The sequence below is a fragment of the Lacerta agilis genome, chromosome 10 (assembly GCF_009819535.1).
Source record: "Lacerta agilis isolate rLacAgi1 chromosome 10, rLacAgi1.pri, whole genome shotgun sequence".
NCBI lineage: Eukaryota > Metazoa > Chordata > Lepidosauria > Squamata > Lacertidae > Lacerta > Lacerta agilis.
The window spans coordinates 18,826,774-18,970,952 of NC_046321.1; the positions used below are offsets into that span (position 1 = coordinate 18,826,774).

Genomic DNA, 144,179 nt, shown 5'->3' on the forward strand with positions numbered 1-144,179 from the left:
CACCACGCAGCCATCCAGTGTTATAAAGCTAAGCAAGAGAAAAGGTAATGGACACACACACACACACACACACACACACACACGAATTGCTGTTTTCAGACCCCTTCTCTGAACAATTGCCCAAAGGGGTTGTTTTCTTACTGCTAATGGGAGCTTGGGTGGAAAGTCCTCCCTCCACAACAACCTCAGGCTCATATAAATGTTATACTGATGTGCTTTTACTCCATTTGGAGCACACGCTTTGAGTGCCAATGCTTAATCCAGCCCTCTATCTCCTCTTTAAGTGATACCTTTAAACTACCTGCTGATTTCATTGCCGAAGGCTGTCACTTTTGACCCTGGCGAAAAGCAGCCCAAGGAGGAGGCCACAAATATGAGCAAAGGTGATTATTGCCTCCCAACACGAAGCCGAAGAAGCCAGTTGATTCACAGCTGCACATCTGACTCCCCGGACAGATTAAATAGCAGCATAAAGCACAAACATTTCATTGCTGGCACAAGTCAGATAAGCCAGTGGACAGAAGTGGGTTTACGGATCACCTTGACAAGTTTCAGAAGATCCCACTATCACAGCTGAGAACCAGCCTTGTCATTAGGCAGAGTGAGGCAGCTGCCTCGGGTGGCAGATGTTGAGGGTCAGAGAACAGAACAAGCTGTGAGTGCCACTCAGCTTGCCCTGTCCCATAACACCTCTGAAGGAACTCCAGGGCAGGGCAACAGCCTGGCAAGGCAGACCTTCAACAGGTACAGCTGCCTCTCAACTTTTGTTTGTTGTTACACTCTCCTTCAAGCTGTAGCACCTCAGGATGCAGCCATGAACTGGACCAGTGCCAGATTTACTTATAAACTAAACAAGCTATAGCTTAGGGCCCAACTCTCTTGTGGGCACCAAATAAATTTAAAGGGGGAAAAAACTGGATATACATTTCCAAAATATGAGATAAAAAACAAATAAAATAAAACCGACATACAGCAACAGTGTTTTGTGTGGTGTAGGCTCCTATGATGTAAGTAATGGGCCCCCAATCATTTTAAGTTAGAGCTTAATAATTATTTCACTATTAATATTCTTCTTCTTAATTGTATTTCATTTCAACAATTACTTTGATAAAATAAATATTTTGTTATGTGCAAATGGCTTTAGATACCTATTAGGTCCATAAATTACCATATAGCATATAATCAACACAAAAAAACAGTGACAATTTGTTGTTGACAAAGGACAGCGGGACATATAAAGGGCCCCATTACCTTCAGTAGCTTAGGGCCCCATCAAACCTAAATCCAGCCCTGAACTGGACCCAGTATTTTCATATCTCCAATGTGAATTGGATGACATCTTCCTGCAGAGGTTGCACTCAGCCCAAAAGACTGAGCAAAAGCCTGGCACCACTCCTTTAACGTGGGGGTCTATTGAGTTCGGTTCCAAAGAGCACTCCAGACTCTCCTCTTCAAGACACCCCCTTCTACATGAGGCATCTAGAACAGGGCTGACAACCTTTGGGGCCAATGGGCATATTTGGAATTTTGATAAAGTGTTATGGGCACTGGTCACAGGATGGCAGCCATGGGGGCATGGCATAGCTGAAAATAGGTGCCATGGGGTGTGATGTAACAACAACAAAAAATGGCTGTCACATCTAAAAGAGCAGAAAAAGAGACAGGAGCTCTGAATGGTTCAGACATGGCCCCTCACCACCCCATTGTTCCATCAATAGGGGGAAATGCACCTATATTAGCCACTCACAGAGAGCAGCTGTGGGAATCTCTCCTCCATTCAGAACAAATTGGAGGGTAGGAGTCCAATTCTGGCATCCAATGAGACATGGGCATGTCTGGTGGAAGAGGCCAGTGCAAAGAAGAGCAAACAGTTTCTTGTTCAGTGGGGATTTTGAGGGATATTTATTGAGACCTTTCATGGGCACCATAGGAAGTACTGGGGGCATGCTAGTGCCTGTGAGTGCCACATTGGTGACATGTGGCCTAGAGGCTCTTGAATATGCTATCCAGGTACAATCACTTGGTACACAGTTACAATCACATGTTCCTGTTTACAATCACATGCTACACAGTTACAACCGCATGTTCCGAATGACAATAGCAACGTCTCAACCTTTGCATACCCTTCAAGCGTTCCGATTTTCCTGGGATATCCTGGAATTACAGAATCCACGCCAGCTTCTGATTTGATCCAGGAATGTTCCCGTTTCCCCCCTCCAGTACCACCACCGCTGAGCTCGAAGAGGAGCTTGCGGAAGAGGATGAGCCGGCACTTGAATCTGGTGCTGCGCTCTCACGAGAGTTATCTGGTTCCTGCAAGTGCACAGCACCAAAGACATGTGTCCCGATTTTCATCACGTGAATGTTGGAGGGTATGGCACCGTAATGCTTTGATATCCCTATTTTGATAAAGATAGGTGCCTGGGTCCCTTACTCCACAGTGGATTAAAATGCAGATCATTTTCAAGCTAATAGCACTAGCTGAGATACTTGTAGAATTATATTTTTGCTGGAGCAGTTCCATTCAAGGATGAAAATGTGATGCCTGAAAAAGCAAAGTTCAGTGAACTAAAAGGCAATTTACACCATTGTTACTGAGTCAACTAATGCAAGGTAGTTCTTTTGGCATGTTTAAATAAGAAACCAGTAATGAGAAAACTGTAGCTAAACAATTGAGACCTCTTGTCAAGACATTGTACATTAGTACATGAGCTGATGCTAACAAAAGTTTATTGGCAAATAAGCAGCAGGCTCCACTTTTGTTGCAAAGGTCACTGACAAATGAAAGGGTTGTGTAATTCTCTGCAAGGGCCTTGATATCAATTTGATGAGTACCGCCCCAAGCTTTTACATGACTCGAGACTAGATTGCAGAAACAGCAAAGGATAGTGAGAAATAAGTGCAATATCTGTAGACTGAAGTTGCTGCTAGAGGAAGGCAGGAGAGCAATGCTTAGTATGCTAGATCAGGGGTAGGCAGCCTAAGGCCCATGGGCCAGGTGTGGCCCAATCGCCTTCTCAATCCGGCCCGTGGACGGTCCGGGAATCAGCATGTTTTTACATGAGTAGAATGTGTCCCTTTATTTAAAATGCATCTCTGGGTTATTTGCAGGGCATAGGAATTCGTCGTCCCCCCAAAAAAAATATAGTCCGGCCCACCACATGATCTGAGAGACGGTGGACTGGCCCATGGCTGAAAATGGTTGCTGGCCCCTGTGCTAGATGTTCACATCATCCCAACCAATTCTCCCCCAAAAGGAATATAAGCAATAAGCCATCACTTTGATGAAATTCGAATTGTCCCCCATCATCACCATCTAATAAAATCCTTCCACAGCTGACCTTTTACATTTCTTGGAAAAAAAGTTGAGATCTTCCATTTATAAGATATGAGTTGGCATCCATCTTCCCTGATGCACACCTGCCCTCCGCTTTATCTGAAAGTAAGCAGGGATTTTGAAGAACAAGCTTGGTCACCCACCCAACATTTACTGCACACAGATAAGTAGGAAATTATACCTTTTACAAGTTCAGGCTACCAGGTTTAATAGACTCCGCAGGAACTGGATGGGTCAAACAAGAGTACAGAACATTCCATCTCTCGGATGCTTTTTCTTTTGCAGGAAAGAGAGCCAGTGAGTAAAGTGATTTGAATGATAATGACCAGCTGGTTGTTTTTTTTTAAAAAAAATCTTCCTATAGAAAGGTGCATAGGAACCTGCCTTATACTGAGTCAGGCTATTGATCCACCTTGTTCAGGATTGATCACACTGGTTGGCAGTGGCTCTCCAGGGTTTCAGGGTAATGTTTCTCCTAGCCCTACATATTTGTAATTTGATTCAGTACTTTTAACTCGGAATTGGCAACCAGCTGTCTCTTTCCTTTCCTTCCTTTCCTCCCTGCTTTCATTGCTCCAGATTGCATTGCCGGTCAACCATATGGAATTCAGCCCATTTCACTTTAATACACATGACTGCAACTAGGAAGCTGGCTAGATCGGATATAATCCAATGGGCCTGAACTGTCAATAGGAAGACCAATATTTCCTTGTCTCTCTTTTTCTCTTCCCAGTAAGCGTTTCTGCCAGCAGTTTGCAGCCTCCCCAACTGCCTATGCTTCTTGATGTGAAAATACCCTGTTTCTCCTAAAATAAGACATGGCCATAAAATAAGCCATAGCAGGATTTCTATGCATTTGCGAAATATAAGCCGTTCCCCGAAAATAAGCCATACCCCGAAAATAAGCCATAGTGATGCGGCACCTCCCATTAAAACAGCCTGGAGAGGCGTGGCTATGCAGCGTACTGATGCGATGCGGTTAAAATAAGACATCCCCTGAAAATAAGCCATACTGTGTTTTGTTGAGGGAAAAAATATATAAGACGGTGTCTTATTTTAGGAGAAACACGGTACCACATGGAAGGAACTGTCTCATTGAAGAGTGGACACCCGGGAAGGCAGCAGAGTGGAAACTGCCAACGAGACATGGGGCATTGTTGAAGGAATGACAGAAAAGATTCTCCTTAGCACACCCCACTTGTGGGAATTTCACTGAAATTTTATCTACCCTTTTGATAGTTTTTGAATGTAGTTGCTTTTCTCATTCACTGATGGAGGATGATTGTAGGGGGAAAGAGGGATAAATTTACCGCATAGCTGCACTAGAGAAAACACAGCCAGCAGTGCTTACTGGGAACTTTCCATGGTGCTGAATCTGAATGTGTATTACCAAGTGAGGGCACACTCTCCAAAATCTGACATTGTCTGACATGAGCTTGCTGAGACGTCCACACCATCTATTCCATACATTTAAAGCACAGGGCTTCCCCAGAGAACCTTGAGGACAGTATTTTGCCTCCCACAGTGCTACAACTTCCAGGACCCTCAACAAACTACCGTTCCCAGGGCACTTTTGGGGAAGCCATATGCTTTCCATGTGTAGTGTAGATGTGACCTTTGTCTGGCATGACCATTCTAGAAGAGACTTTACCTCAGGGTTCCTCAACCTTGGCCCTCCAGATGTTTTGAGACTACAATTCCCATCATCCCTGACCACTGGTCCCACTAGCTAGGGATCATGGGAGTTGTAGGCCAAAAACATCTGGAGGGCTGAGGTTGAGGAAGCCTGATTTACCTTATGTAGCCTTATCCCTTGTGCATCTCAATCCCCAATGGAACAGGTGGCTTCTCCATTTCCTTGCTTCCTCCTAGTCCCTCCAATGTTCTGTAAAACTTTCCTGCAGTAGCCCTGCTTTTGTGACCACTCTAATATTCCTATTTACAATGGACCCCCCCAACACAACTTGTCTCACCTGAAGTAATTGCCTGACCCTCACCCCACATTGGTAGATGCCATGTGCTGCTATACACATGCCTACATGCTTCCCCCTCCCCGGGATAATCTGCAATGATGTCTACTCATTTCATCAGAACCTGTCGAGGTTGGAGAGCCAGAGAGGTCTATGGGTCAAAGAGGGAAGTGGGATTTTTTTAAAGAGAGAGAGAGAGATTGCAACAGGTGTGGGAGGCCAATCAGGGAGCACTGTGAAACTAATTGTCTAGCTGCTCTTGCTGATGTCATCAATCTATGGCAAGGGGCACCTAGCTATCCAGAAAAGATGCACTTGCATGGAGCTGATTAAGACAGCATTCTGCCACCTCCTGGTTTCTTTTAAAGATGAGAATTCATTTTCCCTTCCTCAATCGCCCTGCAGTGTTGGCCAGTGGTTCATACTAGCAAGCCACTTGGCTGGCTGCTTTTGGGGATAATAAAACTGACCAAACTTCAATGATGTGGGAAATTAGTCTACAAAGACTTATGCATCACTAACAGTAGACTGAATTTGGAGCCCGGGTTGCAATGGTGTGAACTAATTGCATGAAATGTGGCCCAGTGCTTACGCTTTGATATAAAGAAAAAGATTCTGTGGTCAGCTGGAAGAAATATGCAACAAAACAAGCAAGCAAGCAAAAGCAGGAACAAATACTCCCTATGCTTGTTGACTAGCAAAAATAGAATTCTGCAAATTGACATGAAAGAAGCAGGAAAGGAAAACAAGCAATGGCAGAACATGCTGGGCACTGTGTTGTTTTTGGTTCTTTTTTCATTGTAGCCCTCGCAGAAACAATAAACATTTCATTCAGAAGGGCTGTAGGTCCCTGGAGTACCAACTAAAATGAACAAAGAAGGCTAAGGCAAAACATTTGCTTTCGTTTTGTCTTGAGTCTGAGTAAATATAACAACTGGGAAAGACTCAAAGAATAGCGCCATGCCAGGGACAAACAGCAAGTTTTTGCTTTTCCTATCGTGGCAACTTAGGACTGCAACACATTCTCCTGAGAGATATAGCAATTCACCAACATCTATACAACATCTATACAAGGTGCTTTGCACAGAGTCAGATCTGTGGTCTATCTAGCTCAGTATTGTCAACACTGACTGACAGCAGCTCTCCAGGGTTTCAGGCAGGTGTCTTTGCTCAGCTCTACCTGGAGACACCAAGTGCTGAATCTAGGACTTTTGAATTCAATGCATGTGCTCTGCAGCTGACCTGGGCCCTTCCACAAAAATCTCTCTTCCCAATCTCTAACAAATATGAATGCAACTTTTGCAAATGAAACAAATACACATACATGCAATGTGCATTTGCACAATCATATCAAAACTCTTTTCACTTGGAATTGACCCCGATGTTTGCTAGCATTGACCCATGTGTTTGAGAAACTCATTCTAATCTCTAAGCAGAATCTTAAAGGACAATAACAATCAACCAAACCCCAGCCTAACAGTTTAACAGTGTAGACTATCTCCAATGTTTCCCGTTCAATCCCTGTTTGTAGGCAGCCCCAGTGTTGGCGATGAATAGAACAGTTGCTTCCACTTGGTGAGATGGCAACACAATTGGACATGACCTGATCACATTCAAAACGCTAATTAAAAAGTCCTTGGCAAAGGCAATCAAAACATGTAAAAAGCACCAAGACACAAGAATATGTTCTTGAGCGCTACAGCCCTCTAATGGAGGAAAGAGTACCAACATTTCAAAATTCATCAGGTCATCACAAGCTGAGAGAGCTGCACTGGCTGCCAATTTGCTCCCAAGCCAGGTCCAAGATGTGGTTCAAAGCCCAAGACTACTTGGGCCCAAATTACTTTGAGGACCAGCTGGTTCCTTGTGCTCCATCTCGATCACTGAGATCTTCCGTTGGGGCACTTCTGGTTGTTCCCCGCAACCCCAAAGTCCAGCTGATCATCACTAGGGTCAAGCTTTTCATATGACAGGTCCTACCCTGTGGAACTCCCTCCCTGTAGAGGTTCAATGAGAACCATCCCTACTTTCTTTTGGATGGCTCTTGAAGACTTCCTTGTCTGGAGAGGCCTTTGGACCACATTTTTTTTTAAATCCAGTCAGCACCCATTATTTTTTAAACTATGTTTTTATGGATATCTTTGCTGGTTTTGTTTTTGTATGTTGTGTTCCATCACATTTTCTTCTGTGTCCCTACTAAGCATGCCTATGATGGTGGCAGGGCCAAGAGAAGGGCCTCCTCTGAAGATCTCATAGAATCATAGAATTTTAGAGTTGGAAGAAACAAAATAGAAAATTCTTTCCAGTAGCACCTTAGAGACCAACTGAGTTTGTTCTTGGTATGAGCTTTCGTGTGCATGCACACTTCTTCAGATACACTGAAACAGAAGTCACCAGATCCTTAAAGATAGTGAGGGAGTGGGGAGGGGTATTACTCAGAAGGGTGGTGGGAATGGGTGATCAGCTGATAGGTGTGGAAAACCTGTTGACAACTCTTAACGGCTGCAATTAGTCTTGCAGGGAAAGGCAAGGGGTGAGATGGCTAAAGATAGCTTTGTTATGTATAATGAGATAATAATCCAATGTCTTTGTTCAGACCAGGTTTCTCCATGGTTTTAAGTTTGGTGATTAGTTGCAATTCAGCCACTTCTCTTTCCAGTCTATTTCTGAAATTTCTTTGTATTAAGACAGCTACTTTGAGATCTTTTATAGAATGTCCTGGGAGATTGAAGTGTTCTCCAGAGTTGGAAGAGTCCATGGGTCCAACCCTCTGCAATGCAGGAATAACCTGGGCAGGTTCGTATGAAGGAATAGTCTCTCAAATAACTTGGACCCAAGAATTTTGTACCACATGGGATTTTGGCCTCTTGGCAATGTGCAAGGAGCAATAAGTCCTGAGTTGCACCCATTGCACATACAGTGGTACCTCGGGTTACAGACTCTGCTAACCCAGAAGTAGTATCTTGGGTTAAGAACTTTACCTCAGGATGAGAACAGAAATCGCGCGCCGGCGGTGTGGCGGCAGCAGGAGGCCCCATTAGCTAAAGTGGTATCTCAGGTTAAGAACGGTTTCAGGTTAAGAACGGACTGGAGATATGCCGATGTCTGTATCACACCATTTAGATTACCAGACCAAAACATTCAATTCCACTTGCTATGTCACAATAGTATATCAAAACGGTCATGTCGTCCAGAGACACAATCATTGCCAACTCTCATCACAAGACAGATGTGGTGCTGATTGCCTCTTTGTTTACTGAAAACTGAGGATGGCAGAAGCAATGTTTTGCTGTCAAAAACCTATTTCAGGCAGCAGGTGATGATCTCCAGCACAAATCAAGTTGTTGTCCCTGGGGAAGCAGGAATCCATACGGAAACTTCATTTCACTGCTATCAGGTATCTGTATGAATTAGTCATCTGGAACAACTTCTCTTGATTTATCATGCACGATTCTTTTAGCTGTAATATTTGGCACTACAGTCAAGTCCTTCAGTCCCCCACCCCCACTCCCCACCCTTAAAAGGCAATTTTCAGATGAGAAATTGTAAGGCTGATGTGTTTTCTGCAGCTCAATTTCCTGGTTGCCATTAGAAGTTCCAACCAAACTGCTGCAGTTTGAAGTAGGAGACCTCCGTTGCTTATTGGATTCCAGATCACTACAGATGAAGGCAAGAGGGAAGTGGAAGGAGAAGGTTTTTATTTCTCATTCTTAGAAGAGAAGAGAATCGTGTATTTCATTTTTTGCATGAATGCTTCCCTCTCCCCCCAATTCCTTCCTCAATGGCTGATGGGATTCCTTTTAGTTTCCTTCAACGTTATTAATGAAAAGTCAGGAAGTTAGCCTGGTCAAATGTAATTTATGACTGGGCATTACATCTGGAGAAAACAGTATGTCCAATTTGATTTGTACAAATGCCATGCACAGACCTCAGATGCCACATTATTCCCTACTCTGCCTTCAGTTGAGCAGTGTAGGGTTCCCCCCCCCCAATCCAAAACAAGCATGCAAATAGTCAGGAGTATCTGGTGCTTGTTCTCCAAATGCAAAATATTATGTTGCCAATAGGCTACAGTAAGGAAAAAATATAATTGCGTGTTTAGACCTTTTAGGTAAAGGTAAAGGGACCCCTGACCATTAGGTCCAGTCATGTCTGACTCTGGGGTTGCGGTGCTCATCTCACGTTACTGCCGAGGGAGCCTGCGTACAGCTTCCAGGTCATGTGGCCAGCATGACAAAACCGCTTCTGGCGAACCAGAACAGCTCACGGAAACGCCATTTACCTTCCTGCCGGAGTGGTACCTATTTATCTACTTGCACTTCGTGCTTTCGAACTGCTAGGTGGGCAGGAGCTGGGACCAAGCAACAGGAGCTCACCCCGTCGTGGGGATTCGAACCACCGACCTTCTGATCAGCAAGCCCTAGGCTCTGTGGTTTAACCCACAGTGCCACCTGTGTCCCAGCTCCTGCCACGTAGACCTTTTACCTTTCCCCAAATAAATTCACACAAGAGTCAGATATTTGGTTCGGTTTTTGGCAGAAATTTAGGCCACAACTTTATTGATTACAACCAAGTGAGTGGTTGCATAGGTTCTGGTTCGGCTAACTCCCTGCACCCTTGCAGGCAGTGCTGTCCCAGAGCCACATTCGTAGGATAGCCAAGGATGAACACCAGCAACAGCTGCTGGGAGGAGCACCAATCAGCCACCCTGATGTCCCCTGGACTCGGGTGTGGGCCAGACCCCTTTCGGGGAACGCCAAACCAGCAAGTCCCTGGATTCTTCTACCAGAATATCCTTCACTTGCATAGGAGTGGCCACGTCACATGCCATGCCTATCACCTGAACCAGAGCCTATCCGCAACTTACAAGTTGTGACTACTTGCTACGCGGCAGGCAAAACCCAAATGGCACCAGCCAATCAGCCAAGTGGGAGAGATTCCTACCGTGCCCCTGCCCCAATGGCAGACGACACACGATGGCATAGCAAGGTCAAGTGCAAGCCTGGGGGCTGTAGCTTATGCTACACAGAGTTGCAACTTCAAGCACCCATAACAAACTACAGCTCCCAGAATTCTTTGGGGCAAGTCATGTGCTTTCATTGCAGCCACAATTCATTTCATTGCCTGCTGGAATGAAGCACCTACAGGTCTACCTTTCTACCTGGATCAACAACTGCACATTTTTAGGGTCTCTCCATGGGGGTGAGGCTATTGGAGCTGTCGGGAGGAGCTGCCACACCTCAACATTTTATCATGACACCACTGCTGGGCATCCTGGAGGTAGTAATCTAAGCCCCACTCTCAGTGGGAAAGCACACTCTGCTGGAGAGCCACTGTTTCAGGACTGCCTCCTGCCTGTCTTCTTTTTCTGGCCTAATGGTAAGTAACTGGGTGACTTGGGACTCATGTACCAGAGAAAATGTCTTCTAGCTATTAAGGTATGTTGGAGATGCCCTGCTTGTTTCCCCAGCCTTAGTTTCTCCTGGGTAAGTGGCAACATGAGTCAGGGATTTCTTGGTGGTGGCCCCATGATTATGTGACATTCAGTTGCCCTATGTTGGTATCACTTAGGCATAAGGTAATAACTTTTCCATTTAACCAGGCATTTGGAATGCACCCAACCTTCTTTGATGACTCTGCTACTTTCCCTATCTCTACTGCTGCTGAGTCGGTCCTGATTTCTCTTCTGGATCCGTTGTACTGTTAACAATTGTGTTAAAAGTGTAGTGGACTGCTGTGTATGACATCAGGTGTGGGGCAGGTGAAGACCTAGCTCAGCCCAAAGGGAGTTGCTGTGATCAGCTGATTCACCCACCTGCAAAGGGCACATAGGATATAGCCTGGAAAAGAGAAGACTGAGAGGAGATATGATAGCCATCTTCAAATATCTAAAGGGTCAACCCATGGAAGATGGAGCAAGCTTGTTTCCTCCTGCCCTGGAGGGTAGAACCCATCTGCCATGGGTGCTTTAGCTGAGAGTCCTGCACTGGAGGGGGTTGCACACTAGATGACCCTCGGGGTCCCTTCCAACTCTACAATTCTATGATTCATTAACTTTCTGCTCTAGAGAAGAAGTGCCGGGAGAAGGTGACTTCAAAGTGTTGCACACCTTGTCAAATAGAAAGGGCATGCATGCCTGCCTCTTTAAAATAAAAGGAACCGAGTCAATATGGGAGACATCAAGTACAAATCTGCCTTGAGATTCTGTAATACGCTCAGTAGCTGGACTTCTTGGTAAAAGAAAGAAAGGAAAGAATTTTTTTAAAATTGAGAGAAAATTTGAGATGGAGAGGTTGCTTATTAAATGATCCCAGTGGACTAGAATTCCAAACAGCGGTGCAAAAACTTTCCAGCAGCTCTTAACATATTGTTATCTGCATGACTTTTTCTGAAATGAAAGCCAGTGAAATTGCTGTCAAAAGAGCAGGCAGCACAATATAATAATCAAGGGCTTAGCTCTGGGTTTCTGGAGAAGGACTTCGAATTCTCAGTAAGCTTTCCTTGTACACCCATTTAATATAGCCAAAGACATTCTCAAGGCAACAATGCTCTGTCTGACTACATTTTGCCGGTTTTAACCTCTGCAATAAGTCATCACGGCTTAGCTAGGCTTTTCCTCGATGTCCCAGGGGAGACCCTTGAAGGATCGAAGACCCTGGGCTTTTCAAGCAGATGCATCTTAATAAGGAAATCCAACATTAGCTCCTCTTCTTGTCAGTCTTTGGACATGTTTATTGCTAAAAGGCGCAGTGTTTTGAAGATGTGTCTAAATATAAAAGATCCATGTTGACCTGATTGCTAGCCAAAGTGCAGACTGTAGAGAGACAAGAGAAAAGAAAAGGGACAGATTTTTATTTATTATCTATTATGTTTCCATAATATTATCCTTCATGCGAGGATCACAAGGCAATTTACAATATAAAAACACAAAAAATATAACAACGTAGCAGCAATCATCATCATCATCATCCCTTCACAGTTTTAAAGACCATGGATTGCTTAATCAGCCAAAGCCCTGGGAGAAGAGGAATGCTAAAGATATGCAATGAAGGCGCCAGGTGAGCCTTCCTTGGGAGAGCATTGCACAAGCGGGGAGCCACCACAGGAAAGGCCCATTCTAGTGTTGTCACCCTCTGGACCTCTCACAGAGGCAGCTTCACATTGCAGTAATCTAACCTAGAGGTTATTAGAGCACAGACCACAGACGTTAGGCTATCCCTGTCCAGATATGGATGCAGCTAGACCCCCAGCCGAAGCTGATGTCAGGCACATCCGCTGCTGCCACCAAACATAAGCAAATAAATAAATAAACCTGGATTTTAAATGGATCGTGTGTTTGTGCTATGCCAAAAATGGCTGAAGTAATGCCAAAGGCACATTTTGGTCTGCCATCTTGATTTAAAATGGCGCACAGCATCCAAACATCGATGAAGACGCCCCTGAAACTTGGGAACTCTTGTGCCAAGTTTGTTAAAGAGATACCCTGCAATTTTCCTTCTCCAGTTTGTCCCTGTTGCGTTTCTCCTTCCCATTTCAAAGTGTCTTATTTCCCCTTCCTTTCTGTACCTCTTTCAGTGTGTATAGCTTCCTCTTGGTGGGCAGACAGACGCCCAGCTTCACAGGAGAGCAGCTGCAGTCTCCAGGCAGCAAGTCTTGGTGCAAAGGAGGAGAGAGGCCAGTCAGCGGAATGGAGGGAGGAGAAGTGTTTTGGGGAGGGGGCGAGGAAGTGGCGTCACGTGAGCACTTGCCTGAATGGAGGATAGGAAAGGATGTGCATAGATGAAGGAACTGCCCCAGGGAGGAGGAAGCATTGCCACAGCAAGCAGGCAGGAAGGAGGCAGTGAGGGAGGTGCAGCCAGATCCAAATCTGCCACCTTTCCCCTCGGAAAGGCTCATGGTAGTGCCAGCCCTGGGCTGTTCCCAGTGATGTACAGAACACACTCCTGCCCCTGACACGTGGGAAATGCTTCAGAAACCTCAACTGCCTGTCCCTTACCTTGCAGCCAGATCTCATCTTGAGCCTCTGAGCTGTCAGTCATGTAATTATTATTATTATTATTATTATTATTATTAATACCCCGCCCATCTGGTTGGATTTCCCCAGCCACTCTGGGTGGCTTCCAACAAATATTAAAATACATGGTATGGTATGGTTTTGCATGAATCTTAGAAAGCAATGCTGTACAGCTGGGCAATAATAAGTGATTAATTGCAGTTACAGGTAGGTAGCCGTGTTGGTCTGCCATAGTCAAAACAAAATAAAAAATAAAAAAATTCCTTCCAGTAGCACTTTAGAGACCAACTAAATTTGTTCTTGGTATGAGCTTTCATGTGCATGCACACTTCTTCAGATTAATTGAAACACCATGAGCACACCAAGCTCCTTTATCCAATAAATCTACATTGGAAGAACTATTTCAGAGCAGAAGCTATTCTCTGCTTTCACAAGGGTGCCCGGGCGGGGAGAGGGGGTATGTAAGGTTAGACTGAGATCATCCCAGACTTCAAAGAGTCCTTATTGATTGTTTGCAATAAGAACCAAAAGGATTTAAAAGCATGCTTGGAGCAAGACCTTTGCTTGTATATAGTAATGGCACAAAGACACTTTGACAGGGAACTAGAAAGCAAAAAAATAGATTCATGATGTTCATGAACGAAAGCCTGCGAGATGTGATATTCTGCATCAGTGATCCCAGATAGGCAACTGTTTTGGGTAGTATTTCTTTTTGCCATCCAGTGGGATTGCTGTGGGATTGCTACATGGTTTAATTCTAGTCCTCTGAATCCGAGTAGACATCATTTTGACAAAGATGCTTTGAGAGAGCAAAAGAATACAAGGTGGAAATAAGAGTGAGTTTTGAAATGGCTTTGAAGGCCCTTTTAACAGGGCTGCTTCCAAGCGGCTGCTTGAAATTTTGCCAATCTTTGAGAAGGTGGTATTTCTGGCTCCCCACCCCCCAATTTTGCAATTGGGAATACGGACAGCGAGATGAATAGTGTGGTTTTTGGAGGAGGATGAACAGCAGCAGAACAGAAACCATGCTGCATGCAACACATACAGGGCAGAACAGAAAATGAGGGTTTCTGACATCCCTATCAGGACCCAGAGCACAGCCACATCCTCATTTAAACCATTTTTATATCACTTTAACAGTCATGGCTTCCCCACAAGAATCCTGGGAAGTGCAGTTCATTGAGGGTGCTGGGAATTGTAGCTCTGTGAGCAGTCTCCAAGCATCTCTTGGTACTCTTAATGAACTACGGTTCCCAGGATTCTTGGGGGGAAGCCATGACTGTTAAAGTGATATAAAAATGGTTTAAATGAGGATGTGGCTGTGCTCTGGGTCCTGATAGGGATGTCAGAAACCCTCATTTTCTGTTCTGCTCTGTATGCTGTGGCGAATGCTCTGAATGTAGGGTGTCAGTGTGACTGAAGATTATGCTTTCATCCTTCCAAGTTTCTCTTGGAAGAACCAGACAGTGACACCAGGGCAACAACTGGGCCCCAAGAACAGTACTTTGGAGGGGAGAGTCAAGATGGCTCCAAATACAAGAACAAACCTCTTTAAGGAAACACACCTGCGATTCTCATCCCTCAATGGAAACAGCTCACTAAGTTTGGAATTGGGCTTTCACAATACATTTCTGAACTGTCCAATTTAAACCATGTTCTTTATGACATGGGCATTTTGTTTAATGCATTCTCCAGCTACTTTTTCTTGACCCATTTCCCCCTTTCAATCCTGGTCTACTGTGTCTGCAAATACCAAATATTTTTGCTACCCTGCGCCAACAGATCCACATGTCCACGATGTACAGAACTGCAAGTGGGTTGTTTCTTTGAATACAAGAGCATGCTTGCTTCACCAGCTGCAGCTTTCTCTGTGGCTCATAATTACGATCCCATCAGAATCCTGTTGTGCATTGTTAACGTCTGCTTCCCTGCCACCCTTTGCTCTTCCTGTCACGCTTCATTAATTAGAAGTGATTTTTTAATTACCCAGGAGTTATGAGCACATCTGGGTGATCTGCACGTCTTTTCTCAAGGTAAGCGACACTGCTGCATACACAACGCATTCCCCAGGAATCAAACTACAGTCTTTTTTTAAAAAAATAACTTTTTATTTCAAAAACTAAAACAAATGGTGGGTGCAAAAATGATCACAATCTCACTACAAAACACACCCTTCTTGCAAAACAAATATGGTTGCCTCTGATCTTGAAGACTGATATTCCAATACTTCATAGATAAGATCAGCGTCTGTCAATCTTTTAACAAGGGGCTGAGGAACCTTTGAACCTCCAGATGTTGTTTGACCACAACTCCCATGATTTCCAGCAAATGGCCATGCTGGCTGGGGTCAATAGAAGGTAGCATCCAGCAACACCTGGAGAACCGTAAGTTCCTCATCTCTGGTACAACGTGCCAATTGTCATTCAGAGAGTGTGCTTAAAATGTCACAGTGCAAAGCACTCTCCTGTGGCTGAGGTAGCATGAGTATTCCTCAGGGACATCTTCATTCCTAGGGAATGTCATAGAAATCTGACAAAAACAGAAATGGGAGTGGATAGAGCCCAATGTTCACTGGTTTACCCCATGTCCGGAACTCAATTCTGTGAATGTGATGGGTTTTCACTGCTGCTGCTTTCAGCCTGCAAATGCAATGAAACTGATAATATTTCCCCAATTTGCATTGTGTTTTCTTTGCCGTGAAAGGAATCAGATGGAATAACATGGAATAGCTATGGTTTTCCCAGTAGTAATGTACGGAAGTGAGAGCTGGACCATAAAGAAGGCTGATCGCCGAAGAATTGATGCTTTTGAATTATGGTGCTGGAGGAGACTCTTGAGAGTCCCATGGACTGCAAGAAGATCAAACCTATCCATTCTTAAAGAAATCAGCCCTGAGTGCTCACTAGAAGGACAGATCCTGAAGTTGAGGCTCCAGTACTTTGGCCACCTCATGAGAAGAGAAGACTCCCTGGAAAAGACCCTGATGTTGGAAAAGATGGAGGGCACAAGGAGAAGGGGACGACAGAAGATGAGATGGTTGGACAGTGTTCTTGAAGCTACTAACATGAGTTTGGCCAAACTGCGAGAGGCAGTGAAGGATAGGCATGCCTGGCGTGCTCTGGTCCATGGGGTCACGAAGAGTCGGACACGACTGAACGACTGAACAACAACAACAATGTAATTTACGTTAATTCCATAATTTTGCTACAGCAGACAGACAAATTATGTAGTTTGGGCAGAAGACAAACAGAAGCAGAATGGGCGAATACAGGACAAGAATGAACGTAGTTATGATGTATAAGAAGCAACCAAGACAAATGCTCTTTTTAAAAAATATTTTTTTTTCTTAACAGCAAAAGCAGACAATACACATAAAAAGAAAAATGCGCATTAGCAACAAAATAATATAAATACAACATGGAGCTGTTGATGATGGAGTCTAAAAGGCTAAAAAAAAAACTGGGAGCAAATGAACCGTGGAAAATTATAAATGGGGTATAAAAACACAACTTACATTATACAATGAAGGAAACGGGGGGGGGGGAGTGGGGAGAGAAGTTTAGGGAAATTTTTAATGTTTAAAGTTTTAGTCTGTTTTTAATGTTCTGTTGGGAGCCACCCAGAGGGGCTGGGGAAATTATTATTATTATTATTATCACAGTGGTATCTCAGGTTAAGAACTTAATTTGTTCCGGAGGTCCGTTCTTAACCTGAAACTGTTCTTAACCTGAGGTACCACTTTAGCTAATGGGGCCTCCGGCTGCTGCCGCGTGATTTCTGTTCTCATCCTGAGGTAAAGTTCTTAACCCGAGGTACTATTTCTGGGTTAGCGGAGTCTGTAACCTGAAGCGTCTGTAACCCGAGGTACCACTGTAAAGGCCTGGCCTGTTTACAAATGCTGCCATGTAAGACCATATGCTCTTAATTCACTAAGTGGGTCAGTTTCTCTCTCTCTCTTGGTCTCTTAGTCTACCCCAACTCAAAAAGCTGCTCTGATAATAAAAGGGGGAAGTACAATGTAAACACCCAGCACCCTCATACCTTCCAACAGTTTGATGAAAATGGAGACATCCTAAGGAAGTTCCTTAATCAAATCAGAAACCGGGCGGCTTCTGTTCCTGGAAAATAGGGACACTCGAAGGGTGTGCACCCTTGGGCAGCTGCTGGGACCCAACACTAGTGACACTTGCCCCCCACTGCCACCAGTTAGGTAGGGTTGCCAAACGTCCGAAATTTCCCAGACATATCTGGAATACCGCAGCTACAAGCAGTATCTGGGCAAAAATCGCCAAAATGTCTGGGGAAATCCAGACGTATGGCAGCCCATTCCAGCAGTTAGGAGGAATGTAATTTAAATTTCCCACATGTGAGCCTTCCATATCTGGATAGAACCATCCGAATGTTTGTTATCCTCAGTAGCATAGCTCATAGCTCCAAAGATTTTCATGCTGAGCCATATGGGAGTGCCGCAAGTTTGATTTCCTCTGGGACATTAAATATGCCAGTCAGAAGTTAAACTGAGCTTTTCAAACATTTCCTGATTTGCTCAAACCATTCATGATTTTTGCTCTAGCTCTTTAAATCATAAACCTCTCTCCCTTCATTTTCCACCTGGTTTGTCCTTTCCTGCACAGTGTCCCACTTGAATTACATAAATTATGATTGGTAAACTGTTCCCGAAGCCAAAATCTCACCGTTTATCAAGCATTATCTGTCCTTGTTTTGTGAATCCAGCTAATTAATTCTGCTCTCAAGTTTCTCAGGGTTTTTATGTGCCTTTTCCCTCAGTTTAAATATTTTCACTGGATACGATAGGCAGAAATTAATTTGGGTTTGTAGACCTTGAATGCAGAAATGGCGTAATCTTGCAGTGCTCCTGCTGGCCTCATAATTGCTATTTTTTAAAGTGTAATTATATTCTATCCTCCTTCATCTTAATATCAGTATTATTTTAAGCTGTTTTGTAAGCGCAGCAAGTTTGCCTTGGGTGATGTGCCTGCTCAAAACCTGCTCCGTGCTTCAGATAAGAAGAGTAAAGCTTTTGCCAGCTTAAGAACAAAGCTCAGTCTGACTTAAATGTCACCTTCGGATGTTAGAAAGGTAGCAGATTATGAAGATAATGAAAAGCTGCAGCCTGTTGCTATGTTACGAGTCACTCAGAACTGACATGTCAGGACAAACAGCAATGAAATGAATTCTTACTTAATGACCCTCCCAGGGCCTCACACTTAATATTCAGAGGCGTGTCAAATAAAGAAATAATTAGCTGGTGTTTCTTAGAGTATTTACATCCTCAAAGATTTTCAGTATTTCCTGGGGGGGGGGGGAAGGTTCAGATTCAACCAGTTCTGACAGCCTTTGCCAGTCTGGAACTCTCCAAATGCTTTGGATCACAACTCTAAGAAGCCCTGGCCAGCGCCATGATGAATCACCAAGGCGACACTTAGCAAAGGTTTACAGTGACGCCACAGCACTTTTCTGATGGCTTCACCACTTTACTTGGCAAGAACAATCCTCTGTCAGCTTCTGGTTCTATTGCTGTTGTTGTGGAGATTTCATATTACTGTTAATTTTCACCTGTGACTCAGTGTGTGCTCGCAAACAGTGTGGATCAAATGCATTTGCACTACACATTGCCCAAATCCAGCTCGAAATATTATTTCATCTGGTAAATTGCCTACCAGTTTTCCTGAGGGGGGAAATAACATGTTTCTGTACAATCCTGCTTGAATAATAATAATAATAATAATAATAATAATAATAATAATAAATTATTCATACCCCACCCATCTGGCTGGGTTTCCCCAGCCACTCTGGGCGGCTTCCAGCAAAAATATTAGAATGCAATAATTCATCAAATATTAAAAGCGTCTCTAAACAGGGCTGCCTTCAGATGTCTTCTAAAAGTCAGATAGTTGTATGAGTGGACAAGAAACATTAGAGTGCTGTTTGGTGTAATAAGCCCTCTTTTTTCAATGTTTTAAGCATGATTTGAGCTGCTGGTGGTGGGAAATTATGGCACCAGGACCCTATCTGAAAAGCAACCTCGTAGCGAGCAGAGGTCTGCATTAGGATGTACAAGATCCCACACACACACACAGGTTCTTATTAATTACAGCGTTGTTACAGATCTGGGATAACAGAGTTGGAGTGTGCAAGGGCACCCATAACTGCAAGAGTTAATGGTAGAATAATATTTGGAGTATTGAAGGGAAGATGCCAGGCTAAAATGCAGACTAAACCAGGAAATTGCCTGGGGAGAAGGGCCATCAAGGTGGAATTACCAGACAACAGCCAGTCATTGACCCTCTGCCTGAGATCCGGGTAATTAGAAGAGTTGGGAAGGGGAGGTTACAGGAGCATGATGTCACACAGGAAAAATGTGTCCTTTTGAAATTTAGAGGTTAGTGAAGAAGAGAGAGGACTCCACAAGCTGCTGTGAAGACCAGAACCATCATGGGTGGCTTGGATGAAGGCAGATTGGGAGACAGGCATGGAAATGTCTGGGAATCCAATGCTGGCTGCTACGAAGGACAGACTTTTCCTGAGATGTGAATACTATGAAATCTGTCCAAAGTAGATCCAGGTGTAAATATGTGTACAATCCTGTGTGGGTGCCTGGGACCTGCCTGGAATCTTGCTGCTGCTTGACAGAGGTTGCGGGGGGTGGACAACCTTTGTAAAAGCATTTATCTTATTTTCTTATATCCTTCCTGACTTCTGTCATGGGACCTACGGTGGCAAACGTGTGATGGTCACTTGGGAACTCTTTAGACTTGTCTCAAAATTCACTAGATGCTTTGGCATAATATCAGGAACATTTCCTAGACTTATGTTGGGAAGATTATTAGGACTTCCGAGTCGACTTCAGGTTTTGATTTAAATGAGATTCAGTATCATTTGTGGAATCTGTGAAACCCCTGTGAGAAATTTCACTAGTTTGGAGAAACTCTTTCAACTTACCTTGAAATTCCTCGGGTTTTTTTTTATCACAGTGGAAACGTCCAAATTCACCTGAAATTTCATTTTAGACAAAATTCACTGGTCAGTTCCAGCTGGCGCATAGATTGCAACCTTGCCAGGGTCAAAAATTAAGCATAGTTTGAGACCCAACAGAGAGTAAAGAAGCTTAACAGGTATTGGGTTTAGATGACAAAGATTTATACCTAAACTATAAATCCTGCACCCCAAAATCTGTCTTGTTCACAGCTTGCAGTAATTTGCCAAATAAATCAAATTAACAATCTTTTACATTTTTGTTTTAGCACATGAAACACACACAAGTCCTATAGCTGTGAAATTTGGTACCAATGCTGTGATTCAGCATCTCCAATATGCATGCTGAGCTTAGCAGGTGTAGGGCTTGCCTTTCCCCACTAGAAATATGCAAGTAAAATAAGTCCACAGAGCAAGATGTTAAAGAGCATGGAGAATTCCCCTGTACAGCAGGGATGGGGAACCTGTGACTTCCAGATGCTGTGGGAGGCCAAATTCCACCAGGCCCGGCTGGCATGGCCAGTGGTCAGGGAAGATGGGAGCTGAAGTTGGTCACAAGTTTCCCCAGCACCTGCTTTGAAAAAAGACCAAAGAAACTGTGATCCATCGGCATTTATCATTCTTCGGTAATTGTAACGGCATAGTGTGAATTTGGGAAATTACAAGCTGAGGGTCGTATAGTTATTGTCAGGCTTCAGAGGACCCAGCCCCCCATGGTAGGTTGCCAGGAATGGATAAGACAAGGAAAGTTCTTACCAAGGCTTTTTATTCAATAATTCACACAGAGAGGCTTAGAAATGCAGCCGCTTGGAGTAATGGTGTTGCCCTGAGTGAGTCTCTACCCCGTCCCTCTCTCCCATTATGTGTCATCACTACGGGTGCTGAGAAGTGCCTTCTGCCTCTGAGCTCTCTGCTCTCCTACTTTCAGTGCCCGCTGGGTTCTGGGAGGGGTGTGTGTGTGTCTGGAATGCTTTCTAAAGACACTGTGTCTGTCAGCAAATTCTTCCTCCTCTCCCATTATTTCCCATCTGCCTCTGAGCTGTGATCTCCCTCAAACCCCTGTTGTAATTCTGAACTGTCTTCTTCTTCTCTGGAAGGGTCAGGCTGGACAGCCAGTCTCCACAGTTCCTCCTCTGCCCAGTCCCTGACAGTTATCAAGGAGCTGGGGTGACTCCCCTTTGGTGATGAGACTGACCTACAGTCATGTGGTGTAAAAAATAGCCATCCACTCTGCTACTGTTTGAATCCAAGGCTGCGACTATTGGAGAAACATGACCCTCTTGAAGTGTTAATGCCGTGAACTCCTCCATCATAGGCTCATGCGTGTGTAAATAAACCATTATCTCAAAATGGCACCGTCTGCAGACTCCTCTGTGCCACATTTCCAAAAGGAAACACAGGCCCTGGGTAAGCATCTGGAAACCCTGGAATCTCCCACCACTCAATTGGAGTGACATGCATCAGTATAAAACCCATACATTGGGTGGGGTGGTATTAGGAAGTTATTCTGACCCCCGGACTGCAGCTTTGAATGGAAAGACTATATCAGCCATTGCAGCACAATTCTATACATCTCTACTCCTTTCTGATATTCCTAATATATTCAATGAAGGTAATTTCTATGTTAAATTGGTAAAGGACTGCTGGTTGGAATCCTTTGCTAACTCACCTGCAGCTATAAAAATGCATAGGATTACAGCGTTGTTGGTTGTTGGTTGTTGTTGTTGTTGTTGTTAAAAAACATATTCTGAGGAGCCAGGCAGGTAGGAGCTAGCTGAAGGCAGACATGTAACATAAATTCTTCAAAATATATTGAAATAAATCAAGTACAGTCGTAGCTTGGTTTTCGAACGGCTTAGTTCTCGATCATTTTGGCTCCCGAATGCCACAAACCTGGAAGTGACTGTTCTGGTTTGCGAACTGCTTTTGGAAGCTGAACGTCTGACGGGGCTTCCACGGCTTCTGACTGGCTACACGAACTTCCTGCAGCCAATCAGAAACTGCGCTTTGGTTTTTGAACATTTTGGAAGTCAAACGGACTTCCGGGACGGTTTCCGTTTGACTTCCAAGGTATGACTGTACCATCATCTTTGAAAATACATATCATTTTGAAAAATAGGCTTTGAAGCTAAAATCTGTACATGGTTTTTTTTTAATTCTTAACAAAATAATTATACCAAACTCTAACTAGCAACTACTGTGTTGTCTATTGTGTATAAAGACATGGAATGGACTAATTGCTTCTTCCTATCTGCCCTGTGCCCAAGTAACCTTGAGAGAGCAGGTGCATTTTTGTCAAAGAGAAAAAGCTTATTATTTAAGATTTATGTCATAAGAGTGGATGCCACATGCTCTTATACAAGGTCATTCCGAGACCCATTGTTATTCCACAAGTGTTAACTGTGCTTCATTAGGATGGAGGGGGTGTGGTTTCTTTTATTTGGGTTTATTCCCTATTTGCTTTGTAGCAATTAAGTATTGCCTGTCCGACCTGTGCAGAGAGATTTGTCACCCTGAGAACTATTGTGATGTATTGCCAGGTCATATATAACTTAATAAATAAAATAATAAAACGAAACAGACAGTAAGAGAGACAAGGTGAGCTACTAAAATTAAATCATAAATCACACTGAGTAGAATTTAGCAGGATGCAACCCAGAGTTGACCCATTGAAATTAGCAGACATAAGTTAGGTATGTCCATTCATTTCAAGGGGGTCTACGCTGAGTAGGACTAACATACTGGCTACAACCCACTGTCTGCTTCACAAAACAAGAATTTCTTCAACAGTTTTCAGAACACTGTTGAGTCGGCTGCTTTTCTTGGGTCAAGGTGTTCTGCGGTCTGAAAGCAGCCACTGAGATGGCCTCTTCCTCCTCCTCCTCTTCTGCTCACTTGTGCTTCCGTGATTACAAATACAAAGAAATGCTTTCCATCAGATCTTTGCAAGCAGGCAGCATAATTTGGGAGAAAAGTACCTGGAAACTATGCCATTCAGGGCTTTGAAAAGTGCACACCAACAACTCTGAATTGTTCCCAGAAATAAAATGTTGAAACCTGGGATATATGCTGTTATTGTTTCATTTAGATATTTATAAACTGCACCTTCCTGTAAAATATCGCAAGACTCAAACCACCACATTGCAATGAAGGTGTCAAACATCTCAATAAGAGCTAGTTGGCAAAGAATCTCAGGTTCCAAAGGCCTGTCTGAATAACAGTTTTTGTTGTTGTTGTACAGTCGTTCAGTTGTGTCCGACCCCATGGACCAGAGCACGCCAGGCACGCCTATCTTTCATTGCCTCCCGCAGTTTGGCCAAACTCATGCTAGTTGCTTCGAGAACACTGTCCAACCATCTCATCCTCTGTCGTCCCCTTCTCCTTGTGCCCTCCATCTTTCCCAACACCAGGGTCTTTTCCAGGGAGTCTTCTCTTCTCATGAGGTGGCCAAAGTACTGGAGCCTCAACTTCAGGATCTGTCCTTCCAGTGAGCACTCAGGGCTGATTTCTTTAAGGATGGATAAGTTTGATCTTTTTGTAGTCCATGAGACTCTCAAGAGTCTCCTCCAGCACAATAATTCAAAAGCATCAATTCTTCAAAAATTTTTAGGAGGCATCTAAAAATGAGCATGGATGGACATCTATTGGCAAGGAGTTCCACTGGGTAGGACCTGCCCTGGTAAAAAGCCAGCCAAACCTCGGGGGCATGTGGGACCACCAATATGTGCTTTTCTCCCTTGTTATAGCTGATCAATATGGTTGGAAGTTAAGCAAACTTCATGCTGCTGAAGATCCCTTATACTGAGTCCAGCCGCTGGTCTGTCTAGCTCAGTATTGCCCATATGGCATGGCAGCAAATCTTTAGGATTTCAGGTAGAGGACCCACCCTCTTAGCCCTATCTGGAGATGTTGGGAACTGAACACAGTACAGGTATCTTCTGCATGCAGTGCAGACTGTGACCGTTCAGGTAACGATGCTCATGAACATTCAGTCAGTTAAGATGTCACAAAAGAGCTTTCCCCTCCTGTTTGAGAGAGAAGGGCACATGCACCTCTTCTAAGATCATGCTTTTCATCTGTAGTTCTGTGAACATGTGTGTGTGTGTGTGTGTGTGTGTGTGTGTGCCAGATTAATCTGTGCACTTGCTTGGTCAATCAAAAGTTTTATATACATACGTACTGATGAATCCAACTGCTAAGTGCTTAGACAATAACATATTTTGATTAATAGAAACAGAATGATACCGAGAACACAGGGCTTCACAGTGTGATGAGAAAATTACTCAGGGGCAAGGACTTTGGAAATGTAACTCATGCTGCACAATACAATAAGGCTCATTATAAGCTGAACCCTGAATTGCACAAAGCTGTCGGGTTGTGTTGAGTGCATTTGGAAACCTGCAGTGACTTTGCACCAGGCAGCGAGCAAATGCGAAGCCCTTATGGATGCTGTGCTGACAAAATAAAATAAAACAAAATAAAATCACAATTGAAGCCCGCTTGCTTTCATTCCGTTGATACGCAGATCTCAGTTCCCAGCTTGCTGATCATTGTGGCTAGTTTCTGCTGCATCACTAATAAATCTTCATATTTGATTTGGGGTTGCACGGCTACTGTTAAAAAAAACCACGCACTGCCCATGGTCCCATGTGACTCCAGTTAACGAATTTCAGCCACTTGGATTATGTAGCTACTTTGCAAGCAGTTTCGCAACTTGGAGAACATCTCCAACAATTCAGACTTGCCTTCAAAGCAGCTATAGAGGTTCCAGACTTTTCAGATCTTCTAGGAAGGTAGCAAAGCTTTGGTGAAGTTGGCTGAGTAACAGTCAGTTGGTTCTTGCCGTAACTTGACAGTATCTGTGCTCCTTTTATGCAATACTCTTGGCTGAATTCTCTGCATTTGATGACTGGCTCTGTGGGGTCCAACATAGCTCTGAATTGTAAAAGAAATAAAAATAAAAATAAATCGTATCCCCCTTTTGCTGGGGAGGAGCTGCAGCTGAGTGATAGAGCTTCTACATCACATGGAGGAGGAGTTCCCAGGTTCAATCCCCAGCATCTCCAGGCAGAACTAGAAAAGACTCCTCCTTGAAATCCCAAAGAATCACTGCCAGTCAGTGTTGACAAGAATGAGCTAGATGGACCAATTGTCCAACACTGTGTAAGACAGTTTCCTGTGTTCCTAGGTTCTTCTGCATCAGGTATCCACAATTTATGAACCACCTGAGCCAAATGTAGCTGAACTCCAATTTTTTCCAGTCCAAGGCAAGCAACAAAAATGGAAGGCTTACTGCAGGGCTTTGAGGGCCACATTGGAGGTTCACCCAAGGGCCACATACAAGCACCTGCACACACAGTGGAGGGGAGCACACACAAACATTGGAAAACTCTTCCTTCTGCCATAGGAAATGCTCCTTCTATGATTGGTTTTACACCTATTTATTTGCCCAGGCTTTCTCTGACCGTGGAATGTGGTTGCTAAATTTATATTTTGTTTCGTCAAAATGATATGGTTAGTAATGCTTTCACATTGCTGTTATTCTATATTGAGATTTGTATACCACTTAGAGACTTTGCTTGAATGTTAAGCAGGTTATAAATGAATAAACAAACTCCCCTCTGCCACACACACACACACACACACACACACACACACACACAAGCATTTTTACTTTCTAGGGCAGCGCTGGTGTAGGAAGGTCCAAAAGCAAAGCACCATTTGGTCTTTGCAAAAAGGAATAAACAGAAATCTAGTGTGGTGCCATGGCTAGGAGATCTTAGAGCACTTCTTCCTGCTTCCTAAGAAATACAGTGGTACCTCGGAAGTCGAACGGAATCCGTTCCAGAAGTCCGTTCGACTTCCAAAATGTTCAGAAACCACTCTGTGTAGAAGCCTGTAGAATCACAGAGTCATAGAATCATAGAATTATAGAGATGGAAGGGACCATGAGGCCAGTCTAGTCCAAACTCTGCAATGCAGGAGTCTTTTTCACAGCACCAAACCAGGATGTAGAAACAAAGAATAATCAAGCATACAGGACAAAACATGATAGCTTGGGAAGACCACACATCTCATGCAAGGAAGTCCTTCCAAGTGACTCTTTCTCAGGCCCAGCTCTGCTGTTATACAGAGTGAGGTAGCTACCTCAGACAGCAGATTTCAGGTTGCATGAAAAGGCAGGAAATGGTTTTTATTGTATTTTTCGGCTCATGGAGGGAGACAGCAAACTAAATTTAATTTTTGGCAACCATGAGCGCACGCACTCTTCCTTGCTGATCCAATTGTGTGCATAATTGCATTCTCAACTGCTCCCTCCCCCTTCCCCTGCCACAAAGCAGAGTTTTAACATGCATGAGCAAAAAAAGTGTGCAGTTAAGCTGGTGGCAGAAAGAAAGAAAAAATCACGTGAGCAAAAGAAATAGAGAACTGCCCATGGCAATTCCAAACCGAGAATATGGCACTTCCAAGGTCAGTTATTTGCTTTGCACAGCCAGAAGAAAAGTGAACTCTGGGACTAGTTACGTCACGGAGATGGAGCAGAACAGGGGGGACTAGTCCATTCCTTATGTTGGGTCAAGTTGAAGCATCTTTGAAATGCCTGATACTGGATCTTGATGCTGGAGAAATTAAACAAATTGTAGAAGTGCACCACCCTATGCCCATAACGATTTGCTGCTGGAAAAAGGAATCTGCCCACCTACCTCAGTAATGCTGCACTGCCTAGCAGAGGCGTATTGCTTCATTTTTCTTTATTTCATCAACTTTATAATCCATTTAATTGTAAAAACAAACCTCAAAGCGGTTTACAAAAAGACAAGGCAATAAAATTGAGAGAGATTTTACAACCCTACTGCAAAACATACAAAAGTTAGAATACTAAAACAGATTACTGGTAATCACCTCAACTTTCTAAGCATCTGGGTAGGCTTGTCTAAACGAGAATGTTTTTAGCAGGCACTGAAAAGAGTATGGTGAAGGAGCCTGCTTGATCTCAATAGGCAGGGAGTTCCAAAGTGCAAGGGCTGCCCAATGATCGAGTTCTTACAAATGTGGAATGAGAATTATGTGGCACCTGTAGTGCCAATTCTGTTGATCTAAATCAGGCATAGGCAAACTCGACCCTCCAGATGTTTTAAGACTACAATTCCCACCATCCCTGACCACTGGTCCTGTTAGTTAGGGGTGATGGGAGTTGTAGTCCCAAAACATCTGGAGGGCCGAGTTTGCCTATGCCTGATCTAAATGGTCAAGTGGGTACGTGTAAGGTGATCTTGCACCTGGAGACATCAGGGATTTAGTCTGGGACTTTTGGCATTCAAAGCAGATGCTCTGCTCCTAAGTTACAGCCCTTCCTCTTAAATAAGGACTGATTTAAACAGGAACATAAGATCATCTTTGGTCCATCTAGCTAAATATTACACACACTGACTGGCAGTGGGTCTCCAAGGTTTCAGAGTGGGTTCTGTTCCAGCCCTACCCGGAGATGCTGAGACCTTCTGCATTCAAAGCATGTGCTCTACCACTGAGCATTTCATTCTTCTCCACAGTTAAAGGCCAACCTGGATAAATAATTTCACGGATGTAAGGTGAACATTGCCAATCAAATACCAGCCGAAACCAAAGTATAAAATGTGTGTGTTTTGTGTGTGTGTGTGTGTGGGGGGGTCTTCCTCAGATGAATACCATCCGAGGAATTTGGAAAGATACCAAATCACTTTGCATAAGACCAGTGAAATTTCCCCGGAGGGATCTGCACATTTGCTAAGTCGCTTCAGTGATGTGCTGCTGAATACCAGAGTTATTGCTCTGCTAAGTTCAAGGAAGCCGGCAGAACAAAGTCTCCTGTTCTGGAATAAACAGAAAGTCTGGTGTGGCTTTGGGAAGGAAAGCACAACATATTTCAGCTGTTATTACACTTTATCATCCATGTATGTGAATTGCAAAAAAACAAAAACAACAAAAAAACCAGAACTTGAAAAAGCTCAACATGTTCCTAATTATTGTGAAGGAATGATTAAACTATTTGCAAAGGGAAACATTGCCATCTAGCTTCCATTGCCCAAAATGTCATTGTGCTAGGTTCATTTACAAAGTTTGCTTATTTATCAATTGCAGAAGAAAATATAAGCATAAGTTTCATGAGTCTCATGAAATGAAAGGGGTTGATGGGAGATGGAGTCAAACAATTCCTTGAGAGTCACAGGTATATAGATGGGGAAATGCTTAAATTTGCCCCCTGCAGATTTGAGATTATGACACCCTTTCTGTGGTCATTAAACCACTGGGGAAAATCCACTAATGTGGATTTCTGGTGCCATCTTGTGTTTGTTTTGTGAAATTTCATTATTCAACAAACTTGAATGCATTTCTAACAGCTAAGACAGAACATGAGTATTATGATACATGAGTCCAGTTTATCAGCTATATTAACAAACAACTTCCTCCATTGACTCATTCAACTTTGTTGAAGTAGCAAGGTTGCCACTCATCTCGTTTTATTGGCCGAGGGAGCAGGTCATGTGGCCAGCATGACTAAGCCGCTTCTGGCGAACCAGAGCAGTGAACGGAAATGCCGTTTACCTTCCCACCGGAGCAGTACCTATTTATCTACTTGCACTTTGACGTGCTTTCGAACTGCTAGGTTGGCAGGAGCTGGGACCGAGCAACGGGAGCTCACCCCGTCAGGGGGATTCAAACTGCCAACCTTCTGATCGGCAAGCCCTAGGCTCTACTTCCATTCAAAAATGGGATATTTGTGGAATGTAGTGGTGGAACGAAACACACACACAAACTTTATTCTGTCATCAGCAAAATGGCATTGTCATTCTACAATTACAAAAAACTTTTATTTTTAAGAAGTTCCTTGATTGGGACAGTAAAGCACATTGTTAACACACACACACACACACACAGAGAGAGAGAGAGAGAGAGAGAGAGAGAGAGAGAGAGAGAGAGAGAGAGAGAATTATAGGACAGATCCTGAAGCTGAGGCTCCAATACTTTGGCCACCTCATGAGAACAGAAGACTCCCTGGAAAAGACCCTGATGTTGGCAAAGATTGAGGGCACAAGGAGAAGGGGACAACAGAGGATGAGATGATTGGACAGGAGGCAGTGGAAGACAGGAGTGCCTGGCGTGCTCTGGTCCATGGGATCACGAAGAGTCGGACATGACTAATCAACAACAAGATACGCACAGGATTGCATGGGGTGCAGTTCTGGTCACCTCGCTTCAAAAAGGCAATTGTAAGAGTTGGGAAAAGTTCTGAAAAAGAACCACCCAAATGATGAAGGCTGGCTCCCTGCTTGTGGAATCCTCTCCCCAGGGAGGCTCACCTGGCACCTTTTTCATTAGGCAGCAGGCAAAAACATTCCTCTTCTCCCAGTCCTTTGCCTAACTAAACCATCTATGGATTTTTAAACTGGGGTGTGTGTGTGTGTTTGTGTGTACCATTATGATTGTTACTGTTATGCATTTTTGTGTTTTTATATTGTAGACCTTCCTGTGACCCGCAGGTGGTGGTACTGTTGTTGCTTGCTGGTATCCGTCTGTCTCCAAAAACAATGCCACGCGCCTCTGGGGGTGGGGGGTGAAGTTAAATCACTGCGCCAGCAGCACCCAAGTAACTTCCTCCCCAAGATGCAAGCCTGCGAATTGCGTGTATGGAGGTCCTGGCCAAGCAACGTAACGGAAGAAGCTCGGTCGGCGCCGCAAACTGAGCTACGCCAAGCGCCACCTTCGCCGCTGAATCATCAGCCTGCGCGCGCTTCTCTCCCGGAGGTACGAGGGCAGAGAGAGGAGGAAGCGAGGCTGCCTAAGGTGCGCGCCGCCGAGAGCAAGGAGAGCCCCGGATAGGGCTCCTGAGAGGCCCGTCTAAAGGCTCAGCCAGTGAGGGAAGCCGGAGTTGGGTTGGGAGGCGGGCACCCGGAAGAGAAGATGATCTGTGCTGCTCGCGAGGCTCTCCAACTGGAGACGGAGGGGCGGAAAAAGGGCGGCTGCGCGCAGGCACCATGTTTCAGTTTTTGGTGAGTCTTTTCCCAGGGGCGCAGAGGCTGGGTTGGCTTGGAGCAGGGTGGGCAGGCGTCAGGATCGAGGGTGCCCTTTGGATCTCTCTTTCTCTCTCTCTTGCTCAGATCCCCCAACCAGGGCCGAGCGCAAAAGAGCACATAGTTAGAATGGGCACAGATCCCCGTTTTCAGTTCCAGAACTTGAACTCAGCTCGCGGTGCTTTCAGGGGAAAGTGTCCCCTCGGTTAACTGTCTTCCTTTCATTAGTTGGGAAGGTCTCTTTGTTGCTGCCACTGTAAAACAGAGCGGGAGTCAAGAAACACTTGCCGATTTGCTGTACAGTAGTAGGCCACCCGGATTTCGACCAGTTGATCCCGCGATCTACTGAGGGCAGAGGAAGAGGGGCGAATTTGCAGTCACATTGGGCCACTAGAAGAGAAAGTGGGTGGTTATGCCTACCAAGAGTCGGACACGACTGAACGACTGAACAACAAATGCCTACGAAAGACACCCCCACCTTTTAAATGAGCAGAGGAATAAATTAAGGCATCGAGAGTGCAAGCCTGTTGTAAGTGGGAGTAAACCCCAAGGAAAGCAGTGGGGTCGGTGTGTGTAGGATTGCACCGTAAAACATTTATTTGGGAGTGCACCCCTCTGACTTCAAACCTCTGAGTAGATACACAAAGAAAGTTGTGTTGTGAGCCTGGAAACTTATATATCCCTTTCCACGCCCAAGGTCTGTTGTTGTTGTTTCTTAAATTTGTTGGTCACTTTTGTCTTGCCCAGGCCAACTCAAAGCAACTTACAAACAAACAGAGACAAAAACAGACGCGTCTAATGTTTCCCCATCCCAGTTGTTCTAAGGATGAAAGTTTTCTCCTGACCCACATTTGTGGCAGCTGATAGCAGCTCAGTAATATGGCATCTATTTGGTAGTGCCTGTAAACTGTTGTAATCACACTGTTCAGTATTTTCTCAGCATCGTTTCACATGGGTTAAGTGCTCAACTGTTCCACTTACAAATCATAAGGGCGGAATAACTTCTCTGAGGAAGGTCTGGCCGGCCTAATGTTCTCTTTCCATTAGTGATGCCTTTGGAAACTCAGAAGAAGGGCATCAAGATGGCAGCCATCTCCCCTTGCTTGTTCCTAGCACCTTGTTAATACATTCCTGGGCTTATTTTGTCTTTTCAACCACAATCAAGCTGCTTTCCCACACTATTTTATGTATGCCTTCTGCCTTAAGCTATCTTTTGCATGCAGCCTGACAACGCCTTCCAGAGGCCATACAACCCCTTAACATATCTCAGAAAACAACACTGGTTGTTGTTTTAAATAAAGCTATTTAAATGTTTCCTGTATATTTATTGAACTATTGGACCTGTGGTTCTCCATATGTTGCTGAACTCCATTTCCCATCAGCCCCAGCCAGCATGACCAGCAGCCAGGGATGATGGGAGCTGTAGTTCAACAATGTCTGGAGGGCTATAGATTCCCCACCTCTGCCCTGCTGGTTGCTGCAGAAGGCTAGATCATGCTTGCAATGTTCAATAGTGCATCTCAAAACTGGGTGCTCCACCATCTTAACAGTGTATTCCTCATTATTGGGGACCAACACAATTACTAATTGCCTGTCAAATTTATCCTTAGGATTCCCTGGATTTTGATCCATTCAGGGGCCTTTGCAGTTTCCTTTTAGATCGATGCAACAATATCTTTGCACCAGTTTTGCTTAAGCGCTTCGGTGATAGCTACTGATATTTGTTAATGCATTTTGACATATTTATCCCTGTGACAATTCACACAGCCAGGCAGTTTGCTGGGCCAGTGGTTGTTAGTGCCCACATCATACCAAAAGTTTCCAAGCTGCGGGTTTTCTTTTTCTAGCTGTCTCTAGAAAAACAAGGTATTAACTTCTCCACACACAAAGTTCAACTCGTTTGTTGCCTGATAAGGTGCATGCCTTCTAATCTTCCCCCGTTTGTTTCACTGAGCTGCTGAAAAGTGCCAGAGGCTGCAACCCTAGACCCATGTACCTGGGAATAAACCCCATTTGAAATCAGTGGGACTGAACAGCATAATTCTGCACATGTTGGCTCAAGTCCTTTGGGAGAGGGCTGTTGTGCTCTGGTCCTGTTTGCTTGCAGCCTTCCTGCTGGCAACTGGTTGCCCATTGACAACAAGATGACAGAGTTGATGGGCCTATGGCCAGATCCAGCAGAGTTTTTCTTATGTTTCAACCTGGATGTTGAATTAATGAAACTTCAAATTTCTAAATATTGGTCCAGAAATGTAGTTGTCACACCCTCATGTGGATAGGTAAATCAGCCACATGTATCAGTGTACTGCAAATAATGTATTATATATATATTAGCAAATCTTATGCACATTGGTGTTCTTTCTTGCTGTTTTCCGTGATGCATAGTTGCTACCCTATTGCAAAACAACTACTGCTTGCTCCAGTGCCGTGTTTAAAAAAGAAAGGTGGGGTGCTGGAGACGGAGTGGTTGCTGGCCAGGGCATCTGCACCAAGAGCTGAACAACTTTCTAGCATTTTCAAGTGAAACATTGAGAACCAGAGTCACAGACTTGTAGAGTTGGAAGGGACCATGAGGGTCATCTAGGCCAGCCTCCTGTGATGCAGGAATCTTTTACCCAACGTGGGGCTGAAACCCATGGCCCTGAGATTAAGAGTCTTATGCTGTATTGAATGAGTATCCATAGTCAGTAGAAGTCTGGATGTCTGCTGGTTGGCCATTGTAATCCAGGCAGGCCAGAGATTGCCTGCAATCACCTGATTACTCACCTCCCTGTCAAGATCTTCCATAATGGCTCAGGATACTAATCCTAGCCACTCATGATCCAGCCACATAAGCACTTCTAAGCGGTTTCTGTGGGGAGAGGTCAAGCATATGCTAACTGTCCCATTGAAATGAAGTGTCCAGAATGTGGCAGCTAGACTGGTGACTGGGAGTGGCCGCCGGGACCACATAACACCAGTCCTGAGAGATCTACATTGGCTCCCAGTACATTTCTGAGCACAATTCAAAGTGTTGGTGCGGACCTTTAAAGCCCTAAACGGCCTCGGTCCTGTATACCTGAAGGAGCGTCTCCACCCCCATTGTTCAGCCCGGACACTGAGATCCAGCGCCGTGGGCCTTCTGGCGGTTCCCTTATTGCGAGAGGTGAGGTTACAGGGAACCAGACAGAGGGCCTTTTTGGTAGTGGCGCCCACCCTGTGGAACACCCTTCCATCAGATGTCAAGGAAATAATAATAATAATAATAATTATTATTATTATTGAAATTGAAATATGTGCTTTAATTTTCCACTGGATTGTTCCTGCTGTTTTCCTGGGACTCCCTTGGGCAACTAGTGACATCCTTGACTCTTACACTTATTGAAATACAGTGCCACACAGATGTTTGCTTTCTGAGCTTTGGCTGTATTTTGATCAGGCATTAGTAAGGTGCATGTAAAGTTCAGAGGTTCACGTATCTCCTTTCCAGTAAACATTAGGACCATGGTCCCATAAACAGAGCCACCAGGTCTCTTATTGAAAGACATTTTGTGTGCTTGAGGACAGATCCCAGAGTACAAGAGGCAATTGAATTGCATTGTTATTCCACCCTTCCTCTTGGGAACTCGGGACACAAAAGGCCATAGGTCAGTGGGAGAGAACATGTTTTGTATGCAGGTCTCTAGTTCAGTCTTTGGCACCTCCACATATGGTTGGGAGATACACCCATCTGAAACCATTGAAAGCTACTGCTGGTCAGCATAGATAGACCATACTGAGCTAGATGGACCAGTGCTCTGACTCAACCTAAAGCAGCTTCCTATGTCCCTGCCACAATCCTGCGAGGTAGATCAGGCTGAGAGCGAGTGACTGGCCCAAAGCAACCATAAGATGATCCTGCTGGATCAGGCCAGGGGTCCACCTAGTCCACCTTCACAGTGGCCAACCAGATGCCCAAGCAACATAATCTCAACATAACCATTAAAAAGGATTCCTGAAAATACAGGGAAGTAGAATAAAATATGTCTTAATCAGCTAAAACAGTCCGGAAACAAGGGTGTAGAATGAACAGTTGGCCTGCGCCCTCCAGCATCCTTTAAAATGTGCAAGAGTTCTGTGGAAGACGCATAGGATGGCAAACTGATGTGCAGTAGGTTTTTGGAAGTTTGGGCAATCTGTGCATTGAGTGTGGCGGCACATTCCCTTTGAAATGCGCTCCCCATGAACATCAGACAACCACCTAGTTACTGGCATGGTGATCTTACTATCTTCTTGCAGCAAAGTTTGGAAATCACAAGCCTACACAAGCAGTACATCTGTCTGTCCAATTTTAATAAAGTTGCTCTGTGCGGAGGGTCTACATGTTAAAGTTCTGTTTTTTGTTGCGCTTTGTATGTGATGCTCTTGGTGATTGTGGCTCAGAGACGTGCTTAGAGAGTCTTGCGACCTTTAAAGCTACTTTCTCTAACCAGGTTCCTCCAGATGTTTTTTTGGACTGCATCTGACCATTGGTCATGCTGGCTGGCTTTGATGGGATCTGTGGCCCCAAACATCTGGAGGACAACCAGACTAGGGAAGGCTGTTGTAAATGGCATCCTGTGTCCATATTTAATTCAAAGTCCAGACTTTTAATGAAATTATTGCAGGTGTTTGTGTAATTTTACAGTAAATCAGACTTTAATTTGTTTTTCTCTTTTATTTATACAGCTACCTAGCTCAGATGCTGATCTTTGTTGAGAGTCGGCCTTTTGTTGTTGTTGCTATTGATTTTCTTTTTTTAATGCTTCACAATCCAAAGCAAAGTCGGAATCGTTCGAAGGACGTCTCTTATTTCTCTGGCTTTGTCTCTTATTCCTCTGACAAAACGACAGATAAGACTCTCAACAGAGAGAGCATCCTTAAGTATTCTTCTTTGATGGGGTAGATGTCTGATGTTCTCTTGCATTGCAAATCCACAATAAAAATCACTTCTGTAGAAGACTTTCTGATTAGTGTCTGAGAACATATTCAGCGTTGCCTTCTCTTCCCTGTTTTGGTAACATACAGTGTTGGGACTCTGCTCCTTCCTAGTTAAGACTGTTGCAGGCAGATAAAGGGATAATCTCATAAACGGGGCGTTTGTTTTTCAAAAGACCAAAGTAACTGTGCTTTTTTAAAGGACTATGCATAAAATGAGGATAACTGTGGGAAGCCCTATGCATTCCAGCCAGTGTTTTGCAGTCCTCACTTGGCATGCAAATTGCCGATTGTCAAACGGGGCTGCCAGCTTTCTCCCTCCTAAAACTATTTAAATCCACTTGCAGATGCCGCAGCAAGTAAAATAATGGAAAATGAGCTGTGTGTAGGCCCCGCAGGGGGAGGGTATTTTGCTTTAGGAACTGACCTTTTATGAACTCCAAAATAAATGGGCCACAGTACATGGTTGCGAGTACCCTAAACTCTGAGGGTGGAATTTAGTGTTGTGCTGCGATGAACTTTCCATCTGCACAAAGCATCGCAGCTGGCCAAATAGAAACACCACCCTTCTCCCCACCCACATGCTCTGTTATCAGGCTTCACCTGACACAGAATTAACAGAACGGAGAACTGGGCCAAAACTAACCACTGGCCTGATCTAGCTGACTATTCTTATGTTCTTAAGATGAAGATAAAGGTAAAGGGACCCCTGACCGTTAGGTCCAGTCGCGGATGACTCTGGGGTTGTGGTGCTCATCTCGCTCTATGGGCCAAGGGAGCCGGCGTTTGCCCACAGATAGCTTCCGGGTCATGTGGCCAGCATGACTAAGCCGCTTTTGGCGAACCAGAGCAGCACACGGAAACGCCGTTTACCTTCCCACCGGAGTGGTACCTATTTATCTACTTGCATTTTGACATCTTTTCGAACTGCTAGGTGGGCAGGAGCTGGGACCAAGCAATGGGAGCTCACCCCGTCACGAGGATTCCAACCGCCAACCTTCTGATCGGCAAGCCCTAGGCTCAGTAGTTTAGATCACAGCGCCACCCACATCCCTAAGATGAAGATAGGTGTGCCCAAATAAACCGAATGTCAATGAACAACAATTCCCCTCTTCCCTAGCTGCTGGGAGTTGTAGTTCAGCTACATCTGGGTGGCCAAAGTTTTCCCCACGCCTAAAATAGACAGAGCCAGCTGACACCATGTTGTTCTCATATAGATATTTGATCTGTGGTTAGCTTTGCCTGCTGACATGCTCCAGCAACTGTCTCAGAGCAGTCAATTTTTCCGACCGCCAATCGATGGAATGGTGCCGGTATGCATTTTATGTTCCGTTGGCCTGAAGGCAAAAGGGGAGGGGGGAGGAGGAGTGAGTGGGTACGGCTTTTGAGATGCAATCTGTTCCCACACCACACCCCTCGATACCCGCAAGTACATGGCAAGCGAAGCAGGACACCGAGGTCCATAAATCTGTTTTCTAAGAGTGGAATGGTAAGCATGACTGTGTTGGAACCAGGATAAATTAGGACAGATGTTCCAAAATGCTGGATGGGCAAGGAGGAGCAGTTTGGGTTAAGAGTAGGGAGATAGATAGATAGATAGATAGATAGATAGATAGATAGATAGATCTGGATCATGAGATGGAAATCTTGTTAGGATGTTAGTTAAAAGAGATACGGTACCAATGTGAAGCATTTTTTGAGAAGAGTTGGATGCAAATGACGTCTTAGCTTCCAGCTAGACTAAATGTCTCTTGGCCTGTTTCAGGCACTGCAACTATTTCAGAGCAAGGAATGTAGCAAATAACTTTGGGGTACACTGTGTGTTTTGTGACGGCACATTCATATGCAGCGGAGTCCAGCAAATCATAAACAAGGCAATGTTCTTCGTTTAATGTGACCATAAAAAGAAGCCAGTGACTTGAAAAACAACAATCTATTTTGCCTTTGAAACTCAAGAGTGTTGCTTTTGCTGTATGAAAGAGGGTGGCTTTTTTTTTTAAAAAAAATTGACCGTTGTTTCCTGGACTGTCCTGAGACTGTCTCTGATTCCTAAGTGACCGCCAGACCATGCAAGCCTCTAGGGTTTTTTTTCGAGAGCTGTAGCAGGACAATCGGACTCAAGTTCTGGCACCTTCCTCAAACTGGCTTGATTCATGCATATACATGCAGAGGATCTTCAAGGGTAGCAAAAGCAGCATAAATGCATAAAATACCATATTACACAAAGTAAAGTGGATGTAATACAAGCTCATTTTTTTTTGTAAACAAGGCAGTTTTATAGGAGCTGCTATCAAGCACATGGCCATGCAACCTGTTTGTTTGACTTTCAGCGCTGAAATGAGTATTAGACCATGTTTATCTTTGTGTAGCGCTGAAATTAGTATTAAATGCTATTTAGCTGCATGTAGCATGCGTTAATTAATTAATAAATATCAAAACTCCCACATGGTGGTGGGGGGGCGGAAGCTTTGTTAGCTTTTCAAGTAAAATGTAAGCCGTACAAGAAAAAGCATAACAAGAATGTTGCCTGTTAATGTGCCAGTTGACAAAAGTAAGTGCAACGTACCATCCTCCCGAAAAGTCATATATTAAGTTAATAACTGATGGTATGGAAAAGTGAGCAACCAGTTTTAAATTTTCCATAGAACCTTCTTAATGACTGTATTTTCCCCAAAAGAATGTGTTTTATGACCATGACAGAAGATGCTGGCTCTCTTTATTATTCTGTTGCATGCTTGCTGCCTAGTAGCTGGATGTTAATTAGGAAATAAGTCATACTTAATTATTATTTCTTAAAGTTGACATTCCGATATACACCAAGCTCCAATCCACAAGCAACTTTATGTGCAAGATTTTAAGGATTAGGAGGGTTGTTTGCTAGCAATCTGGCATTTTTAAAATCTGTTCTGCCCTGAGACATTGTTGGGAAAGGAGGCACACTTCCTGTCACCTCCCCTTATTGCTCCTCTGACCCAATTCCTGCCTCTTGTTCTTCCACTTCTGCCAAGGACTTGGAGGATGACCACTTCATACCTTGCTGGAAGAAATTATACCCTAGGAAGGTGGGAAGAAACCCCATTTGAAGGCAGTTTCTCCCAGGACCTAATGGCAGCAGATAAAGAAGTGGTGGTGCCAGAATCTCCAGAGGGGAAGCAGCACAATGCAATCAAATGAATGTGGGCAGAAAGAGAAGTTCCCATCTTCCTCTAGCCTAGCCTCCTCCTTCCACCCACGTGTTAAGATGCTGTTGCCAACCCTAATCCCTAAAATCTTGAACTAGAAGTGAGTGAGGACTTCACTGCATTCTGTGGCACCTCGGGTTACAGACGCTTCAGGTTACAGACTCCGCTAACCCAGAAATAGTTAAGAACAGTTTCAGGTTAAGAACGGACCTCCAGAACGAATTAAGTTCTTAACCCGAGGTACCACTGTGTACTTGTTCTTCTCAGATGATGACTGGAGAGGCATTTAGGTGCCTAGCGTGAGGGTAACATGTATGGTTTATAACCTACAATTTCTTTAAGCCAATCTGGTGTAGTGGTTGAGAGTGCTGGACCAGGACCCAGATGACCACAATTCAAAACCCCATGCAGCCATGAAGCTTACTGGGTGACCTTGAGCCAAAAATGAAAACTCCTAAGGGGTTGTGGAACTGAGTTTTTCATGGCGCACACAATCCGAAATTGGCTTTGCTCTCCTATTGCAAGCGCTAGATTGACTAGCTCCTACAAAGTGTGATATATGATTTCTAAGCTCCTGAAGTAGTGTCCCCACTTTTCCAAGTTTAATTGTTTAAGGCAATTTTAACTTTACTGTACATATTTTTTTATTCCACAGCTCTTTCTACACCCAGTGGCAATAAAATCTGCATTTCTTTTGTGGCTGAAAAATAGATCCTCTTGTGGTTAAACCAGCAACCACAGGCATTAAAATATTTTCACCACTTGGCGACACATTTATTTATGCATTTAACATTGCAAGATTTGAGGACTTTATCATCCAGATGGAAGAGGTTTACGAGGCCCAAGCTCTCAGATGCTGGATTGGGAAAAACAAAAACCCTTTTGCATAGAAGGTTGTTGTCAACCAGAGTGGTCACTGCTGGGTTAGGATAAACCTTTAGTCTGTCTTAAGTCAGGGTTTTGGAATCTTTTTCAGCCTGAGGTCCACATTTCTTCATGGGTAGTCTTTTGTGTGCGTTTCTACCACACAAAAGTCAATGTCTGTACAGACACTTTTCCACCTTCCTTCCAGGAAACCAAGAGTCCTTGTTGATGTTTAGTGGCACATTTCCAGCCAGGCAAAAACACTCAAAGAGGATGTGCCCCGTGAAAGACATGTGGAGCCTGGGGAGAGTCTTGAAGGCCACATTTGGCCTCTTGAGTCTGTGGTTCTCCATCCTAGATCTATGACAATCTCATGGTGGGCATGCAGTCATATTGGATCCCGGGTCAGGGCATGGCATGGTTGGACATCCACCAAGGTCCATGAGACCCTGCCAGATCTACTACCCCTCAGTTTAATTATTGGCACCCCTTTGATCACCTGTGCTCCAGCCCGGATTGGATGAGTTGGTGAGAGGCTGTTGCAGCAAAGAGGAAGCAGTGGCCATTGTTCGCTTTCTCCTTTGCAAGCAGTAATGGCAGTAAGGAGAAGGAGGGCCCCCCCAATGCCTTTAGCATGTTACATAACATCACCACTCCCATGAAAAAAATCCCCTGGCACTTGTCAAATACTAGGAAGTGTTTGAAATTTGCAAAATTCCTGCATTTGTACTGAAAATCGTGACTGAAGGAATTAATTACAGTATTTGCTACGTAGCTTAACTTCCGAAGCAAGCATTATGAGCAGCAGAAACCACTTGGCAAAAACCAGCAGCTGAGAATGTGACAAACACTTTAATGAGTATCAGGTTTGTTTTGAAACTGGAAAAAAGTTTTTTTTAATAAAAAAACAAAGACCTAATGGAAAAGAAGCTATATCCTCAAGCACATTTACTGGATGGGAGAAAAGTATAATCCTTGTCTATCCTTTTTATTTCTTCTTTAGGTTGGTTTTGCACTTGGCAATGTAGTTGGGATGTATCTGGCCCAGAACTATGATGTAAGTATTATTTTGCTAGTTTCCTACTGCTGAGCTTCTATTAACATTGTTTATGGGGTTGCAGTTTTGTGGTAAGGCAGATCCATGTTCTGGTTCATACCATTTTCATGTGTTCACCTAGAAATCCACTCTGTCCTGTTTCCTTGTTAATCTGATATATTTTAAAAGTCAGTACCAGTAGTCTATCAGCAAATTTTGGAAGTGCAGGAGTTCATCATGACGGACCCTATATCCATACCCCTATGGAGAGTCCAAAAATGGGGCCAGCTCTGTTGACCTTTGTCTAATGCACGTAAAAAGAGCCTGCTGGATCAGGCCAGTGGTCTATGTAATCTAACATCCTGTTCTCACAGTGGCCAACCAGATGAAGCCCACAAGCAGGACCTGATGTAGGTGCTTCCCCCCTCCCCAATTGATGAAGGGGGGGCATGCCCACACCATTTCATTGCACAGTATCTTTTCCTGCCCTTTTAGAGTTGGCAGTCATTTTGTGTGATGTAGCCTCCACAGCAGCCATTTTGTAACAGGTGCCCACAGCACTTTCTCAAAATCCCAAGTGCTTCCACTGGCCCCAAAAGCAGAGCCGTCTCATCCATAGAGGCCGGTGGCGCGGCGCGCCAGGGCGCAGAGCACCCCAGGGGCGCCCCCGTGAGCCCGCCGGCATACCGGGCTCCCCCTCCCCAACCAGCCCCCGCCCCCATGGGCAGGCGGGCACTCGCGCACCGGCGGGCGGGCGGGCTGTAAGCCGCCCGCCCTCGCCTCCCGGAGCCCCAGCTGGAGCGCTGAAGCGGCGCGGGGCTTTGCGCGACCTTCCAGCACTCCAGCTGGGGCTCTGGGAAGCGAGGGCGGCCGGCTTGCAGCCCGCCCTCCCGCCGGTGCGCGAGCGCCCGCCCGCCGGCTTGCAGCCCGCCCGCCCGCCCCCCCTCATCCTCCGCCCGCCGCTCCAACGCCACGCCTCTCATCCCCCGCTTGCCCACCCCCCCTCCCGAGGGGCGGCCAGCGCGGGAGGGAGGCGGGCGGAGAGGCGGCAGGCTGGGGGCGCCGAGGGATCGTTGCGCCAGGGCGGCCGATCCCTCTAAGACGGGCCTGCCCAAAAGGCTAGCAATGTCATTGAAATTCCACTCAGTATAATACAGAGCAGATTCCAATGTATAGTTAGCAGAGTAACAACTTAAAACACGTTGCAAGATTCCCAAAAAATAGACCAGAGTCAATTGTATTTCATCCAGCAGAGCTTTACTGCTACTGAAGGCAACTTCAGCATAATGGTCACAAATCCAATACATTCAGGATTGGCACTGTCCATAAGAAATCCAGTTGCAGCAGACTTAAGCTTACAATAACTTATAATAAGTCTAAACCTTAACACTAAGCATACTATGTACAGAACACCAGAACAAAAGAGAGAGAGAAAGAGAGAGCCCCGTTGTAGGGTTTCAGAACCAAGCAATAATTCTCCCCCCTGCCCTCCCCCCAGTCTTTCTTACCACACAGACTGGTGAAAATAAATGGAAAGCTTGCTCACTGCTTTGTGACATTTTTGTTGGCCTAATGGTGGTATTGCCATGCTACAGACAATGAATTCTGTGAACAGTAGAAGATTCTGATATCCTTTTCTGCTTTCAAACAGGTTCCGAACATTTTGAAGAAGATTGAAGACATCAAGAGAGACGTGGAAGCTAGAAAGAAGCCTCCGAACGACAAATGATGTTTACCTAGCCGTCTCTGTATTAAATGCAGATCATGTAGTTTTGCCACTAGGCGGCAGATGCCAAACCTTCATGTGGCTTTTTTGGATTTCCTCCAGATGTGTAGTCTTGAAAAACCAAGTTGCCCTCAGGCTGAAGTGTCACCACATCCAAGGGACCTTCTAGCACTTTCTGGATATTTGACTTATTTTTCTTTCTTTCTTTCTTTTTACCCCATATGTAATGAGAAAAACCATGCAGGGAGAGACTAAGAGATTGGACTATTGTTCTCAGTGTTTGTTTTCAATAATATTTTCTATTCAGTATTAATTTGATTTTGGAGTAGAGTAATGAAATTAATTATTCCAGTGTGACAATCAGTAATGGTCTGGCTGTAGCAGTGACTCATGAAAGAAATTAAAACGCATCAGGAATTAGCATCCAAAGATTTTTAATGGTATTTTTAAAATTAATTCAGTATTTTTTTTGTACAACCTATTTGTAACATACTAAATCACAGATAAAAATCCTCCTCTCTTTCCCCCCTCTGAAGTGAAAGGCTTTTAAAATTTTATTTTAACCTTATTGATTCTTGTGCTGTGTATTTTCCATGCAAAAGGAGTGTGAATTATTGAGCAGATCAGAGAACTTTGAAATAGTTTCCGGTCTTGCTTTCATCCGTTTTCTTCTCTCAGGCATTTTGTATGGTTGCTCCTTAGATTCAACATTGGTTGCTTTTTTAAAAGTCTCACAACATGCCCAATAACAAAGTCGTTCCCTGTGAAGAGGAATTGTCTCTCAAACTACTTTGAGAATTGTAAATCTGTGAGGAGAATTTGGGTCTCTTGACGACTCTGAACACCCTTAACAAAGTGCAGCTCCCAGAATGCTTTGGGGGAAGCCATGGCTGTTTAAAATGGCATAACAGTGCTTTAAATGCATGGTGTGAATGTGGCCTAATTCTTGTTTTGTCCCTGATCTGCTCTCTGCTGAATTCCATAAGGGTGCCTTTCCTGAGATATGTGGAAAGTTAGCAGGTATGAGGGGGTGAGAGCAGACTGAGGTGGGTAGAGCAGTGCCTCATTCACCCTAATGAACAAGTGTCCACTATTCAGACATTCACTTTTGTTGTTGTTGTTCAGTCGTTCAGTCGTGTCCGACTCTTCGTGACCCCACGGACCAGAGCACGCCAGGCATGCCTATCCTTCACTGCCTCCCGCAGTTTGGCCAAACTCATGTTAGTAGCTTCGAGAACACTGTCCAACCATCTCATCCTCTGTCGTCCCCTTCTCCTTGTGCCCTCCATCTTTCCCAACATCAGGGTCTTTTCCAGGGAGTCTTCTCTTCTCATGAGGTGGCCAAAGTACTGGAGCCTCAACTTCAGGATCTGTCCTTCTAGTGAGCACTCAGGGCTGATTTCTTTGAGAATGGATAGGTTTGATCTTCTTGCAGTCCATGGGACTCTCAAGAGTCTCCTCCAGCACCATAATTCAAAAGCATCAATTCTTCGGCGATCAGCCTTCTTGATGGTCCAGCTCTCACTTCCGTACATTACTACTGGGAAAACCATAGCTTTAACTATACGGACCTTTGTCGGCAAGGTGATGTCTTTGCTTTTTAAGATGCTGTCTAGGTTTGTCATTGCTTTTCTCCCAAGAAGCAGGCGTCTTCTAATTTCGTGACTGCTGTCACCATCTGCAGTGATCGTGGAACCCAAAAAAGTGAAATCTCTCACTGCCTCCATTTCTTCCCCTTCTATTTGCCAGGAGGTGATGGGACCAGTGGCCATGATCTTAGTTTTTTTGATGTTGAGCTTCAGACCATATTTTGCGCTCTCCTCTTTCACCCTCATTAAAAGGTTCTTTAATTCCTCCTCACTTTCTGCCATCAAGGTAGTGTCATCAGCATATCTGAGGTTGTTGATATTTTTTCCGGCAATCTTAATTCCGGTTTGGGATTCATCCAGTCCAGCCTTTCGCATGATGAATTCTGCATATAAGTTAAATAAGCAGGGAGACAATATACAGCCTTGTCGTACTCCTTTCCCAATTTTGAACCAATCAGTTGTTCCATATCCAGTTCTAACTGTAGCTTCTTGTCCCACATAGAGATTTCTCAGGAGACAAATGAGGTGATCCGGCACTCCCATTTCTTTAAGAACTTGCCATAGTTTGTTGTGGTCGACACAGTCAAATGCTTTTGTGTAGTCAATGAAGCAGAAGTAGATGTTTTTCTGGAACTCTCTGGCTTTCTCCATAATCCAGCGCATGTTTGCAATTTGGTCTCTGGTTCCTCTGCATTCACTTACATGCAGTTAATACTGTGCGAACTGGGAAGACAGGGCCATGGGTGTTCGGCCCATGCTTGCCCCTTCCCAAAGTTGTACATACAATTGGGAGGGTACCTGCATCAAGGTGGTCCATGGGATCCCTCTCTGCAGCAGTCGCCATGGAAACTCATTGGTTGCATTCCACTGGGCAGATTTCTTAGGCATTAGCATGGGTACATTGGAGGTCGGGGGTGTGGAGCCTGAGGCCTGAGAGCTAAATGTGGCCTCATTGGGGCTCTTCCCACACCTTTGTTCCCATATCAACTTCTTTTCTTGGCTGTATTGTGTCCTTGAACTCTTGACAATCCCTCCCTAGAGGGAGGATGAAGAATGTGTGAGTGTGATGACGCTGGGGGCAGATGCTCCTTCTTCAGTGGGTGAGGTTGTGGACTCCACGTCAGAAGGGGAACTGCACCTGGGATCAGCCCCAGACAGGACAAGCCCATGGTGTCATTGCTCCCTGGCCCACGGACTTATTGTTTCCATTCTCTGGCTCCAAAGATCCCATCACAAAAGCCCAAGTACAACCAGAGTCTTGCCATCTCTGTAGCCATTGTTGCTGTTCTCATGGACTTCTTGAAGACATCTGGGTGGTCATTGTGTGTGTGTGTGTGTGTGTGTGTGTCTATCTGAGAAGTGTAAATACTGAAGTATGGTGAGCTATTTCAACCAATAAAATGTGTTTACTTCACAGTGAATGAACCGGGAGATTATTCCCTTGACTGGAGCTTGAGGTATATATTTATACAACCTTGCATACTGAAACCAGCAATTCTCTTGGATTATGTCCGACACCAGGCATCCCCAACCTGGGGCCCTCCATATGTTTTGGCCTACAACTCCCATGATCCCCAGCTAACAGGACCAGTGGTCAGGGATGATGGGAATTGTAGTCCCAAACATCTGGAGGGCCAAAGGTTGGGGATGCCTTTCCTAGAGCTTCCTTTAAAAAACCCCACCAACCTATATTTTGAGTCTATGACATACAGGTGCACGCTGTTATGCCATGGTAAGAAATGCCCTCTTCAAATGAGATTTTTTTGGGCTAAAAGAACTTGAATTCCTTCACAGGCATTTTATCAAAGAGTGTTTTTGCTTCCTTTCCCAGAAATGCAGAGTGTCCATTCTGTATACACAACAAGGAAAAACCGAGAGGTCCCCCCGACCTCATTTTTAAAGTTCCTGCTTATTCAGATCTGCCAAGCAATTAACTTTCAGGCAAACAAAGCCGGTTCTAAACAAAGCCAAGAGACATTGTGATGTCAGTACCCATTAATGTGAACTGAGCGGACTTCTTACGTCTCTTTCGAGATCTGCAATCCTTTGTACATCAGCGACGATGGCTTTTGAAAGTCATTAATGGGTTTCTGAAGTGCCAGAACTATTTTGGAAGGGCCAACGTAAAAGCGCGTCTATACTTTGGGATATTTAAATTATGCAGATAAGATGCCGGGGCATCGAAGTGCGAGGGGGGCAGGTGGGCAAACCATGCACAAAATTTCTTTGTTTTGGCCAAGTTGTTTTGTTGCTCAATATCCATCAGGCGCTGATCGATTAAGCTTTTTGCTTTAGAGGGGCCCAACATTAACAAATGCTGAGCATGTAGACCGCAAGAGAGAAGTTTGAGTCTCACCATTTTGAACCATGCGCTTTCGTGGGCATCCCGTATCACCTGGGGCAAGAGTCCTGTTGGATTTTGGTTTAAGCGGAGCCAATAATTAAGCGTTCTTTTCCAGATCTGTGTTTCCACAGATGGGAGACCAGCTTCAAGGCATAATGCTGCAGTTGGTACACATGGTGGAACGGCAAAGATTTGTCTTAGAAAGTTAGATTGAACCGTTTCAAGAAGATTGCATTGGGTCCCCGTCCAGATTTGGGCCCCATATGTTAGCTGCGCTAGAGGTTTTGCCTTGAAAACTTCTATGGCTGCTGGAATGTACTTGCCTCCCTTGGTATAGAAAAAGCGGGACAATGTCTTGGCGCCTTTTAGCCTGGGGGTTTCATATGATTTATTAGTATTTTTATATATTTGTGTACCTGACTGGTCTTTCCCCAGTATTTTTATCTGTTTTATCTGTATTTTTAGTCGCAATGGCCTGTTGGCTACGTGAATAAAGTTTGATTTGATTTGATTTGATTTTGGAAGGGCACCCTGGTCTGTGGTGCTGACATAATTATGAAGGTTCAAGTAGTAGCAAACAGACCAGGATTAGCATAACCTCCTCCTACTTCCATGCCTGCAGAGAAGTTGCCTGTTCCTGAAGCACCACATTGCAGGCGGAGATTCTCCCAACCCTTGGTCCATCCAGCTCAATATTGTCTACACTGACTGGCAGCAGTTCTCCAGGGTTTCAGGCAGGGGGCATTCCCAGCCCTGCCTGAAGATGCCAAGAACTGAACCTGGGCTCTATAGAGTAGGTGCTCTTAATGTTACCGGTTTTGTTGAAGAGTGGTTCCACATTGCTCCTCATTGCAAGAAAACAAACAAACAAAATTGTAATACCAGGGATGTTTGTCCACTTAGAAGTCCGAAATAGGTATGCTTCTCTTCTAGTCTATTGGCAATGCCCATTTCTATGAAAAGGGAGGCAATGGAGATGTAAAATGTCAGTGCTGAATTTGTGGTTGAAAACACTTATGCATTCAAAGCAAGAAAGGGAGCAGGAAGGTTTGAGGATATGTATGTTTGTTGTTAATACTTTAAAAAATAAATCAGTGAAGATAATTAAAAAATAAAATACATGTAGGTCGATACGAACACGTTTTTCCCATGCTGTGATTTTTCATCAGTGAGGGTCTAGCAAGTGTAGCATATTGAGCAATTCTTGCAAGAGGTATTGATAGATAGATACAGTACTTTATAGGAATACTCAGGACAGCTTATAGCGTAGGAAAAGAGGATACATGCCTGCATGAAGATTCTTTTTCTGCTGTGTTTCACCAAGGTTCAGGAGTGTATTTGTGACTCTGTAAAATAGCCCACAGTCACTACTAATGTTGGAAAGGTTCTGGCTCAGTGTGCTTTCTGTGAAGAAGGTCCCAGGTTCAGTTTCTGGCATTTCCAGGTAAGGATGAGAAAGAACTCTTGTCTGAAATCCTGAAGAACAACCACTACCAAGAAGTGTAGACGTGGCTGACTAGATGGGCCTGTAGTCTAACTCAGGGTATTGGCAACTTCCTATCAAATGAAGCTGAAGGACTTGGAAGCTGTAGCAAACTGAGGCACTGCAATTCTAGAATTCATGTTAGGAGAAGAATGAGCATAGCAAATCGGAGAATTTACTAGCTTACAAGTGAAGAAGTTGTGGCAGTCTAGATGCTGTTGGATGACCATTCTTATCCCCCATCTTAATTGGCTCACTGGGGCTGATGGGAGATAGCCCTTCATCTTTGAACTAAATGGAATGGGAGAGACCATCTTGTTCCTGCCGCACTCCAAACATCAGATAAAAACTTGCTGTTTTAACAGAGCTGTGGAGTTATCTACAATCAATAACTTACAGTTGTCACACTGAAGCTAATTCAGTGCTCAAATCCAGTTCTGTCTTTTAGAAAAATGGTAAAATTATTTCAGATGCACTTAATAGAGAGTATATTATATAGCTGGGCAACAATGGTGACATTCTGTGTCCCGCTGGGACAGGACTTCTGAATCTGGAAATGGTTTGCCCTGGAATTGCCTCTTTAACTTTGGGATAATCAAAACAAGTTTCCTAATAAATTACCCAAGGCATTTCTAATTCAGTTGCTTTTCTGTATATTGCTCAAGACATTACCAGTTTAGCCGTTTTCCAATTTTTGTTGTTGTTTGTTTGCAACTTGGTCTATACGTGCAAAGAATTTTCTTTGTTGTCAATCATCCACTTAAATTAACAACTCAGTGGGTGGCCACTTCTACTTCTCCCGTAATGACTGCCAACTCCCTTCTGGTCACAGACATGCCGCAGACCAACAGAATGAAGCTCACAGGCCCAGTTGGGGAACCCTTGACCTGAGTGGGTTCATGCCTGAGTGGCCATTTAAACCTGGGTCTCTCTGGTGCTAGTATTACATGCTGCTGGAATGGTGTTGGAAGATGTCACTGTAGGGGAAGTGGATCCCAGGATGATGTGAAGTGTGAACTGGGTCTCAGTCTCTTGCCAAGCCAGCCATCTCTACACGCGGAGGCTTGTAGCACTGCTATGTCATCTCCACAGAGGGTAGCAGAGCAGTGCTTTCCCCAGGGAGTACTCAATGGTACGCAGTACCAGCACCTTTCTTTTTTGTTTCGTTAAAAAGTGTGGCACTTACTATAACAGCTTCACAGTGAATACCAGCACCTATTTTTCTGCACTGCCGCAGAGTACTCACTCGGGCTTTCAACATCTCCATTAATATGCCTACAGATCACAACAATTTCCAAAGCTTGAATAATTTATTTTATTCACAAGCAATTTCTACAGCATAGACATTTTTACTAGCATCAGAGGAGCCCTCCCGTTTAATGGGGAACCCTCCCCACAAAAAAACCTGATCCTAGTACGGTTACTGTGATTAACAAAGGCTCTATTTATTTCTGTACAGATCCAAGAGTTTCAGGTTACATCAGTTATTAAATTAATATGCCTATTGTAGAGGCCTGGTATTTAGTTTGGGAGAGATTCAGGTGTAAAGTGGGAGTCTGGTTTGCCACCTCAAGGCTGCCCCCGTAGTGCAGTGTAGTGTAGTAGAAGGAGAACAGAGATCTAGGAATGTCTATATATTTAGAACAGGAATGATGCATCATCTGCAAAAGTGCCAGGCATCTGGGGGATTCTCTTTGCTCTGGCAAGTGAATGAGGGGTTGATGAGGCTTTCAAGTTTCACTATTATCTCTGGAAGATGAGCACTGAAGTTGGAGAATGAGGAAAACAATTAGCCAGAGGCTGGATATCAGCCTCCCCACCTTTCTCTTTCACGGGGTTCCTTCTTCATTCTAGCAGTTTGATAACATTCCATTGCAAGAGTGCATAATGCAGCCTGATGCCCTCTGGCTGTTTTTGTTTAATTTGTTATTACATTTATGCTCTGCCTTTCCTCAAAGGAGCTCCAGGTGGCCTACATGGTTCTTTCCCCTCTTTGTTTTATCATTTCAAGAACCCTGTAAGTTAAGTTAGACTGGGAGACAATGACCGGCCCAAGATTACTCAGCTTCACGGCTGAGGTGGGATTTGAACCCTGGTCTACCATGGACCTGGTCTTCTCCTTGGACCAAAGGGCATCTGTGCAGATAACCCTCTGGCCTTGAGCAATTGGCTGATCAAATTGGATCTTCCTTGTTATCAAATAAATAACTCCACATGCAACCTTTTACTTTTTCTTTTAAAAAAAATGTTCTATAGATATATACATATAGATACAGTCTTCAAAACACACTTTGGATGTTAGGACTGTAGGCACTGTGATTTACCGTATGTATACCCCATCAAGTAAAGACAAATTGGCTGAGTGTTCTGTAGAACAAAAATGGATTTTCTGTGGAAAAGACTGGGGGTGGGGGATCAAAGCAATTCCATGGTAGTGCTGAAAGACAAGAATAATGCATGCTTTCCCCCAACCCCTTCAGTACTAGATGGCGGAGATATGATGATCATTGGGGAAACCTCCAACAGAGTTGCTTCTTACTTACTTAGTTCTGGTTCATGGAACAAATATACACTCAAGTGTTTTCCTTTCTTAACAGCTGTGCAAATATTTTTCTCCCAGCTTGCTGTGAGCCAGCAAGTTCTGTGGATGCCGACTATGATGGGCCAGTGACGTTGCTGGTTGTTGCCCAGTCTGGAAACTTATCCAAGTGAAAGAGTCTAATTCCCCAAGTATTTATTGCCACTGTAACAACCACCAGACCAATCAGATTGACACCAAAGCCAGCTTTGATCTATGAATGAAAAAACGAGAGACAGACCATATTAATTATCATCAGTTAAGGCAGGACTTCTCCTCTCAAGGTAGCAAGGGGTACAGGTAGACATGTCTTCAATGGAATTATGAGATTAATCGTTTTTTCTAAAATGTTCTGGACAAAATCCTTAACATTAGGCAAGGGGTGGTGAGATTTCAGTTCACCCTAGAGCACGTGAGAAATCTCTTTTGTATTGTGGTTGTTTTCCACATTTTAACACAAGCGCATCCACAACCACACCTTCCTTTAGCCCTTCGCCATCTGATCCAGTCTGCTTGTAAATTGTGCTAGTAACTTCATTGATGAAACTGCTGATAATAATGGGGCAGGATAATTCTCCTCTTGGTTTTGCCTTTGTGCCATATCCAGGTAACTCATTCTGCACAACACCTGGCTGAGAACCTGACTAAGTATTGCCTTATTTCAGGCATGGGGATGCCTCAGACCCAGGGTAAAAGGTATGCATGCATTTAAACCAACACATGTCTGTCTCTATGCTAATGTTTTCGTTGCTATCATAGAAGTGCATGTTGGGGTCATGGCCATGGTGATATGAATGTGGGTTCTGACATACACATGTAACAGAACTGGGATAATATCTGAATGGAGGATGGAGGAGGTGCATGCACAGAAACTTTTGGCACTTGTGTAACAATTATTTACCCTACTATACAGAGGTAAAAGGCTCTTCCTTGCTCCCCAGTCAAGATTCCTCAAGCACATTCCTTGTGCAATTCACAGACATGTTGACATCCAATCTGAACTCTCAAATGAAATGATAGATGCTATCCAGTTTCAAATTGGGGGGGGGGGACCATCATTTAAGCACCACAACAAAACAGTTGCAGTGTTAACTGATGATTATCACTGCTCCTTATCTAACCAATTTGATCACTGATCATTCTGGATGCATCACTCTTGGTACTTACCATATCTTTGATCTGGCAGTGTCCATAATTGAAGACAATGGCATTTGGGGGGTTGCCCACTGGCAGCATCACCGCAAAAGAGATGCACATGGTGACAGGGATCAGGGTGTACAGAGGGTTGATTTGTAGGGTTTCCGACTGGAAAGAGAGAGGGGATATGAGCATTTGTAGTCACAGAAATAGAAGACTACCAAAACCTATTCCTTGCAGGAAGCCATTGTTTTTCAGAGCCAATGTCAGGTAGTAGATAGAGTAAGGTAAAAGGTAAAGGACCCCTGAACAGTTAAGTCCAGTCAAAGGCGACTATGGGGTTGCGGCACTCATCTCGTTTTCAGGCCGAGGGAGCCGGCGTTTGTCCACAAACAGCTTTCTGGGTCATGTGGTCAGCATGACTAAACCGCTTCTGGTGCAATGGAAATCAGAGCGCACAGAAATGACATTTATCTTCCCGCCACAGCGGTACCTATTTATCTACTTGCAACTGGCGTGCTTTCAAACTGCTAGGTTGGCAGGAGCTGGGACAGAGCAATGGGAGCTCACCCCGTTGCAGGGATTTGAACCGCCGACCTTCTGATTGGAGAGCCCAAGGGGCTCTATCCCTTAGTGGATAGAGTATTAGATCAAGGCAGGGTTCGCCAAAGTGGCACCTGTAGGCACCACAGCACCCAAGTCCCTTTGTCCTTTCATTTTTAAAATTTGGGCTGGTGGGGGTGCAGGTTTTGGTTGTTTGCCCTGGGGGAGGGGTTGCCTTAGGTTGGGGGCAGGACTTTACTTTTTTTGGTCTGTGTTTTATTTGTTTTGTGGGAGGGGACTTGGTGTTTTGCCTTCTATTTGGAAGGGGGCAGTTGAGCACCATCCATTTTTCTTCTGTGAAATGGGTATTTTTGTAATGTCCACAACAGTTTCTGGGCCCTAAAAGGTTGCTGACTCCAGGACTAAGGCAGCAATCTTATATCCATTTACCTGAGAGCACTTACTTTTAGGTACACATGTGTAGGATTACTCTGCAAGAATATGTTTGTTTCGGCAAGTTTTAGGGTCTTCATTTTGTATTGTTTTCAAACTTACTTTCAGTTGCATTTGTACTGTTTTAAAAACCGCTTTAGCTGTTTTAAAGACATGTCTGCAAGTTCCTTGAGACATATCTGTATGTAAATAGGTGATTGATTGATAATAAATTGATCGAAAGCTTGTACTCACCATGCTGCATAAAATAGGTAGGAAGATGGTTATAGTTGCTGGGTTACTAACAAACTCTGTTACTATGGAGACCAGGACGCAGGCCAATAGACTGACAGCCCAAGAGGGAAGGCTGCTCAGGGACAACATTTGTCGCCCAATCCATGTGGAAAGGCCAGAAGTCTGTGGGGGAAAGACATTGGATGGAAAAAAACTGGGGTTGGACATCTCCAGTCCATCAGCATCTTTTCAAGACATCAGTCCCACTACTCTGCAGGAATACAGAATGGACTGGTCACTACACTGAGCTGAGCACACATAACTGAATACCAAATTGGGCTATTTGGCCTGGGTTCAGCTAAATAGCACAAGGACCCTTAATAGCACAATTGAGCTTTCCCTCATCTCTGCCCCCAACTTCCAAATGCCCCGCTTGGAAATACTTTCTCCAATACCTTCCTGTCATGGAGCAGGAGGAAGAAGTGGGCTTGATGCCTGGTGGAGAAACTTCAGAGAGTTCACATGGGCCAGAAGCCAGAGAAAAGGCATTGGTTACTCTAGTTTTCTTAATAATTGCAGCAATGAATATATACTCCCACTTTTTGGTGGAAAAGTAAAAACCCACTTAGATTAAAATGCCCACAAGAACTTTTGTTCCCCAAGTAGGTTTTCCTCATAAATTTAAGATGACCTGTCAGGGAACTGTCCCCGGCGCAGCGCAAGGTGGTGGAAGGGCTCTCGGGATGCTACAGAGAGCCCCAGCCCCACCTGACCAGTAGCACCTCCTCTGGCAGCGGAGGAAGCAGCGAGGCTTCCAGTGGGGAGGGGCATGGGACTCAGGGGATGGAGAGTCAAGGCTCCGAGGCTGCTGGAGAGACCCTGCACTCCCCTAGCCCAAGGGGCGAGGAAGGAGGCATGCAATTTCTGTCGCCCCAGGCATAGAGGGGTGAAACGAAAGGAGGGAAGGTGTTTTTTTTGTATACCGAAACTCTTTTGTTGGGGTCAGAACCGGAAGGGGCCGTTCCTGGATTCTGCCGACGTTTGATACAGACATGAACTTTTGAGCTCTGCACTGTACATAGTATGCACCATAAAACTACTAAAGGAAAGGTCGGAGTTTTGCCTGGTTTCTCATGAGCAACTAACCGAGGACCTTACATGACCCTACAATTCTGATTGGGCAATCCCTGTACAGTAATCCATTTCTGCAAAACTGTATGTGTGTTCTTAGTATAGTGCACTCTCGCATTTTTTATTTTTAAAAAAAAAATTGTTCAGAATAGTGAGTGGAGGAATTCTCATCATAAAGGGAGATTGCTGAAAGAAATGATCTTCATGTTGCTTCCACTTCAGTATGCTTATGTTAATCTTGCCTTCAGAGTAGAGTAGGGAAGCGGGGGTTATTATTTTGCTGTTTTGTTTTAGCCATTTGCTTGTTTTTATCCTGTATTTTATTCTGTGAACTGGCCCAAGATTGTATGATGGGCGGTATGTAAATCTAATAAAAATAAAATAAAATAAATACTAAGGGTTGAGCCTCGGGCCTTCCTGCAGCCACCAGGAATTCTTTGGCTTCATGCTTTTGGTCTATTGTGATTTTACTAACTGGGTTGCATTAACATTCATTTACAATTTTTGCTCAACGCATTTTTATGTATTGCTGGAAACCATCCTGGAGATCATGTCGACATGATGAAGGACGGTCTACAAATTAATAGAAATAAATAAATGTTTTTGGCCCACTCCTAAATTCAGGAGGGACCGAGGGTCTCAAAAAGGGGTGAGGATTTCCAGCTGCAGGGAATTCACTGCAATGCTGAATTCACCTCATCTCTAACCGTGACTAGGCCCCAATATTACAGTGAAAGTCACCCAGCCATCAGTCTTCAGAGTGTAATTTCAGTCCAATGTCATGGGGACATCTGTGGAACAGGAAGGAGAAAAAGACAGAGGGAGGCAGCTCAAAGAATAGTAGCTTAGGGGGCACCGGAGAGAGTGAAACTGAGTGAATAGGGTGTGTGTGACCTGAGATAAAACAGCATTCTCTTGAAGACAAAACAGCATTCTCCTCAACATCATTGTTAAGGAGCTCCGACATGTGTGGATTCCAGTTTTATAGCACGAGGGGTTGTCTGGGGATAATGGTGTTACCTTGCATCCAGCTGCCAAAGCATAACCTCCTCCAACCAAGACCACAATCTCCCAGGGCATGGTTTTCTCAAAGTCCTTCCAGGTGATTATTGGTTCCCCTGTTTTAACATTGGTGGAATTCGGAACATCTCCTGCGTCAAAGCAAAACACACGTAGAAAAATAAATCTGTCGTTTCCCCGGGTTCGTTTGCAAACTCAGATTAGCGTGGAACACATTGTCAGGAAATGTTCACAAATAAAACACAGAGTCCTGGAACAGGACTGACAAGAATGAAGACAACCTCCCTCTGCATTGTTTGCTTGCTCTGAACATTTTTTTTTTTAAAAAAGCAAAACCCACAAATCTTGTTGGAAACTGGAGCCTATATGAAACCGCATACACTGAGGATGTGCCAAAAAAGGAGGCTTGGGTTAAAAGTAGCCTCACTTAGCAACCCCAAAATGCCAACACTTTCTTCTGAGGGGCAAATTGTTGTTCCTGTTCTGCTTTCAATTTGTGCGTGTAAACTGCCTAGTTGAAACAATCCTGAGGTAAGGAAGAGGCAGCCGCTAAATTGTGGAATCCCACCCCCCACCAAGAGGTTTGTTTAGACCTTTAGCTTCTGCAAAAAAACACCTTTTCATCCTGGCCTTTGACACTGTATATTGGGAGGGGAGACTGAGGGGGGAAAAGAGGTGAAAAAATGGAAGCTGGCCCCAGCCAGAGTCTAGTGCAAATAAAAGCTTCAGGGAAAGAAGTCTGGCCCTCCTATAAAAAGCAAGAATTTGTTAATCTAGCAGAGGACCACTGCCTTCTTTTACAGCAGCCTTACCCAACGTTTTGGACTACAACTCCCATATAGCTTAGCCAGCATGGCTGTGTGATGCTAGGGTTGATGGGAGTTGTAGTCCCAGACATCAGTAGGGCATCATCTTAGGGAAGGCCGCAGAGTTCACAAGCAAACTTGAATGCAAATGGCTGGAATTGCCCACATGTGGTTAATCATCGTACATCATTGCTTCTTACCTACATGTGTTAGGCAAATGCCCCCCAATGGGAGCCAATCATAGCTGTCAACTTTTCCCTTTTCTTGTAAGGAATCCTATTCGGAATAAGGGAATTTCCCTTAAAAAAAAGGAAAAAGTTGACAGCTATGGTGCCCATCTGGAAACAAAGAAGCATTATCTGAAGCTCACTGTTGTGTGAATGTGTGAACTCCCCCTGCAGGTGCTTTGTATGTGGCCGGAGACAAAAAGGAGCTAATACAAGATGTGTCGAGTGCTCTTAGGTTTGAGTCCCTCATACCTTTCCCCTTCTTTCCAAAGCATGGCTTCTTTGCTGGAATCAAGAAGAGGAGGAACCCAAGGAAAACAGAGACTGTGGCATCGGTCCGATAGCCTTTCCTAGGGAAGAGACATGGGAGTTGTTTTATAGAAGGTAGGGAAAACAGGCAGCAGAGATCTGTGTGGCTCCTCCTGTTTCCTTTTAATGGCTTGTTGCAAGTTTTACCGGCATGCTGCTTGTGTTCTTGCAGTTCTTAGACTCCATGTTACATCACCAAAACACCATGCCATATTCTTTTATACATGTTATAGGAACAGTAACACCAGGGCGGGTCCTAATATATATATCTCAAGTGTCAAAGGCCATGACAAAGAGATGTGTCTTCAAAATGCTAGGAAAACTACAAAATGAAGGTGCCAAATCTACCTCTGTGGGGAGGGAATTCCACAGAATTGGGGCAGCTGCAGAAGATACCCTCTCCCAAATTGCCATCCCTCAAATCTCTGAATGTGGTACAACAGCAATGAAAGTCTCAAATCTTACAACCTGAGAGGGTCTGGAGGGAAGAAGCTGGTTCTTCAGATATTTGGGGCTGGAGCTTCACAAACTACTCTTGTAAGCTGTGGCAGCGTATTTATCGCCATAAATGGCTTATGTGTAGCACAGACCAAAGGACTTGCTCACAAATTTATTGACAGCTGCACACATTATTATGGCTAGGAAGTGGAAGGGGCAAGCATAATTTAAATGGAAGAATGGTATAAAGAGGTGTGGGATGTAGCTATTAATGATAAAATAATATGTGCCATTAAGGCAGGCTTCCTCAGCCTCAGCCCTCCAAATGTTTTTGGCCTACAACTCCCATGACCCCTAGCTAGCAGGACCAATGGTCAGGGATGATGGAAATTGTAGTCTCAAAACATCTGGAAGGCTGAGGTTGAGGAAGCATGCATTAAGGTAAGATGGGGAATATGCAGGAGAAATGATTTTGAGGAGATATGGAGGGTGCTTGTAAAATTTATAGAAGAAGAAGAAGAAGAGTTTGGATTTTATATCCCGCTTTTCACTACCCGAAGGAGTCTCAAAGCAGCTAACATTCTCCTTTCCCTTCCTCCCCCACAACAAACACTCTGTGAGGTGAGTGGGGCTGAGAGACTTCAGAGAAGTGTGACTAGCCCAAGGTCACCCAGCAGCTGCATGTGGGGGAGTGGAGACGCAAACCCGGTTCCCCAGATAACGAGTCTACCGCTCTTAACCACTACACCACACTGGCTCACTGTACTGTTAAAACGGAAAGGGGTCAAACTATCGCAAGAGGTGTCGAAATTTTGGGAGGTTGGATAGTTACAATGGAACGGTCTCGGTGGTAGGGGGTGTTTGCCTGATGTCAAATGTGGCGCAGGAGGCCTCACTGACATTTCAGTATTAAATATGGTGCCAAATATCACACGGGTCCTTCTCGCCCACTCTGCCCCTCCCAACTCCACTCGGAAAAGTTATTGCTATGAAGTAGGAACTTACTTTCCAAACAAGGTCGACCAGCCTGGGACAAATCCAGGCTCCCTTGTAAACCAGAGTAAAGTCATCAAGATGAAAAAGAACGCTGTCACCCACTCTGGATAGCTAGAAAGGAAATGGGACAAGGGGGAGCATTTAATACTAGAGAGGCCATTAAACAAAGGTTTTTCTGATTAACGGTTAGCTCTCTCTCTCTTTTTAAAGTAAAAAAAAAACAAAAACCCTCAGCTCCTCGGTTGACAGCTGTGCATGAGTAGTGATGGGCAATTTCCCCATCCTCTCAGTTTCTCATTTTTCCAATCTTAAATTCTCCACATTTTTAAATGATTTTTTCAAAGTAAAGAGTCTGCCTGAAAATTCATCAGAATTTATTCTAATATGCACCTATTTGCAAGCTATTCTTTTCTAGTGTGGTCATTTCTGCAAAGCAGGTTCCCCTAATATAATGCATTTTTGTATGTTATGTTCAGTAACATTTATTATATGTATTTCTAGGTGCACTCTAACTTTGCTTGGCTGGAGAACTGTACTGCAAAATTCAGAGAAGTGTGAATTTCAAAGAACATCTGAGTTTTGCTTCATGTAATGTTATAGAACAGGCATAGGCAAACTCGGGGACTACAACTCCCATAATCCCTAGCTAACAGGACCAGTGGTCAGGGATGATGGGAGTTGTAGTCTCAAAACATCTGGAGGGCTGTGTTTGCCTATGCCGGTTATAGAAAGTATGAATTATGTAACTTTGCCTTTAGATTGCAAATTGAATCAAATCTTCCCATGCCTATGCATGAGCAGCAAAACCTATACATTTTCTTCAAATAATTAAAAGACTAGAAGACTGAACAGACTCAAGAGGTAACATAGGCAGCTTCCTTATACCTAGTCATTGAACGCATTGGTCCATCGGATGCAGTATTGTCTACGCTACTGGTCAATGGGTTTCCAAGGTTCCAAACAAGGAAAATGCTCAGTCCTGCCTAGAGATGCCGGGGATTGAACCTGGGACCTTCTGCATGCAAAGCAGGTGCTCTACCACCGAGCTACAGCCCTTTCCCTTGGGTGGAAATGGAAGGGAAACAGATTTTGGCTGAAGCTCAAGAGAAGCTTCCTAATGATAGGAGCTGTTTGACAGACTGACTCAGAAGGTGGTGGATCTTTCCTTTGCTTGTAGGTATTTAAGCAGAAACTGGACAGGAGGCTGACTGTATCCTGCATCAAGCAGGGGTTGAACTTGGTGACATTTAATGTCCCTTCCAAAGCTATGACTCTACGCTTTTACCTAATATTTCCCAGTTTCTCATATTCTTCTTGGATTCTCTTCTCAGACATCTCTTCCCGTCTGGTCTTCTTCTTCTTGCTCAGTGAACATGTCTCTTTAAAACTGAAAATAACATGAGGCATGGAAACAGAAAGCAATTAGAGTTGCATAACTGAAGCTTGGTTTGCACCAAATATTCTTTATTTTCATTACTCAACTTGAAATTCATATACGGGATACAGATGAGGCAATTGCAATCCCTCTCCCAAACCCACCCAAACTTTACCATTTTGGGGGGATAGTGAAAATAAACAGGAGTAGATCCTTCTGCATAGTTTCCACTGAAATGTGGGGAACCTATGGCCCTCCAGATGTTGCTGGACTACAACTCCCATCAGCCTTAGCCAATATGCGCAAAGGCCAGGGATCATGGGCATGTAAGGAAAAACTGTAACTGTAAGTAAACTGTAAGAAAATCTCCTGCAGATATCCCACAGAAATAAATGGGATTTGCAGAGCAGTGTGCAATATACAGTGTACATTTACACAAAGACTATCACACCCCCAAAGTGAAGCATGGATGGCAACACTTCTGTAGCTCATCTGCACAAAATCAGGCAGGGGTTTTTTGCTGCTAGCAAAAATTAATTTGTTTCTTTGCTCATTCCCAATATTTCAGGGCAAGCCCTCCTGATGTATTTCTCACACATGATGAAAAACATAAAATACACCTAAAATCATATTTTAACAATTACAAATCCAAAACAGAAGTGTGTAGACCAGCATAATAAAACTGATTTTAAAAAATTAAAACAGAGATAACTATTTAAACCAGAGGTAGTAAATGTGGTGCCTTTCAAATGTTTTTGGACTCCCAGCTCCCATTGCCCCAGCCAGTCTGGCCAAAGGTTAGGAATAATGAGATTGTGGTCCAGCATCACCAGTCCAGCCCCTTATATTACATGTATTTGCATGACTAGCAACCAAAGGATGATGGGAGTTGTAGTTCAACAACATCTGACAGGCATCGTGTTGGCTACCAATAATTTAAGTCAGGCTTCCTCAACCTCGGCACTCCAGATGTTTTGAGACTACAATTCTCACCATCCCTAACCACTGGTCCTGCTAGCTAGGGACCATGGGAGTTGTAGGCCAAAAACATCTGGAGGTCCGAGTTTGAGGAAGCCTGATTTAAGTGAATAAAATACCCAGCCCAGCATCTTAACGAAAAGCATACTGAAACAGGGATGGCTTTTCAGATGTTCTTGGAGTCCAGCTCCCACCAGCCCCAGACACAGCAGCAGATAGTCAGCACCGAAGGCAGTTGTCATCCAATATCATCTGGAGGGCCAGAGATTGCTCACCTCTGAGCTAAAATGAGCTGGTCCCTACATCTCTACCACTTGTGTTTTGCAAGAAATGGTTCTGAACACAGCATGAAAAGCTGGTGCAATCTGCACCTCAGCAAAGAGCATATCACAGTAAGCCCCACAGCACTCAGATCAGGACTCTAGCAACAAGACTCTACCACAGCAGTAGCAGCAGCAGCTTATCGGAAGAAAGTACATCAAGCCAGCTGGCTGATGTTCTTGAATACTGCTGATGGAGCTGGCTAAAAGGCAGAACTTCAAACATAAGCCGCTGTTCTTCTCCAAACTCCACTGACTCAGCAATCAGTCAGGTGACTCGCGGAATCAACAATGCTTTTCCATTCACGAGAAACCTGTTCTTGCGCTTTAGCCTCCTCAGGAAAGGGGCAGATCAGTAGCAGGGCACATGTTTTGCATGCAGAAAATCTCAAGGGAGCAGACAATGAGAAGGACTTCTACTGGAGACCCCCAAGAGCCACTGCTGGTCAGAGCAAACAACAAAGGGCTAGAGCAGGGATAGCCAACACGGTCCTTCCCAGAAACTGTCAGACTCCAACTGTCATTAGCCTCAGCCAGCATAGTCATTGGTCAGAGATGATGGGAGTTGCAGTCCAACCATCTGGAGGAAACCATGTTGGCTACCACTGAGCGACAACTTGGGATGACACAGCTTCACGTGTCTTTCTGTCTGAGCGCACAACTCATTGGGAAACAAGGCATCCTTTGGGAGAGCCAAGACTTTCTATCTCCCAGCCTCTGACTCACTCATCCTCAGTCAGTGAGTCTGTCATCACAGCCAGAAAATATATATTCATTTCCCTGAATCAACAGCACCAGAGAATCAAGTCTTGGCTAGTAGTTTTTGAGGCTTCATGGGAGCGACCCTCTTTACAGGGTAACTTCCTCCTCTGGTGCTTCTTTGTTTTTGTACCTCTTTGCACTTCTCCAAGCAGGATTCCACCACCACCCCTGCTCCTCCATGCTGCAAAGAGCAGCTGGAACCAAGGAAAAGTTGCCCTTGATGCGGCCTCCCACAAAGTTGGCTAATTTTGTGGAACCAAGTGCTGACATCCAGTTACACAAAGTACCTGGGGACAAGGACACAGGAACATAAAAAGAAGCTGCTGGATCAGACTAACGGCCAGTCTAGTTCAGCATCCTGTTCTCACAGTGATCCACCAGATACCCTAATGTGCAAGCAGGAAGCAAGCCAGCACAACAGCACTCTCTTCACCTGTGACTCCCAGGAAATGGTACCCAGAGGCCTACTGCCTCCAACAATGGAAGCAGAACCTAGCCATCATGTCTAGTAGACTCCAATAGCCTTATCCTACATGAATTTGTCTAATCCTTTAAAAAACAACACACAAGTTGGTGGCCATTACATATCACTTATAGGTGCAAAAGCTGTAGTTTAATTATGTGGTTCTCAGCAGGGTGAGTAACCTAGTCAACTGGGGCTCATCATCTTCAATTCTTCCCATTGCAATGCAAGGTCCAGGTTTCTTTGCCTGATCTCTGGGCGCCAGGTGAATTGAGCAGGACGTCCCATCCTTCTTTCTCCTAACCTGTCTAGCCTGACTTCTTCTTGTGCTGCACTCACTCTCTCTTGCCTCCTGCCCTTCAGTTTCCCTTTCCTCTTCAAAGGGGTCTGGCCCCACCTCTTGTTCTGCCCTGTGTATCATCATGGCAATTCCAAAGCCTCTTGTTGTTATCAATGTCAATCTGAGGTAGGAATGAGCGAATCTGTCAATTCTGGTTTCATTCAGCTTCTCATTTTCCTAGCCTTAAATTTAGTTCTCCCCATCAGTTTGCAAATTCTTTTTCTAAAAGTTCTCATGAAAAGTTGTATGCATTTGTTCTCCTAGATACATTTTTGCAAGCAATTCCCCTTAATATAATGCATGTTTGTACACATGTACCATTTTTTATGCCCAGTTTACCCAGCATATGCATTTTTGTACGTGTTTACCTGACCGGAGAACTTTATTGCAATATTCAGAGAAGGGCAAATTTTTAAGGATGACTATGGATTAGGTCGATTCACATTCAAATGTGAACTGAATTGAATTTCTTCCCCATCCCAGGTCTGTGCATGATGTAACTCATAAATGACAGTGCCCACAGCCACACTGGGTCGATGCTGGCAATGCCAGGATGTCACAGGGGCATCTCACCAAACCCCAACACTGTCACAATAAGAACCAAGCTTCTGCTCAAACAAACTCTGTTCCACAGAGGACCTTCTTGTCCCCATCTTCTCCCTTGCTTTGTCCTACACATTTGACCCACTGTCTATGTCAGAAAGAATAGTCTTTGGTGTCTTCACATATTACCTCTTCTTGGACTATTGCAGCATCAGGCTTCCAGAGGAATATATTCCTGAATGAACTGCAGTAAGCAGGAGTCAGAGATTAATGAGCCTCAGAATCCACTAATGTTTCATAATAGGTTGCTAACGCTTTAATTCCCTTACGGATTTTTTAAAAAAACAACCCTTGTTAGAGTGAATATTTGGAACTGTAATGTGGAATGCAAATGCTCTTTGTGAAAGAACTGTGGATCATGTTAGGACTTGTCATGGGATTATAAATTATTTCTGATTTACTATAGCCCCCCTCTTTTCTTTTCTTTTGCTAGGGAACAGACAACTTATGGGACTGAATGGTAAAGCACATGGAACAGATCCATATTTAATGCCAGAAAAAGCCAGTGGCAACCAGAGGTTTTTAACATCTTACAGCTATTCATGTACTAGCATGAAAATGACTTCTTTATTTAGCATGGTTCTCAATGTGACTTGAAGAACAGAAGGCTCTGGTTTTTTTAAAAAAATTAAAAATAAAAACCCCAAATATAATTGATTAACAAACTCAGGGTCATGAGCCTCACATTGGGCAAAAGATTCCTGAATTGCAGGGTTTGGACTAGAGGACCCTCGTGGTCCCTTCCAACTCTACAATTCTATGGTTCTATGGGAAATCTTCACCTGGCAGCAACATGAGGACATGGAAGTTGCTAGGCAGATATCCCTTGGCAAAGAATTCCAAAGAGTGGGTGCCAAAGCAGACAGGGTCCTACCTTAGATGCCATCCAATCTTTCATCTGAGGAGTAAGGATGCATGAACAGTCAACCAGAACAAAGCTGCACTTTTGCAAGCACATGGTGCCCGTGGAAAGCCCACAAGCAGGACCTGGGAACAACAGCATGCTTCCCTTCTGTGATTCCAAGCAACTGGTATTTAGAGGCATACTGCCTCTGACAGTGGGACCAGAGCTTAGCCTCCATCATGGCTAGTAGCCATCAATAGCTCTCTCCTCCATGAATTCATCTAATCCTCTTTTAAAGCAAGCTAAGTTACTGGCTGTCATGGGCCAGGAGTCGGCTTCACCTGCTGAGCAGCAGCCTGAAGGAGCAGAAGGCAAAGTGACTCCACCTGCTACTGATCAGCCTTCTTGCTCCTGATGAGAACCAAATGGCTCCAGCTTTCTTAAGCAGGGTTTCCAGCCACAGTCAGTTGCTGGAAACAACATTTTTCATTCCTGACCAAACCTTGCTGCTTCTTGCTTCTTGTGACCTTGGACCCTCAGCTTTCTTGACCCCTAGACCATCTGACTACATGAACTGAGATACTCCTGTCCTTGGGACTGGACTGAACCTCATATACAGACTCTGCATCCAGGCAAGTTCCCCCCTGAGACTCAGCTGGTTGTCTGGCTTCTCCCTCCACTGAGCTCTGCTGTGGCTGGCAGCACAGGACTACGACAGTGGCTATTACGGCCTCCTGTGGGAGTGAGTTCCATGGTTTAAGTATGCATGAATCTCCCAACATTCAGCTCCATTAGATGTCTTCCCATAACAAAAGTATTGGACATCCAATGATGCAAAATGTTGGACGTTTCTGTGAGCTTCTGCATGCAGAACATATGCTCTACTGCTGAGCTGCGCTGAGCTCTTGCAAAGATCTTGCAGACCCCACTTACTTGCATCCAAGGAAAAGCCAATGCATCCAAAACCAGGTCAGCACCAGCATGATGAGGGAGATGGGTAAGCTGAGTAAGAACCAGGTTCCAAAATTCACCACTTCAGCATTGGGATAATGGCTGTAAGGAAATAAAAAACAGGTCTCTCGCAGCCACTTCGTAGGATCCTTTTTTCAGGCAGCATCAAGGACCTATATGATGCTTTCCCCTTTTCAAGTTCACCTTGTATGCTGCAAATATGAACGGCCCCCCAAAAAGATTAGTATAGCTCAGTTGGTTAGAGCATGGTGCTAATAGCACCAAGGTTGCAAGTTTGAACCCCATATGGGACAGCTGCACTGCAGGGAGTTGGACTAGATGATCCTCAGGGTCCCTTCCAACTCTACAATTCTATTATTCCATGAAAAGTCTTCACCTGCCAATATCAGGAGGATAAAGAAGTTGCTATGCAGAACTCTCTTGGCATATAGTTCTACAATAGACAAGTCAGAACACTGGTTAATTTCGCTCCGTATTGGTGACTCTGACTCTCCATAAATCTTTCCCAGTCCTACCTGGATTGAACCTGGCTCCTTTTGCATGCCAAGCATGGGCCATACCACCGAGTTTCAGCCTTGGATCTGTGAAATGGCCTTCAGGGTAACCTGAGAGATAGCAAGTTTTGACTCTTTGCTTGGCTGAGGAAACACAATGGGTTCCATTGTGGAGAACTCATATAAGAGATTTTGAGGGGGCGGGGGGAATTCAGAGCACCGCCCTTAAATTCTGTTTTCTCCTCTCAGGCATTTTATTCCCTCCTCCTCTCTTTCCCCCCCCCCCTCTTGCTAATCGTTAAACAGTAAATTTGCATGAAAATATTCATAAAATCAGATCGTTTTTCTTTTGAAGTAGTTTAGGCATGCCTTTGGCTTCATTAATTTCCCATCTATTGTTAACATAATTTGCTACATTAAAAAGCATAATGATGTTGCACTTGGAAGATTATTACTTTGCAGGGGGAACAAATCACTAGAACAGATGGAGCCGTCCCAGAAACAAAAGGATCTTCCCCCTCCTTGCCTCCACCTCCCCTTCAATTCAAGAGCCTGTAGTGATAAAGAACTAGAGAAGAGCGTAAATAGAAATGAAAAAAAGAAGCCTGTTCCATCTAGGGTACGGTTAAAAAAGCGGTGACAAAGTCAGCAGGTTCAAATGCGTACTTCGGCGAAAACTCACTCACTCTTGAGGAGCCTGAAGCAGGTCACTATTTCTCAGTCTTTGCTCACCATCTGTTATACGGGAGACTGTCTTTCCTTTCCTTTCAGGGCTGTCATAAGGGTCAGACACAATAGGAACCATCTCCATGGCTTGTAACCACACCAGCTGGCCACGTCCTTACACTGGTCTTGCTAAATGTGCACGGCACATGCATTACTCACTTGTTGAAATACTCCAGGAAGATGAGGTTTGTGGAGGTGCCTATGATGGTTGTGAGTCCCCCAATGGTTGCCGCGTAGGAGATGCTCAACGAGAGGCACTTGCAGACCATCTGATCGTGCTTGGTTGGGTACCGAGGCTTACTGCTTAGGTCTAAACTTTGAGGCTGAGGTGGCAGAACAAGGATCTGAGCCTGTCAAGAAACCACATCATTTAACACATGTTTGTATGTGGTAACTCTTGGTGTTGTAAGCTGCTTTGAGACCTACACCGTGAAAAGCAGGGTGTACATTTTTAAATTGAAAGCAAAATGCAGGGCAATCCACATCAACCAGCACTGCAGAAAGTCACAGGGGGGGTATTGTTAAGCATAAATGGTTTAATTCACACTGAAATGGGAATGGCTATGAGTATTGGTTAAAGGGTTTAACTGGAAGTTTCCATTGAAGCTAAGTTAAGAACAGAAAGGGCTCTCTGAGTTTCCTTGATGGGTTGATAATTAACTGTTATTGTCCTCACGTAGCTCTGACATGGAGTTTTAACTTTAGATCACAGTAGAGATATTGAATTACAAATTCGCCATCTTGGAAGGGTGGTGGCTGAAGTTATTTCTTCCCAGGCTCTGAGAGTAAGGGTGTAAACGAAACTCTCCAGGAAAACAGCTGCATAGCCTAAGGCAGGATGCAGACTGGAATACAGGCTGTGGAGAGAGACAGACCTCTACTTCTAGGTCTGTTGGAATTATTTCATATTTTGTATGATGCTGAGCCTATGCCTTCAAGCTGTGCAATATTAATATCTGCAATAGATAATTCAGTAGAGTCATTGCTAGTCACTGGGCAGATAGCTGACCCAAGTGTCCTATCAGGCTTCCTCAAAATGGATAGGTAGCAAGCTGTACGCTTGAGGCAACCCAACCAGATTGCCTAGTATAGCCTTCCTACCATGCTGGCTGGGAAGTCGTAGTCCAAAATGGCTGAAAGATACTGGGCTGAGGAAGGCCAACAGAACACATATTACAAAAAATTGCTAGAAATATGCTTTCTGTGTACCAGCATGCCTGTGTTCTGCAGACAGCTTTTTTTCCTCTAAGAACTAGAAAGATTCAGAACAGGCGTCCTCTCCAGTTCCCTGAAAACTGCTTCGTCAGTGACAGAAATAAAGGCTCAACAGTAATCAGGCTGCTGAGCCACACGCAGCCTTGCGGGAAAGATTCAGTTCAGACAGGTTTTGTTGGGAGTTCATAATCCTCAAGTCACGTGAGAAGTCCAGGGCAATAGTTGGCAGACTTTTCGCCTCAAATTAATCATGTCTGGAATGGTCTTGGGCAAATTGCTCTCTCACTCTCTCAATCTAACATTCATCTCTCAAATGGGACGTGAGCCAAGCCTAGCGCCACATGAGCCTCAACACTTCAGCAGGGGCTGACATTGTAATGGGTCTCCTTTAAAATATTTTAGTCAGATCAACACTGGGTGACCGAGTCTTCCAGCTGCCATTTTAGTTCTCCGCAATGCTCAAGAGTGACACTACAGTATATGAGAGACACATCATCTGGTGCTGATGACTAATTAGGAACACTGTTGCGGCCACGACATAGGTCAAAGAAGGGTGGGGTTATCAACACAGGAGAACCCTGCAACAGGGCACTTTGTCAAGTCAGGATCCAGCCCTACACACTGAGGGAAATATCACTTTATGATAGACTGTTTAATATTAAAATGTAGGAGTATTATGAATATGAAAAGTAGTGGCATATCTCACCACATTCCTGGTGGGATCAGACCAGAAATGAATGAAACTTTGGACAAGGAGCTTAGTACTTGCCAGGGTCAAAGGGAGTCAGTAGGCACCAAGAGCCCTTCCAAGAGCATCGCCCAGGGCAGTGCCCTGCTTGAGGATACTGTCAGATGCTGGGTGTGATGTTTTTGATGTATTTCTTTTCCCCCTGGGTTTTAATGTATTTATGTGGGGGGTTTCTTGTCTGTTTGCTTGTTTAGAAGTCACTTTGGGTTGCCTCGGGCAAGATAAAGTGACTAACCATTTTAATAAATAATAGGGTTGGAAGAAACAAGTTGCCCTCACTGGTTTCATCACCCTGCTTTGTGCCCTGCAGGATCACTCTGAGGTACAGAGGTGAAAGTGTGTCCAAGTGAAGGAAAAGAGCTGGAGAACACAGTGCTTCTCTGGCAGCATCTCAAACATTCCCGAGTCTTATGTATGAGGAGGAAGCAGGGCTCTAAAAACACATGTCCTGGATCAGGACTCTGAAGATAGGTCAGGTAAGGTAGGGCCACAATACAGATTAAGCTACCCAGGCACAGCAGAAGCATCGCTGAAACAACATCTGCCTTGCTGTGCTCCTTGGGGCTCTGCGCTGGACAGCTCCCATGCTAAACTGGATGTTCTTATCCTGGACCCCTGGGGACAGCTTTCAAACTGCATAGCTGCAGTGGCAGGAACAGAGCAAGTAGGCCACAAACACAAACAGTCCCTGTCATCAAATGTTCTGCTTTTTCCAAGCAATGGTGATAAATGAACCTGGGGTTATTCATTGTCTCTCTCAATAGTGGAGAATGTTCTTACCTGAGGCAGATGCTGCCCATTGGTTTTGGAGCTCACCGTTCCAATTGTGTTGGCAATCATGTGTACGCCGTTCATGTTCTGCATATAGGAAGAGAAATCCCCCTTCATTAGAAAACAACCCTTTCAGTGCCATTCCAGGACACCAGTTGGATGGAAGCCACTTTGAAATTCCTCTGTGGATATTTCATGTTATCGGAAATATTCCGTGCAATTACAGAAACACTATCAAAGCTGCTGCCTGATCCAGTAAAAATAAGTTTTGATTGTAGAGTAGGTCTTTTCATGTCAAGACAACACTTACCAAACAATTAGGAGCAAATAAAATGTTATTCTTAATGCACACCATGCAGCTACATTGACCAGGAAGTCAATGGGTGAATCAAAGTGCATGAGAGGAGGTGGGATTGTGTGAGCCCAATAAGTTTATGGAATGCATGGGACGGCAAGACATGTGACTCTCCCTTTGCGTCTGAAGGGGGCATTTCTTCTCAGTTGTGGACAGGGCATGAGACAGTCAACATCAGCACATCCTGTCTCCACTTTTGCCCAAAATAGAAAAGGTACAAAGAAACTGGCTGCTCTTCAAAAGCTGCTTCCTTCCCCATGCTTCAGGAGATATGTTTACATTTTGTATTCAAATTCTACATGTGGGTATAAATTATAACCTAAGCAGGCATCTCTACTTCTAAGCACCAAGGGATCTAGAAGTGGAGTGCTAATAGGGACAGGATTAAGCCACCTTCAAGTGTTTGCTAGTACAATTCTTTGGGAAACCGGCTTTTGCCAGCCCCCTCACAGAACCGCTGCTTATGTAGTCACCTAATACCCAATGTTAAGTATTGTAATTAAAAGTTGGTCACTTGATCATCTGAAACCTTAAACACCTGAAATTCTTTCTAGTAGCACCTTAGAGACCAACTGAGTTTGTTCCTGGTATGAGCTTGAATTTTCATTGAATTTTCGATTTTGTTTTGACTATGGCAGACCAACACGGCTACCCACCTGTAACTTAAACACCTGGTTACTCACAACAAGAGGTTCCCCTGCCCGCCCACATCTCCAAATAGCAATCATTGCCTGTGAGAAAAAATGCCTCGATTTGTTAACATGGGTCATCACCACGTGGATGGTTTGGTTAGTAGATTAAAAGGACTGTTAACACATTCCTTGTGCATTAGGATCAGAGGCTTCAGGAGGAATCGGATTCAGTTCCCTGACCAAGGGTAAATCAATCTACCCACACGTTAATGCACACTGCTTAACCCAAAGGACGGGGGCATATGAAAGGCGTTACTCCCAAGTGAATGCAATGTCAGCCGGCCCAATAAAAACATTGTGTAACTGGTTTTCTCTCTCAAGCTTTGTGGCTTGCTTATGAGAGCATTTACATAACCTCAAACACGATAAATTTCAATGGGGGGGTAATATGTATATTCATCTGTTAAGTCATTAAGCACTAAGAGATCAAGCTTTGTATGTGAACATGGGAATTGGAAACCACCAATACATTCCATCTCCACAATGGTAGCAACACCCCATTAATCAGTTGATGCCCCCCGGCCTAAAGTAAAACTGCAGCACAACCTGGGGAAGATATCAAGGCACCAAAGAAATTGTATTAGACCAAGTCAGGTCACTGATCCTTATGGGAGGCCAGATATGTCAGTTTTGTTCTCGAATCAAGTCATTTCTCCCTAAAAGGCAAACAAATATCTTCTTCACCATCCCTCTCGGCCCATCTTGCTTGGTATTTTTTTCTCTATACTGATTGGCAGTGACCTTTCAGGGCTTCGGGCAGGGGTCTTTTGCAGCCCTGCCTGGAGATGATGGCAACTGCACCTGGAAGCTTTTGAATGCCAAGCAAGTGGGTTCGACCATTGACCTCTGGTCTCCCCCTGATTCACGCTACACTGTGCATGCAGCCACATCAGACCTCTGTAAGCAGAACAGAAGCGCAGCATTCCTCTAAGCATAGAATGTTGTGCTCCTCCAGACACATTAAAGGGAAGAAAACCATGCTATCCTGTGTTGCTTTCTGTATAATCGACTTCTTATTTTACAGAGTGGATTCAGCCTACGAAAATATACCTTGGAATGCATCAGAGAGCTGAAGTCAGCAGTTGTAGCACTGCAAAAAAAGAGAGGATAATTAATGTTGATTTGCCGCTGTACAATTGCATACCATGCAAATGAAATATGGCATTCTAGACGGGGTCATCCAATTCTATGCTCACAACTACCCAGTAAGGAAGGCTAGGCTGACAGTGATTGGTCCAAAGGAGTTTCCTGGCAGAGTAGAGACTTGGTTCAAGCCAGATCTCCACTGTAAGAACAGTGTGGCTTTTCTTTTCATCCAAATGTTGTCCCAGTTCCGAGAAGGTAGAATGCTCGAATGGGAAATCAGTTGCTTCAAGTGGAGTGGGGCTTCCAGTGTTGCTGGACATGGCGGGAAGGAGTTGCCCTGCACCACTTTCCCCACCACTTAGAATATATATTATGTATATACATCATAATATACCCTTTTACCATAGTTCCCAGGGTTCTTTGAAGAAGACCATAGCTTTATATGAACTTTCCTAGATTGGTAGGTCAAAGATATGTCCATAGCATCACCTCTTTATCTTACAGGAAAGTCACAGGTTGAAATACAAGAGGTGCCATAGCTTTGCTTCTGTTTGCCTAGCTCTGGTTCTTAGCCTGCTGCAAGAACCAGTATGGTGACGGAGGAGCTTCCATGGGCAAGAGAAAGGGAGAAAGGAGGACCGGTTTCATTTCTTCATTCTTCTCCTGGGCTTTCGGTGTTCCGTACACTGATTGGTAAGTCATCTTTAAAGAGAACGGGAGAGTTGGCTTTTGGAATCAGGAAAAGGCCCATGGGAAGGGGAACTAGTGAGCCTGGATGACACCTCTAGTCCTTAGCTTCTGTGCATCTCTCAGGATTTCAACCTCCCATCTGTATGCATTCATATGCATTCATATGTATGCATTCACCACCCTGGGACCTTCTGGCAATGGGCAGACTACAAAAGCTCTAAAATAAGCATATGATGTGAAAAAAAGCAAATTACTTGGCTGCATCCACACTATACCTTCAAAGCACATTGGAAGCACATTTCCCTCCCTCAAAGAAGTCTGAGGTTTGTTAAGGGTTGCTGGGAATTGTAACTTTGTGAGGGGTGAATTACAGGGCCCAGAATTATTGTTTGGGGCATGGGCTGTGTGCTTTGAATGTACTTTAAAAGTATAGTGTGTACACAGCCTTAATTTCCACTTGAAATTATTATTATTATTATTATTATTATTATTATTATTATTATTATTATTATTACTGTTGTTTAAATGTCTACACCACCCTTCATCCAAGCATCATAGGGTGGTTTACAATCAATCAATCAATCAATCAATCAATCATAAGGTAGTAACAAACAAAAACAATACCCCACCCTACCCCCACCCCAGTTTGAAAGGCCATAGTTTGTTTAATTAGCCAAAGGCTAATTAGCCAAAGGCTGGGGAAAAGGGGAATGTTTTCGCCTGGTGCCTAAATATATGTAACAAATGAAATGCCACCCTGCACACAAAATTCCAGCCACCACCATCATGAACCATTCCTGATTGTGTCTGCTTTATGTTATATATCCCATTATACAGTATATTCCCTTAAACATCTAAAAACCCTTAAAATAAAATAAATCTTAGTGATCATGCCATTTGCTGGTCCTGCTTTTATATTTTATCTCATTGTGACCTGAAAGGGTTCAAATGTCCATTAGAGCTGGACGGGCTTCATTCTTACTCCTCGTTGATGAAAAAGAGCTCCAGGGACGTTTGCCCGCGCTTTTCGCCGAGACCTGGAACAGGAGAAAAAGGGGTGGAGTGGTGGCGCCTGTTTCTCCTATATGCATTTCAGAATATTTGTACGCTAGGATTGGACTTAGCCTTCAACCCTTCCCTACACACTTAAAAATGCATTTAAATAAGATAAATATAATTGAGTTACTACAAAAAATCAAATGAACAAGAGAGTGTTAAGTTATTTCAAAGACTGCCTACCCTTATATAGGCCTGCAAGATCACTTAGTTCATCTAGGGAAATTATACTCTATATCATAGAGTGGTGACCCCAAAATGAGCATTTCCTGCTGTTGTCCCTGCACTGTGAAATGTCCTTCCCTCTGGCATATGTGGAACAGCTCCAGACATCATATAAAGACTTGACTTTTTGCCTGGGCTTTCCCAGTTTGGATCCAGTTTTACAAGTCTTGAGTCCCTCTGAATTTCTGTTCTGTTTGCTTCTATACTGCTGTTTCATTAGTTTTGCACAGGAACACAGGAAGCTGCCTTATACCGAGTCGGACCATTGGTCCACCTGAGTATCGCCCACATTGATTGGCAGAGGCCATCCAGGGGTTCAGTCAAGGTTGTCCCTCAGCCCTACCTGGAGAATCAGAGCACTGAGCTTCCTGAATGGAAAACAGATGCGATGGCCCTCCCCTCGGTTGCATTTCCCCCCCGTTTTCATAATATATTGCTTGTTTTTTTTAGACCAACCACACACTGATTTCTTACAGATTTCCAAATGCAAATAAGTAAGTAAGTAAGTAAGTAAATAAAGTCACTATCATGTACCTATAGTCTCCCGTTCTTCCAGGATGGTGTTGCCAGCGGTACCATTCATCTCGCGGTCTTCCTCGGCATTCACTAACTCCTGCAGCACTGCTTCTACAATGGGCATCACCATGGCTGTGGTGGACGTGTTGGAAAGCCACATGGACAAGACAGTTGTGCAGCACATGAAGCAAAGGAGCAGCCTAGAGAACGGGAAAGAAAAGCCCTTTGGGGGGAAACTGCAGATTCATGTAAGAAAGCATAGCTTAGTTGCATGTGGCTTAGAATGAAATGGGGGACCGCATGAAATATCTACCGGTGGATGCCAACCCCTTGGTTTCACGTGGAGTGGCCATCTACATATTACAGGCCCTGAAACTCAGGACCACCTTTTTGGCCAACTTCCCTTAGCCTTAGTCTTATGTATATTCCCAATATGGACACTGTCGTCACGCCCGCTAATGCTTTTTTATTTTATTTGTTTTAACCTGTACGATTTTACTTCCAGTTGTTTTACCTGTATCTGTTGTATTCTCTGCATAATCGTGTCAGGCTACTGCCTGGTCTTTTACTATGTGCTATGGCCATAGGGCTAATGCAATAAATAAATTGATTGATTGATTGAAATGGGGGTGGGGGTGGGGTAAGGATTTCCAGAAGCTCTGAGTGAATTCATGCACTTTTGAACTTGCCCTGCACAACTTAAAGAGGTGTTGAAGAGGAAGGAGGCCAGGGTGGGTAGCCCTGTCCAAGTTAAGGGTTGCCCTCCCTTGTGGGTCATCCTTCGGGGTGGGAGGGGCCAGAGATAAAAGTGGCTGCAGCAACAGCTGTGGCTCTTTCCTTTGCACAGTAGGCTACACTCGAGCCATGCAGAAGTCGGAGGTCTGACACACACATCACACAAATACACTTGTCTCTCCATCCAGGGAAGCAAGGGACATTATCACACAGTTCAAGGGGAGCGTGGCCTGGAAAGAGTCCTGAGGGCCAGAAATCTAAATGAACTGAGAGCAGAAATTAAAACAGACTCAAGAAAGCAATGAGATGACAGACCAAAAAGAGAAGAAGTTGGCAGGAAGAGGAAGGGAAGAATATTTTCATCCTGTTGAAGCAGACTCCACACTTGTCCTAGTGATGTATCTGGAAACTTAGTGACTTATTTATTAAGTGTGCGCCTTGCATGCTGTCAGCCCACTGGGCTCCTGAAGCATTGCTCTCGCTGGCTAATAAGCACTACTTGACGTTTCAATGACAGTGCTGTGTCTTTCTTTTCAACTGCTCTCCCTCCCTCTCCCTCTTTCTGTCATGGGTCAGGAGTCGGCTTCACCTGCTGAGCAGCAGCCTGAAGGAGCAGAAGGCGAAGTGACTCCACCTGCCACTGGAGGGCAAATGACGCTCTCCCTCTCTCCCTCCATGCTGTGAAAAGGCAGGTTCACTCACATGCCTGGTTTCGCTCCGGCCATCATCACCATGCGCAAGGCGATCCGTTTGTGCAGATTCCATTTCTCAACAGAGGCTGCCACACAAATTACGCCCATGAGGAGCAAGGTGGTGTTCTTGATGTATTCAGCAGCCACCTGCAGAAGAGACGAGGTGAGGGTTGATAAACCTCTAGGGAGAGCTGACTGCTGGCAGAGAAACATCCTAGGAGCAGGTGTAGAAACAGCTAGAAAAAGCTTTTCCCCTCCCATGCCTAGAGACTTTAATTCATTTTTATTTCCCCCCTGTCACCTACGCCCCCCGTTCAGCCTGATTCATAAACCACAGCAGAATTAGACTTCTGTCTAGAGCTGGAGTAATCTGCTGGTTTGGGTACCTTTCGATTTCTCATTCTTCCAGTCTTAAAACCAACTCTCCACATTTCTGCAACAATTTCTGATTTATTTATTTTAAAGAAATCCTCAAGAAACAGTCCCCAAAGAGGACCTTTAGAGTCTTAATAAGCTTCCAACCCCAATATATAAAATGCTACCTTTCTCCATATAAACCTGCCCAAACCCTGAAATCATCATCTGAGGTCCTTCTCTGTGAGTCACCTCAAAGGGCCGTTTGGTAGCTCCCTATTTATGGAATTTTCTCTACGGGAAGGCCTACCCAGTGCCAACGTTGTCATCATATCGGTGCCAGCAAATATATATATTTTTAATATGCCTTTTCATTACTGTATTACATTCTTGGAAACTGCTTTAGGACTTATGGAAAGTCATCCATAAATCCAATAAGCAAATCTGCAGAGCCACCCATGCCCCCAGGGACTCCCAGGCCATTGTTGGCAATGCATGAACTGGCTACCAAATATGAATGCTTACAATGGGTTGGCAGCTTCCCCCCCCAAAAAAACTGAGGCTACATACACACCACACATGTAAAGTACATTGCACCCCCCCCCCAAGAATGCTGGGACCTATCGTTTACCCCTCACAGAGTTCCAGTTCCCAGCACCCTTGTCAAACTACAGTTCCCAAGATTCGGGGGGGGGGAGCCATATGCTTTAAATGTGCTCTGAAGGAATGGTGTGGATGCAGCCTCAGTAGCATCAGCACAAGGCAGTTCCGGAAAATCAGGGCCAAGTCCCTTTGGTAAACTGGAAAGCATGACGAAGGTTTTCTCCCCATTCAAGCTGGAGAAACCTGCTGCCTATTGCACAGAGCCTTGTGCTTGTAAGAACATTAGTCTTTGTATCTGCCACGCTGCAAAGAAGTATGAAAGGGATAAAGTGGAATATAATAAAGGCTTTTGTGCTGCTGGTTGACATGGATTCTTTTCTTTCCATTCAAGAATACGCTTATTAAAACAATGGTTGCATGTGCTAACCAGGGGTTTGGGGTGGAGGTTGGAGAGAAACTTTATGATGCAGACACAACTTAAGCCAAGAAGAGAGAGAAAAGAACATGAAAGTGTCTGTGAGGAACCTTTTAAACTAAGGTGCTCGATTTTCATGTTGCATCTGCACATATTTTTTAAAGGAAACTCAACTCCGAGAACTTGTTGTTAATGGGAAGCATAAAAACGATGTAAATAATGAATGAAGTGTTCTTTGCTCTGTCCAAAAATACAGATTAGTCAAGGAGCATGAATTTTGCAGTGCACATTCCTGAGTCGTAAAAGCAGGTGTTATGTGCTGAAAAGCGAAATGTGCATGTCCGTTGCTCTCCGGTACTAGGGAGAAAGTAATGCAGTTGGCCCCAACCTTCAAATACAAAGTCACAGAATGATCCGACATAATAGAATCACAGCGTTAAAGAGATCAATTAGCCCAGCTCCCGTGCTCAGTGAAAGATCTGCAATACAGGATACAGCTTCGGTATTCCTACCCCCCTGGCCAATATTTAAATACCTGCAGCAGACAGCCCTCTCTCTTCCTCCTGAGGCAATCTGTTCCACTGTCAGATAACTCAGACCATTAGGGGGTTGCTCCTAATGTTTAGGCAAAATCTGATTCCTTGCCATTTCTGCCCACTGGTTCTATCCCTGCCCAACAGAGTGCACAGCTTCTCCATCTTCTTTGTGTCCGCCCTGCAACTCTTTGAAGGGCCTGCATGCACAGGTGACTCAGGCCCCAGTAGCACGGATAAGGAAAGTACACGTAAAGTCTGACCTCGCTGGATTTCATGACTCCAAACAGTGGATAGAGGAAAGCAGGAACAAGGGCTGCTGCCCCAAGTGGCACTGCCTCCGAAACCCAGTACACTGCCGTCACGATCAGCACATAGCCACACGACGCTTCCTGAAAGGAAGAAAAGAAGGAGCAAGGGAAAGTCACTTGGCCTGTAGTGAAGCAATGGCATTATCTCTCACAAGGTACGGTGATGGCTTAGGCAACCTCATGGAGGAAAAGGCTATCAGTGGAACCTAGACATGGTTTATTGATGGGTTGATTTCCAATATTTATAGAACGCTTTTCGCTATACAGTGGTACATTGGTTCTCGAATTTAATCCATTCTGGGAGTCCGTTTGACTCCAGAAATGGTTCAAAAACCAAGGTGCGGTTTCTGATTGGCTGCAGGAGCTTCCTGCACTCAATCGGAAGCTGCACCGGACATTTGGCTTCCGAAAAACGTCCGCAAACTGGAACACTCACTTCTGGGTTTGCGGCGTTCGGGAGCCAATTTGTTTGGGAGCCAATCTGTTCAACTACCAAGGTACCGCTGTGGATGGTTGTAAGTTAGTTTACACAGCGATCAGTAGAATAATCCACCAATCCAAATTATGCAGTGTTTAAAAGAAACAGAAACTGCAGGTCCAAATGCAAGGGCAATAAATAGACATTGCACAACCAACTGAGAGACGCATCCTCTAATTTATTGCTACAAGGCATTCCTATCTACTTACTCGGCATGTTTAGGGGAGTTATTTACCAGGCAAATTATTCAGGGCTGTTGGTGCTGTGGAGGGAAGAAGGACTGAAGATCTGTTGCAGGCAAATTGTTCACGGGTTTTATTGTTTGTTTGTTTATTTAGGTGATTTAAATCCTGCCCCTCATCACTTGGGCCTCAGGGTGGGTCACAGCAATGCCAAACCCAATAAACTTGAACATCTCCATCTATTCAGTATATAACTCAGTACATAGCCAAGTATCTCTTGGGCTTGGAACTGTCCACTCAGAAGACCAGGTGGAAGAAGACAGTCTTCATTTGGTTGCCAAAAATATATATACAACCTAAGTGCAGTGGGGAGGGTATTTGATAACTGGCTGCTATTGCTGAGAAGACCCTCCATTGAGTCACATCTCCTGCTATGCCAGCATTGCTGAAAGAACTCCCCAAACCAACCAGGATTGTATAGGGAGAGGTGCTCCTTCAGTCTGCGTTGATGCAGCTGTGTAGGAAGGAGAGATTCTGGTGTGCGATCCACTTGCTAGGGGGAGTCCATCTCTCCCAACATCACCACCACCTCTATCCTGGTCCAGACAGAAGAAACTAGCAGCATTGCTTGTGTAGATGAAAAACCAGGCCAGGCTGCTCCAGTGGCTGCAGCTTTAGACATGCACATAGCAGCTCTTGGAAAAGTACTACAATCTTCCATCTGTAACTTTGTTTTGGTACTTATCCATTATGTAACTCTGATTCAAACTCTGGTTAAGCTCTCCAGCACAGGGTCCATTATAATTCCTTAGTTTAGGGATATGGCTGTATTAAAGAACAGAGGCCATTTCTCAAGTGCCTGTAGAAGTAGAAGCAATCGGAATTGGCAGCTGCTGCGACCCAAAGCTATGATTGGCATGCATGAAATAAAAGCGTGTGAAAATCATGGGTTGCCCCATTTCCCCCAGTGTAAGAGAATGCAGTCAAGGGGCCAAATGCAATGGATGTTTAATAAACTGGCAGGACCGCCTTCTACTGAATCAGGTTATATGTCCATCTAGTCCACTATTGTTTGCTCTGACTGGCAGCTTCCCACCAGCTTGAAGCTGATCGTTTGTGGATATTGTAAATAAATTGCTGTTTATTCTGTTTATTGGATGTTTTTGTTGGTTTTAGGTATGCTTTCCTCTTCCAGCTTTTGGTAATTATCTAGTGCTTTTGCTTTATATTTTGCAGCTGTTGGCCACCTTGAGCAATGCTTGATGGAAATAATAATAATAATAATAATAATAATAATAATAATAATAATACTCTGCCCATTTGGCTGGGTTTCCCCAGTCACTCTGGGTAGCTTACCGCATATATAAAACATAGGGAGGATGGAAATTGAACAAATGAATAGGATTGTACTCAAAGTAATGCTAAGGAGATCATTCCATAACTTGGAGTCCAAAACATTTGGAGGGTACCAATTTGGGGAAGGCTGATTTAAACAATTGCCATTTCACTCCAGGGCACCTGACTCTATCCTTATGGAATGCTAACCAGGCTAAGGATGTGCAGAGCATCCCTAAGATACGTCACTAGTGTCACTGAAATTGTTCCCCCACTTTGTCTCAATAATCCTTGGAAGTTTCACAACCAAGCAGGAAATTCCAAATCTGTCTCACAGTTGGGCATTAGGGCAAAACTTAGGTGGAATCTACACACCTATAAAAATCGCTGTGAAAATGCTTTTTTACAAAAACGTTTCGAATAATATATTGTATTTGCCATAGCTATCCATCGCCATCTACTGTCACATTTGTATATTGCACTTTACAACACACTTAAAACGTTGGATTTGCAGATGTATAGCTGAGTCCTTAGTGACCATCAAGGATCTACAGGTTTCTTTCCTACTGCCCTCAAAATATTTTGCTGTTTAAGTGTCTCAGTTTCCCTAAGATTTTTCATCTGAACAGCAACCTTCAAGTCAGGGATGGGCAAGCAGCGCCCTGCCAGTATGGTCAATAGTTGGAAATGATGGGAGTCGTAGCTCAGCAGTATCTGAGAAGATTGTGCTGGCCCATCTAGTCCAGCATTCTGTTCTCACAGTTGCCAAACTGTTGCCCTTTGCCCTCCTGGGATTTCCAGCAACTGGTATTCAGAGACATTTCTGCCTGAAAGCATGGAGACAGGGCATAGCTATCATGACTAGTAACCACTGATATCCTTTATCCTCCATGAATTTGTCTAATTCTCTTTTAAGGCCATCCATGTTTCCCATTTCTGGTTTAAGTGAAATTCAGTGGGGACTCCCACTACATGTCTAAAACTGATGGTGATGATACGCCATAAACGTACATCTGATGAAGATTATCCCCAAAACACACAGCAGGGAATATAAATTATTTGCTGCAGACATTTCTTCCTCTGATCTTTTGAACTCACTGCTAGCATTGATGACTTGGTTATGTGGCAGGATATTTACACTGGCTGTGATTCAGGAAAGCACATGGCTTAGAGCTGTGCACGCCGCAGAATATTCTGCTTGTTTTCCAAACAGCACCCTCTGACTCCACTGCAAAGAATTGAAACCGAAGAGGGGCTCCAGAGCAATTTGTCATATGGAGTTGCGCGATAGGATGGAGCTTTGCTGTTTGAAGAGCGAAAAAGGAAAACAAAAGAGGAACACAAAAATCTGGCCGAAGGAGCACAAGCTGACCTTAAGGCAAGCGAAAAGGTATTTTGAATGTAAACAGCTTTATTCAAAAATATTCACAAGCCGCCTTTGCCCTGTGCAAACCGCACTAAATAAAAGCATGAAGACCAACAATGAATCAGAAGCAGGGAGGCATCTGGACCTCTAGATGACAAGGGAGTGAAAGGTGTGCTAAAATAGGGCAGGGAGACTGCAGAGGAGCTGAATGAATTCTCTGCAGTTATAGTGCAGATTCTAGGAGGTGGGTGTGCATCAATTCTGTGTGTCCCTCAAATAATGAGGCAAATCTGGGTGCTTCTGGGCAAACTCTCACATTCCTCAATTAGGTGGTACTGTTAGCTAGGACCGTTTTGGAGGATCAGAGATTCCCCAACTTTCAAGACAATTACAGGTAGGTAGCCGTGTTGGTCTGCCATAGTCAAAACAAAATAAAAAAAATAAAAAAATAATTCCTTCCAGTAGCACCTAAGAGACCAACTAAGTTTGTTCTTGGTATGAGCTTTCGTGTGCATGCACACTTCTTCAGATACACTGAAACAGAAGTCACCAGACCCTTATATATAGTGAGAGAGTGGGGAGGGGTATTACTCAGAAGGGTGGTGGGAATGGGTGATTGGCTGATAGGTGTGGAAAACCTGTTGACGACTGTTAACGACTGCAATTGAGCTTACTTTTTCCACACCTATCAGCCAATCACCCATTCCCACCACCCTTCTGAGTAATACCCCTCCTCAGTGTGGTGTAGTGGTTAAGAGCGGTTGACTTGTAATCTGGTGAACCGGGTTCGCGTCCCTGCTCCTCCACATGCAGCTGCTGGGTGACCTTGGGCTAGTTGCACTTCTTTGAAGTCTCTCAGTCCCACTCACCTCACAGAGTGTTTGTTGTTGGGGAGGAAGGGAAAGGAGAATGTTAGCTGCTTTGAGACTCCTTCGGGTAGTGATAAAGCGGGATATCAAATCCAAACTCTTCTTCTCCTTCTCACTCTCTCACTATATATAAGGGTCTGGTGACTTCTGTTTCAGTGTAACTGAAGAAGTGTGCATGCACACGAAAGCTCATACCAAGAACAAACTTAGTTGGTCTCTAAGGTGCTGCTGGAAGGATTTTTTATTATTTTTTATTTTGTTTCAAGACAATATTATTATTATTATTATTATTATTATTATTATTATTACAAATTAAATTTATCAGTTGCTTTTTGCCAAAATTGACTTACAGTATATTGTCTCCCTGCTTATTTAACTTATATGCAGAATTCATCATGCAGAAGGCTGGACTGGATGAATCCCCAACCGGAATTAAGATTGCCGGAAAAAATATCAACAACCTCAGATATGCTGATGATACTACATTGATGGCAGAAAGTGAGGAAGAATTAAAGAACCTTTTAATGAGGGTGAAAGAAGAGAGCGCAAAATATGGTCTGAAGCTCAACATCAAAAAAACTAAGATCATGGCCACTGGTCCCATCACCCCCTGGCAAATAGAAGGGGAGGAAATGGAGGCAGTGAGAGATTTCACTTTCTTGGGTTCCATGATCACTGCAGATGGTGACAGCAGTCACGAAATTAGAAGACACCTGCTTCTTGGGAGAAAAGCAATGACAAACCTAGACAGCATCTTAAAAAGCAAAGACATCACCTTGCCGACAAAGGTCCGTATAGTTAAAGCTATGGTTTTCCCAGTAGTAATGTACGGAAGTGAGAGCTGGACCATAAAGAAGGCTGATCGCCGTAGAATTGATGCTTTTGAATTATGGTGCTGGAGGAGACTCTTGAGAGTCCCATGGACTGCAAGAAGATCAAACCTATCCATTCTCAAAGAAATCAGCCCTGAGTACTCACTAGGACAGATCCTGAAGTTGAGGCTCCAGTACTTTGGCCACCTCATGAGAAGAGAAGACTCCCTAGAAAAGACCCTGATGTTGGGAAAGATGGAGGGCACAAGGAGAAGGGGACGACAGAAGATGAGATGGTTGGACAGTGTTCTCGAAGCTACTAACATGAGTTTGGCCAAACTGCGAGAGGCAGTGAAGGATAGGCGTGCCTGGCGTGCTCTGGTCCATGGGGTCACGAAGAGTCGGACACGACTGAACGACTGAACAACAACAACATATAAACAAACATGGACATTGAAACTGGCATAAATGAAAAAAAATATAAAAGACAATCCTTTTGTTAAAAGACAGGATTAAAACACCCCACCCCCACCAGGCCACAGTTAATTAAGAGCCAAAGGCCTGGCAATAAAAAAACATTTTCATGCATGCCTCCAGCTATGTAATGATGGTGCCAGGCGAGTCTCCCCAGGGAGAGCATTCCATAAGCAGGAAGCTACAACTGAGAAGGCCTTTTGTCATGTTGCCACCCTCCTGACCTTCCAAGGCAGGGCACACATATGATGATTGTGATGTCTAGGTTGGTTCACGTGGGGAGAGGTTGATCCTCGAAGTCTTGAATGTTGCCTCATCTCATCCACTCACCTCCTTCTTTTCTGGGAAATGAAGCTAAACTGAGTGGGGAAACGCCTAGAACTTGAGAACAGAGGGGTGCAAAGGTGAAGGATCCATTCTCCTGCCATGCTGTTGCAGAATCACATCCCCACCACCACCCCAAAGAGGGAGTGGATGTGACGGAGAATGAATCAAGGGGCTCATTAAGTGGCAACAGATACTCAGGGGAGGGGAAAGGTTCATTCAGCCAATGTTAATTCAGGAAAAACTTGGCAGACGTGGATTTTAAGAAGAGATTTAAATGAGGCTTTATGTATACATCTTTCATATGTAAACAATGGATATTCTACTAGCAAAGCAGCTTGTGAATGTCAAAAACGAAACAATAAACCAAAGCAAGTATCAAAGTGGCAGAACATAAGAAGACCCCTAGTACCCTACTATCTAGCATAAAGTAGAGCTGCCATTGGTCCAGGATTCCAAAGGTGAAATTGACGTCGGGGGGGGAGGGATTTCTGAAAGGTGGTGCTTTGTCCTGGATTTTAGGCAAGTAAATTGAAAAAATCATGCTTTTTTTTTTAAGTTCAACAATTTCGGAGTGTCCTGGTTGAAATATGGCAACCCTAGCATAAAGATTCAATACTTTTTCTATTGGTTGCCGCACGTCTAGTGATAGTACCACTGGAAATCCCAGGTGGAGCTACCTCTTGAGATGTGAGTCAATAATATTTGGGATCTAGCTAGTTCAGAATGACTAAATGGGCTTAGAAGAATTGTGAATTGAAGAAACCCGGTCTTCCTTCTTTACACAGGTAAGGGAAGAAGAGAGCAAAGCTCTCCCACCAGCCTCACAAACCTGTCTGTGGAGAACCTACATGGACGGCCAATGTTTTAAGATCATGTAAAATGAGATTTGCCAGGCACCTGCTTCATATAATATAGGCAGGTGGTTTAAAGAGCTACATTTTCTCTGGTTTTAATCAACACATTGTGGCTGGTTTTTTGAGCACCTTTAGAACTACTATGGTTAAAGTTAAAAATAAAAATAATAAAGAACCCTCTTACAGGGAAGGACTGAAGTTCAGTGGTAGAGTGGTCTTGCATGCAGAAGGTCCTGGTTCTGGCATCTCCAGATTTGGGAAGGACAATTGGGAAGGACTCCTGCCTGAAACCTGCAGAAGCTGTAGTCCATCATCATAGACAATATTAGATGTGCCAGTGGTTTGACTCTGAATAAGGCGGCTTCCTACATTCCTCCAGGATCAGACCAAACCATTGTCCATCTCGTTCCCACAGCATCCAATCAGGTTCCTCCAGGAAGCTCACAGTCAGGGCTTGAGGACAATAAACCTCTCTCATTGTCTCTTCACAGCAGCAGCTGTCCACTGCCACACTACTTTTGGACCTCAAGATGCCATGCAGACATGGTGACTAACAGCCAAGGGCTGACTGGCAAGCCGTCAGGAGGAAAAGTGATTCACAACAGCCGTTTTATTAATCTCAGCTAAACCATAATCAGCCTCCGTGGGGCTATATAATGATCAAGTAACTAGGCTATCGGATAACTGGGCTATTTAATGAACAAGTGCTCAGAAGCCAGCTTGTCATGAGTAGGCACTGCGCACTAATTTCTTTCCATTCCACTTGATCCACTGAGAAAGACCTCAGGGTTTTCTTTCTTATTGAGTTACGCAATGTTAAATTATTGTCTGTGCTTCGATTCTTCGTGCAGAACACAAAAGGATCAGTTTGATTAGTCATTCTAAACTGCAGCTTATGATCCTCCAGAGGGAGGGGAGCATTGCAGCTGTGCTTTGCTTCTAAAGATGGTGTTTTGGAAACCAGTGGACACATGGGATACTTTGGTGCTGGTTCGATGCCTTCTCGTTTGGCATGAGAGAATCTGCCGATTTCATACAACTGTAGCGTTGGAAGTGATCCCAAAGGTCATCTAGTCCAACCCCCTGCAATGCAGGACTCTCAACTAATGAACCCATGGCAGATGGCCATCTGTTCATTTCAGTTTCTCATTTCTCCCAAGTTCAACTCTCTACATTTCTGCATCAGTTTGCATTTTGTTTATTGTTTTTGTTTGTTACTATGTTGTGTAGATAAATAGGTACCGCTCCGGCAGGAAGGTAAACGGCGTTTCCGTGCGCTGCTCTGGTTCGCCAGAAGCGGCTTAGTCATGCTGGCCACATGACCCGGAAGCTGTACGCCGGCTCCCTTGGCCAATAAAGTGAGATGAGCGCCGCAACCCCAGAGTCGGACACGACTGGACGTAATGTTCAGGGGTCCCTTTACCTTTATGTTGTGTATTTGGGGGATTTTATATTGTAAACTGCCCTGTGGTCTTCGAATGAAATTTAATAAATAATAATAATAATAATAATAATAATAATAATAATAATAATAATACGGTAAGCAATTTTCCCTAATATACACATTTTTGCAAATCTATAACCCCTAATATAACACATAATATAACAGTAAGCCCTGCAATTTATCTGGGAATTACATTCTGGGGATTGTGCCTAAAGCCAAAATTTCATATCATCAAAACGTATTGGGTTCAATGATGGGTGGGATTGCCAAAGTCTTTTCCCCCAGATTCCAGCCTCTTCCCCTTTAATCTTTTTTTTTTTTTTTTGGCCAAGCATGTAAAAGCTGAATGCACACAAGTTAAAGCAACATAAGTTGTGGGTTTACTGTATATTATATTATTTATATTGTACCATCCTTTATCCGAAGAGCATGGGACAGTTCGCAACATAAAAATACAAGATAGGAACACACTGTCCCTGCCCTGCAACTTTCTCAAGTGTGTTTGTTTGGCTGGAATGTGTCCTTGAAGTATAATAATATCTCTTGCATAAGATAAGATAAGATTTATTTATTGTCATTGTACAAGTACAATGTTGTACAAGTGCAACGAAAGTGGATGCCATCCCATAAAGACAAAACAAAAAACAGCACAAAAAACAAAACACACACACACACACACACACACACACACACACTGTCAGCCACACATGCACATGCATGCCTGGGATGGAGATATGAGTGGAGCTTGTAGGAAGCTCTGAGAGAGCAAAGCATGCAAACATCCATCTTGTGTTTTGCTCTCCGCAAGAGAGACATGCAGGGAGAAAACTGGAGAAAAACCAGGAATGGTTTAATTTAATTTTTAGGCTTTTACAAAATAATTAAAGTGAGCAGGGGGCGAGAAAGAGAGGAACCAGTGCATATAGTTGAATTGAATCCAATCAAGCACATTAAATAGTATGATATTTCTGACTTGAGTTATGGTTCCCAATCCTAAAGCCACCTTTTCCAACCTCGTGCCCTTCCACTCTCATCAGCACAGCTTCAGACAATTCCATGAATTCACAAAACCACAGAGAAGTGGTTCTGCCTTGATAGCCAAACAGAACTTCCACCTGCTGGGGCAGCATACCCCTAACAACCAACTGCTGCAGCCAAAGAACAAGGGGAGGTTGAGAAGAGGGCATTGAGCACTTCAACTCAGAGACCTGCACTGGTTGCTAATCTGCTGCTGGGCCAAGTTCAAAGGTGTTACTGCTAGTATATGAAGCCCGTCACAGTTTACCTGCGAGATTGCTTTACCCCATACATGCCCACTCAAACCCCTTTGGCACTGTTACAGGTTTCAAATAATACTCATTCAGAACCTGCACTTTGGAAACTGAGGCAGGCACCTTCCCTGTAATCTTTTCAGCACCCGCTATAAGCTATTTTGTTTCGGCAAGTCTATCCAGACATGTGGAATGTTGGCATGTGCTTTAAGCTGGTTTTCAGCTTGTGGCTGATTTTAACCAGTCTTTGAGTGTTTCAAACAGCTGTTTTCCCACTGATCTAATATTGTGATTTTAAGCTGTATGTGGGGCATCAGGAGTGATTTGTGGGCATTAGAAGGGAAACATAGAAATGTTTCCATGAAATAAATACTGTATATGGAATTACCTGTTCTGTGCCCCTACAGACTAAGCTGCAGATCAGCCCATAGCAATCCACTTGATTTTGCATTTCTCCAAATTTTGTGATGCAGTTCTCAAGAAGTTTAAATATAGCAAAATATGCATTTAAGTCGGGGTGGCCCTGTAGGCCTTTGCCTCTGGCCCTCATAACTCTCCCAAGGCCACCCCCCTGGGCCATCCCACTTATTAGCTCTGCTTTGCACCCTGAATGCTTTTGCCTGGCTGGAATGTGCCCTTAAGCACTGGTAATGCCCATTGCTTGTCCAGTTGAAGGAGACTGAAGGCTGGGTGAAACTAGCCTACTGTGCAAAGATAAAAATTTTCCTTGCTTGCCCCACCCACTTTTCCCTCTGGCCCCGCCTACCACTCACGTGTGGCCCTCAGAACATTGCCCAGGAGGGAATGCGGCCCTTGAGCTGAAAAGGGTTTGCCATGCCCAATTTCAAAAGATATTTTCAGAGAAAATACACATGTAAATATGAGAATGAAATGCAGATTAATGCAGGAATGGAACAGAATTGTGGGCAAAAGCATACAAAATTAAAATGGACTGGAAGCAGACCTGCCCATCCATTATTTAGTTCTATATTAAGTAACTACTTGCTGGTTAATTTGATTTTTTAAATTCATCATGCCGTCATTCCATCTTCATCATTGCACCAGGTCTGTAAGCTTGTAATTGCTTAACTCTTGTGAGCTCAAGAGAGGCGAAAGGAAAGAAAAAACCTCATTTATCTTCCTTTGCCTCGCTCTTCGTTTACTTGTTTAATGAGGTTGAAATTTGTTTTAGCTGACTTCGACTTTGCCTAATTTGCCAATTTGTTCATTTGTTCACTCCAGCCCTGATAAACAAGGGGACACCATTAATTAAACAAGTTGCAAACAAATTAATCAAAAGGTGCAACTCGACTTCATTAAAACAAACACTGCCAAGTTAGAGAAGCTGCCTTCCTAGAGAGCATTTGTGGCAGTGCAAACTCATTTGCGAAAGGAAACTCATCTCCAAAATTAATGAGGAAATTTCATCTGCCTTTTCCTTCAGTTCAAATGATAATGCAACTCAGCTTCATTCTTTGATTAAGATAATCACAGGAGACCAAGGCGAACTGTTTCCCTCCCCTCACGTATTTTTGCACTCACAGATGCATATTTAAATCTAGAATCCAAGACTGTAAACAAGACTTAATTGGAAAAAGGCACATGGCAGCTCAGCCCTGCATGTAATCACAGCATGCTTCTGGGCATGTGCAGAGCACATTTTCCCCCTCATTACAAGTGAGTATCAGTATTGGATTTGAAATGGTTTTTATATATTTGTTTTAGCTTGTAGATGACAGATAAATAGATAGGCTGGCAGACAATGAAAGCACCAAACAGCACGTCAAGCAAGTTTGCTGAATACTTTAATTCTGAGAAGCTACGGATAATGCCACAGATCCAACAATGCGGGATACATTAACACCACATGGCCTCAACCTCGAGCAGCCTTTCTCAACCTTGGGTCCCCAGATGTTGTTGGACAACAACTCCCACCATCCCTGCTAGCTAGGGATGGTGGGAGTTGTAGTCCAGCAACATCTGGGGATCCAAGGCTGAGAAAGGCTGAGCTAGAAAACAGTGCAAGCATCACTTAGGAGGCCTTCGGTCACTGAAGCTGAGCACTCCATCCTCAAAGCTCTATAGCATCTTCAAATATCTGAAGGGCTGTCACATGGATGATGGAGCAAGCTTGCTTTCTGCTGCTCCAGAGGACCTGAACCAATGGATCCAAATTACAAGAAAGGAGATTCTGACTAAACATTGGGAAGATTTTTCTGGCTGTAAGAGCTGTTTGACAGTGGAACGGGCTGCCTCAGAAGGACTGCCTCCTTCATTGGAGGATTTTAAACAAAGCTTGGATGGTCATCTGTCGAGGGTTCTTTGAGCCCCTTCCAAATTTACATTTCTATGAGTCTACCCTGGAAACAGCATCATTTTCATTGGAGTAAAGGTGGAATCCAGAACAATTTGCTATAAGAATTTAATTTATATATTTAAAACTGTTTTTAATTGTTTTATATATGCAACTGTTTTAACTCCTTTTGCATACACAATTGCCTTAGAGATGTTTTTTCTTGCACTGCGAAATTGCTTCGAGAAGTGATTCACCAATGAAATAAATAATCAAGGCTGAGTAGCATCCTGTGGAGATCCCATGCAACTGAGGCAAACGGGCTGCCACCTTAATGTTGCATTCGAACCCCACTTATTCAATAGGGCTTACTTCTGAGTAGAGGGATTGCACTGCAGCTCTCCCTGCTCCCCTGTATACACCTTCCTGACCGCTTGCCAAGAATGCTTTGCCTAGTTGGCCTGCTAACTCTTCTCCTTGAGCACATTAATTTATTTATCACAGTTATAACCCACCTTTCCTCCGAGGAGCTCGAGGTGGCGTAAACAGTTCTCCTCTTCCCTATTTCACCCTCAACACGACGCCGTGAAGGTAGGTTAGGCTGAGCTTGAGTGACTGGCCCCCAGGTCACCCAGTGAGTTTCACAGCTGAGAGGGGATGGGATGAACCCTGGTTCTGGTCCAGCACTCTAACCACTATACATGACTGGCTCTAAATCCAGTTATGGTGAAAATGAGAGGGCGGGGAAGCAAAGTACTTACACTGCTGGGGTATAAGAGAGGCAAAGGAAGCAACAAGAGTGGAATCAGGATAACCAGCAACAGGTTTCTGGCGCGGAGCAGCTCCTTGACTACTGTCATCCTTCTGTTCCTGATGTATCTCCTTGATGGCCCAATGGGAATCCTCAGGGTCTTCCTCCAGCCCTGGGAAAATGGTTTCCTCCTTCTACGGAAGAGCTATTGGCGGCTCTTGCTTCTTTTCTCCTTTAAGAGAGCGTTGTGAAATGCATTGGAGAGTCTCTGCCTTTATGTAGGACTGACTAGTGCCTCCTCATGACCAACGCACCATAAGTGTCTGAGGAACATAATGTTCTTCCTTCTGACCACCACCAGGAAAATCACCAGGCGGCCTCCGTGCAGTCCATTTTCTTTTCGCCTCCCATCACGTTTGTTTGCTTGGAGTATGAATCAGGTAGGCAGAAACCCAAACCTTTCTTGAGCCCCGCTTTCTCCTTCTTGCAGGTATGCCCACTTTCAGGTGCACCTCAACTAAAGAGTTAGCATTCAGTTTAGCACAAATTAAAATAGGGAAGAAAATCCACAGCTTTAAAAAAGAGAGTATTTTCTCTCCCTCTCTCTCCCCCTTTATGCTTTTTGCATTCTTTCCTGTAACATTTCTCAACTGCTTAAAGATTATCTTTCTCCTCCTTCCTTCCCTACCCTCAGAGCAGCAGTTCTCAGGGAACGCACAGAGAAGCAATTCTTACACAGATTACCTTCATCTTGAGATAAAAACTTGAGAGGAAGTCCCGACCTACTGCAGCTCACCAATGGGAGGGATGGAAAGGAGCCCCAGCTCCGCCTGCTAAGAGGATGGCATTGGAGGAAACCAATGTCTTTCAAAGACAAGTGCTATTCCCTCCCTCCAACCCCTGGCCCCACCACCTACCTCAGCTGCTGGGCAGTGTGACTGCTTCAAGGCCAAGGAATGGTTGTGAAAATATAAATTTCCCACCGGCAATGCGAAATGATTCACTTTTTACCTCACGTTGTTCGTCAGTTGCAACTTTAGCCATTAAAACAGATAAAGCGGGCCTGTACAAATAGTGGTGCCCTTAATATTAGTTGGGGCCATTTCGTTCTGTAAGCTTTGGCTCCTGCCCTGGGTTCTCAAGCAGTTAAATCTCTGTGCGATACGATTATAGTAGAGAAATAGTTGATGAAGGGCCATAACTCAGTGGTAGAGCATCTGCTTTCAGACCCTATTTTCAAGGGACAACCCTGATTTAGAGAAGCCGTCCCAGTTTCTGATTTGATCCCAGAATGTCCCACTTTTCCTTAGGACGTCCCTATTTTCATTGGGGAAATGTTGGAGGGTATGGAGTTATCTGATCCCCGAGGCGTCTGAAAGCAATCACTATAGGGAGGTGGTTTTTTTAAAATCTTTAATGTTTTATTATGTTTTTACTGTATATACGTTGAAAGCTGCTCAGAGTGGCTGGGGCAACCCAGTAAGACATGTGGGATATAAATAGTAAACTTATCATTGAGGAATGGGACGTTCCCTATTTTCATTGGAGAAATGTTGGAGGGTATGTGCTTTGCCTGCAGATCCTACTGTGCTGGCCCCAGGGGTTTGTCCGTGAAGCAAAGTCCAAGTTCAGTCCTGGGTCTAGGGGTCCAAAGGAGGTCAGTCCGGCGGGAAGCGAGGCAGGGAACAGGTCAAGGTCCAAGGCAGGTGCAGGCACGAGGTTGCAGGTTGAGCATGTGCTTGCAACTAAGTTGCTCACGCAACTTGGGCTGGGTCTGGCTGGCTTTTATCTGGCCCTATGCTTAGGGCGGCCCCGATCCTCCGGAGACTCGCCTCTCCTCCGGGCCTGGAGGCGAGCACTCCTCCTGTAGGCACTTAGCTCTCTTCGCCTCTCTGCCCTGAGCCTCTGTAGCTTAGGAGAGGCTGGTGGGTTACTGGACCCAGGGGCTGCCTCAGCTTCCTCTGAAGAGGCTGGGAGTGGAGCACCTGCAGGCAATGGGTCCTCCCTCCCATCAGGAGCCAGAGCAGACTCTGCTGGTGCCTGCACCTGGGGATCCAGCACAGGTGGGGATCCTTCAGGCTCAAGCCCTGGTCCCGGCTCAGCTGGTTCTGGAGGTGGGGAATCCTGTGCAGGCTGGGATCCCTCAGGTTCAGCATCAGAGTCTGACTCCCAGGCCATCACAGCTACCAGGATCAATCCCCGACATTTCCAGGCTGGACTGGGAATGTGCCCAGGATGAAACCTTGGAGAACTGCTGCCAGTCAGTGTAGACAATACTGATCTAGATGGACCAGTGGTCTGACTCAGTATGAGAGCTTCCTATATTCAAATGGGCTTGAAAGTATGCTGAACCCTGGTGCATGGGGTCAACTGCAGTTACACACGCTTAGTAATAGTACTGAAAAAAGCTAGCTAGCTTTTATTTTTGATTTATTTATTGGCCACACCACATTTTGCCCGCTACCCTGAAATTTTCTCATTCCTAGCCTGGGTGTGGGGTGTAGGAGGAGAAATCTAATTCAGTTCACATGTAAAGGTGAATCTACCTAATTCTCTCTTTCTCTCTTTTTGAAACAGAATGTTAACCAAAACACAGCCCCTGATAGAAATTTGAACTTTTCTGAATTTTGCAGGAAGACTATGCCTAGCAGAAATGTGTATATTAGAAGAAGAAGAAGAAGAAGAGTTTGGATTTGATATCCCGCTTTATCACTACCTGAAGGAGTCTCAAAGCGGCTAACATTCTCCTTTCCCTTCCTCCCCCACAACAAACACTCTGTGAGGTGAGTGGGGCTGAGAGACTTCAGAGAAGTGTGACTAGCCCAAGGTCACCCAGCAGCTGCATGTGGAGGAGCGGAGACGCGAACCCGGTTCACCAGATTACAAGTCCATGGCTCTTAACCACTACACTACACTGGCTCTCATGCAGAAATGTGTATGTTATGAGAAATTTTCAAACTTTTTCTTCTTAAAAACAGCAAACTGATGTAACAAGGTGAAGAATGGAAGATTGGAAAAATGAGAGAGTGAGAGAAACCAAAGGTGACAGATTTGCCCAGCCCTGCTTGAGGGCAATTACTTTCCCCCTCTGGGAGCCTTTTCTGGCTGGAGAGTGTGATAAAAACCATGTAAACAAATACATTAATTAAATGTATGGATGCATAAATGAGACTTGCCACTCTCTTAATGACTTCCTTCTTGTTCATGTGCCAGAGGTTTTTAATGTACCAAAGAAGAAAGGTTTAAAAAAAAGTTCATAGCAAAAAGATGTGAAGTGGTAAACCTCCCCATCCCAAAGAGGAAAAGTACTAATATCTTTTTAAAGTGACTTGTCCCCCACCCCCTTCCAAGCAATGAGTAGATGAGTTCATAGAAGACTGGCATTCAGTTAGAAATCAGTGAAACTTGAAATTAGGGTTGTTTTCAACTGACTGGAATTAAAAATAAAATAAAATGCTGGGTGAGCTTTCTTGGTTCTAGTTACAGGTGGGTAGCCGTGTTGGTCTGCCATAGTCGAAACAAAATAGAAAATTCTTTTCAGTAGCACCTTAGAGACCAACTGTGTTTGTTCTTGCACACGAAAGCTCATACCAAGAACAAACACAGTTGGTCTCTAAGGTGCTACTGAAAAGAATTTTCTATTTTGTTTCTTGGTTCTGTTCTTGATGCCGGAATTATGTGTGCAACTGCATTAATGGCCAGAATCTGGGGCACATTGCCAAAGTGTTGCTGTCTTTGAGTAAAACCGGAATCTTTTGACTGAAGGTCAGCTGCATCATTGTCATCTCGTGTGCATGCTTCTTCTCAAAGTAGGAAATCCAGAGGAACCTACCCGAAAACCTCTAGCACCGGACAGCTCATCATCTCTCTAGGCCAGTAGTCTTCAGCCTTTTCTGACCTGGGATGCATTTTTAACCCAGAAATGCATTTGGGGATAGAGAGAGAGATGCTGCTGTTGCAACACGCCTTAGATCAGGCCATGATCTGGTATTTGGTCCACCCACTAGTCTAAGACCAATGCTTTAGATAGTCGGTTCCATTGTCAAGTGACTCTTACCATTAAGAAGTATCTTACAACATTCAGCTGACATCTGCCTTTCTGTAACTTAAGTCTGCTACTGCCATTCCATTTCTGGATTTTGGACAAGATGGCCTCTGTGGAATCCCCTTCCCTGAGTAGTCCAGAATTTTATATTCCCAGAGCCTCCAAGTGTTCTTATTTTCCAGGGATGTCCCTGATTTAGAGAAGCCGTCCCAGTTTCTGCTTGGATCCCAGAATGTCCCACTTTTCCTTAGGACATCCCTATTTTCATTGGAGAAATGTTGGAGGGATGGAGTTATTCAACTCCCGAGCCATCTGAAGGCAATCCTGTGTAGGGAATGTGTCTCCCCCCCCCCTAATATTTAATATTTTGTCATGTTTTTATATATGTTGGAAACTGAGTGGCTGGGACAACCCAATCACTTGTGGGGGTATAAATAGGAAAATTATCATTATGGAATGGGACGCCCCTATTTTAATTGGAGAAATGTTGGAGGGTATGCCTGCATTCCTGCTCTAAGGATATGCTTGGCGACCAGCTCATTATCTCCTGGTTACCCCTCTAGCTTTCCTGACCACCTGGAAAGCTTTTTCTTTCAAAAAGAAAACTAAATTAGATGGTGGTGATAAGGGCTTTTAAATACCTTGTGTGCACTTTTTGCCGGCCTTGTTGCTTATCTCCACTGATAAATGTACCATGGATCCAAGCATGCCTCAAAGCATGGGTGTTTTACTTCTTCGGTAGAGATGCTTTAGTAAATAAAATAGACCTTTATGGATGTCATTCCCATATTTTGTGCTTCTGACATTACCCACAATAAAAGAGGAGGGTGGAAACCAACAAAGCTCTATTTTACAAGCAGGAAGCAGAGGGCTGTAAGAGTTATTTCTAAGGTTCATTGATCCACTGGGAGCCCGAGGGTGTTTTATGCTTTGTTTGTATATGTATTATTCAGAGAGCTAGCAACCGCTGGCTCTTAAATCAACAACACTCCATTTTGACTGTGGGAGAAATCCCACTGTGCTGGGTAATGTGCTTTAGAGTTTAACAATAGCTCTCTATATAAAGAAGGGGTGATGAAGCCCAGGCCTGAAGGCCAAACGCCTCTCTCTCTCTCTCTCTCTCTCTCTCTCTCTCTCTCTCTCTCTCTCTCTCTCTCTGGACTTTGGCACTCTCCCCCTTCTTTGCCCCCTCCCCGTGTTTTAGCCCGGCTGGAATGTGTCCTAGGACTTTGATAATGCCTCTTGCTTTCCTCAATAGGGGATAGAGGGGTTGTATGAGTTTAAAATACACATTTGTTGCTCTGTCTACCTGTAAGATTGCCTAGAAGGGAATGTGCCGCCCTCAGGCTGATAAAGGTGACTTGTCAGGGGTGCTTCTCAGCCAAGGAATACACACGGCAGAGAGTTAGCTCTTTATTGTCAATGGGAACACTTGTAGTTGCTTCAACACCCCTGAATTCCTACGCACACCAATCTGGCATCTAGGCAGCTAATCCCAGGTCTATGGAGCAGTTTCAGCAGAGCCGGCACGCTAGTGGTGGCGATTTTTGTATTCTGCTGGCCTGGGCTGTCTGTCTCTCCTAACTGCCTTCTTCCAATGCACCACAGACAGCATGTTTAGGCAGGGCTGTCATACGTCTGGGATTTCCCGGACATTACAGGATTTCAAAGGCGGAAGTGATGTCCAGGGGGGATTTCTATTATTATTATTATTATTATTATTATTTTATTCAGTTTTACATTTAACATTTGCATTCACATGTAGATCATAATCATATACAAATAAGATTCTCTGAAGCCCTAGACTTCCCTCCATTTCCCCTCCATGGGTTCCATAGTTATTCTTTTCCAACTGCATCATATAAACTCAATTCATACCATAGTTCTTGTTACATTGCAAGTGTTTTTTTTAAAATCCTTCCAACGTTTTCATTGTTTACAGTGTTCTTTTAAGTAACTTATAAATCTCCCCCATTCTTTATTAAATTTATTATCTTCTTGGCTTCTGATCTTCCTGGTTATTTTCGCCATTTTGCCATAGTCCATCATCTCTGTTATCCATTCTTCTCTGGTAAGCAAGGGAGAATTTCCAGAAGGCGGGGGTTTGTCCTGGATCTTCGAGAAGTAAACTGAGAAACCGTGGTGTGTGGTTTTTGGCGTTTTTGTAAAGAAAAGCTCAACAATTTGGGTGGTTTCCTGGTTTTTACTTTTTGAAATAGGTTTAGGAAAGACCCCCTAACCAAGTGGGCAGACAGAGGGACAATCATCCATGGCAGGCTATACATTCCAGCAGGCAATGTGTGTGCAGCTGCATTGGTCTACTCCAGGTGCACCCCACTCTATAGAGATGTGATCTACTCCCAGTATAATAAAACTGGCAGTGATCTACCCATTGTCATTGGTCAGAGTTGTTGAGCTTTTTTTTTAGGGGGAAACACCAGAGTTGTTGAGCTTTTTTTTGAGGAAAGGTTTACATAAAATCACTCACCAAACAGTCCGCAACCATCCCTCCTTCCCCCACTCTACCGCAGATGAAGGGAACATAGTGTTGGGGGCAGGACATGTCATGCTCAGGAGCAACCGGACAATCCCTTTTTTCACTCCCACGATTGATCTGGAGAACCCTGGCGATCTGCCTGGCGATCGCAGTCGACTGGTTCGACATTGCTGGTCTACTCGATGTGACACATGGTGGCAATGGCATGCTCTTGCATTAGTTTGAGTGGGCGGTGAACAGAAGCCAGGCAGAGTGGTGACGAGGAGTGAGAGGGCAGGGCTGTTTCTGCCTGGCACCTCCAAACTGGTATTTTACTCTCTGAGATCCAATGGAGCGTGCTGTCCCATCACTGGAGTCCTGTGACACAGATGTGGTCCCGCTACACACATGTAGTCGGATTCCTTTCCCTGCTGCATGTCAAACAAGATGAGCTGCCTGCTGTTGGTTCTCTGACTGGCTGACCAAATGCGACCTAAACTAAACTATTCATTCTGCAGGGGATGCAGCAAAATTATGACTCACACCACGGAGTTACTCAATCACAGGACAGGAACAGCCAGGAATGGTGTAATTACACAGCTAGTAGAATCTTTGATCTGCCATTGCTGAACAGATGTCTGAGCCCACACAGAGTCAGCTCTAGGCTTGGAGCCATACCAGGACGTTGACGCTGCTTGGGCCCTTTTAGTCTGACTGTGAGTGCTCTGTTTTTGGAGATATATATAAATATTAGTGTTCCTAGAAAATAAATGCTGACTCTCCACCATTTCTGTGCAAAGGGGCTTCAAAAGCCACTGTTGCTAAGGTTCCTCGTTTAATTTGCAGAAACTGTGGGATTATCTCCCCATTCCTTTAATATGATCTCCAATCTCTAAGGAAAGTGAGATCTGGATAACTCAGTTTTCATCTCTTACGGTGGGTAACTGCAAAAATAATTGTGTCATCATCTCTTAACCAAACTAAATCAAAACGAAATTAGAAGACGCCTGCTTCTTGGGAGAAAAGCAATGACAAACCTAGACAGCATCTTAAAAAGCAAAGACATCACCTTGCCGACAAAGGTCCGTATAGTTAAAGCTATGGTTTTCCCAGTAGTAATGTATGGAAGTGAGAGCTGGACCATCAAGAAGGCTGATCGCCGAAGAATTGATGCTTTTGAATTATGGTGCTGGAGGAGACTCTTGAGAGTCCCATGGACTGCAAGAAGATCAAACCTATCCATTCTGAAGGAAATTAGCCCTGAGTGCTCACTAGAACAGTGTTTTTCAACCACTGTTCCGTGGCACACTAGTGTGCCGTGAGATGTTGCCTGGTGTGCCGTGGGAAAAATTGAAAAATTACTTTATATATAGTCAATATAGGCACAGAGTCAAATTTTTTAACATTTTCTAATGGTGGTGTGCCTCGTGATTTTTTTCATGAAACAAGTGTGCCTTTGCCCAAAAAAGGTTGAAAAACACTGCACTAGAAGGACAGATCCTGAAGTTGAGGCTCCAGTACTTTGGCCACCTCATGAGAAGAGAAGACTCCCTGGAAAAGACCCTGATGTTGGGAAAGATGGAGGGCACAAGGAGAAGGGGACGACAGAGGATGAGATGGTTGGACAGTGTTCTCGAAGCTACTAACATGAGTTTGGCCAAACTGCGGGAGGCAGTGAAGGATAGGCATGCCTGGCGTGCTCTGGTCCATGGGGTCATGAAGAGTCGGACACGACTGAACGACTGAACAACAACAATGTTCTAGGCATGTGATGCAACCACAATATTCATTTTGCATCTGTATCTAGCAATGTGAAGGAGCCTGATCCGTTTCAGATCTGCTCTGTGTTGTTCTGGTTTGATATTTGGGTCCAAATCTGACCTGTTAAGTCTAAAGCTCTGTTTAGCCCCCATTGACTAGTATGGGAAATCTAAAAGCAGCTATGATTTCTTTTCACACAAGTGGATGTAATTTGTAGGCCAAATAGCCCTTCCAGAATGGATCAAGTCTGCCAAAGTTCAAACAGATCCATCCAGGGGTTTCCATGCAGGGAACATTTAAGGTGGTTTGTTGTTTGTTTGTTGTCTGAAAGAAATAAAGTATTTAACTGTTTTATTTTATTCCAAAATTGGGTGCAAATTGCAGGCACAGTTCCTACTTCTGAAGGAACGAATACTGCCAAATTTCTGACAGGTAGTTCTTCTACAAGGTCAGACTACCATTTTCAGGTGGGGAAACAAAACAAAAAAACAACAACCCCACATTCCTTCCCCTAATTTAATCAGGGCAATCCGTTTGAGAAATGGGGACATGAGGACAGTTAAGTAACCTGTCAAAGTGCAGACAAATAGGTCCAGGGGCTATAACGCTAGGTGATTTTATCTTGTTGTAATAACATGGAAAAGTCACTGTTTTTTCTCCCCCCTCCCCACTTCCTAGAAGTATCCCCCTTGAAGAAAAAAGAGAGGGCACTATGATTTCTGATGTTTTGTTAGGAAAAGGGATTATTTTCTTAGACCCCAATAGTCTAACTCTACTGCTTATGCCCTGTTCTTGCAGCCAGAATATTGAGGAGAAAGGCAGACTCCATGTTTACATTCCTCCTCCAAATCACTGACAGTGAAGTGCACTGGGAAAATAATTCACTGATTAAAAGATAATCAAAATGTCCATCAAAATGAAAGGTCCCCTCTCTCCAATCTCCTATATATTCCCTCTCCTTTCAAGTGCTAGACGTTTTACCGTTCAACTTGATTTCATTTTTCAGGAAAGGAAAGGAAAGGGGAAAAAGGAAAAAGGAAAAAGGAAAAAGGAAAAAGGAAAAAGGAAAAGGAAAAAAGGAAAAAGGAAAAAGGAAAAAGGAAAAAGGAAAAAGGAAAGGAAAGTCATGCACAGAACTTTTGGGGGATGGAGGAACCGAGGCAACCAGAACCACTTCCTTGGGGATTCCCAAATTCACCTGTTAATAGCCTGATCTAACTCAGGAGTATGATATCATGACTTGAATCACCCCAATTTGCCTCATTATTTGAGGTGCACACAGAGCTAATGCATGACGCTATTATTCCCTGCAGAAAAGCTAATGAATTCATCAATGGGAAAATTGGTATTTTCTCCACCGTGGATCCCAAACATTCATCAGTTTTCAAGCTGAGGTGTGTGTGTGGGGGGGGGGAATTAAGGCTGCAATTCTATGCACACTTACGAGGGACAAAGACCCATAAAATACAACAGGACGATCCTGAATAGACATGCTTAAAAATGCCCTGCAAGGCTGTTTGCACAAACAACTCTGAGGCCTTTTGGCCCTGGCTGTATGTGTATCAAAGCAACTGCCACACTTTGTATGCGCATTCACATAAACCTAGAAGGAGTAACAAGAGGGAACACCAAAGAACCAATGATTCATTCACTTGGAGTGAAATGAAGGTACCCTAAAAGTTAGGATCAGATTAACTGATCTCGATATATAATGTCCATGGACATTAATTTTCCTTATATGGATTTTGCATGGTTTATACTGATTCCACGTGCCAGTCAGTGGGAGAGAAAATGTGTGTCCTGGTGTTTTGGGCTTTGTGGCTACCATAGAATTTGAAAACAAAGGGTCATGTTGGTTGCCAGAGAAATGTCCTTGGTTCTTTATATAAATTAATGTCAGCTGGGATGGACAGATTGGTGCATCTGTCCATTTTGGTTTCTCCCACTTTCTCACTTACCCAATTTTAAGGGCAGTTTGGTGCATCGTTTCAGAAAATGTGAACCAGGTAGGCTTGCATTAAAAAAAGAAACAAACTGAAGCAGGCCTAGCCTGGGATGGGACTCCAGGATGTTAGCATGCTACAGAGAAGTAATATGTGAATAAGGTTGGGGAGGGAACAAGGAAACAGAGCAATATTCCCTTCTCTCCTATGCCCTCCCCATTTGGTCACTGATTGTCAGACAAAGAAAATGAAGTGTGTCTGGGGCTGGCAGGACTGAGATGAGGTGTTTTGAGTTCTCAGACTAGCTCTGCAAAAAAAAAGAAAAAAAAAGAGTAAGGTGTCTCATTTTTCTTTCCGGGAGAACTCGGTAAATTTCCAAATAATCTGAGCAGAGCTTTGGGGAAATCACTTATCTCCATGAAAGGCTGTGGGAAACTCTGCATTCACTGTGCTTCATACAAAATTGGGATTATTTAAAGAAGAAGAAAAAAAATAACAAAGGAGGATTCTTAACTCATTGGTTCCATTTCAGAAGCAGGCACAGGGAATTTGCAACTCCCAAAACCCAGGGAGAAATTCAGACAAGGAGAAATTTCAGAAGCACGTAAAAGATTTTTCAACAGGTGCCCTCTAGGAGGAGCTAGAGAATAAAGAATCTTTCCACGCCTGCTGTCCTAAACTTTTTATATATACAAAAACAAAGCAAAGAGGCTGGTGTGCTTCCTAATAAAGTAAATTTCTGGACTACAAAGTCCGTTGAGATGAGGACGTCTGGCTGGTTGAGAATGTCAAGTCATGCTTCAGGGCCTTGTAGAGATCCACAAAGGATTCAGCCCACGTGTCTTTCTGGTGACCTTGGGACTGAGCTGCCCTATAGGCTGTGTAGACCATGGTCAACACTGTCCTCTCGAAATCCTCTTTCTTTAGCACCCCAGGGTGGCCCAGCAGCCTGGCACTCAGTCGGCGAATGTCCGTGATGCTTTTAGGGATGACGTCATTGCAGAGAGTGTCAAAGGCAGTCGCCTTCCTCATCGAAGCCAGCTCCTCATCTTTGACAGAGATCTTCAGGTCGCCGTTGATCTGCAGCTCACTTAGAAGAAGCTGGGGCAGAAACACACAAGAGGAGGAATGAGGCGGAGTTGTCCCAAAAGATGGCAGGGCAACTGAATTTTGGAGTGGTACCTTCCAAACAAAACTTGGCTCATTTGCTGTTTGGGAGAACCCAGCCAGCCTCCCACAGGAACAATGCATAACATTTAGGTTAAATTTAGGTTGTTTTTATTGGAACATGAAGCAGACAAAGGGACTGATTAGTTTAAAAAATAAGATGGCAGGAGGCAGGTTAGCAGCCCTTACAGCTGTAGTCACCCAGCTGTGTCTGAGACCAAGTTCTTCTGAAGCAAGCATCTAACCCACCATCTACTTGGTCTAGGAGTTCTGATAAAATGTTGCTCCGGGGCAGGGCCACGGAACCTGTGGCTTTCCACGTGTTTTTGGACTTCAATTCCCATCAGCCCCTGCCAGCATAGCCAATAGCCAGGGGTGCATACCCATCAACATCTTGGAATCCCCAAACTGGGAAGTATGTCTTCCCACCCGTGCTCCTGCATGAGTCACGAGACCCAAAATGGCCGCCATGCTCTCGAGTGAGAAAACGGGATGTCCTGTTTTTTCTGGAACATTTGCAGGCTGTGAGGGATGATGGTTCCCCGTTCCTGCTTTATGGTGACAACTTTAAGCATGCTGATTGGATTCAGCAATGAAGCTACCGATTGACAGTGACAACTCTACACTTCTATGATTCTGTGATTTTATATTTGATGTGGGAGAGAGCCTTTCCATATGCCTCGTTCCCTAATCACAGTAAACTGATTCTTCAGGGTTTTCCCCCCTAATGCCCGTAACTTTATTTCAGCAGCGTGGATGGCTGATCTTAAACATGAGAGCAAAAGCCTGCAAATAAATGCCATGACATCTCTCCGCCAGTAGCATAGGGCATGGTAGGGCAGAGGCACTCACCTGCCCTCTGAGCAGGTGAGTCACTGCTGGTTAGTGAGAGGAGGAGGATGGGTGAGACAGCAGGAAGGCAGCATGGTGCAAACACACTGGCAGGAACACCAGGTTGGCTTTGCCAGTGCGATTGTGCTTTGCCACCTGCCCTGCCACCTCATCCCTCCTCTCCGTAAACAGCAGTGAGTCAACAAGTGTTTCTGTCCCACCAGGCTATCCGACACCACTCTTCTCTAAGCTCCTTATCCTCTGTGCTGCCTTGAAGATAATTATTATATCTGGTATATTTCTACACAGAAAGATGGTTCTCTGGCGTATACTGAACCTCAAACAGAAGGTCCACATCATCCTGAGACTTCTGAAGCACTGGGTTGAGGAGAGCTGCCGAAGACCTCTTCACTCGCTGAGCGGATGGGAAGAGCATCGCTGGGGAGGAAGGGAGAGATAAGAAAGAAGCTGTTGTGCTCACTGTGCAGCTGCCCCCACTACCCACCCCAGCCTGGCAGGGCTGCTGTTTTTCAGAGCTGCTGCTCATCAGGCAGAAATGCAGCCTTTCATTTAAACCATACCTTTTGAACTTCTGCCCGGCATTGATAATAAATCTGGTATCTGAGCTCTGACAAGCCTTGGCTCAAACTGAAATAATTGCTCCCTTTTAAGCCATTCTGTTCCTTCGTTCTAACACCATATTCCAATACTTTCCTTCTTGTTCTAATGGGGAAGATTATTCAGCCTGAGGCTCAAATTCCACTCTGAGCACAAGGCATTATGGGAGTTCAAGGATGCATTCCTGCCAGGCAAAAACACTTGGGGTGTGTAACAAGAGGGATTGAGGGGTGTGCTTGAGGAGCGGGGGTGTGGCCGGTGGGGAATTCTGAGGGCCAGATGGAGAAGGCAGGGGGCCGCATTCACTCCATCCAGGCCTGAGGTTCCTCACCCCTACTAATGGAAGCACAGTAAGGACATATGAACATAATGTTCTGCTGGATCAGACCAATGGCCCATCTAGTCTAGCATCTTGTCCTCACAGTGGCCTACCAGATGCCTGTAGGAAGCCCACATGCAGGACCCAAGTGAAAGAGCACTCCCTCTTCCACCCAGCGGTTTCAAACAGCTGGCATTCAGAAGCATGACTGCTTTTCAGCATGGAGGCAGAGCATGGTTGTCATGACTACTGGCTATCAACAGCCTTATCCGCCATGAATTTCTCCAATCTTCTTTTAGAGCCATCCAAATTGATGGCCATCTCTATCTCCTGTGAGAGATAAATATTTTGCCCATTGTTTCAACCCTTTGGACCCACTCTATGGGGGTGAGATCTTTAAATCAGAAGTCCTTTTTTATTATTCTTTATATATCTGGTTGGCCACTGAGAAAACAGGATGCTGGACTAGAAAGAATTCAGGTTGATCAATTTCCATCTTTCCCCCACACCATGTCATCCTCACAATGTCCCTGTGAGGAAGGGGGTTGCACCCCAGGCCTCCATTTCTCCTCCTCCTCCATTCCTTTTAGGTTCTGCTCTCATTTGCATTCCCTTCCCTCTTGCCTAAGCTGCAGCACCTTTCTGCCTTGAAATCTCGAAGTGTTAATTGCTTGGTAATTAAAACTTCAATCACCCAGCAGTTACAATGTTTATTTGCTAAACAACCGCTGGCAGGGATCCAGGCTACAATGATCAAATTAATAACTTTTAAAGCACCATTCTTTGGGGAACATAGCTCATGGAAAGGTCTATTCCCGAGGGATAGATGAATTAATCCATTGCAAAACAACTAAGGGCTCACACAGATTTCCTTTCATACCACCTTTTCCAGACCCTCTAAGTGTCTCTATTTTCCAGGGACAGTCCCGGATTTACAGAAGCTATCCCAGTTTCTGATTTGATCCCAGAATTGTTGGGTGTTCCCTGGCTCTCTAATCATTTATGGCTTTCATTTTATTGCTGCCCAAAGACGATCTTGAAAACCTCATGCCCTTCCATCCCAGGCCACTGGGCACGTTAAGAGTTCTATCTCCTCCCATTTATGCACATGGTTTCTTGTTTTGTTAGCTTGCTCTTCCATAGGCTTTACTCAGTAAATGCATCATCACCAATTGCCAGTGATTCATTTTGCAAATTCTGCAAAAACAAAAATGATCTTGAGGTGGAGAAAGATGTGCTGCCAGTATTTGGCTCAGTTGTTTACAAAACCATGCAGAAACTTTTCTGCTGACTCAGCTTCCCCTGACACCAACGCAGAGCTGTGACACTTGTTCCGTATCAGAGAATGGGATGGCAGGATTAATGTGATTTGCCATCTCCATCTTCTTCCCCTGGAGGAGTTTATGTAAAACAATTATTTCATCTCAACATGCACTAATTTATTATAATGATGCCTCCGACTCACATCATGTGCAGTAATTGTGACTGCTTGGGAGACAGGAGATCCCTGATCCAGGATAGGAATGGATTTCAAAATACACTGAATTTGGAAACTCTCAGCACAATTAATGCTCTGCTTTGCTTTGGACTTTGGGGTCTTGCTGTCTGGGCAGCCCAGGACCTCCACACATGATGCCCAAGATTGCATTCCAGAGAGGTCACTTTAGAGCTGCTATTGCAGCAAAAACAATATGGGAGGCAGCAGTTACTTTGACTTGCAATGGCTTTCTGGGATCTCCAGCATATAGTCTTTCCCACCACCAGCTGCTAATCCCTATGTTAATTGGGGAGGGGAGGGACTGAACCTGGCTGTGCCCTTCTGCTGTGCCCTGATCCCACTGCTTCTTGGTGGTTTTCTTACTGTTCTAATATTTTAACCAGGTGTTGTTGAACAACCTCCCTCAGTCATGCTATGTGGAACTGATGGGGTTCGGAGTTCAAGAGCATCCAGATAGCCATAGGTTCCACATCCTTACTATAAGGAATGTCTGCCTGTAGGCAGATCGAATAAGCCCACTAAAGTAGGGATGGGGAACCAGTGGTTACTGTTAAGTTGTGGGTGGACACAGCAGATGACACAGTGATTTCCAAACAGCTCTTGTTTATTCACAGGCTGGAACAGAAGTGAGCTGAAGGGCTCAGCAACCTGCTTATATAGAACTCAGCTACAAAGCAACAGTAACAACTTTCTGTAGTTACCCAATCCCTGAACGTCAGTTTACAATCCTTCATTTGCATATGCGGACCTGATTGAAAACTGCAGCAGAATGAACTATATACACACACCCCTAGTGGCCTAGGGTGAGAACTTCAATACATAACAGTTACCCTTACACTGGTGGACTCCAACTCCCATCAATCCCATCCAACATGGCCAATGACCAGGGGGGATGGGATTTAGAGTCCAGCAACATCAGGTGTAGCTTGCACAATAACCTAGACCAGCTCTGCTGGTTCTGGTTTGTTTCTTTTTACTATGGAAGGAGGTGGTCAGTGGGCAAAGGCATGGTGGGTGCTTTCAATTTGAAAGCAAGCCAGCAGTTCATCCTGCTGCAGCCACTGCCAGCCCGTTGCTACGCTGTGCACCATGTGAATCCTCAAATGGCCCTGGGAAATTGCTTAATTCAAGGTGCACTGGCTTTGCTGCCTGCCAGGCACGCAGCGAAAGAAGACAAGCAGTGGGAAACCAGCATGAAAGAGGACAACTGCCCACACTTCCTGGTGGGCATCACATGGAGATGCTGGTTGCATCAGCCAGTACTTTCAGGTGGGGGCTGTTGACATGGCCTCCATTATTAGTGTTGGCACAGTGACAGAATCTGACCATTGCAAATTCCAATGCAAACTGCTTTGCTTTTAACTGCACCTCCTGGATGAGAATGCAAGGATCCAGTGGATTTTCCACATATCTAAATGTTGCAGCATGGCATCCCAAAATACATCCATTTTCTTTTTCTTATATGGGAGAAAGGACAGTTGAGTTTCACTCCCATGGGGAAGATAAATCTATGTTCCACTCTCAGCACTAGGTGGACAGCACCCTGACAGTGATCTCACTGAAAAGTGATCTCACTGAAAAGTGTGCAATGACTGAATGACCAAGAGGCATAAACACCTTGCAAGCAAATCAAAATGAATGAAGGACAAATGCTCATTGCCAGGGGTAGGCAACCTAAGGCCCGGGGGCTGGATGCGGCCCAATCGCCTTCTAAATCTGGCCCACGGACTGTCCGGGAATCAGCGTGTTTTCACATGAGTAGAATGTGTCCTTTTATTTAAAATGCATCTCTGGGTTATTTGTGGGGAATAGGAATTGGTTCATTATTCCCCCCCAAAAAAAATATATAGTCCGGCCCACCACATGGTCTGAGGGATGGTGGACCAGTCCACGGCTGAAAAAGGTTGCTGACCCCTGCTCATTGCCATATAACCACTCAACAAACAAATCAGAACAAATGCTCAATAAATACTGCATATAATCTCATCTCTGCTTAAGCTTTGCGCAAGCAAATCGGAATGGATGCTCGATGAACAGGGTGTCTGGAGCGGGAAGCTAGCCATACAGTATATTTTAAAAAGGTAATTGTTTTGCTTAGAAGTTAATGCTTCTAAGAAACGGAATGTAATAAATGGTCCTGATTGGTAAAAATGTGTTTATATGTCTGCTGATACTGCCAGGGCAGGCTTTGGGGGCAGAAGCCCAGGAACCCAGCCAGCAGAATGGGCAAGAGGGTCCACTGGATGCAACAGGGCTGGTGTGCCACATTTTGAAGGAAGTGATGTAATGGCCAGGGACAATGGGAGCTGTAGTCCAGCAAGATCTGGAGGGCCATAGGTTCCCCATCCCTAATCTAAAGAGAGGCCATTAAGCCCAGAGTCTCAAATTACTTAAATGCACCTAAATTGCTATTAGATTAAGTGATCATGCAATAGCTTTTCAAAGGATGGAGAATGGAAGAGGGAGGGAGAGAATTATCCCGCCTACTTCCCAAATTCAATCACAGCTGCAATTTGTAGAATACTTTGAAATCTGAAGATGCAGATTTAAAGATGCGGCCCCAACTCCACTTACCTGGGCGTAAACCTGACTGAATTACGTAGGATTGTGCTGCAAATCCTTTGAAATAGTCAGCACGGGTGTATGGAAAATTGTTTCACTGTAAGGAATTCATTCCAAGCAGGTGGAAACACTTGGCATCATGGGGAAGTTTGGCTCAGCAGATGAGCACCACCATCATGGAATTAAGGGTGGGGTGCCCTATTTTCCAGGAAGTCTAGAAAGGAAAACCAAACTCCACCAAATGATCTCTTCAGAGAACATGAAATAAAGCCAGACTCCAGACAGAGAACGAGCGATCTCTCCAAATGCTGCTCTCATTACAATGTTCTCTGCTCTTTTCCTCTTAAAGAAGGTGAGGCCCTGGCAATGAGCCTAATGGCTAAGATCCCTCGCGCTCTCGTGCGTCTGGCAAAAATTGCCCTTAGGTGGGTTTGAGAAAGGGAGTAGTCAGCAGCCTAGGAATCACTCCCTCTTTTCCCTCTGCAAGGAAGAGGAGCAGATTTTATGCTGTAAAAGGAGTCTACTGTCCAGCTGTTTATATGAATTCAACTCTTTCATGATCTTAGAAAGCAGTACTCTTATTTAAAAATGAATCAGAATACTGTAATAGCTGGTCTATGGAACTTTGCTGAGTGCCAATTCTAGCTGGGCATGATTTGTTTTTAGTCTTGGGGCAGAGCCGTGGAAAAGATAATCATAACCTCAGGCAAGCCAAAAGTGTGACCGTGTAGACAAGAAGCTTCTGTAAGTGTCTGTGCGTATTTGCATTTATGTGGAATTAGAGGTATTGGGTTTGATCCAGACTGATCTGGGGTTAGAGCCAGACTAAAAGTGCAGGCCTAACTCTGTCCACTCAGAGGTAATTCCTACTGAATTCAGTGGGATGGGTGATCTTATTCCCAGGTGGTTTTAAAGCAGAGGTTGGATGGTCATCTGTCATGGATGCTTTAGTTGAACCCCCTGCATTGAAGGGGGTTGGGCTAGAGGACCTTCAGGGTCCCCTACAACTCTAAAAATTTATGATTCAGGTAGGGATGAGTAAATCTGACAATCATCTTGCCACATAAAGATGGGAAAATCTGACAATTTATGTTGCTCCCCGTCTCCTCTTTTTGCAATCTTAAATTCAATCCTCCATATTCAGTTTGCAATTAAAAAAAAGCCTTTGTGAAAATTCATCCGCATTTTAGTGGAACCTAGTCCAAATATACACTTGCTTTGACTGCATTTTTGCCTAATGTAACATTTTTGCAGAGCTTCAGGCTACCTGAACCAGCTAAATGGTTGGTAGGGATAGAGATGGTCTGAGAGAAAACAGCTTCTTCTTGAGATTTTATTCCTTTTCCTAGGGACACTGAGAAGGAGGCTAAAACCTTGACATTTGGCAACCCTAGCCAGGATTGGCAGACAAGTCGTTCCAAAAAATATCTACCACATCTCTGTGGATATTTCATGCTGCACTTATTCACAATGAACCCTAAATGTTAATAATTAGCTGGCTTTGCCGTGTGCAAGCAAGCCATTTTTTCAGATGTCACTGACTGCATACTCCTCATTCCATGGAGAATGCTGCATATTGCTCATTACACACATCTGTCCTTAATATATCCTGCCCTGATTCAACTGACAATGGATAATTGTTGTTCGTTTAAGCTTCTTGGGGGGGGGAGCCACACAGAGGAAGGAATACATTTTTTAAAGTGTTCAGATTAGTGCTGCACCAAATTTTGGTCACTGAAAAAATGGGGGATAATAATCTCCTGCCCACCCCTTCCCCACACTCCACTGCAACCAAGCCACGATGTCTCATTGATTCAGCAACAAGCTTGGAATAAAGAAGGGCACTGCACTTTGAGAAGGACATAGAGCAGGGGCTGATGGGAGGGGTAATCCAACAACATCGGGGGGGGGTGTCACAAGCTCCCCATCTTTGATGTAGAAAAAGTGGTCCAAAGGAGGTCAACAAAGACGGAAATTGGAAAACAAGTCCTGTGAAGAAAAGAGGTAAAGGAGCTCAGTATGTTTAACCTGGAGAAGTGGAGCAGGGTGAGGCAATAACACACTTTGGATACCTGAATCATAGAGTTGGAAGGGATCCCCAAGGATCATCTAGTCCCAACCCTCCAAAGGGTTAGAAGGAGGGCAAAGACTTGTTTGTTCTCCGTTGCCCCAAGGAACAGAGCATGATCTAAGGAGCTTAAATTCCAGGATGACAGATAGCAGCTGAACAGTAAGATAACAGTAAAAAGCAGTATGGACAATGGAACCAATTACTCAGTGGTAGGGTTGGGTGGGTGGGGGGTGAAATTTGATTCAGTTTGCATTGAAAGGGGAACCTGCCAGATCTGCATTCTATGAGACAATATGTGAACACAGCAATCCTTCAGAGTTCACAGGGGAAAGTGCATACAAAAATGTTTATATTAGGAGAAATTTGCACGGAAAAGGTGAAGGATTTTCACGAGGACTAAATCTGTCCCCCAAGGGACACGTGTGGTGCTGTGGGTTAAACCACAAAGCCTAGGGCTTGCTGATCAGAAGGTCGGCGGTTCAAATCCCCGCGACAGGGTGAGCTCCCGTTGCTCGGTCCCAGCTCTGGCCCACCTAGCGGTTCGAAAGCACGTCAAAGTGCAAGTAGATAAATAGGTACCGCTCCGGCGGGAAAGTAAACGGCGTTTCCGTGCGCTGCTCTGGTTCGCCAGAAGCAGCTTTGTCATGCTGGCCACATGAACCGGAAGCTGTACGCCGGCTTCCTCGGCCAGTAACACGAGATGAGTCGGACACAACTGGACCTAATGGTCAGGGGTCCCTTTACCTTTTTAAATCTTCCCCCCACCCCACAAAGTGATATGTAAGTGCGGAGAACTGAATTTTAAGACTGGAAAAATGAAAGTCTATGGGGAAAATGAAGTTGACAGAGTTCCCTGTCTCTAGCTATTGAGTGTAAATGATTGTACCCCTCCCTCCTTATGCTGGTCTACGGCCGTAATAAAGATTTTGTTGTTGTTGTTGTTGTTGTTGTTGTTGTTGTTGTTGTTGTTGTTGTTTGGCCTCTCCCTCATTGGAGGTCTTCAAGTGGAATGGCACCAGGCAGGGGCTGTGGTCCTCTAGATGTTGTTGGACTCCAACTTTCACAAGTCCCAACCAGCATGACCAATGGACAAGAATGATGGAAGCTGCCAGTGCTTTTTTTCTTTAAAAAAGTTTAGGGGTACTCTCATTTTGACTCAAGAAAATTACCATTTTACAGTTCGGGGGAAATAAATACAGTAAATGGACAAAGATTCACAAAATGTTTAGGGGTATGCATACCCCTGCCCCCCCCCCCCGAACAAAGCACTGGAAGTTGCCATCTAGTGGCAAGGGTGTCATCTCTTAGGCACGTTCTAGCTCTGGGTTTCCTGCAACAAGCAGGGGGTTGGACTAGATGGCCCCATAAAACTCTATAATTCTATGGACAGATTTGTTTCAAAATATCCAAATCAGGCAAAGGCTTTCACTCTTTTAATTAATTTATTTTTTAAAAAATGACAAATTAAACTTGTCCTGTGAGCCAAAGTTCTCTCGAAAACCTGTGGATCTGGGGGCAGTCCCAAAAAATCTTGACTAAGAAGTGTTTTTCTTCTCCATAACAGACAGTGCAATCAAAGCAAACACAGACCCAGTGCCAAATAACAGCGGAGAGATCAAACAGGTTAGGACATTATTACAGACTTCTTTTTTCATTTTAGCCACATGGACCTCAAAGAAACCCATGAACTTAACTTTCCCTATTACCCAGCGGTGCTTAAAGGACTCCTGGTAAAATGTAATCTGGAATATGCTAATTTACAAACATAGATGCCTTTGGGCACCTTAAGGTAACTGGGGTCTCTATGGCAGTGAAGTCTGCAGTGTGATCAGCTGCCCTATAAGCAACATTTTACTTTAAAAGGTGGGGAAGGGCAAGCAATCTGGGTCCTGGCCACCCCTTAACAATGCCCCCACTATTAATCACCAGCAAAATGAACCAGATATTGCCATATTCCATACCAAGCTCTAAACATTTCCAGGGAGCTTTTTCAAACGCAGTGGAACATTTTGATTCCAGCAGAAACGAAAAGGGAAACTCCCGTTAGTTAAATATCCAGTTCTCTAAGGGGAATCTGAGGACACAGAAGCACATCCAGCTGAAATTCATCTGCTTCCCAATGGACGTCTCCGGATGTGCCTTTTCATGCAGACGGGGTCAGGCATTCCTATCTGGGGCTATTGGTTCTTGCACATAAGTAGAGATGGATCAGGTCCCCTGTATATGAGCAAGATGATTATTTCAAGTGTTCATTCGCCTGCCTCCATAAACATTGCAAAACACAAATCAGTTACTATGCTCTTTTTTTTAAATGATGCTCACAAATCCTTGATAACCCTAATAAATGAACGTGTATGGTACCCCAACACTGGGAGTGATATGGAGTAACAATTGAAGGGGTTCTGTTAATGTTCCTTAGAGACAAACAGTATCAAAAGGAAGGCTTTTAGCCCCTGCCACTGAACGAGAGGTCCAGTGAGCTTGCCAGATGGTGTCACAGGGTGGAGCAGTGGTAAGGGTGTTGGATTAGGACTTGGGAGACCAGAGTTCAAATCACCATACAGTCAAGAAGCTCACCAAGTGACCTTGGGTCTGTTGCAACCTTCAGGGGGTTGTTGTGAGGATAAAACTGGGAGGAAGAAAACTATGCGTGCCCACTTGAGCTTTTTGGAGAAAGGGTGGGATATGAATGTATTACAAATAAAGAATCTACTTTAGCACCATGCAGGAGGGCAACTGCCAAGCGCACAACAACTCTTGTGAAGGGCACCCATGCCATCACTGCTGTGCACTCAGGAAGGGAAGTGGAACCTCAGTTCCAGGGGCCAAATGTGGCCCTTGGGAGTCTCCCCAGCTCACACACATCACTGCCCTGACTCTGCATCCTCCTTGAGATTGTGGGGAGCGGTTGGCCTGACCAGACTATGACCTTGGACTCTGATCTGGCTTTTGGCTTAACTGGATGGCATACCCTCCAACATCTTGCTGATCAAAACCAGGATGCTCGGTTTTTTTGTTTTTGTTTTTGCCCCCCGATGGTTGAGGGGTACGGGATGGTGTGGTGGTGGGTGGGTGTAGAAACCAGCCTGTGGTACAAAGGGGGAAATGACCTTTGTCGCCCTGCCCACTTTTGCCATCTGGCCCCACCCACCAGCAGCATGGGCCCCTGGAAAAAAGGCCCAGAAAGGAATGCAGCCCTTAGGCTGAAAATGGTTTCCCATCCCTGCACTCACATGTAAGAAGAAGAAGAAGAGTTTGGATTTGATATCCCACTTTTTCACTACCTGAAGGAGTCTCAAAGCGGCTAACATTCTCCTTTCCCTTCCTCCCCCACAACAAACACTCTGTGAGGTGAGTGGGGCTGAGAGACTTCAAAGAAGTGTCACCCAGCAGCTACATGTGGAGGAGTGGAGACGCGAACCCGGTTCCCCAGATAATGAGTCTACCACTCTTAACCACTACACCACACTGGCTCTCACCAGAGTAAGAGCCTCAACTGCTGGATCTCCTTTCCCCCGTTCAGAATTGCCACAAAAACTGGCTGTCTGCCAGTGAGTCACCAGAAGAGCCATTGATGGAGCCAAAGCGAACCAGGCTAGCCCCCAGCAGGCTCACCAAATTGGTTCATGGCCACCCAACTGGCACGGAGAACAATGACTTGTGTGTTAAGCAGTATCGCTCCTGCGTATCACTTATTGACTTTCTACACATGTGGCTGGCCTGACTGATTTCTGGATCACCTAGAAAGGAATGTAGATCTCTGTGTTGCTACTTTTTTTTTTTTAACAAGTAAGTGATGGTAACAACCCAGGTTGAACCTGGATTAAGTAAAAACTTCTCATTCCGACATCTCCACTTTCAATAGTAAAAAAGTATTATCCATTTTAAAACTCCCATTGGCTTTTAAAATTCCCAGAAGAACTCCAGAAGCTTTCTATGCTATAGTCGATAATTTTAAGGTGCAATGTATCAGTGCCATGAGAAATTGTTATGTGGCAGATGAATGGACGCACAGAGGCAGGGCTGGGGAGGTTGCACACCATAACCAAGAGTCATTTTGGCTACCTGGAGCAAATGTCTTTGGTGCTATGCTATCACATTCAGAAGTAAGTAAGTAGTCAACTTTTCTTATCAGAACTGATAGCAACAAGCAGCACAGCAGGATAAGCTTTGAGGAGCACTGAATGATGCTGTTGGTTCACCGGCATACAATACATTCTGTACCACCACTTTGCATGTAAGCATTCTGGTTCTGGGGTAGAAACATGTCCCACCTGATCCCAATTATACAGGACTGCATCCATGCAGCAGCATCCTAATAATATGTCAGTCAACCTTCCCCCCAACTAGTCCATGCCGTATGTTCTGCAAATAATGATCATTGGTGACTGAGGCTGGTGGGAGTTCTAGCCCATAGTATCTGGAGGGCAACAGGTTGAAAAAAGTGGAAGACCATGCCAAGGGAGTTGCATGGCTCTATCCCAATTTATTTAACTTATATGCTTATTTAACTTATATGCAGAATTCATCATGCGAAAGGCTGGACTGGATGAATCCCAAACTGGAATTAAGATTGCCGGAAAAAATATCAACAACCTCAGATATGCTGATGACACTACCTTGATGGCAGAAAGTGAGGAGGAATTAAAGAACCTTTTAATGAGGGTGAAAGAGGAGAGCGCAAAATATGGTCTGAAGCTCAACATCAAAAAAACTAAGATCATGGCCACTGGTCCCATCACCTACTGGCAAATAGAAGGGGAAGAAATGGAAGCAGTGAGAGATTTCACTTTTTTGGGTTCCACGATCACTGCAGATGGTGACAGCAGTCACGAAATTAGAAGACGCCTGCTTCTTGGGAGAAAAGCAATGACAAACCTAGACAGCATCTTAAAAAGCAAAGACATCACCTTGCCGACAAAGGTCCGTATAGTTAAAGCTATGGTTTGCCCAGTAGTAATGTACGGAAGTGAGAGCTGGACCATAAAGAAGGCTGATCGCCGAAGAATTGATGCTTTTGAATTATGGTGCTGGAGGAGACTCTTGAGAGTCCCATGGACTGCAAGAAGATCAAACCTATCCATTCACAAAGAAATCAGCCCCGAGTGCTCACTAGAAGGACAGATCCTGAAGTTGAGGCTCCAGTACTTTGGCCACCTCATGAGAAGAGAAGACTCCCTAGAAAAGACCCTGATGTTGGGGAAGATGGAGGGCACAAGGAGAAGGGGACGACAGAGGATGAGATGGTTGGACAGTGTTCTTGAAGCTACTAACATGAGTTTGGCCAAACTGCGAGAGGCAGTGAAGGATAGGCGTGCCTGGCGTGCTCTGGTCCATGGGGTCACGAAGAGTCGGACACGACTGAACGACTGAACAACAAATCCCAATTTAGCATTGCCTTTTTTCTGCGCTCACACCTAGGTGGTGACATCTCCACTTTCAATAGTAAAAAAGTATTATCCATGTTTAAGCTCCTTTTTAAACTTCCCAGAAGAACTCCAGAAGCTTTCTGGAGTCCTCCTTTGGGACAGCCCAAGTATATCAGCAAGTGAATGTATTAGATGGAGTAGAAGAAGAAGAAGAAGAAGAGTTTGGATTTGACATCCCGCTTTATCACTACCCTAAGGAGTCTTAAAGCGGCTAACATTCTCCTTTCCCTTCCTCCCCCACAACAAACACTCTGTGAGGTGAGTGGGGCTGAGAGACTTCAAAGAAGTGTGACTAGCCCAAGGTCACCCAGCAGCTGCATGTGGAGGAGTGGAGACACGAACCCGGTTCCCCAGATTACGAGTCTACTGCTCTTAACCACTACACCACACTGGCAAGATTTGCCACACCAGCACAGTGTTTGCAACCAGCACCCACAACAAGAGCCAATCTGGAGTATTGTTCTGGTGTCATCAAATGGGGCAATGCTATAGTCGATCATTTTAAGGTGCAATGTATTGGTGCCATTGCCTTTCTTTCTGCGCTCACACCTAGGTGGTGGGTGACAAAGGATGAAGTCATAGGGAAGTTGCTTCTAAGCTGCTGCGGTAATATATGAATGGAGCTGGGTTTAAAGGCACATGGCACAGAGACCCCTTGCTGAAGCTAAGCGGTTCTGGCTCTGGTTTTGCAAGCTTCTTTGAGATCAGTAAAAGGATGGTGAGTTATATGCATATTCATATAATAAATAATGGTGGCAGCCGGATGCGTGTGAAGTTAAGCTGAAATAAAAGTAGCGCACACCAACATTTCTTTAAAAGAGGAATCAACCGTTCTTCCTTAATTTCCCTTTACATTGTGAGAGAAAGCAGAGCTCAAGATAGGATTCCACCGCAATGTGTTTAAAATCAGCCAGGCTCAAATGCACAGCTGCATGTGGTTGAGCATAGCAAAAAAAAAAAAAAAAAATCAGTTCAAGTCTTCGGCTTGCAGGGTTTCTGTTTGTGTGAACAGTCCGTGTAAAAACATATGAGACCAATTAGTAGTGTTCGTTTACAGGACTTAATTCCAGATAGGGACCCTGTGGTTTCAATGTCCACCTTTTACAGCTGGAAGAGAATCTATGTTAAAGTTAAATTTTTTTTGCAAGAAAAAAACCGGGGGGCTGTTGTATGAAGTGGAGGGGAATAGACGAACATAAGCAAGCAAACAAATATGCATACCACTCTCAAGAGCTGGTAGAGGGAGATGGGGAGAGGGAGCCCTCAATTGATCTCTCCTGTGCAACACCTCTGTTTCTCTGCTGTAAGCAATTCATATTTATAACTCTTACCTCGGTTCCACCTGGGAGGCACAGTGGCATGAGCATTGTAATATAACAATAGCAGCAGCACCGTCTTCAAGTGCATCCTTGATTGTCCAAAAATAGTGCCCTAGCTGTGCCTATAGGTTAGGCCTTTCTTCCCAGCCTTCTCCTTGTATCTGTAACAGCCAGCAAATTCTTATCCTCTTCCCTCCTGGTAGCAGGAAAAACTTGCTGAGCGCAATTTTTTTCCCCTGACAAAACTAGCGGCACCTCGCCTTAAACCAAGTCTCTTTGGGATCAGGGAATTCATTTGCACAGACGGGCTCTGTTTTATATCCACATCTGGAATGACTCATGACGCATGTGAGTTTGCTGGCAGCTGTGGGGGTATATAAATATCATTACATTTTTGTATTTCAGTTCCATTCAGTAGTCAGGCCAGTTGGAATTTCCCTGTGTCAACAGACACAAGTAGCTGTATTAAGGAGCACTATTAAATCTTTAGGGTTGCAGTCTGCTATACGCGTGTCCTCGTGATCAAAGCCTGTGCTCTTGGAGTGACATATTGGATGCATAAATGAGGGAGTGGGTCGTGCTCATTGAGAAAATGTTCTGTGTTTCTCAGTGCCAATTTGTTTTACAGAGAACATTGGAAAAGACTTCAGCCAATCAGGCCACTACTGGGTGGAAGGTGTGTAGAAGTCAATCCTTGACTTGGATTATTGATGCTCTTGTAAAACAATATTTAATAATAAACTGGACACATTTATGGAAGATGTAGTGAGCTTTTAGTGAGACCACATTCATATTCTCACAGCATGCAGTTTGAAGAATGAGCAAGATCCAGCCAAAGTTAAGTGCTTTTAAGGTTTGCTGTTTTTGATGGCACATCTTTTGCGTGTTTAGACCTTTTACCTTTCCCCGAAATAAATTCACACAGGAGTCAGATATTTGGTTTGGTTTTTGGCAGAAATTTAGGCCACAACTTTATTGATTACAACCAAGTGAGTGGCTGCATAGGTTCTGGTTCGACTATCTCCCTACACCCTTGCAGGCAGCGCTGTCCCAGAGCCACGTTCGTAGGACAGCCATGGACGAACACCAGGGACAGGTGGCCAGGTCGCACCGCAACATGTGCCCTCTTTAATGGAGAACCCAATTAAGCAAGGCTTAATTCTCTCCCATTGAATTCACAGCACCCTCCAGATTTGGGGGGGGGGGGTTGGCCATGCTAACTAGGGATAATGAGAACTGTATTCCAACAACTTTTGTGGGCACTTCATTGGTAACCCAGGACTAGATTGCTCCAAATATTAAGTGCCATTATGAAAATGGATTTAGACACCCCCTGCAGATTTTTGGTGAATTCTATAGGAAATAATAAGCCTCCATCTCTAGTTCACTCCTCCTCAGCCTCTGATGGTGCAGCATCTCTGAGAACCCGGTCTGCCATCTTGCTGTAGTTCACAGCACCACAAGTCAGGGGCCTAGTGAACTGTTGCATGACAACAGCCGTACATGTTTATTATTTGTAAAATATACACATGAAACAGAGAAAGGTTGCTTGTCTTAAAACCATGTGATTACCTTGTGGCATAATTTTTCTTTCCTTTTCAGTGCAGAGTACAAACAGTGTCTGGATCTTAGCCAATTTTTGTAGAGGCAGTTGTAAAGATTGTTGAAATGCTGTTCAGAACATAGATTGGGATCTACTGGTAAATCTCTGGGTGATCTGTGTTAGATTGGCAAGGCCTTCTGACTCCCTATTCTCTAACAACAGCAACAAACAAAAACTCCCCGCACCTTCTCCCCCAGATTAGATTGCTGGGGGAAGTATACTGTCCTGATCGCAAATTCCCTGGGTGAGTATGTATTCAGAGGCACCCCTCACCCTTCCTTCTTAAGAAGCACCATCAGTGGAATAGACCCACTGAAATTAATAGCCAACAGTAATGTTGCTCCATTAAATTTCAGAGGGTTTACTCTGAGTAGCAGTTAGTTGAATGCAACCCAGCTGAGCCGCAATTTTGCATTTGGCTCCGGTTGGTGGGCCTCATGGTTCTAGTAAGAGCCAAAGCAGATGCCACAAGTCTGGAGCGTGTCGGTGCCTACTCCTGGTCTGCCATCCTTCTACAGAGATTCAGCAGAGGAAGGTGCCCTATGCTGGCTGCTGAGAAGCTGAGATGCTGCTGTTGTCCCAAGCAGCAGTCTGGCTACATTTCCCCCCTGTTAAAAAACAGGGGCAGACAGAGGAAGCCACCACTGCTCACCACTATTTCAATTAGCACAGGCATAGGCAAACTCCGGCCCTCCAGACGTTTGGAACTACAATTCCCACCATCCCTAGATAACAGTACCAGTGGTCAGGGATGATGGGAATTGTAGTCCCAAACATCTGGAGGGCCGGAGTTTGCCTATGCCTGATTTAGCACTTATGTACTGTTTAAGATAAAAACACCGAAACACCATACAGTATAAGAATATACCATAACAATCAATATAAAATGAAATCAGTGGAACATACAGCTGAGGTCTCCCCACCTTTCCCTCTAAGCAGCAAAAGGTGCAACGCATGGTTGTCCCCATTTTCATTTTCACCTCACAAGAATCCTGTGAGCTAGACGAAGAGATAGTGACTGGCCCAAGGTCACCCCATGAGCTTCACAGCTGAGTAGGGAGCTGAACCCCAGTCTCTCAGGTCCCAGTTGGTCCCTCTAACACTATGCTGTGGATACCTGGCATTCACACAGAAAATGCCTTGTACATGAAAAAAGCAGGCTGGTCTCCTGCCTTCACCAAGCCGCCAGCACATGCTGTGCACGTAGCTTGATCGGTGTTGGCAGCTGCATGTAAACAGGCAAAACCATCCTTGGGCCAAGAGCTACTTTGGAAACACCCTCTGGTGAATGAGCCTTCAGTCTCTTGACACAGCCGTTGCCTGGCTACTCTGCTTAGCATATAGTCTCGCAGCACCGTTCTATTTGGGGAATCCTCAACGAGGTGTGTACATTTTAATGAAGGAAATGCAGCTCTGGAAGCATGAAGTCATCGCAGCTAAAAATACGAGAAGGGGAACGTTTCCCTTTGCGTGGAGCCAGTGTAAATATACCCGTGTGGATGCATCAATGGTCCCAGCAAGCCACGTGATGCTAGTGCAGTTCGTTCCGGATCACACCCGTAAGACATACCTTTTAAGAACCATCAGGTTAAAAAATGGTCCACAGGCACTTGATGCAGTTCTATGGCTGAAGTTAACCAGGTTTGGCTCTTCTACCTTCCTGGATGCCACTTTGAGCTCATCGCAAATAGGATTGCTTTTAGTTATATTAAGTCAGACTATTTGCCTGTTTTGGACCAGCATTGCCTATTCCCCGGGGTCTTAGGCAGAGGTCTTTCTCATCAATTGCTACCTGATCTTCTCTCTCTCTCTCTCTCTTTTTAACTTGAGACATTGAGGGTTGAATCTTGGACCTTCTGCTTGCAAAAATCACCAGTTCCACCGTTGAGCTATGGCCTCTCCTCCTCATCTTTTTGGAGCCCTTGGGGAACAAGCAAGGCATCCTCCTTAGTTATGAGGAAAGCAACGACGCTTGCAATAAGTTACCTGAACCAGTCAGGGGCAATAGACAGAAAGGCAGCCTATCCTTTTCTTGTAGATTCTTCCTTAAAGAACTACTGGGTACTTGCTGCTATGTTCTCAGGCTTCCTTCCTTCCTACTTCTTCTCCAAGTCCATTAGTGTTAGCAAGTGTTAGTGTTTTTTGACTCCATATTGGCCACCTGTAAGCTTATACGCAGAATGACTTTGTTTGCCATGTGGAATTGTTGTTGTTGTTCAGTCGTTCAGTCGTGTCCGACTCTTCGTGACCCCATGGACCAGAGCACGCCAGGCACGCCTATCCTTCACTGCCTCCCGCAGTTTGGCCAAACTCATGTTAGTAGCTTCAAGAATACTGTCCAACCATCTCATCCTCTGTCGTCCCCTTCTCCTTGTGCCCTCCATCTTTCCCAACATCAGGGTCTTTTCCAGGGAGTCTTCTCTTCTCATGAGGTGGCCAAAGTACTGGAGCCTCAACTTCAGGATCTGTCCTTCTAGTGAGCACTCAGGGCCGATTTCCTTGAGAATGGATAGGTTTGATCTTCTTGCAGTCCATGGGACTCTCAAGAGTCTCCTCCAGCACCATAATTCAAAAGCATCAATTCTTCGGCGATCAGCCTTCTTGATGGTCCAGCTCTCACTTCCGTACATTACTACTGGGAATAGACCTTCTTTATTCTTTCAACCAGCACTCTTACTAGACTCTCTATTTCTGCACTCCACTGTGATGATACATACCGAACTCCAACATTCTTTACCTGTTGCTTTTCAGAAGTGAGCGTGTCTTTGTTCTCTTGTCAGAACAAGAGTACACTGGTGTACTTGGTCATAGATGAATTCCATTTCCAGTTGTCTACAGGCTCATCTCCAATTTTCAATTTCAGCTGCTATCCCATTGTGTCTCCATTCCCCCAATGTGTTCTCAGTTGCATTCTTTAATCAAAGACCTTGTGCTCTTATCCACACGCAAAACTTCTTCTTAAATATCTTAATGGCATGAACTTGCACTCAATCCTGTGCATTCCCGATCAAGTTGCATCATGGGCTTTGTGGTTTTAAGGCTGCATAAAGAATTGTTAGCAGTGCCTTGGAAGGAAGCCTCTAATTCTTCAATTCCTCTGTGGCTCTTTAATTGCTAAGTATAGACCACTTTGGAGTGTCAGTGTATCTGGAACACATTTAATAGTACCAGCTACTTGTACATAAGAATGTACACCCTAAATCCAGGCTGACAATCTCTTGGATGCTGGTGATAAATTTTTGAGATCCCCCCCAGGAGTCCCTTCTTTAAGAGGTTTGATCCAACCTCCCAAAGACAGAACTCATGTCTGCAGGAGTTTAGCACACCAAACTCTTTCCCAGATGTTGGAAATTTGGGAGCTATCCTGTGAGCTGACCAAGTTACAGAAATAAAAAACAGACATTTGCTTGTTGGAAAGCTAGATATAGGTTGTTCGGAGTACAAACAACCTTCTCCTAGTTCAAGAAGTTTCATCCTGATATGAAACAAACTCGGGCCCTTTCAGATTTAGTCCTGGCCATATTGGGGTTCACCTGTCATTGCTGCCAGCCTGCTTCTGTCAAATCCATCTGGTGGCCAAGGCACCAGTAGGGAAGCAGTAAGGCCTCCTTGGAAACTGGTGAGAGAACTCTCCCTCCCTGGTACCTAGATTGCTGCTTCAGCACCACTAAAGGGCTACTAACCCTGATGGCCTACCTTCACTGTTGGAGGCAGCATACCAGTTGCTGGAAACTGCAGGAGGAGTCCTGCATACGGGCTTCCCACAGGCATCAGACTGGCCATTGTGAGAACAAGATACTAGACTAGATGGGCTACTGCCTTGATCCAGAAGGCTATTTCTATGTTCCTAGCAGTGTTCAGTAATCAGAGAACCTGGGAAAGGTAGTTCTCCAAGGCATCTCAGTCTAGACCAGTTTTCTCAACCTTGGTTCCCTACAACTCCCATGATCCCTAGTCAGCATGGCCAGTGACCAGGGGTGATGGGAGTTGTACTTCAATAACTTCAAGAACTCAAGGTTAAGAAAGGCTGGTCTAGACTAAGGTCTTATATCATGGACCCAGATGCTTCCTGGTTACTCTCACATCTGGGATGCTATCTGTGAAATTACACAGTGCATTCCCTTCAGTAAACAGTTTTGTTTAGGCTCGACGTGACCTCAGAGCCCTATTATTCACTTAAAGGTTCTGGCCAGTCCTTTATTCCTCGTGGAACAAAGGACTCTTCTTACTATGGGGCACTGCCACTTATCAAGCACAGTGTTTGCCGCTTTTAAGTTACAGAAGCCCTTACAATTCCTCTCCTGTAATCATGGAGTTAACTTCAGTCGTCTTATCAGTTAAGCACATTCCCCACTTGAAATCAGTTTCCCTTTTCCATGGTGGTTCATGGGTCTGGTATGCTTCTGTTTCTAGGCATCAAGGTCAGTTGCTCTCAGCTGTGTGTTCAGCCTCCCCCAGCTGCACCCTTTCCTTATATGCCGCTGGGGGAGAACAGAGCAATGACATGCCTCAGACAGCATCTCATACTATCTCAGCATGAGAGGAGAAGGAGGAAGGGAGATCTCACATGGGTTTCACAAAGAGACTTTGCTGCTTCCTGCTGCTGCCCAGAATGTTTTAGCACACAATATTGAAACAAAGAAGCCCGCTATGTAGGAGATCTACATAGGCTCCTGCGGAATGGGACACTGGAAGGGCTTGTGCCTTAGGGAGAGTGCTGGTTAATGAGCCATGGTGAGCAAGATTGGGCCTGCAGATCAAAAGCCCACTATGCCTTATTTAGATGGTTAAGAGCTATAGCAAAGGTGTCTTGGTCAGATTGTGCCACTGTACAATTCTGGGCTTATATTTTGTATCAACAACAGAACATAGGAAGCTGCCTTACACTGAGTTAGTCTGTTGGTCCATCAAACTCAATACTGTACTGATTGGCAGCAACTGCCCAGGGTTTCAAGCAGGGGACATTTGAAGATGCTGGATACTGAACCTGAGACCTAAAACCGGGCATAATCTCCAGGCGCTACCCTGGACAGGGTGCTTCTTCTGGCTCTAACAGTCTCAAATATAAGCTGGCTGCGGTGCAAAGCATCCCTGGTGATATCTCTGAATTCTCAGGAATGCTGGCTGCTGAAAAAAGGAGTCAGTTGCCCCTAACCATCATGAAACTTAACTATGGCTTTATCTGGGTCAGATATGGTTGGTACTGTGATAGTTACATCACTCTGATTAGTGGGTATGCTTGTCTGAATGACTTTCAGGAAAACATACAGACAACCCAAGTGGTTGGACAATCAAGTAGACTCCAAAGGCTTCTTACAGAACCTAAATGGTCAGCTGAACATAAGAACATCCCCAGTGGATCAGGACCAATGCCTGCATAGTCTAATCCAGCTTCTCGATCTCACAGTGGCCAGCCATATGCCTATGGGTTGGTTGGTTGGTTGGTTGGCCTATGGGTTGGTTGGTTGGTTGGTTGGTGAAGTCAAACTGTTGGAAGGTTGCTGTGGCAGTAGAGACTGATACAGGAGAGACATGTTTAGTTGTAGCTGGGGCAGATGAAGGTGTCTGATTTTGCTGTTGCAGATGCACCATGGCATTTCCTCTTTCTGCGCTCCCCACAATCAAATAATTTATGATAATGACTTTGCAAAGCTGGGGTGAGAAAACACTAAGGCCAAGGGGCCAAATGTGCCCCACTGGGCTTCTCTCACTGGCCCTTTGAGCTCTCTCATTGAATCATAGAATTGTAGTGTTGGAAGTGACCCCAAAGGTCATCAAGTCCAACTCCCTGCAATGGTGGAATTTCAGCTAAAGCACCCAAGACCATCCAACTTGAGCTTAAAAACATCCAAGGAAGGAGACTCCATTACCTCCCACAGGAGACCATTTTCGAAGCCTCCTTCCCAAGCTACACATCCTCTCCAGAGGCTACAACTTTCACTGGTCTTGATCCTCCCCCGCACCCTTCAAGTGGTTTGACATACTGAAATGTGTTATTGAGTTGCATTAATGCCTCTTACTTGAATGGATGAAGGCCGGAGAGGTGTGTGTGAGGAGTGGAAGCCCTCCTACACCACCCACTGCCTTTGGAAGACTAGAAAATGCAGACTTTGCATTGAAATATGTTCCCAACCTCTGAGGTTAAGCCAGGACTCAAACCCAAGACTCCTGGGTTTTTGCACAGGCTTGATTAGCTGTACTTTTTCCAGCAGCATCAGCTTGGCTGAATCAACAACGGGAAGAGGACCCCCACCCCCTCCAGATGCCTTTAATCAGCCCAAAGGCAACTTTTCACCCATTAAAAGAATGGCTCACAGCCTTCCAAGGAAAAATTACTTGAAAAAAAGATGATTGGCTGTGAATCTCATTAGTAACCAGGGGCTCTTGTGGGGTTTTCTGGTCTTGGCCTAAAGTTGCTCGCAATAAGTGTTTATATGTTGAGGGAGAAGCTCGTACAAGAATTCCTAAGAAGCAGAAGGGCTTGGGACGCCCTTTGAACATTTCTCGTTTTGTATCCTTGTTGGGACAGTTCTTCAATATGTAGGGAGGATTCTTCAAGCCACCTTGGCGGCCCACAAATTCGAGTTAGCTGGGAGTGTCTGTGCAGTGGTCACACATATGTCAGCCAGGTTGCCATCACTGGGAAGTGGAACATAGGAATGCAGGATGCTGCCTTATGAGATGGCAAACAATTGGTCTATCTATCTCTGTATCATCTACACTGACTAGCAGTGGCTCTCCATGGGTTCAGGCAGGACATCCAGTTGGGAAAGTCTGGCTAAGACACAGACTGCCGCTTGCATCTTGCATCCTGTGAAGATCACTCCCATCTCTGTATCCACTGGGACGGTGATAGTCCCCCTTGTTTGTGTGTATGGAGGTTTTCTAAGTTCTGAAGTGCAAATCTGCTACTTGGGATCCTCCACAGCCCCCTAGCAAGAATCCAGTGGCCAAGAGCCAATCCAAACTTCGAGGCCACAACCCATCACTAAATAAAAGAGAAGGCTGCTAGGGATATTATGGAGGGAACATGTTCCAAAACAAATCAGACGATAGCTCCGTGCCACAAAATGCTGCTAGAATCATAAAGGAAGGTCAACAATGTGAAGAATTTCCTGCCTTGCAGCTTGCAAAGTCAACAACCAGCACTCCAAATGTTCACAGATGAAGGATTTATGATTAATTCTTCAGAACAGCACCAGCATGTCTTTTCAGTAAATGCTATCAAGCAGGGTTTTTTATTCATTTAAAATAATCGAAAGAAAGGAGGTCGGACCCTTAAAAGTGAATGGGATTTGATACTGTAAAGACATACTAAGTGGTGCATTTTCCGTAGCAGTGAAACCAGGTTGAACAGCAGCAGCAGCTTGTAGCCAGATGATCAACAATTAGGTTGGTTAGTTTGACTTTTTCAGCCTCAAGGGCTGAAACAACAACAACAACAACAACAACAACAACAACAACAACAACAACAACAACAGGAGATGCTAAGTGTGAGGATGGGGAAGATGGTGCCAGGGTTGAAGCAAATGCCTTGAATAGTACTGCCAACAGGGTGTTTCACAGAGCTCAGAAACAGCATGGTCACTGCTCCAGAGAATTTACAGTCTACACTAGATTGAGATTGTTCTGTTATACACCCAAATAAACAGTTGTCACACTCTCAGCATAGAACAGTAATTCTTCAGAGGGTTTACCAGGGGGTGCTAGTTTTCCACAAGAAAATTTGATTGACTGGTTGATTGCATTTATATCTCACCTTTTTCTCCCACGAGTCCACAGTGGCCTAAACGGTTCACCCCTTCCTCATTTAATACCCACAGCAACCCCACGAAGGATGTTAGGCTGAGAGGTGGTCACCCAGCGAGCTTCATGGCTGAGTGGAAATTTGAACCTTGATCTCCCAGGTCCTAGTCTTACACTCTAACCACTACACCACACTGGCTCTCAGTTACATGGACTGTAAAGATTTGGGTCTTCCAGAAGACTGAAACCAATTACAGAGATATATGTAAATGCTTGAAGCTATGTATTTCAACTGTATGTGCATATGTACAAATACAAACCATGAAGTCTAGAATACGAGCAGAAAATTCTTTGCACAGTCTTACTGGGGAAAAGCTCATCCTTTGTGGAACTTGAAATATGTGTGGCTTAGTGTGCTCACTCTAACACAGGGGTGGGCAACCTGTGGCTACCATGACTAATGGTCAAGGTCAAGGTTGGTAGTGTTTCAACAACACTGAGATGGGCACAGGTTCTCCATCTTTGCTCTAAGGTTACCATAACATTTTCAGGAGCTATACATTAAACTCTCAGAGAAGATCTACTCATTTGGGCATTGGTTAGAAGACGCGGGTGGCGCTGTGGGTTAAACCACAGAGCCTAGGGCTTGTCGATCGGAAGGTTGGCGGTTCGAATCCCCGCAATGACGGGGTGAGCTCCCGTTGCTCGGTCCCTGCTCCTGCCAACCTAGCAGTTCGAAAGCACGTCAAAGTGCAAGTAGATAAATAGGTACCGCTCCAGCGGGAAGGTAAACGGCGTTTCCGTGCGCTGCTCTGGTTCTCCAGAAGCGGCTTAGTCCTGCTGGCCACATGACCCGGAAGCTGGACGCCGGCTCCCTCGGCCAATAAAGCGAGATGAGCGCCGCAACCACAGAGTCGGACACGACTGGACCTAATGGTCAGGGGTCCCTTTACCTTTTTTAGAAGAGCGAATGAATGAGTGTTCATTGGGTGTTGCTACACCTTTTTTTTTTTTTTTTTTGGCAGGACACTAAAATACATTTCACATTTCAGGGGTGTGTCTGCATGATCCTTTTTCTTAATATACATTCTCTCTGTCTCCTCTCCCAGCCTTTTCCAGCCTGGTCTTTCCAAAGCAATGGAAAGAAGAGAAAATGCCTGCCTTGTTTTTGTCCCTGCATTATTATGCACATACATAGCTAGATGGAACACTGCTAAAGTCCACACCCTTTATGGTAGCCAATGGCATCCTTGAACATGTCAAACATGGAAGGACACATCTCATCTGACCTGCGTTGCCTTCCCTGCTGCTTCTTTTCATTTTTGATCTTTTCTTTGCATACTTTCAGCACTCATCTCGGATTTAGACATTCTGCTGAAATGGCAGCATTTCAATATTAGATTTTGGCTCATGGATGATGTGGCAGGCAGGACTGGTGGGTTCTGCTGTTGTCCACAACTGTACTCTGCAAGTACAGGATGTGATATTTAAGGAGAGAATGCAGCATTCTTTCATGCTCTCATTTAAGCATAAAACAAAATAAAATGGATTCTTTTTTCTTTTTTAAAAGCTAATTGTGAGAAGTGGCCATATTTTAGTGGCTAAGCACATACTTTGCATGCAGAAGAGCACAGGTTCAATCCTGGCAATCGCAAGGGAGGACTGGGAATGTTATCTGCCTGAAACCCAAGGGCCAGGCAGAGAGACGTAGAGGCATCTAATTTGTGTTCCTGAGGTTCCCCAACCCATCCTAGATGTCAGAATTTAAGAAGAGGTAGATCTTGCTCTGTTTTCATCAGCATCCAAACAGCAGACATTATGGCTGGTCTGCCTTTCACTTTCTTACAACTATGTTTGCACAAACCTTTCCTGGAATCAAGTGAAGAAGAATTAAAGCTACAATGTTCCGTCTTCTACCTTTCAAGAATGGATGTCTATATTTTATTTGAAGGGGAGGGCAGGGAACGTGAGAGAGGGATTACGCTACAGCAGATGCCAGCTATTCTGAAAGTGAGATTAACTATAAACATTAGCAAACCGAGAAAGGAAAGGGAATTTAACATAATCCTTTTTGAAATTATAAATTAAAGAAGGATGATCCCTTCTTTCCACCCTCCCATTCTATTTCATCTCCTATCTTGCCTTCTTATTTTTATTTTGACAGTAAGCCCAGCGGAAAACACCAACAGCTGAGCCACTTCTCCATTGCAAGAGGGTGGAGGAGCCCAGCATTAGAAGGGCACTTTGCAAGATTCACAGGTTATGCATCCAAAACAATGGGTTCTTTTGTCCCGTCCTTGCCATGAAGAGTGTGTCTATTCTAGAAATGGGAAAGAACTTGAGAGATAAAATAGGCACAAGCATATGTTCCGGCAAGATAATACTTCTGAAGTTCCAATTTTCTCCCAGACAAACTATGGGCTGCTGTCACTGAAGCCTTTTATACACCACAAGAGCTCTTACGGATGGGAACAACCTACTGGGAGGAGAGCGGAAATGGAGCTGATCAGCCAAGAGAAAATGATGCTAATTCAGAGTAGAGTGCTGGGGACACAAGGAGAAGGCTGAAATAAAGAGCCTGCGCTCTCAAAAGCTGCAAAATGAAATAAAATAAAGTAAATGCATGCAGGTTGCATATGAATTTGCACTATGCAGAAGTACCCTTTTAAAAAATAAATAAATAAATAAATCTGAATTTGCCCTTACCATGGAAAAGCCAACAGTACTTTGTTAAGGGTGTTGGGAATTGTAGCTCTATGAAAGGTGAACTACAGTTCCCAGAATTCTTTTTTGGGGGGGAAGCCATGTGCTTTAAATGTGCTTTAAATGTATAGAGTGCATACGGCCCAGGAAAGTGCGTATGGGACAGCAGCCTTGGTGTTTAGCCATAGAGAATATTCAATAATAGCAGTAATAGGTGCTAACATAATCATTTTTAGCCTAGCTAAATGTTTTAACGTATGTGGCAGGACAGGAAACCCATTGTCTCTATTCAGACCCCAATGAATGGACCCAAACTCAATTACTAAAGCTAGTTGAAATTAAGATTTGGAAAATGCACATCTCCTTTAAAATGGCTGGTGTGGAATCATTTTGAGCAATAATAATACACGGGTATGTTTTAAATGGTTTATATATGTATGTAGTTTAATTCTATCAATGTTTAATTTTATTTTAATGATCAGTTTTTCTGTTTTTAGCAGTTCTTGTGTTTATTTGTAAGCTGCCTTACAAATAGGGACAAAGGTGGGGTATAAGTAAATAAATATATAATAATTATAATAATTATAATTTTAAGGGGGGGATATTCCTGCTCAGACCACCCAAAGAACATTTTTGCAATTTACCGAAAACCTCTGAAACAACCGGATTCCCCAAACATGTTATAATTCGCAATGAAAACATAGCATTTCCTGAACTGCAGCAGTTTTGTTTAGCTGGAAAACATGAGTTGCCCTGTGTCATTCAGGATGCCAGAGAACAAATGACTGCAGCAAAATTTATCTTATCCCCTTGACAAGAAGTCACCTTAAAGTGCACTCTGGTGAGACAAGATCATGGTGAAGAGAATGAATTATTTGTCTGTTGTCTGGAACTTTGTAAACTCCCTAAATTTTAGTGCTCACAATGAGTAGGAAGAATGCACTTGTTTAAAAACTAATTAAGAAGCCCATATAAAGGAGGTTTCACTCCTTTATTTTCTGGAGGGCTCATTTTTCTGTCTGCACAGGGCTCCCTACAACGTGTGCTAACCATACTTATGAAGGAAGCTGTCTTATTGAGTCAGAGCTTTGGTTCATCTCAATCAGGATTGTCCACAGAACTGCTAGGAGAATCTCTGGCCCTCCAGATGTTGCTGAACTTTCATCATCCCTGGCTGAGGCTGGTGGGAGTTGCAGTGCATAGATATCTGGAGAGTTCTCTCACTTGGTCTACACTGACTGGCAACACACACACACACACACACACACACACACGTAATTTTAAGGTTGTTTAAATGAATATTTTAAATAAACACACGTGTGTGTGTGTGTGTATTTAAAATATTCATTTAAACAACCTTAAAATTATCAATGACTTCCCTTCTTCTATTTCCATGGTTTATTATGCCTAACATAAATCCCTGCAAAATAGAAAATTCTTTCCAGTAGCACCTTAGAGACCAACTGAGTTTGTTCTTGGTATGAGCTTTCGTGTGCATGCACACTTCTTCAGATACACTGAAACAGAAGTCACCAGATCCTTAAATATAGTGAGGGAGTGGGGAGGGGTATTACTCAGAAGGGTGGTGGGAATGGGTGATCAGCTGATAGGTGTGGAAAACCTGTTGACGACTCTTAACGGCTGCAATTAGTCTTGCAGGGAAAGGCAAGGGGTGAGATGGCTAAAGATAGCTTTGTTATGAAAATGAGATAAGAATCCAATGTCTTTGTTCAGACCAGGTTTCTCCATGGTTTTAAGTTTGGTGATTAGTTGCAATTCCCTGCATAAATCCCTGCATATTTTATATAAACTAAATTATTCAGTATTCCATTATTACATCCACCAAAACTTATTTACACTGTTGAATTTAACTGAATGCTGCCAAAGTTTTCAAATGTACACAATTTCCTCCCATATATTCAACAAACCTTTTCCAATGTTCTTTAAACATATGTTCTTCTTGCTCTTTTATTCTATATGTTAGGTCCGCAAGCTGCGCATATTCCATCAGCTGAAGTTGCCATTCTTCTTTGGTTGAGACCTTGCTCATTTTCCATTTTTGGGCCGTGTTTTTTTGACACCTGGGAATTATCCCCAACAGACAGGACTCTGGGTGGTTTTATTTTTTGGGGGGAGGGGGATGCTTTTAAACATTTTTTTCCCAATTCATTTTAAATTATTTCCCAATACTCTTTTACCCTTTTACAGGTCCACCACATATGAAATCAGGGGTTCCTGCAGGAGTCTCTTTTAGAGGATTGAACCTGGGACCATCTGCATGCGAAGTAGTTGCTCTACCCCTCAGCTGCTTCCCCTCCCAAAGCAGGATGTGATGTCACAGCGGTGAAGAAAAGCAATAGCACACATTGAGAAAACTTCATGCGGCAGCTGCTGAGACAGGTATAAGTATCCACTATCAGCCCCGAAGAGTCGGACATGACTGAACAACAATCAGCCCCACCAAGCAGGAAAGGACCGGTAGCAAAGGTCGGCATGATGAAGGCCCACACTCCAGTAAGAGGCCCACTGCCAACTATTACAGAAGTCTCCTGGCCCTTCTTCTGCTCTTCTGCTCTTCCCTCTTACTTTTGCTGCATGTTTAGCTGTCATCTCTGAGCAAGAAAGCAGGCACAGTAAAAAAAAGAGAAATAATAATAACCTCCACTTTTCTTCAGTGGTGTAGCAAGGTCAGGTGGTACCCGGTGCGGAAAATTTCTTGTCACCCCCCCCACCACCACATTGATTTTTTTTTTTTGCAGAGATCGTATGCCTTGCGATGAGGAGTCTGCCAGCTGCCCTACAGCTGAGGGGGGAGCCGGCGGGAGGGCCGTTTTGGCAGCGGGAAGCCGGCGTGTCCCAAAGCAACAGCGTCTCTCACAGATGTTGAGTGCCTCACAGCATTTTTTCACCCCCCTCGGAGGTGACACCTGGGGTGGACCGCACCCATCGCACCCACCTTGCTCTGCCCCCTGCTTTCCCCAAAAAGTGTTGCTGCTTGAATCCAGAGAAAAGATGCAAGTGGCTTGGCAGCAGTGAGAAGCATCCCCTCCAAGTGTCCCAGTTTTCCAGGGACAGTCCTGGAACTATGAAAGCCATCCTGGCTTCTGATTTCATCCCAGAATATCTCGTATTTCCCCCACCAGTGCCGCCACCACTGCCGAGCTTGGAGAAGAGGGTGAGCTGGCACTTCTCCCTTAGCAGCGGTGGCAAGGGAGCATTCTCTTGCCTGTCCACGGCCTCTCCATGGCTTCCACTGGAGGCCTCCTCCCTTGGGCAGCTCATAGTGGCTGCAGGTGAGGAGGAGGAGAAGCTGCTGCCATGGCCTAGCCCCGCATGAGATGCGCCGGTTTTGAGATGCGGGCAGAGGGCAGGGCCAGTGGCAAATGGAGCCACTTGGCCACCCGGAGCGGCAAACCCGGGGGCACCCCCCCCGGGGGCGGGGCGCCGCTCCGTAGCGTGCATGCGCAGCACTGCTCTGTAGCACGCACGCATTGTGACGTCACTACGCATGCGTCAGAATGCACGAGCACTATGGAGCGGCACTGCTATTGCGTGCTATGGAGCGGTGCCACGTCAAACCACGAGCAAGCCACTTGGTGCGCTATGGGGTGGGTGGGTGGAGGCGAGGGGCGGGCCAGGGAGGGGCTTCAGTGGCTGACGCCCCTCCCTGGCCCGCCCCTCACCTCTGCTCCAGCCGGAAAAAGGAAAGTGCGCACCGAGCAGGTTTGCGAGCAAGTTGTCGGCCCACGCTTTTTACCAGGTGGTGGGGCTTGGCTTGGGCGTCACGGGGCGCACGCGGAGTGTCACCCCCCCTCCAGGGTGGCACATGGGTCAGGCCGCCCCCAATGCCCCGCCCTTGCTCTGCCCCTGGGCAGGGCCACCCTGGGCTGGAAGAAAGAGCACAAGCAGTCTTGATCTTTTTTATGCTTTGTGCAACTGCAACCAATCTTGCCCCTTTCTAAATTTCTTTTTATTGGTGTGTGTTCTTCTTTTTGTAGATTAGAAGATTTACGAAACGATTTAGAAGAAGAAAATAAAATAACATTGAGATTTAATATCGGGATTTCTCAGGACAGTGGAGGGCATGTGTGGTGTGCCCCATTGGTATAGTGGTGGTGACACTTGTCCATCTTCTGATAGGAAATGCTCTGCTGGGGGAAGGGGCAAAAAATGGGCGGTCCAGATAGGTCAATTGTTCGGGCGTGAGAAATGCCCCTATTTTTATCTGAGGAATGTTGGAGGGTATGGAGAAGGAAGTGGGCCAACTCTGGGATGGGAGACATTGAGCGCATGTTGCCCAAGAGCACAAGGCAGTGGATGTTTAGGATCAGAGTTTTCCATCTTCTAGATGGGCAACCTTCCCAGGTAGATGAGCCCCATATCATCATCATCATCATCATCATCATCATCATATGCTAACAAGTAATAAAACCCAGCAGCAAGCATTTAGCATCACTAAAAGTGGTAACAAGAATATTATTGAACACAGAAGTGAAAATCTCCAGTGCGAGTCCTAAGTTTTCCTCTTTACATGGCCTTTTATTTAAGAACCCAGTGTGAAGACATTCATTTCCAGTTGCTTGGAAACCTTCTGCCTGGGGATCGCTAAATGAAGTCTGGCCTCTGACCCAAAGAGAACCTTGTCAAAGCAACAGCGGAACCACCTCGCTGCTGAAAAGACTTTCAACGGAGAGCATAGCAGCATTTAATCTGGTGTTTGCTCAGCTCCCCCCCCCCCAACACATTTTAATTTCTCACATTAGTTAACAGCTGGGCTATGCAAAGGAGCCAAAGGCCATCTTTTATTTACACTGCATCCCCATTAAAGGAGAAGTTGAACTTCGGCGCACATTTCTAGTATATTAGGACCAGTGAAATAATGCTGGCGATTTAATTTGTTTGTTTGTTTGTTTAAAAGAGGGAAGAGTTTAGCGGCGAGTCAAGGCAATTTGCTGGGCAAACTCTGCAGCAGGCGGGGGAGGGGGGGTTGGAAAGCTTTCGTAAAATGTGTCTTGAACAAGGTTCAAGGGAAGATCATCCTAAACAAGCCCAAATAAGGTTTTATGCTCTTTTGACCAGGGGCTGGGCTGCTTGCATATTTTGATCAATACCTTATCAAAGTCAAAGCTAACTGAGAACAATCCTCTTACGTCTATGCAGGCCTCCTTGTAAAGTTGCCAAGCTGAGACCTGAATAACATGCATCTCTAGTTAAATCTCTCAGTGAAGGGAAGTCAGCAGAGGTCTTTCCCACTACCCAGTCCTTTTTAACTGGTAATGACAGGGCTTGAACCTGGGGACCTTCTACATGAAAACAGGTGCTTGACCACAGAGCTATGGTCCCTTAGCCATCTTTCTGCATTACCCGTGCAGCATACCTGAGCCTCAGTCAGTATGAGAGAACGCATACCACATATGGGGTGAGGGGGACAGTTGGGCCTTTGGGACCCTAGCATTAGGAACAATTAAGTCTGGGCCTTAAATGGGTTGGCAGCATCTATGCCCTAGATATAACATGCTCCCTCACAGCCCATTGAAAACATTATGATTAAGAGATAATACTGCTGTAGCTGTACCATCTGTGTGCCATTGGCATCACTGGAGCATATAGGAGAGCAACTGCCATGACTGTTTTACAACATGCGAATATCCCTACAGGGTCTCATGAATCATCTGATTCTGAGCATTTCTCAGAAGCTCCAGAAGATGTTCCCATTTGGTCTAGCTGGTACCAGATGTGGATATGATGGTAGGGAGCTTTTTGGTTGGTTGGTTGGTTGGTTGGTTGCATTTATATCCCACCTTCCTTCTGCTGTGGAACCCCATGAGGCAAGCAGGCAGTTCCCTATGTGGTCAACCCAACCAGCCAGCCAGCTACTGTCCAGACCTGCTTAGCTTCAGAAAGGTGATGTCCCTATGTTCCTTCAAGCCATGACCTGAGACCAGCTTACGGTTTCTAAAATGAAGCCTCACAGAAGCAGATAAGATGCACGAATTTTATACAAATCGATACTGCTTCTCCCCTACCCTCTCTGCATTTATGTTTACCCTATCCCCCAACAAAATGGCTGTTGGAGCTATTTTAGCAACCGGCAGACTCTTTGAACTTTGAAGGGAGAGCGTGGCAAATATGCCACAATCTGTTTGCTTCTGGCAGCCAAAGCTATTTATATTATGGTAGTGCCGTGTCCCCTCAAGCGCTCTTTTACTTCTTGTGTTTTAAATGGAAGCCGCAGAGTCCCCCTCTGGCCTGCTGCTTTGCTCTTTGATATGGCAGAAAGACCAAGATTCTGAACGGAGCCTTTTCCTTTTTCTTCCTCCAAATCTCTCTGGTAAGTCCCATCTGCATTCCATAGTCTCGTCATTCCCATATTTCATTTAAAGTGTGGCTTTATCTAGATAACAGAAAGCAGCGAAAGGAATCGCTGCACAGTGAATCAAGATTCAAATGCCACTTAGGCTTCTCTTCTCGTAATGCTTATTTCAGGGTAGCTCTTCTAGGGACGCAAGACAGTCAGAAGTGCTGCCAGCCTTCAGGGTGGGTTGGGGAGCTTTCTCAAGCTCAAGGTCTGCATTTCTTACTGAGCAACGTTCTGTGAGAGACTACTTTCTACACATGCTCACATACCTGCCTCATCCAGGTAAGCACATTCTGATACCCTCCAACATTTCTCCAATGAAAATAGGAATGTCCTATTACATAATATGGGTGGCGCTGTGATCTAAACCACAGAGCCTAGGGCTTGCCGAGCAGAAGGTCGGCGGTTCGAATCCCCGCGATGGGGTGAGCTCCCGTTGCTCAGTTGCTGCTCTTGCCAACCTAGCAGTTCAAAAGCACATCTAGTGCAAGTAGATAAATAGGTACCGCTTCGGTGGGAAGGTAAACGGTGTTTCCGTGCGCTGCTCTGGTTCTCCAGAAGTGGCTTTGTCATGCTGGCCACATGACCCAGGAAGCTGCCTGCGGACAAATGTTGGCTCTCTTGGCCAGTAAAGTGAGATGAGCGCTGCAACCCCAGAGTCATCTGCGACTGGACCTAATGGTCAGGGGTCCCTTTACCTTTACCTATTACATAATATAATAATGTTGTTACAGTCGTAGCCTTGGTCCTGCTTGTAAGCTTCCCACAGGTGTCTGGTTGGCCACTGTGAGAACAGGATTATGGACTAGATTGGTCATTGGCTTTTTTGAAAAACGTTTTAAAATATATATGGAATTTCCCATTAACTCACCATCGCCATCTAGTGTTACATTTGTGTAATGCACTCAAAACACACTTAAAACATTATATTTGCAGCTGTATAGCTGAGTCCCTAGTGTTATGACAGGGGGGGGGGACTTTTCTGTATCTACTTTCTCCACAGAATGCAGAACTTTATACATTTCTATCCTGTCTCTTCTTAATCTATTAATAGATTGATCTGTTGTTAGTTTATTAATTTATCAATTAAAGTTTGCACTTCTTGGAAATGGGAAAGATAACAGCTGAAATATATAAGCCAGAAGTTATGGGAATCGCTATTGTCTTGGGTAGCTGTTAGCATATCAGAATCACACCAGCTGCAGTTATTTTAGTGCCAGCACATAAACCAGGCAAAATTGTAATCTGCAGTGAGCAGAAGATATCACTGCACCATGAAAGGCAAAACTTTATTATGATCTAAAACATTTATACAAAAAGTGTTGTTAAGAGTTTAAAATGCAGCCTTAATTGAGAAATGCAAAATCAGCTAGTCACATGCATTTTTTGTGTTACAGTATTTATCCCGTCTGCCACAATACCATAAGCTCCAGGTGTTAATGCATATTTTGATCGTAAGAGAAACAAGAAATATGAGCTTGGCAAACTTCTGTCACAAACCAGCATATGGTCACAATCCTTTAACTACTTAGAAGCTTGTTAAGTCACACCAAAGAAAACAAGAAAGGCTGATAAATAGGTCCCCAAGTCTCCTAACGTGTATCTATTTAAAAGTAGGAACATCTGTAAAAATTAAGCTTGAACTTGTGAAGGAGCAAGTTGGTCTATGTTGTTGTTGTTTAGTTGTTCAGTTGTGTCTGACTCTTTGTGACCTCATGGACCAGCGCACACCAGGCACTCCGGTCTTCCACTGCCTCCTTCAGTTTGGTCAGACTCATGTTGGTGGCTTCGAGAACACTGTCCAACCATTTCGTCCTCTGTCATCCCCTTCTCCTTGTGCCCTCAATCTTTCCCAACTTCAGGGTCTTTTCCAGGGAGTCTTCTCTTCTCATGAGGTGGCCAAAGTATTGGAGCCTTAGCTTCAGTTGGTCTATGACTTTCTCATAATTCTGAATATGTGGTGGATGTGCGAGATAACAAACGCATTGTGGGAAATGATTTACAATGAGTTGGGGAAAAGGGTTTGGGGAAAAACCAGATGCTTTTCTACTAGGTATTTTAGCTGCAGAGATTCTGAAGGAGCAGAAACGACTATTTTTTGTACACAATGACAGCAGCACAAATACTACTGGCCCAGAGATGGAAAGACGATAAAGTTCTGACCAGAGACGAATGGCTGATGACAATGATGGACTATGCCGAAATGGCGAAATTGACTGGGAAAATCAGAAACCAGGAAGAGAAGAACTTTAAGATGGAATGGGACAAATTTACAATGTACTTAAGAGAACACTGTCAACAGCTAAAAACTTTGGCAGGATTTGAGTAAGGCTTGTAATATACAAAGAACTATGGTAAAAATTGGATTATCGATTTTAAAATATAGAGAAAATAAGAGAGGAAGTTGGGGGAAAAAGATTTATAACGGTAACCATGGAAGGGTGGAGGAGAGTCGAAGGACTCAGGGAATCCTTGATGATGATGATGTTGATGTGTAATGTTTGAATTCAAATTGGTTATGTAAACCTCAACAAAAAAAAAATTAACATTGCATTCTTCTTTATAATAAAACATTTGTGATGATAGAAGATGGCTGAAGCTCGCTAGAGCATAACGGGATTGTGTTAATGCCATAAGCAAGGGTAACTAATTTTCTCCAGTGTAGAAAACAGTAGTTTCCCCCTTGCGATAATAAAACCCAGATGAGAGAACATGCCAATTGTGTGTCCACCTCTTGAATGCCTTAAATAATTTGGTATAATCTGAGAAGCTTTGGTACTCATTTTGAAAGTTATTCACATACTTTAAAAAGTTCAGTGGTCTGACACTCTTGGCATAATCTCAAAAATCAATTTGAACTTCTATTTTCTTTTGTCATTATTCATGTAAAATTAATTCAATGGCACCAAATCCAAGAGCAAACTAATCATTTTTGTTCTGTCTGATCAAACATTTTCTTTATAGCTTTTAAAAATGAATTTAGATGAATCTGCTTATTTACCGATGGGCTGATTAGTAAATTTATCGCATACCTTATTCATTTTTGTCGTATGGAAGTAGTAGCGATTTTCTAGTTTCTTCGCAATATTTAAAGGGTTACCTGGGGTGGGCTCTTCCTTTCCTAAATGAAACAGGTAGGGAAAGTTGGAGCAGAATCTCAGGTTGCAATAAGGCTTGCTCGTTGGTAAATTCAAGATGATATTGCAAAAATGTGTTCTGGAGAGCAATCCTGATGCTCTGATGTTGCTTGATGGAGGGGATAAGAATATGATAGGATGACTCATCTGTCATTGGGGAGTGGGGCTGTCTACAACTGAAGAAGCCCCTGCTGTGCCCACAGAGAACTTGGCAAGATGGACAATTTGGCAAGACTAACCACAGCCAGAATGATCTGGCAGGCTTCTAGATTAGGCAGTAGCTCTGCCACATCCCTCTTCCTGATCCTACTTAGAATTGCTCTGTTTAAGTCCCTTCCTATGCATGGCTATCCAGAAGGAGGGAGGTATGAGTCTCTGTTTCTCAGCATTCACCCAAGCTTAAATTTAGTTCACCACATTGGCAGCTAAGATGTGACGTTTTAGGATTATGCTTGGCTGGCGAGGAATGCTTGCCCTGTTCCCATCCACCCCCTGAAAGGCCACTATGTCTGACAAAGAAAGGCTTTCTCCCCATTCGGATAAGAGTCTTCAGTCTTCTCGATATGTTTTGCTTATTTTATGAGTGGAAGCGGAAAATAAAAACGTAAAACGATACCTTGCCCACTCTATAGCTGATTCCAATAGTCAGGGAACAGTTACGGCTCTTCTATATGGAGATCATTGTGTGTGTGTGTGTGTGTGTGTGTGTGTGTGTGTGTGTTTCTGTGACAGTAAACCTGTGACTCTACTAGTGGGGTGGCATGCAGAAATTAAAAAGATGTGGCTTGCCCTCATCACTGCATTGCCATGCTGGGAAAATTTGTGCCTGTTAAAACTGCTCCCTGTGATGCAGTTACTAATTTATCAAGAGGCATAGGAGCCCTGCCACGCTTCCAAAAAGATGACAACCATGTGACTTTATTATATCAGACACTGATTCGACATTTGCAATCCTTAGGCAACTGCCAGGGGCTACCAGGCTGCCCCCACTGCTGGTGTCTGTCCCCTGTTCCCCCTTTATTTATTTTATTTTCCTGTTCAGGGACTCCAAGCAGCACCAGGCAGCTGGATCTACCCATCTTTTAAAAATTCACAGTCCTGCTCCTGTCTTAGCATTGCTCTGGGGCATTGTGGGAAATTCAAGTGTGGCAGATGATCTATGTTTATCCATGTGAGTTTGCGATTAGATGTTTGTTTAATGTTTCTGTTTTGGATTTCAAATATTTCATGAGGCTAGTTTAGCCTGAGGAAAGCAGGAGATTAGCAAATGTTAAGTTGTCACGGGTGAGATAGTTTTGGGCGCACATGGCAACTGTTGCTAAGGGGTTTGGAATGCTGGGAAAGTTGGGGAATCTAGCCAGAGAGGGCAAAGAGATGGAGGGTTTGTGGTGCTGTTTTGAATATGTGGAGTGCATCTGGTGAAGCACTATGGCATCATGCGGGATGCTCTATGTGGCTCAAATGTGGCACCAGCCCCTCATGCGCCCATGTGAAAATGACTCACAGTGCAGAACTTACCACCTCAGAAACAGAGAAACAGCTTCTAGCCTAACCTTCTAGGGGATGGTTTTTCAAGCTTGTTGAGGGGTTACGCCTTGATCCCTTGGCCGCCATTCCTCTGAGTGGCTGTTACAGATTTGGGAGCTGTTTCGAATTAATGCCTTGATTAAAAAAAAAAAGATTCAGGCTGCTGGCGCACTCTCTAGACTTAAGTTCAGCAGGTATTCAAAACAAGATAGTGTTTTTCTAGCTACAAAGAGACCGGGACAAAGGCAATGTTTGGAACATTCCAGTTATTGCTGATGGCCAAGACAAAGATCCAGATGACATTGTGAGATGTTGAAGAAAGTGTCAAAGGGTTTGTTTTTCTGCTCGTCTGTAGACAGTGTTTTGGATTCTCAGCTGCCGTTCTAGATATGATGCTTGTCCCTTGCAAAGCTGTAAAGCAGAGAGATAGGGCATCTGGTGCTGATTTTGCCAGTCACCTTTTGCCCACTCATGCTGTAATCAGGATTTCTGTTTTGATAGGTAAAGGAAGGTATGCTGGCACCAGTAGTATGGGGCTGTGTGCACACTGTACCTTTGGAGCACAGGCTTTCCCTCAAAGAATTCTGGGTACTTCGGTTTGTTTAGTGTTGTTGGAATTGTAACTCTGAGGGGTAAACTACAAGGTCCAGAATTCTTTGGCGGAGAGAATAAGATTGGAATGTGTTTTAAAGGTATAGTTGTTGTTGTTGTTGTTGTTAGACTTTATATACTGCCCTATACCCGGAGGTCTCAGGGCAGTTCACAGAACAAAATCAAAATATAAAACCATTATAATTTGTTTAAGAGACCACTGTAAGCAGATGAAAACATTAGCAGGATTTTAATCTCACTTGTAATATAACAAGTATTATGGACAATATGGATAGATATAAAACATAGACTATGAAATAATATGCAGTTAGAAATGTTGACAATTGAAACCAAGGAGGAGATGGGGGGGGGACTCTCGAGCTTCAGAGAAATCTCATTTTATGGATATGTATTTGGTATTGTAATGGAGGCAGTGAGAGATTTCACTTTCTTGGGTTCCATGATCACTGCAGATGGTGACAGCAGTCACGAAATTAGAAGATGCCTGCTTCTTGGGAGAAAAGCAATGACAAACCTAGACAGCGTCTTAAAAAGCAAAGACATCACCTTGCCGACAAAGGTCCATATAGTTAAAGCTATGGTTTTCCCAGTAGTAATGTACGGAAGTGAGAGCTGGACCATAAAGAAGGCTGATCGCCGAAGAATTGATGCTTTTGAATTATGGTGCTGGAGGAGACTCTTGAGAGTCCCATGGACAGCAAGAAGATCAAACCTATCCATTCTTAAAGAAATCAGCCCTGAGTGCTCACTAGAAGGACAGATCCTAAAGTTGAGGCTCCAGTACTTTGGCCACCTCATGAGAAGAGAAGACTCCCTAGAAAAGACCCTGATGTTGGGAAAGATGGAGGGCACAAGGAGAAGGGGACGGCAGAGGATGAGATGGTTGGACAGTGTTCTTGAAGCTACTAACATGAGTTTGGCCAAACTGCGAGAGGCAGTGAAGGATAGGCGTGCCTGGTGTGCTCTGGTCCATGGGGTCATGAAGAGTCAGACACGACTGAACGACTGAACAAATTGTATTTAATTTACATTTGTAAAATCAAATAAAAATGATTTCAAAATATAAAACCACAAAATATATAATCAAAATAAAAACACCAACCCAGTAACACCCCCCAAAAAAGAACCACATTTTACAAGTGCATAGGATGTACATCGCCTGGGAGTGCCGTCTTTCTGATTGCCAGGTGGACAGGTAGCAATGTCTTTGGTTTGTGTTACCCACTAATATATATATTTGATCAAGTCTAGGAATAACAAACCTGGTTCCCCACAGATCCTTGCCTTGTGCTCTTGTGATGCTTGCCTTGTCTTCTTCACACAGCACATAGTTAAATGATGAAACTTGCTCACGCGGGAGGCATTAATGGCCGTCAACCTAGATGGCTTTAAAAGAGGAGAAGACAATTTCATGGTGGAGAGGACTATTGGTGGTCATTAGCTATGATGCCTATGCTCTTCCTCCACAGTTGGAGGCAGCAATGCTTCTGCATACCAGTTGCTGGAAACCAGAGGAGGGGAGAGGGCTCTTGTGCTCGAATCCTGCTTGTGGGTTTACTAGGGGCATTTGGCTGACCACTGTGTTTATGAAGTGTGAGTGGGGAGCTCCTCCTGTTGCTCAGTCTCACTTCAGTCTAAGCCCATCCCTCCTAAAGACTTCATGCTTCTGATCTTTGGGGGGGGGGAGAGAGAATAAGGATCAAACAATCACACTGCATGTGTCACCAAGGAATGACTATATTCCTTTGGTGCTGCCGGAAGTGAAATAATCCCAAAATGCAGGTGGGAAGTGCAAGGTAGGACATGGGATTACACACACCCTGCTGATGTTCAGAGAACGTGTCCAGAAGAGGGCAACCAAAATGGTCAAAGGCCTGGAAACGATGCCTTATGAGGAACGGCTTAGGGAGCTGGGTATGTTTAGCCTGGAGAAGAGAAGGTTAAGGGGTGATATGATAGCCATGTTCAAATATATAAAATGATGTCATATAGAGGAGGGTGAAAGGTTGTTTTCTGCTGCTCCAGAGAAGCGGACACGGGGCAATGGATTCAAACTACAAGAAAGAAGATTCCACCTAAACACTAGGAAGAACTTCCTGACAGTGAGAGCTGTTTGGCAGTGGAATTTGCTACCAAGGAGTGTGGTGGAGACTCCTTCTTTGGAGGTCTTTAAGCAGAGGCTTGACAGCCATCTGTCAGGAATGCTTTGATGGTGTTTCCTGCTTGGCAGAGGGTTGGACTGGATGGCCCTTGTGGTCTCTTCCAACTCTATGATTCTATGATTCTATGAACACCCACATCCAAACATTTCCATTGTACACACCTGGGATTCACCACAGACTGACGAAGCAGACAGTTTTCAAATCAGAATGAACCTATTTTGTGTGGGGGGGGGGGGACCACATCAAAATGCAGTTTTTCAGAAGAAACTCTGAGATACGTGTGGATCTTGGGTAACATCATGTTTACATGGACTCGAAAACCAGCAGTGGGAATGTCAGATTAACCACTAGTGTGTATACAGCCTAAGTACTTGGAAAGCATAAATTGAAAGGTTTTACATTTTTCCAAGTTGAAAACTGAAGTCTCACCCCAACTTCTCCAGCTGTTAAAAAGTTCCAAATCTTAAATCTATCCTTCCCAAGCCAAAGGCAAAAACGAGAGAAATTGGAACAGTGTCCCTTTTTGTCCTCAGGAAACCTACTGCAGAAAACAATCTCTGCTGATCTCCCTTTCCGCACAGTACACAATAGCTCATAGTCAGGAAAAGGCACATCATTATCAGTGCTGTGCTCTGAGGAATGCCTCCTACAGTGTGGCGCTGGCTGGTGAGAACTGATGGGAATGAAAACTAGGCTGCCTCCTTTCTTTCTCACACCAAGATCAACTACCGATCATACATTTGCAAGTAAAAAAAATAAAAATAACCACACACCAAACAGTCCCAGTTCATCTTCTTACCTTCACTTTGCTGCACAGGATATTATTATTATTATTATTATTATTATTATTATTATTATTATTATTATACCGTCCCTCATCTCATAGATCTCAGAGCAGTTCACAGAGCAGGTTATCAGGTCAAAATTCACTGTGGTTCAAACACTGGAGCTTGAGACATTCTAAGTTTTATAGCTGAGTAACATCTGGTATGACATTTAGGGCATACCAGATGAAGACCTAATCCTAATTCATAGGAACATAGCATATACAAAGTCAGATTATTTGTCTACCTAGGCTGGTCTAAGGCACAGGTCATTCCCATCATCTGCTACCACCTTCCATCTGATATTTGAAGATGGCTATCATCGTGTCTCCTCTCAGTCTCCTCTTATCTAGGCTAAAGATGCCCAGCTCCCTCAACCGTTCCTAGTCAGACTTGGTTTCCAGACCCTTGATGATCTTGGTTGCCCTCCTCCATGCAAGTTCCAGCTTGTCAATATCCTGCTTAAATTGTGGCACCCAGAACTGGGCACAGGATTCCAGGTGTGGCCTGAGACTAGAAAGGGCTAGAGAAGATTAAAGCCCTAGATGAGGGATGGTGAACCCTCCAGATGTTGTTGCACTCCAACTCCCACCCTTCTCACTTAGCATGGTCAGTAGTTGTGGGTGGGGGGAGCTATAGTTCAGCCCTTTCCTTGTCCCAGACAACATACACCAGTCCCTGTATGCTGTGCTAGGTAGCCCAACTATCTGACCTGGGGGAAAGGCAGCTTTTTATGTTCTGAGAAATAAATCTCCTACCGAAAACCTTGTTCTTTTGTCATTACATCCCCATATATATATTCTACAAATGCACATGGAAAGGGAGTGTGACTTTGACACTTTATCTCTGCTTAGAGGAGGTCTGTCAGTGCTGTCAAGTTCTGTGCTGAGTTCTGTAGCTTTTTCTAATAGGCAAGGTTATAAAAATAATTTCCCTCGAAAGGATTTTAATGTTGACTGATACCCGCAACCTGCAATTATTCTCAATGCATTTTGCGCAACATAATTAAATGTTAACCTGGGGGCAAGCAGATCAAATGAGGCATGCGGCAGAATAAATCAGAAGGCTGAGGCTCTTTGTTCTCCACGAGGTGGCACACTTTTCTTAGGTTAACAGGAGTGTATGGATGGAAGCTGGTCACTTGCTCTGTTAGAAACATTACATGCTTAACATGTCTTTTGTTGAGTGATTTCACTGCTGCATTGGAAAGCCAGATCCTCGAAGAATGTGCTGTAGTTGGAGGAGTCCAAAAACTAAAGGATTCACTCCTGCAGTCCATGGGAATGGTCATAAGGATCCATTTGAACTTACCTCATCTTTGCCCTGAGTGGGCTACTGTCACAAAGGCAGAGGTGACAGACATCACCCCTTATTTCACCTCCCTGGAGTTTTCCTCCACAGAGCTACAATTCCCAAAGTTCCCTGGGAACAGGGGCCTCCTAACAATTCTTGGCACCCTTAGCTAACTACAGTTCCCAGGATTCTTTGGGGGAGGGGAGGCATGACCATTTAAGTGGTATGAGAATGTGAAGTACAGATAGGGCATTGCCTTTGTTAATTCAAGCTTGCTACTTGATCGGTTTTTCACAGCGCAATCTTATGCAAGTACCAATCCTATACCCATTGAGTGTGCTATACCCTTGGGAATGTACAGTGAAACTCGAAAAATTAGAATATCATGGAAAAGTCCATTTATGTAAGCAATTGTTTTCATTAGCTACTGGAGTTTAATATATGAGATAGACTCAAGACATGCAAAGCAAGATATGTCAAGCCTTTGCTTGTTATAACTGTGGTGATTATGGCGCACAGCTGATGAAAACCCCAAAGTTGAAATTGTTAATTTGGGGTTCTCATCAGCTGTACGCCATAATCATTGCAATTATAACAAATAAAGGCTTGACATATCTCACTTTGCATGTCATGAGTCTATCTCATATATTAGTTTCACCTTTTAAGTTGAATTACTGAAATAAATGAACCTTTCCACAATATTCAAATTTTTCAAATTTCACCTGTATGCCCACCTGGGAATGAGCCACATGGAACTCAATAGGATTTACTTCCTTGTGGGCATGTATAGAACTGAACCATAAGAATGCTGCAGGAAAGCATTGCCTTCAGGACTATTTGCATCTCTCAAAACGTTTAGAAAGTGAAGCACAAATAAGTTGGGTTCCATTAGGAACAAAGGAACAATGATCTATGGGAGAAATCAATCCTTGAAGTTACTGGAAACTATGACTGAAAATGTGATTGAGTACTCTTTAATCATTCTGATTCACCCCAAATAAAGGTTTGAAAATTATATTCAATTGAATTCAAGAAATAAGAATGGGAAGGCTCACTTAAGCATCTTAGATAATTTCTCTAATTGCTCATAATTGCAGATGAAGGTAAAATTGCTCATTTATTAATCTGTTATGACAGTTTGCTACTGAAATCCTTGCAGCAAATTTCTTGAAAAATATTTATTCCCGAGTTGGTAGTGGTATAAACTGCCTTGCTCTAAACCACCATTTGGGATTTAAGGGAAGAGTTTACAAATCATATGATCAGGCTTCTACAGGGCCGGATTTAGGTTTGATGAGGCCCTAAGCTACTGAAGGTAATGGGGCCCTTTATATGTCCAGCTGTCCTTTGTCAACAACAAATTGTCGCTGTTTTTGTGTTGAATATATGCTGCATGCTAATTTATGGACGCAGGTGGCGCTGTGGTCTAAACCACTGAGCCTCTTGGGCTTGCGACCAGAAGATTGGCA

General features: G+C 44.4%; 3 protein-coding genes across 4 annotated transcripts; 1 reads left to right on the forward strand and 2 right to left on the reverse strand.

Annotated features, from left to right (window-relative positions):
- Positions 1-30,133: 30,133 nt before the first annotated feature.
- On the forward strand, positions 30,134-42,664 carry STMP1 (short transmembrane mitochondrial protein 1). 2 transcript variants are annotated; one of them, XM_033162242.1, is made up of 3 exons: positions 30,134-30,345; positions 40,351-40,404; positions 42,035-42,664. In XM_033162242.1, the coding sequence occupies exons 1-3, from the start codon at positions 30,331-30,333 to the stop codon at positions 42,110-42,112; spliced, it is 147 nt and encodes a 48-aa protein (XP_033018133.1). In that variant the 5' UTR covers positions 30,134-30,330; the 3' UTR covers positions 42,113-42,664. The 2 variants fall into 2 exon arrangements, with proteins under 2 accessions (XP_033018133.1, XP_033018132.1); XM_033162241.1 differs by lacking the exon at positions 30,134-30,345 and adding an exon at positions 36,375-36,790.
- Positions 42,665-48,821: 6,157 nt separating this feature from the next.
- Positions 48,822-89,302, reverse strand: SLC13A4 (solute carrier family 13 member 4). The gene is made up of 16 exons (XM_033162725.1): positions 88,717-89,302; positions 76,203-76,331; positions 74,045-74,181; positions 72,626-72,807; positions 71,793-71,847; positions 70,085-70,124; positions 67,997-68,074; positions 65,413-65,603; positions 63,995-64,114; positions 58,662-58,763; positions 57,386-57,487; positions 55,886-55,983; positions 54,601-54,731; positions 52,471-52,632; positions 51,271-51,408; positions 48,822-50,317 (listed from the first exon to the last, which is right to left on the reverse strand). The coding sequence occupies exons 1-16, from the start codon at positions 88,813-88,815 to the stop codon at positions 50,180-50,182; spliced, it is 1,902 nt and encodes a 633-aa protein (XP_033018616.1). The 5' UTR covers positions 88,816-89,302; the 3' UTR covers positions 48,822-50,179.
- Positions 89,303-99,440: 10,138 nt separating this feature from the next.
- On the reverse strand, positions 99,441-115,143 carry FAM180A (family with sequence similarity 180 member A). The gene is made up of 3 exons (XM_033163244.1): positions 114,758-115,143; positions 101,267-101,367; positions 99,441-100,032 (listed from the first exon to the last, which is right to left on the reverse strand). Exons 1-3 carry the CDS (start codon positions 114,831-114,833, stop codon positions 99,676-99,678), a joined length of 534 nt encoding a protein of 177 aa, XP_033019135.1. The 5' UTR covers positions 114,834-115,143; the 3' UTR covers positions 99,441-99,675.
- Positions 115,144-144,179: the final 29,036 nt, after the last annotated feature.

Bases quoted from the DNA above. Each gene is read 5' to 3' on its own strand.
- STMP1 (XM_033162241.1), top strand. From the start codon at position 36,617: ATGCATTTTATGTTCCGTTGGCCTGAAGGCAAAAGGGGAGGGGGGAGG. The intron at 36,791-40,350 runs GTAAGCATGACT...TTTCTTCTTTAG, and splicing joins TGTTTTCTAAGAGTGGAATG to GTTGGTTTTGCACTTGGCAA. The intron at 40,405-42,034 runs GTAAGTATTATT...GCTTTCAAACAG, and splicing joins ATCTGGCCCAGAACTATGAT to GTTCCGAACATTTTGAAGAA.
- SLC13A4 (XM_033162725.1), bottom strand. From the start codon at position 88,815: ATGACAGTAGTCAAGGAGCTGCTCCGCGCCAGAAACCTGTTGCTGGTT. The intron at 58,764-63,994 runs GTAAGTGGGGTC...TGTTATTTTCAG, and splicing joins TGGCTTTTCCTTGGATGCAA to TTTTAAAGAGACATGTTCAC. The intron at 52,633-54,600 runs GTAACACCATTA...TTTCCCCCACAG, and splicing joins CTTTGGCAGCTGGATGCAAG to ACTTCTGGCCTTTCCACATG.
- FAM180A (XM_033163244.1), bottom strand. From the start codon at position 114,833: ATGCACTTGAAGACGGTGCTGCTGCTATTGTTATATTACAATGCTCAT. The intron at 101,368-114,757 runs GTAAGAGTTATA...CTTCCTCCCCAG, and splicing joins GCCTCCCAGGTGGAACCGAG to CGATGCTCTTCCCATCCGCT. The intron at 100,033-101,266 runs GTTCAGTATACG...TTTCTGCCCCAG, and splicing joins ATGTGGACCTTCTGTTTGAG to CTTCTTCTAAGTGAGCTGCA.